This window comes from Euprymna scolopes, chromosome 16, assembly GCF_053919585.1.
Source record: "Euprymna scolopes isolate OS-2025 chromosome 16, ASM5391958v1, whole genome shotgun sequence".
NCBI lineage: Eukaryota > Metazoa > Mollusca > Cephalopoda > Sepiida > Sepiolidae > Euprymna > Euprymna scolopes.
Window position 1 is genome coordinate 100749823 of NC_136497.1, and position 144179 is coordinate 100894001.

Sequence of the window (144179 nt, forward strand, 5' to 3'; positions counted from 1 at the left end):
TTTCCTAGAACTGTTCGACTGTGGAACACTGTTCCACTAGCCTACTTCCCAGTCAACTAAAATGTGGTAGCCTTCAAATTCAATGTAAACAAGTTCTTGTTGAGCTGTTCCCTTAAATAATCCAAATTCCACCCAATCTACGCTATTAACGATTACTTCACCACCTTACATTCATTAACCCTTATCCTCGAGTGGTTTATGTGCACAAAAAGAAAACGAAAATTTATTGGGTCTTGAACATGAAAGTCTTTTTTATAACTTCAACATTTATGGGTCAAAATTGGACAACTTATTATTTGTTTGCCTTAGGAACAAAGTGTAGTATCTGTTCTGATAAAACATATCATCTATCTCTTCTGTTCATGGTTGGTGAAAGAGAAATCATTTCAGACTGAAGCAAATTTTTCATTTTTGTTCTAATCTACAGTGTCTTTTTTTATTGCTATTTTTTGGAGGAGCTCGGTTGTCCTCACATTAAAAACTAATCTTGTGTCCAACTCTGCCCTCGTGGGGAAGCAAGTAAATAGTAACTGTGTTTACCTATGTACTTATGCACGTTTGCTTTATTAACACTTCAGCACTGGTAGTTTCAAACACATGTACATAACCACTAAGTATGCAATAGTGTTCGGACGATTAATCCAAATCAGAATCAGAAAAATCCAAACTTTATGAGGTATCAGAATTGGGAAAATTTGAGTCATATTTCCACTTCCGAAACGATTTTTTAAATTGTTTTTTCTCGAGACTAAAAAATGAAAGAAACATGTATTTGTTTATTAGAGGATTATTTATTTGCAGCATAAGACGAAGGGCCATCTTGAGTTCAATTCCACCTCTACACGCCCTTCTCCTCCTTCCAGGGTCACAAGATACTCGCGTTGTGGTCCAATGTTTTGAGGCTCTGAAGTAGTTATGCGATGTGCCCTATGTGTGTGGAGATAGTTTCCTGGGTGGTTGCATCACCCTTCTGCTATGATGCACTGGTTGGTCTTCCTTAACCTCCATCATATCAGGGGAATCTGCGTCATCCACCTCCATCTGTTCTGGCAGAGTGTCGAATGTTTCAGGCTGGTGTTGATCCGTACATGTGGGGGACCATTGTCCCGGTACTTTTGGCTCTGTTAGGTCGTCTATGGTATCCAACATTCCTGGTGGCTCCTTAGGTATCGAGTGACAAGGGGTATCTACCACAGGATTTATTCTTCAGAGGAATCTGCGATTGCAGCGGGTTACTCGGTTACTTCCATCAATACGTACATTATATTGCCGATTACCCAGTGTTTCCATCACCCTTCCCGTTTTTGCCCATCGGCACAGGTGTGGACCAACTTGGTTTTGAACCTGCACCGTTTTCCCGATTTTCAGTTCCTGAAGTGGGTGACATTTTAGATTGCATTCCCTTTCATTCCGTTAGTGTCTTGCCATCGCTGTTTCCCTATAACGACTGATTTCTCTCCAGCGTTTATGGATTCGATATCGGTCCTGGAGCACTGGGAAATGGTTCTTTATCACGCAACCATAGAGCATCATTGCTGAAGACATACGTAGGTCTTGTACCGGGATGTTGCAATAAGTCAGTAGGGACCTAGCTGCCCAGTCATGGCATAGGCAACCGCAACTGTTTGTGCTATCAATAAGGATCCTTTTAGCCGTTTTAACAGCCAATTCTACTCTCCCGTTGCTTTGAGGGTAATATGCCGATGATGTTCGTTTCCTTATGCCCAATTATCTAGGAACCGGTTATATTCACTGGAGTCAAACGGTGGTCCACCATCGGTCGACAGTTCCTCCGGGACGCCGTATGTGCAGAACCAGTTTCGTAGAGCATCACATGTAGTCTTGGCATTCTTGGACGACATCAGAGTGACTTCTACCCATCCGGTGTATCTATCTCCATATACTAAATAGTTCTTCCCTCGTAAATCGAAAAAGTCTGTCACCGTCTTCTGAAATGGGAACTCGGGGTTCAATGGCAGCATTAGGGGTCCCCTAGGTTGTGACGGAGCCATTACATTGCATACTTTGCACTGGACCCGAGTCTGACGAATGCTCGCGTCTAGTCCTGTTGTCTGGCGTTTGCCAACATTCCATTGACACCCTGATGCGGCGAATGGAGCGATTCCAGTACCTCTGCACGTAGTTTTCTGGTTATGAGGATTTTATTTTCCATTATCATCACCCCTTCCAAGCAATACAACTCTTTCATATGCCAAAACTGGTGAATTGTCTCCAGCAGTTCATGCCGAGATTTAGGGAAACCATTTTGTATGAATTCGTCAAGGGTACGACATTCCTCGTCAGTAGCAGCTGCTACCACAATCCTGTCCCATGTTATTGCCCTTAATTTGGGGTCCTGCTCATAGGTGGAATTAAATGATGCTCTTATGGCACTATACATGGTTTGTGCGATGTCCTTTTCATTTTCTCCCTCCTGGCTTAACATTACTGGGCATCTCGATGTACAGTCTGGTGCCGCATTGAGTTTGCCAGGGAGACGCTTTATTCAAAATTTGTACATCAAGGACTGTTCTTTGAAGTTAAACAGTCTTGGGTTCTTTATGTCCTCCAGGGCTTTTGTCCGAGAAGATCTTCATCAAGGTCTTATGGTCTATGGTGACTAACAGCTCTGGGCATCCCAAAACGAACATGCGGCATGCTTCCAGTCCATAGACTAATGCCAATGTCTTTCGTTCAACTGGTGCGTATCGGGACTCTGCGTCATTAGTAAATCAGGAGCCAGCCAGGATTAATCTCCAGTGGTCCTCACCACACTTCGGTCCGGCTTCGGTTGCACAGTTGCAGTGCTTCTGAAAAAGAAAATATCTCAAGCCTGTCCTACTGAAGTCCGTCAACAAACAAGTTGGTCTGTTCACTTTGAAGGTTCTTACACCATTCTTGATCTCTTCTGTGATCCTTCTTTTTGACTCTTTGAAGATTCGATCGAGTGTACTGTCCCAGTAGAATTTTCGATTTTTTATCATCAGTAGCTCCCGGAACAGGGCCATTACTTTGGCCTGAGAAAAAGCGTAGGCTATCTGGTTTACCATTCCAAACCAGGATCTTATTACCATTTGGGAAATACAGGATACTGTAAGCAAGAACTCCTTCCTGGTGAATAAATGTGCAGCATTTTCCTGATAGGATAATTGGTGATATGGGGATCGTTCAAGATATCTGCTCTGCTTAACAGGATAAAACTAAGGATAAACAGCAATCCTATGGATTTAGGGCTTTAAAAGAATCATTATTTAATGTGCACCCACAAAATTGTGGTAAAACATAAACGGAACAGTCCAGAAATAAACCTGTTTTGCAATGCAAAGATGAAATTTCAACTTGCTGAAATTTCATCTTGATGGTGAAACATTCATTTATTTTTAAGGCTAATTGTATATGTGTTGATTTGGTCAGTTTTGCTTTTCCATTGTCAAATATATATATGATTATCTGCAAAGACATGCTGTTCTCAAAAGCATATCATCATTTGTTGATGAGTGCAACTAGAACTACGACTGTGAAATAGGAGAATTTTAGGTCAAATTTTACTCCTCTAGATCCGCAGTGTTCTGTTTATGGCCTTGCATATTAACAGAGTTTCGTTGAGAACGGTGTGACTCCTCACCATGCATGGACGGTAATTTACTATAGAGAAGTGCATCGCATAGCACAAGGATATATGGAGACCAGTCGAAAACATCTCTACAAGCTAACTCAGAAAGGTACTATGTCTTTGTAAACCTTATACTATTAGGATATTCCAGATGAAATAATAAATGAAAAAAAAAAAAAACATTTAGAAAAAGAACTGAAAGTTGATTAAGATTGACATAAAATACAGTTGTTTGCTTTTATTATAATGAAAACATTGCATCACTATTCATTTGCTCCATCCCTCCTCCCATGAGTAAGACACAAAATCGGGTTTTAATGTGGTAAATATTCAACTCCTAAAAAATATCATTCTGGATTCGGACAAAAGTTAGAACTGCCTCAGTCTAGAAATATTTCTTTTTCACTCACTGACGACAAAAAAGACGAAGTGTAATGTCAGAACAAATACTACACTTGTGACCAACAGAATATATTGTGACACGTTTTTTACTTGTCAATTTGTGATTGTTAAAAACTTAACTGACAAAGGGACACAACTTCTTACGCACTTTAGCATAATTATGCCCCTTAGTAAATTTCTTTTTCTGTTTTCCAATTTTTTATTTTTACTTTTATTCACTCTGTATAAGGCACTGATGTGAAAGGAGCTACTATGGTGGGGCCAAATTTATAGGGGATAATCTGTGTGGGGAGTTAGGCGGCAAAATATATGTTCGCCTTAAATTTAAATTTCTGCTGTTGTTGTTTAAAACAAAATAAAAACTACAATTGTATTTTCGGTCACCCCGCCCACGCCCACACTGAGAAGTCAACCTTTAACCTTTAGAAGAATGTCACCTTTACAAGTGCATTTTTCTAAGTACTCTTACTACTGCACTCTGGGTATTTACATGTGCACGACTTAAAATACAATTACGAATTACTCAGGACTTCTATCCAGTCATGGCTGATGGAACAAGACCACGCTACCTCTGTGAATTAAATAAAGGCTTCTGTTCCAAATTCCATGCAGATTCCCGAATTCGACAGAAAGATTCTCAAGTTCAACAAGATACACTTGAAAATGGTTGGAAGTTATATCGATCGAAATGGGAAAATGACATTCAAGATGAGAACAGTAGTCCAAAAAATCCAAATAATATGAAGAACCAATCCTTATCTCAAAAATTCAGAAACGTAAATAAAAACTTGGTGACAAATTAAGACGAGTTCATATTTCAGAGCAAAACTCAATTAAAAAGGTTGGTACAACTACACTAGCGAAATTCGAAAATGAAAAACTCGATTAGAAAACAAAAACAAAACATTGTTATCTTTTTATGTCAATTTCAGCTAAAAACAATATTTACTTAATCGGCCCGCTAGAAGTACTTTTATTATTAAAAGCACACACACCAGTTTTTCATCTTTATCATAACAAAACGTTGCCATATTTTTTGGAACATGTGACATAATAACAAGGGAAGTAACTCAGTTATACTAAAACAAGGGAAATAACCCATATTTATGTTAATGCACAATTTATTTTAAAAATTGGCAATGGGCTATTTACCTCCCCTTGGAACTCTCTTATGTTTTTTAGCCAATGTAGCAGACAAGAGTATAATACCCTAACTCGCCACAAGAAAATAATGAAACGAATGGAATTGAAGGAAACAAAGACTGAATTGATAGATAAGATAAACGTGTCATTTATTTACTGTTGAAAGAATGAACGTTTTAGTTATAACATGTGTTCATGTCCGCGCCTGTGTAACCAATGTTCGTTGCGGGACTGGTGTTGTAGCAAGAATAGGAAATATGTATTCATCTCAAGTTCGGGTCACTATCGTTTGTTCGCGCGTGGGAAGAGAAATGAGTGTTGTAGTGAAAATGAGAATGATAGTCCAGCGTGTAGACAAAGAAGAGGATATGAGAGTTGATGTCAGTTAGTAGTCAGTTACGCGAAGGTGTTCTCAGGGAACAGTAGTAGATAGAAAGATAAAGAGTGTGAATGTGTACATATGGTCTGTTAGCTCGTGCCCTATACATAGTAGTAAGTGGGCGTGAGGTACACGTGTGCGTGCACCGAAACGGCGGCGGCTAGCGCGCCGACCAGCCACCTAGGAGGCTAGTCTCGAAAAGGAAGAAGCCGGTTGTTGCTCTTTGTTTTATACTTGTTTCCAGTGGTCATTTGCGCATGTGTATATTTCCTTAGAAAGCAGAAGTGACGTCGTCCATGTGTGCGTTCGTGTGCGCATGTGTGAGTACATATGTGTGCGTTAGCACATGTGTATATACACGTGAATGTGAGTGTATGTATGCGAATGTGATTAAATGTATGTGTGTGTGGACGTGGGCGCATATGTTTGTGTGCGCGTATGTATATGACATAGCTTGAAATGTTAATGTGTGTTTTTGTGTGAGACTTGAAAAAGGCTCGTACACCAAACATTTTATTTTGGCTAATTTTTGTCAAAAAGATGTTTTTTTTTAATATTTTTCTTTTTTACCTCATCATTTTTCATAATTTTTGGATATATTCATTACTGTAACATGGCAATTAAGTAGAGATTATTAGTTTACCTTGAAATTCAATATTAAAAATTTCGAATTTTGCTATTATAGTGTAGTTGCACCAAAAGTTTAGACAAAATGTTTTTTGTCACTTGTTGTTCCTTTTTTTCATATTGATTGTGTAACCTAATCGTTACATGTCAACACTCGGGACCCACACGTTGTATGCAGATAATCACAGGGAAACAAAGACAAGGAAAGAATTCAACTCACTCTTTTCTCAGTGAAACAAGATACATTTATTTACATGTACTTTCCAAAATAACATCTTGTTTCTTGCTCAAAAGTTTTTTCGTCCTCCAATGTGCTTAACATGACTCTGCTGTGTTGCTGCTGTTGCCATATACACATCTGTACTTTGTTACAATAAAAACAGAAGATGAAAACTCCAGTGTGCTTAACAAGACTTGACCGTGTTGAACATGTGGTACTCTGTCTTTGTCTAGCCTTGTTGAGAACACATCTTTTCCTGTTGCTTCTGTTCACGTGTGTAACACGCCTATTTCTGTCCTTCTCAAGCTGTTTTTCTTTTCTAATCTTTTTCTTTACTTTTTCCTCATTGTGATGTCACCTTGCACACAACTCAGTCACTTGCATATGTTGGCTGTCGTACCTACTACTGCCATACACACATCTGAATGTACCTATTTACTATGCCTCCCCACGGGACAGAATTAGATACCAGGGTCGTTTTTTAACGTGGAGAAAAGGTACAAAAATAAAAATTGTCTCAGTCGTGAAGGATTTCTACTCCACCGAAAGAGAACAAGTAACGGAAGTGCAGCATCTGAAGAACAGATACTACACTTTGATAAGTGACAATTGCTCTTGTACATTCGGTTGAAATTCTTCAGTGCCAGTGTTGAACTCAATCTATTGTTTAGCAAGCTCAATGAAGTTATGTTTCTGCCTTTGGGCATATATACTGGTTGGATGCATCCCAATGTCTAAAGAAAGAATCTTTTATTTTGTAAGCAACTATAACTTCTATTTTATAAAACAATTCGAACACATTTTTGAGTATTCAACCAATATTCAAATCTATATTCCTATAAATATATTATCTTTTTTTGTGTGATATTCATATTAAAACCCCTTTTTTCTATTTATTTAAAAAAGAAAATACAACTTTGTTATATATGGGTCTTGCAATTGCATTCGTCTGCAAAAGATCTATCTAATTTGCATATTCTTTTAAACATTCATTTTTTTCGGTTTTCTTATGGGATGATCATCTAGAGTTAACTATTGCGTGTGATTATATTCATGCAGATATTCTACATGATTTATACTTGTGTAATATTTGCGTCAAAAGTAAACATAAACCTCTTTCTATATTTATTTATATATGCGTATATATATTTGTTTAAAAAATGTTGCCGACCAAGCTCCTCTGTCTGATTTTGGTCTACAGACATGAAACTTGATAAATAGGGTATTCGAACCCATGTGAAACTATATATTTGGGTTTTAGTCGAGGAAAATCGGTGCAAAAGTGTAAAAATTATAAAAAAGGAATTTGCCAGGTGAAGCATTACGAATATGCATGTGTAACGTAATAGCTATTGGTTCATGTTTAAATTTTTAGCCTTGCAACAAACATGTCTTCATAGCTCAAGAAAAGTCAAAGGAAAAAATAAATCGTAAGCTAAACATTTTGGTCATGCACGGGTCATTTTTTAAAAAACTTTTTAAATCATTACTATATAATGGGTCCAATATAATATAAGAAATAAGAAATCTGCATTAATCAAAATATATATTTTACGACCGGGCAATACCGGTCGGACTGCTACTAGGTTGACCCAGAAAAAACAAAAGCTAAATGGAGGCCATCTAGAACATATGCTGTAGAACAGGGAAAAATGGCCAAACACCATAGTGTTTTGATGTGATGTTTTGAATATAATAAACTAGTTATGACCAAAGTTTCATTTAATTTGGGCAAAACACTAAAAAACGGGGCCTAATTAGAGTTGGGGCCCGTTTTTTTGTGGGGGGGGGGTCACCCTGTATTACCCAACAGATAAAGGGATACAACCCTTTATTAGAATCAAGAACAATTTTGCCGACTTTTGTGTCATGGATTTGCATTGTAGGAGATTATACTAGATGGCTGCAATAAACACAAAACAATCTGCTGATTTTTTATTTGTAGTGTGTGTGTGTGTGTGTGTAAGTATTTTATTTAAAAATTATGTATTACAGTTTCTATTGGGTGTATCAGGTTTCATTGATCTGATGTCAGGTCTGAAGTAGAAGCTGGTTCCTAGTGCAAACCGACTCTTCAGCACTGTACAGTAGACAAAGACTCTGAGAAAAGGAGGAAAAGACCCAAATCATCAATTCCAAAAAAAAGAGGTGTTAATTTTTTTTTATTATTTTTCTCCATTGTGTTCATAAAGAGCTGTATTTTGTTATTATTTGTTTAAGGGGGAATTTAAAAAAATATATTTCATTTATTTAAAAAAAAAAAAAAATTAATTTTTTCTTTGAGTCTTCATTTATCATGCTGAAGAATTGAAGGTTAAGCCAGTCTATATACCAGACTCCACATGGCCAGATTAATGAAGCCCTGACTGTAATGTATAGTTTGTAAATAAAATGCATTATATGATCTTTTGTACACCCAAGGACTTTATTGCTTTTTTCCTACTAACTTGTGATACATGCTCTCTCTCTCTCTCTCTCTCTCTCTCTCTCTCTCTCTCTCTCTCTATATATATATATATATATATATATATATATATATATATATATATACGTTTTATTTTTTATTACCGTATCTTTCTGTTAAGTTACATTACTGTTTCAGCTACCCGGCCGTTTTTTTGGCCGTCTGTAGCTTCCGCTGTAAAAATCTGAGGAAGCTACAGACGGCCAAAAAAACGGCCGGGTAGCTGAAACAATAATGTAACTTAACAGAAAGATACCATAATAAAAGATAAAACGCATATTTGCTCTATAACAGTATTGAGCACTTTCTTCAGTTTTTTGTAATTACCATTTCTACTATATATATATATATATATATATATATATATATATATATTATAGCAGTAGAATTTAGTTTCCTAGAAGTACATCCATTGAAACAACATGTGTCTACCAAAAAAGTGCTCAATGAGTTAACAGAGCAGGTATATTTAATTTATTTATACAAACATTGATGGCTACATATGTACATACATGTTTCTGTAATCATCCATTATTGGGGAGATTATGTCTTCAGACCAAGAATTTCCCTCAAAAACTGAAACTCAAGATACAAAAACATTTTCTTATATCACTTACAAAATTAGAATTTTGTCATAGAATAGGGGTGGGGTTGGTCTGGGGGATGGTAAGCAAGGCCTCTGATCAATCCATTTATCTCAGGCTTTTATTTTTTTCTCATCTTAACTTCGGTAGGGACAATTTTTAAAATTTTTATTTTTATAAGCTTAAAATTAAGTATCTACTCTCTGGTGTAGTATTGTAAATTACTTGAGAAGTCAGACAATATGTCGTCTATAACCAATGGTCAAACTTTAAGTAGTTAGCAATTCCAAACGTCCACCCAGTATGGACAAAAACGATATTTCCGATTTTCACACACGCATATTTCAAAAGTATACAGACACACAAATACACACACACACACATAAATACACGGGGGTGGATGCACACCTTTTGCATATTGCCTTACACATATACACAGAAACATAAAATATAAAAATGTAAAAAAAACAAAAAAGATAAAATGCAACAATACAGTATATACATGCATAAACATATAGACTCGCATACCTCTGCATACATATATGCATAAATATACACACACACACATATATATATATATATATATATCTACACATACGCATCCATATTATTTACACTAAATGTAAATACATATCCATACAATATACATATATATTTTTATATATTTATACACGTACTTACACCCACACATATATATCTGCATATATAACCATATACCTACATGCATAACATATATGTATACATGAAAGGACATACATATACATACATAGCACATTTACTTACACACACACACACACATATACACGGAGGAAACTATTTCGACAACAGAACATAAATAAAACTATGATTTATTTATCTACATAATTAAGTCATTTAGCATGAAATTTCCACTAAGTTATTACATATATAGCAGAAAAATACGTACCCTCTCACATAAAGTTTCATGTATGCGTTGAGCACTACATACACTCTGAATGCATGAAAGTTAAATATAAATCTACATATACACACATACATACATATAGACATACATATAATACAGGTACATACTAATACACACATAGACATACATACATGCACAAAATATATATATATATATATATACATATACACATATATACATAAACATACACACACACATATATATATATATACATGCACACATTCACATACACACACATACATATCTACATATACTCACCCACATGCACGCATATATATAGAAACATATAAGTAATTATCGTCGACATACATGCAGACCTAACTGTGAGTAATCAATAGTAAGTATAAAAAAATTAGCGTATTTTCAACATTATGACCCACTACGTGAGCTTGCGAGGAAATATTTACTATAAGAACAAAGAAATACGAAAAAGATATATAAAAGTATATACTGCTGTGATTATACCAATACTAATAAACTATCAATTAGAAATTTTTAAAATATCTAAAAATAAACCTAAAAACCTATAGATCATAATCCCATTTACGTTTCGATATACATATATATACACATATACATACATCCACACATACACATACATACCTATATATACATTATATATACACATACATAGAGATACATATATACATAAATCCATAGATATATATACACAATACACGCATAACACACATATACATATATAGATACACATATACATATATGTACATACATACATAAATATACATATATACAGGTACAACCACGCACCCATACATATAGATATACACTCAGATAGACACATACACCTAACAATATACTCACACATACATATATGTATCATATAACTACGATTTTGTGCATCTGTAACCCTGTGATACTATTTCTTCCTTTTAGTCATAGTTTATTTTCTATAGTTAATTTAATACGCTATAAACTTTATATTAATTAATAGTCAAAAATTTATTTAATAACGTGCACTCTAACTTCGGCAGTATGGTAACCCCATTGAATAAACACCCTTATATGAGACAACCGATTTCAATAGTCCACATAGACATACATATATATATATATATATATATATATATATATATATATACAATCAATATTTTATTTCTTTAACCACATACATGTTTCATCTTAATAAGACATGTTGGGGTAAATGAATAAAGCTATATAACTGGTTGTTGGTTTGAATACCTGACTAAAGTTACCTTTGAGTTCTATTCGACAGTTGCACCCATTCAGCAATTGATATAACTTTAGAAAATTCAATTATGTAAAATTCATTCAACAAATCTAACTGTTAACATAATAGGAATCGTTTGCTATTCATTTTTATCCTGCTGATTTATGCACGAACTAACAAAACAACATTTACACAAAATTTATATGCAGTTTTCATTTATGTTTTTAAATGTGTTCCTGCATTTCTATGAAACCTTTTTTGGTCAATCTTTCATACTTAAATTTTTTCAATAAATTTTAATATTTTAGAAACGACACAGTTTATAAAAATTGTTTTTAGATTGTGATGAAAAATCAAAGAATATGTGCATAATATTAGTGCTGATTATATGCAGAGGACCAGGTAAGCATGACAAATACAATGGACCAATTACTAGAGAAATTAAAAATGTAGAAAAGAATCCAAAGGATTAAGGGTGAATCTGTCAAATAGAAAAGTGATTTGCCAGAACTTTAACTGCTGAAAATTCTGATATCCTTGTACTATGTACAGGAAAGCAGTTCAATCCAATACCATACAATGCAATGCATATTAGTGGTTCACAAAAAGTATAATAGTTTGTATGGGAATGTACTGGCATTAGACCCTAACTATAAATCTAAAAGATGTCTAGGGCAGACACATTCATTTAACTACTGACTTTATACTGAGGTGAAATTTGATAGCAACCCTTGAAGTGGTGGACACCTTTTGTTGCCATTGCATGTTGAAGGTGGTTGCATTTTAGCTCTACTATTAGGGTAAGATCAGCATGGTATAAGTTCTGCAATCTGTTACCAGTCATGACGTTATGAGCTATCCCTTTTAGTCTTAAAAGTAGGATATATATATATCTACTGTATGGAAATAAGTAATGGGCATCATATAGTTCTCATATGCGCGTCTTTAGCATAATGCCCTCATAAAAAAAAAAAAAAAAAAAAAAAATTCTGTCACGGTCGTCTTATTGCAATACTTTTACAAAATACTTTTACAATACTTATTACAATACTTTTACAATACTTTTACAAAATAATTTCTGTTTATTTATTGAATAATTAAATTGCAGAAAGAAAGGGCAATAACTGACTGAGTTTCAAGATCACCAGAATGGAGAAATAGCCTTGTTATTTAATTATTTATTTTACATAGGCATCACCACTTACTAAGGCCAAGAGGCCACTCAAGGATAAGGGTTAAAGAGTGTACAGTAAACAACTGGACAATATAATACTCGTTAGTCATGGAAATTCAGTAAATTTGTTAACTTATATGAAACGGCTCATTAAAAACTGGTTTACATTAGACTTGAAGACAATCATATTGTAGCCAGCTGGAAAGCAGGAAAACGGAAGACAATTCCATAGGCGTGCAGTTCTAAGAAAGAAGCTTTGTTCATGGAATCTACGTTTAGGTTTAGACACAGATAAAGAGTGGGGAAAATTATTGATAGTATTTTCTGCTAGACGGGTGTTTCTCGTGAAAATTTGGTGAGAGGGAACCATAAATTGGGGCTCAGTCGAGCACTTGCCATGAAAATAACGATAAAGCAGAGACAAATTTGCAACATCTCTTCTGTGAGAAAGAGGTTGCAGGGAAGAGAAAAGGACATCCCCTACGAGGCTATGAAGTCTATTTTGAACTCTATCAAGTCAGGATAAGGCCTTTCTAGCAGCTCCTGCCCAGATGTGGCAACAGTATTCCATCCTTGGACGTACCTGGCTCTTATATAGATAGAGAATTGCATCAGTAGTGAGATATCTACTGGATCGATAGAAGGATCCCACCATTTTTCCAGTGGCCTTGGCAACGGATTTAATGTATGTGTTCCATTTCAGATCAGGAGTAAAGGTCAAGCCCAGAAGCTTGTCAAAACATGATGCCTCCCCAAGACGAGAGCCATTCATTTCAATTGATGCCAGATGGGGATCAGAGCGTTGATGATGTAAAGATAAAAGCTTGGTTTTAGATGATTTTTTTTAAGAAAACAGAAGGAACGACTTTTAGGCAAAGTACAATTGTTATTACCAACTAGTAACAGGATATCAATCTCCAAAGCAATGATCAGAGCAAAAGAAATTTATTCAGTTTTACTATAGAGATGGTTGAAATATCTCACCTATTTTATTGCCCTTTGACCCACATTTTAGATAAAATTAACTGTTGGTCTTAAATTATATTTCTTTTCTCCAAATAAAATTTTAATTTACTTTTTTAAATGTGTGTTGAAAAAAGAAATTTAATTGAATGCTTTAATCATTGGCGGCCATGTTGTTATTTGACAGTTTTGAAATTTGATTATACATACAAAAAAGTTTGACATAAAAATATATTTTCAAGATTCTTTTGCCACATACACATGGAAAGGTTTTCAATTTAACAAATTTAAAAGCAAAAATGAATAGGTTAAAACATTCGAGTCAATAATTTAATATATAATAAATTATTGAAAACAAATGACATTTGGCAAAAAGTTTAATTTTAAAAATATTAAAAAATAAATTAAAATTTTATTTCAGGATAAAAAGTACCATTTTATCCATTTGTGCAGATAATAATCAAACTTCGAAGCTAATGAATATTTTACCACCATTTATAATTTTAGTAACCACGTGTTTGTGTATATCTTTCTGGAACACACAACCGTCATTTTGTGTGTTGTATTATTCTGGATAATACACAGGTGTCAAAAGAAAGAAGAAAAAAAGGACATTAGTGGGAAAAAAGTGGCATACACATACATTAATTCTCACATAACATTCACAAAGAAAAATATAAAAGAGAGATACTAAAATTGCAATAGGATTCAACTTTTCATTTGAATCATATTTTTTTCCTTCTTTTGGTGAAATATTTTGCATTTTTAATGTTCTGGGAGCAGTTTTGTCTGTTTATTCAATGTATTTAAATTTTTTATATGCTTCCAAGAGCTTTAATACCAATTCTTAAATAATTATAAATGTGATAAAAATAACCAGCCATGAAAAAAAAATAACCAGCAATTATTAACAAATAATAAATTCAAACTGTTTTTTATAATTGGAATTTTTTCTTAGCAAAATTTAAATACATTACAAATTCACATTTTTCCATAGCCTAACAAAACATCATAGTAATTATGCATCAATACAGATTATTGCTGAAGAAAAATGTAACAATCAAAAATATATTAGTGATTTTTATTTTGGATTAATACAGGAAAAAAAAAATTTCTGATTCACAGGGCATAACACAGTGGAAATTTTTTATTTAACCTATCTTTTTTTAAATTCAGTTTTAGGTGGTGCTTCAGAATAGAGGTTGTATCATTTGGTGGCGATTTAAAGAAGCTATTTAGAAATAAACTACAGAATTTCTTTTACTTGTAATAAAATACCCTCAACCACCTTTTTTTTATGTGGAATTACCTATACAGAATTTTATACATTGTAAGCACTGCATTACTCAACGGTCTTGATTCAAGATTAGTAATGTCTATTATTGTATTCTCTATTACAATAAACCTGTGATGGACATGATCATCCTGAACCATTATTAAGCAATGGAAGTAACATTATCTTCACCATAAAATATTTGCCTTTGCCTAGTGTGTAGTTTGAAAATTAAGGATGAGACAAGTCATTTCCATAATTCAATTCAGCTTCATGATCATCACCTCCTCCATCAAATATTTTTTAATTTATTCTACTATCATGTTGCTTGTCATTTTCTCTCAAGTAGCAACCTTGTATTTTGTATCCCTTTACAAGAATACAACAAATCTGAACCCTTTATTTAATTCATGGTAGTAGATTGTTCTTGTTACGTCAGCCATGACCGGATAGATTCTTTATGTAGAAGGTTGGAGCTTACATTTATGAAAACGTGAGAAAAACATTCAAGATGAGAACAGTCTTAATAATCGAAATTATCATTTTTCAAATAAAACTTATGAAGCATAAAATAAATTACTTTTATGCATCAAAGGCGCTTCTCTCTGTTATTTTATATCTGTTGCAATATTTTTGATGTGTGATGGAGATATGATCCCTGAAAGTTATGAGATTCTATTTATAAACGCTACCGATAGGAAATGACGAGTCAAATTAATTCACATTCTACTAGCAACCAATCAGAAACCAGAATTGCTCCATAAAAATTGAATCTTTTAGCATTCCATCCATAACTCTTCATGTCAACATGAGAAGGATATTTTTGCTCGCAAAATTAATGTCCAGAATCTGTACAAAACAACTTTTCCTGACACAAACATTCCCGAGTTTGATAAGACACACCTGAAAAAGGTTGGAGGTTACATCGACCGAAATGTAAAAATGACACTCAAGATGAGAACAGTAGTCCGAAGAATCCAAATAATATGAATAACCAATCCTTATCTCCGAAATTCAGAGACACATTTGTTGCATTTCATTGTAATATTGGTGGGGTTGTCTTGTGAACCTTGTGGAGTGGCCCTTGCAACATATCGTATTATCATTGGTACATGGTAATGATTTTAACATCATTAAAGAGTTATTTCCCTTGATTCGAGTAGAAACTGATGATACAAACATTTAATTGTTTGAATCAGTAATATTATTTTGATATCAAAAATGTTACATGAGAAAAATTCTTAATTTCCAATGTTCTACATTCTAAAGGAGGTATTTAATAAACCCTATTCGCATGAAAGCAAAGTTAGATATAAGGTCAGTTTTTAATGTAGGAAAAATTCAGCTCTCTTGATTAGGGGTAAAAAAATCAAAATTATCTCAATCTAGAAGGATTTCTTCTCCCTCTAACTGAAGATAAATATTACACTTTAAAAAAAACAACAAAAAAACGATTTACTTCAGATAATAACCATAAAATACATTAGGCACAAGTTCATTCAAAAGTGTTAAATGGGGGAGGGGTTTATGGTCATCCTTGTTATTTCACTTAAGATTTATCTATGCTAAGCTAGAATCCTCAATCACCATAATACCACATTCACTCCAGGGGCTCGTCCTACTTAAAATTCCTATACTGATTTTTTATTTTTTTTAATAAATATGTATAAATAAATAATTTTGCATGAATAATAATTTTATTTTAGTATGGTGTGGAAAAAACAAAAAACAAAGACTGGCATTAGTAAGCACCATGCTTAAGGAGAAGCAAAGAACATGTACTTATATTTGACTCCTCTGCATACACACAAGCTCACTACTTTAATCTATTTTCTTTCAAAAATTGTGGAATGTGATTTTTTTCTATCACATCTAATCTTGACCTTCAATTGGTGCTTGAAGAACACGATCAGATTCTGATCAGCAAAAGATTCAACCCACAACACAGCATGCTACGGTCAGAATTATAAGAAATACCATCCATCTTCCCTTGTCCCACAGTGGCTTGATATTATGGATGAGGTAGGATACATTCAACAAACAAGGGTGCTTGGGATCGATATGAGCTGTCACCTCATTGATATACCCCCAGTACCACTAGAGCTTGCTGCAATCGAAAAAAGCATATTCAGTTTCTTCTGCTGGAGTCCCACAATGGGGACATTTGGGTGAATCCATTAATCTGGAACTTTGTTGTATTGCATTGAGGGGAAACATATTTCAGGCCAATCTCCAGGTCAGAGAAAACTCAGAGTTCTTGAGATGACTCGAACATGGAGCTTAACTCCACTGGGAGAAGATCTCTACTTTTGACCACACCAACCACTTAACTTTCTAGAAGTCAGAGAAAGGTGACTGGACTTTGGAAGTTTCTTGAGCGCAGCTTGGCACTCCCTGGGAAACTGTGTATTGCTCTTCGCCTTACGATAACCCTTGATTGAATGATCAAAGATGAAATTTGAAAAGGCACTGTTAACGCAGATTCTGCCATCAATATTTGACTCAGGAAAGTCAGCATCTCTACATCTCAATGATGCACCAAGTCGAGCATTCACAAGCCTCCCTCATGCAGACATTGAAAACAGACCTGTCTGTGAACCTAATGCCTCTTCCTATCCCAAAGAAGTGAGAACAGGAGGTGTTAGAGGGCCTTTAACAGGCAGATGCAGTACAGCCAATTGGTACAGGATGGGAGGGAAGATGTAAATGGTGCATGTCTCCACACCCTACTCTTTAAGGAAAGTTTCCTTGGACTGTACCTCCGACCAATTCTTTTGGTGCTGGAGGCCCAGTTTGATCCACACACAAAGGATTTGAACCCGGTTATTTGTCCAGCTAAAAGAAAACAGGAGGGTAATGACACCATTCCAGACACTCAACCAGAGACCAACTGACTTGGGGTTGTCTTGTGAACCTCATGGAGTGATCATTTCGTAATGAGTGAGCTCCTTTATCAGCATCCCAATATCTTGGAAGCATGAAACAAAGACGGTGATGCCACTAGCAAATGCAAAGACTCTAGTTAACTTTCTATCAGGCAAAGCAATTTTGCAAAAGGACCGAACGTGCCACCCTTTTCTGTGCCTCAGCTTATGAACTAGCAACTCCAACACATGAATGTAGAGCAGGAGCAACAGTAGACAGTCCTGATACACCAACTGCGAGATAACAAAAGATTTTGACTGCTTCCGTTGATCTGTACCACAGTATGAAGATCCATTTGGAGAAGTTGGATTTAAAACTGGCGGTCTCTAAAACAAATGTCAGGAAGTGATGGTCGACCTTGTCAAAAGCTTTGAACTAATCCAAGGTGATCAGCATCACTTCCACATCATCTTCTATCTCTACATTTAGGATTGTATGAATCAGGTGTTCTGAATCGATCACTCCTTCACAGTATAGTTCTGCTCGGGTTTGATCAACTCTCTGATAACACCCTACAGTCAATTTGATAGACTCTTGGCTAAAATCTTTAACTCTATGTTTAGCAGAGTTATGGGCCTGTAGTCATTTAGTTCTTCCCCACCATGCCTGTTCCTCTTTCTCAGCAATGTGATCACTCTCTTAGTGACTTGACTTGCGATGGAACCCTCGTCAAATGAATGGTTGAGCACATCTGTCAGAATTGGTTTAAACATGTGTGGCAGCTTCAAATGCAAACCATCAAGTCCTGGAGATTTGTTGCTGTCGACCTGCTTCAGCATAATGAAGACCTCCCACTCTGCTGCCCTGCCTTTGCAACCAGCTGCATTGAGGTGGAGAGTGTCAGCCAAATAATAGTCAGTCTTGTACAGGGAGATCAGGCTGTTGCATAAATCGCTTTTCAAAATGCTTCTAAAATCCGTCACAGATCTGGCCAATCAATCCCAAGGTACATCCATCTGGGTGCTTGACACTCGCAATATACCTATTCGAGTAACACCTAGAAACCTCTCTATGCTCATCCATATTGCAGTTCACTGCTTTATTCAAGACTTTTCTCAACCTAGTCCTAACTACTTGGCCTTTGTAATGTTCGCTAGCCTCATGTCAAAGGTCCTGCAATATGCTTTGGACATGACTTTAAAAAAAAAAAAATTGTTGATTTTTTTCTTTTGACAGAAAAACGATTAAAAATATTGAAAAAAATTAAAAAATATAATAAAGTAGTGAAATTATTTTCTGTTTAACAATATTTGCTTAAATGTATATATTTTTAAAGCCCATTTGTTTTTTTTTAAACACAATAGGGACGAGTTATTTTCCTTGTATATTTTTAAGTAGTGAAGGTCCTAGATAAAGGGGCATAGATAAGTTTTTTCAAGTTTATAATAGGCTTAAGCTATTATCACACATAAATTTCTAATATTAAGCATGTTCTGTTTCTTTTATATTTTGCTTTTCTATTGTTGGTGCTAGAATAGTAGGGAATCATCGTAATCACAATTTAAATCCAGAGAAGACAATTCTTTTTGACTTATTCATATGCAAATATCTATAATTATATGTATGTGTGCATAGGTGTCTTTGAATATGTAAATCTATATCAAAAGTAAATCTTTGCTTAACTTTATACATCTAAGCATAAAACTGTGTTTGTATAGCACTGTATTGTTAAATATGAATCTCATCTTTTATTTAGATTTATGATATATTTGTGTATTATTATTTTATGGTTTGATATATTTCAAAATACTTTATTATTTTTGTATTGTTTTATATAATATTTTACCTATAATGGGTTCAAACTAGTTTGTGAACATATGGTTATGGATAATTATTTCTTTAAAAAGGTATTGATGAATATCACATTATTTAATGTTTCCCAAATTTAAATATTTTTTACAACAACAATGAAAGAAGAATGTAATGGAATGCTTTGCAAAAGTAGGTTTTGAGATTGCAGCAAATCATAAAAGAAAGAATAACCAAAGGACAACAGAAAATATATCATAAAACACAACAAAAAAAAAAAAAAAAAAAAAAAAAAAAAGAATTGTATATTATCTCCAGAAAGCTTTGCCACATGATTGAAAACAAAACTCTTGTGATTTTTCTTTTAATTTCCTTATCAATTTGTTCAAGCTGGGGATGGAGCATCCTGCCAATCATTTACCTGCTAACTCAGATATTCCAATCAAGAGATCTTTTTAAGATTCTTAACCGTTCCTTTGAATCTCTTTTGCACTTCATTCACCAGGTATATTTGCCAGGTACATTTTTTAATTTGTTTCCATGAGTTTAGTTGCTCGTATAACTGGAATGATAAATATCTTCTTAAAATTCCAGTTTCTTTTCATATCATACATAAGACCTTTGTGTTTCGTTATCTTTTCCCTTTCAGCTCTGTTTAACCCAGCATCATTATGGACACTAACTTCTAAGGTTGCTTCTTTTTTGTTGTCCCCTATCACTATGTCAGGTTTTGTGGCACCATTTTCTAAGTACATAGCTGTACAGATTGCATAGTCATAGTGGATGGTGTATGACTTATTTCTGACTGTTCTTTCTGGTAAACATGTTCCCAGCATTTGCTGCTGCATTTGATATTCAATTTTTGACAGATCCTTCAGTGAAGATATTTATGCACTCCATTGTGTTGGGTTGTATAGTAGCCATCCACCAACAGAACCTTACAGTTGGATGTCAGATGGCTCACACTCTCTACTTCTGTGTGGCAGAACCTGCATTTGTTGTCATTGCTTAGAAAGCTTATTTTCTTAAAAACATTGGTCATCAATAATTGATCTTGGGCAACCATTATAATTCTCTTTTATCACAGTGGAGCGATCCTCTTTTCAGCCAGTCTATAGTCTTCTTTATTTATATAGTCTTGAGTAAATTCATCCAAAAAATACTTGGTACGCTGTTAGTTGGTACGTTCTTCCAGTTTTTTGCAATAGAAGTTCTTTGTGCATTTTTGACGACTCTTTTTTGTAGCAGACTTATTTTCTGATTCTGTTTTATTTGTAAGACAGTCCTGTCCAAAATGTTTAGCCAGTTTTGTGATGGACGTAGCTCTGCTGGTTCTTGTTTCATGGTGTTTGTGCATCATTTTTAGGTTTGGATTTTGGAAGCCCGTAAGATATTGTCCGGTGTTTACGATAGTTGCACGATGCTGATGGTCAATCTCTGAGAATCCATATCTCCTGCTTCTCTGGGCCGATACAGCTTAGGCAGATGTTCGTTTTGGTAGGTTATTCAGTACAGTGTCAGCATTTTCCACATTTTAGTCTCCAGTCTGTTTATGTCCTTTTGTAGCAAGTTGACAATACCAAAGCTGTATGCTATCATAGACATGGCAAGTTGGTTAATGGCAGTGATCTTGTTTTTGTTGGTAAGTTTTGTTTTACAGATTTTTCTTACACGATGTATTTCCTGCCAATTTTTTTCTCTCATCTTGGTATGCTGAATTGAATCGTTCTCTTCTATGCAAAGCTATTTGTATTTTTTCTCTGCTTCTACGTCTTTCATGTCAGTATCTTCTTCAAGCTGCATTTTTTCTGTTTGGATCTTTTTTCCAACTTTGATGGAGCACTTGACACAAGTGTCCAAATCAAACTTCATTCTAATGTTTCTGGAGAAGTTATGTATAATCTGTAAGAGTCGACTTAAGTCAGTGCCTAAGTTGGCATAAAGCTTGAAGAGCAGGTGTATGACTCTTTTGTTTGAGTCTTGTTGGTGGCCTTCACTCAGATTATAAACATTCCGATTTTTGTTGAGTAACTTGCTTAGCAGATCGCCAGGCAGAAAAGTAAAGATAGGTTTTCCCATTGGAAGATTCTACTTCTGATTTTAATGTTAGGGATTCTTACAGTTCTGTTAGAGTGTCTTAATGTCATGGCAGTTTGCCACATTATATGTGCAACCATGGTCTTTTTGATTGCTGAATGGATTTTATACAAATCTAGGCATCGCAGTAGCCACATGTGGATAACACTATTATATATCTTCGTAATCAATCCACGCCATACATAAGTTTCTTTGTCTCTTCTTACAATCCCTAAGGATGGTCTTATTGATTAATAACTGGTCATTGGTGTCTAAACACTTCCTCCTGCACCCTTCTTTTTTTTTTTCTGAGTATACTCTAGATGAGAGATGTTCATAGATGTTGTCTGCAACCAGATCAGTGAAAAGCTTGTAGGTCGTAGTGAGACAGCAGACGGATCTCTACTTACTAAGACATTGTGTTTCATTTGTTTTCGTTATGAGGGTTATATCATCTTTTAAAAGCCATGCTGGCATGGCCTCTTCACTTCTCAATAATCTGTTGAAGCAACTAGGTTAGTCATTCAAGTCAGAAATTGAGTAGCTTTTTGTAGTTTTATAACCCATTTAGCTTTTATTTTATCATCAGTTGCTATCTTTAGCTCTGGTTGCTTTTTTCAACATCTTGAATCCATTGGGTCTCTTCATTATATATTACCACGTTTTCGAACAGAGCCCCCCCCCTAATAATCATCCAGCTCTTGCATTTTTCCATTGTCAACACGTATGTGGATTAGCAGGTTGTACTGGATCCTTCCACATACAGCACCTAGTAAATACTTATTTGGTACTGGCTAGCCTCAACAAAGTTTAACTTTGATAATCTAACAAAACTGCTGTGTCAACATGATTATGCGCGATGCAGAAAATATTTATTACAAACAAGTTTGAGCTCCTAGTCGTAAAATACACTTAAATATATTTTGATTCATGCAGATTTTGTATTTATTATTACAGGACCAATTCTCTATTGAATATTATATTGTACCTAATATATAGTAGTGATTTCAAAAGATTAAAAGAAAAAAAATTATTTGGATGTCATCAGCTAGAATCAAAACCAAAATATCATACGCAGACCCTTACATAGCGTTGGTATACTTGCAGTCACTGGTTGCTTTTGCATCTGAGTGAATAAAAGACTGGGGTATGCAGCAAAAACAGTTGTGCTATTGTCCTCTAGATGCCTCTCTCCTGTCCTTATCTGTGAGATTTGGTTTTAAGACACATTTGTGTCATTCTTGAAATGTCAACTATTTGGGTGTAATAATATCTAGCAATCTCAGGTTTGACGATCACTTGTCTCATGTATCCAAAGAACTTTACGATGTTGCGTTTCATGAGCTACCAAATTCCTTATGAATGGTATTTGCTGAATAGGCTTTACAAGGCAATGGTTTGTTCCCACTTAAAAGGTTGGTCTCTAATGTTCGCCAGAGTTGGCAGTGTGTTCTCTAATTCTCTTGAACATCTACAATATTGTGCCATCATATACTAAATATTCCCTGTCGTGACAGTGTTCCCTCTGGAGTATATGGTTTGCTGTCTACTCACCGGAATGTGACAGCTGCATCTGTTGTCTACAGATTATTTCATGGTTCTTACCCCATCGTAATGCTTAACTATCATCCTTTGCTGCGGCTGAACAGACCAAACCTGCAATGATTTACATTCACATTAGACGCACTACATAATCACATTGGTGTTTGTTGATGTACCGGTGATCTACTTTTGCATTGTGTTCTGCAGTCTTGAACGTGCTGCCTCAGAATTATATGAATGAACATACATCACTGTCACATTTTCGGAGTTCTGTATTGTCTATCATGATATTCCTAAGCTTTATGCATTTCCTAATTTACTACTGTCTATTGCTAACAGATTTTATGGCTATGTCTTAATAAAGAGGGGAAAAAGTTATGAATGAATTACGTAAAACTAATAGAAAGATGTTGGCAAGTTGAAATGAAAATTTTGCATTTCAACTTGCCGACATTTCTCTATGCATTATTCATCCATCCAAACAAAGATTTTATTTGTTATAAACCATCCCTGGTGTATGATTACTAGGGCCAGGACAACAGAATATTCTTTTCATTGTTTTGACTTAAGTGTATATTAGTTGATATCTTATATATTTTTATATAGAGTGATGTGGTTCTTGATTGATTAAATGTATCTGTGATGGATATCTACTCGAGAGTCAAAACAATGATAAGAATATTCTGTTGCCATAGTCCTAACGATTACTATTTCCTGTTAATTTCAGTGTTATGTAACCAGTAGTTTAAGAATTTATCTGTTAAATATTTTCACACACACACACACACACACACACACACACACATCTACTGTTTTATTTATACTGATAAAAAAATGAACAACAAAGACAGATCTACTAGAAAAATAGTTTTATTTATAATCTCATTCTAAAACTTAAAAAAACCCTTTGTTTTGTAATTTCATTTTGGATAAAACTACTTTTCACCCCATTTAAAAAAAACAAAAACGGCTTTTGTGAATGAAAAAAATAAAAAGCACTGTATAAGATAAAAAAACGAATCAGAGAGAAAATGCTTCTCTGTGATTACCAGAAATACTGAATGAAAAATCCCATCTTCTGAAGAAGAGAAGTGTAATAATAGCAAACTCTGAGGGACACAACTGTCATTATAGTTGTTGTATTGCTTGGTTAGGTAAGTTTCCATCTAATATATCATTTGTCATTTCATTTTCTTGCTCTCTTCTTTCTGATCAGGAATGCTGCTACTGGTTGTCGTGGTAGTCATAGTTGTGCTGGTGGTTGTGATTTGACCATCTTTTCTGCGGTTCTGGGCTCTCGCCTGCTGTTTGTATTTTAATCTTTTTACTTTAGAAATCAAATTACCAACATTCCACAGCCAAACAATCTGGAAAAAAAAATTTGTTTACAAATATTTCAGACAATTTATTTTAGATACCTTTCCTAAAAAAAACATTAAAATTAAAATAAAAATACTCTGCAACAACTTGTGGCACAACACTATTCATGTGGAGGGTTTTACACATACATAAACTGAAGACATACCATAATTTTATCCTAATCAGTTTAAAAATGTTGTGAATTGCAAACTACACATACTGCAACAAAAATAAACATTAATCTAGCTTTGACCTCCTACTGACTACCGCTGACTTCTCACTGCCCCAAAGAGGAAGCCAGACTTTTTATTGACGTAACAGATAAAAGTGCTGGAAGTTGAAGGTTCAATCCTCAGTGGGAGTGACATTAAGAATACAAGTTTTTAAGAAAATAATGACAGATTTCACTTACAAAAAACACAGTTGAAATAACGAGACATGTCTCTAACACTGAGTTTAGTATTAGTCAACATTTGCTTTCAGTTATTCATGGTTAAGAATGCATGGTCATCCTCTACTTTCTTCATCTTCAAAGCTCCTTTACCATTACGGAATTTCTGAAACTATGTTCATATTGTCCGATCACTCATGGACCCTTATCATCACGGTTCTGTTGATATTAGCAACTAATTGAGAAAAATTATGATCGAGTTTGAATTCTTGCAAGAAAAGTATACACATTTCTTTTTTTTTCATCTTCGTTATTAATAATTTATACAGGCTTCATTATTGTATTCTGAATTAAATTATTGGAAATTAATTACAGAGTAAACATCAATTATGAAAAATAAAGATGACCTAAAAGCTTCCTTTTCATTAGCTACTACATAAGGGTGTAAAAGAGGGTGCCACTCCTTTATCAAGATGACTCCACTTACCCTTGATCCTCACCTTATAATGCTGAGTGTTTAACAAGAGGACATTACGTATCGCTTTTGAGCCTTTAGTATGATTTGACCGAATATTGAACCCTACTCTCACAGTACATTAACAAAGGCTCTTATAACAAATAGGTTTGTTTATCAATCATTAAGCATGTAAAACTTGGTATGAATTCAAAAAATTCCAACCAAAATCAATCTTTTTAAAAGCGAGTCAAAGAAAAAGACAATAAATTTGGCCAATATCTTCCAAACAATTGTACACTCAATACTGAAGTGGGAGAAAATTTTGAGTCGCTGCGATGTCATAAGAAGCGAGAGATCAAACATGTTCCTTTTCTCAACAAAAAAAGGACATCTTGAATTGTGTAATAAAAAAAAAACTTCGAAAATGATCTGGAATGTTTATGAACAAGTAGAACTCACCATTTAACACTGAAATCATTTTTTTTTTTTTTACTCAAATTATTTAAAATGTACAGTATTATTTTTTTTTGACAGCTGCATCAATCCTATCATTTTAAAAAGCACTTGATAAGAATTTGTAACATATTAGAAGTTCTCCTGCTCAGTTTGTAGAAAGTGAACACTGTGCAACTTAATGCTTGTGGTACGTGTAAGTATGTGTTATACAAGAAGTGCAGTGGAATTACTAGTAAATTGTAAGAAAATAACCAGTTTGTGTATAAGTGTAAGACAATAGGGACTTCAGATGTGGCAAAAAATATATTTAGGTGACAAAGCTATCAAAATTGTTCAGAAGTTTTGTTACCGTAGTGATACTGTTGGAGCGCCGGGGGAGGGGCGGGCAGGTACTATTGTGATTGTAAGAGTTAGGAATGAATGAAGTAATTTCAAGGAATTTCTACTGTTAATAATTAGCAGAGTTCCACAGTCAACTAAGAGAAGAGTAATAGGCATATATACACAGTGTGATGATGTGTGGAAGTGAAACCTGGCCAGTGAGGGTTGAAGCTATGTGTTGCATGTTATAGTCTACATTGTACTGTAAAGAACCTATTAATTTTATAAAATTATTTATATTATAATGACGTGAATGAAAATTTAAAATGTAAAACTCATGTATCATGGTTCAATTGTGTTCTAAACAGAAACATTCATTTTGAATGCACGTCTTATCAAAAAGCTTACTGTGCTTACTGTTGATTTTATATGCCGGGACCTTCTACTTGTGCGATGATAAAACATTTCAAATGCGGTTGTGATATTAGGTTATATAAGGGTGTTTGGTCATAATTGAACTGTTCTTTTTTAAACTAGATTTTTGATAATCAATTTTTGATACTTATCAGAGTCATTACAAGAGAAAACCTATCTAAGAACATTTCCAGGTACATTTGTGTAAAATAAAAAAAATAAAAAACAGCCCAATCATTTCGGAATCCATAGAGAACAAACAAACACACTTCAATGAAGTGAGTTTTGTAGAAAAGTAGAGATTTCCTGAAACTTCAACTTGTGATATCTCATTTATTTTTTGGATTATTTTGATAAAATTAAGATGCAAACAAAATTTAATTTTTTCTATTCATAAATGTACAATTCTTTCCCTTGTACCATAATTTTTTTTTTTTTTTGTGGTTTCAGGTTACTATTTCCAGTAACAAGTAATTTATTTTTTAATGTGTTTTTCAAATTTAGTATGTGTGATATGGTGTATGCATATAAAAATAGTCACATCTTAGAATAAAAGAGATACATGTCAATATGTTGCCTTAAGTTGTGTTTTACAAAAACATCCAATTTGAAAATTTTAATGAACAATTTTTTTTTTTTTACATATTATTAAATTGTTTTTATCTATTTTTACAAGGTACAAATCTGAGGTGTTTTTCTTTTTATTGATTTACTATTTTAAGAAAAATATAGTTTAATTTCTAATGTGCTATAAATCATATCAAGAAGATTCAATGTTTTAGCTGTTGTAATAAATATATAATCAGTTAATGTTATACTTTCATGCCAGTTTTTATATAAGTTTTCAAGAAATAATGGAATTTTGTCCAATATTTAGACTGATTTAAACTCATCACTATTGTTTCCATTATGATTAAGTTTCATTTAGCATAAGAAGATATTTAATTTGTAAGGATTTTTCATTTATTTACAGCCAGCATTGTTAGTTGCTGTTTACTTGCCTTCCTATGCGAACAGTTAAACACAAAGCCTCCATTTTTTTAATCATACACTATGAAAATTGGTTTCTAAACCAACAGCACACATAATGACAAATGTGCCAAAAACTTTAAATGGTCTTAATCAGGTACTTATAACTTAAAGTATCTGAATAAATTTGTTGCTATTGTTTATGCTTTATAAAGGTTTATGTTACAACTTATTAAATATGATGAAAATAAAACTTTGCTTTTGAATAGCTATTTCAAGTTACCTAAGACTTTATAATGAATCGTCTGACAATATGGAAGAAAGTTGTAAGCATTTCCTCGGACTACAACTTGGATGTCTTCAAGTCCAATGTTAACAAATTCCTAATGAACCGCCCCCTTAAGTAAACACTTCATCAAATCTCCACACTAACGTAATGTACTTGCAATAACCCTTATCCCTGAGTGGCTTCCGGGCCTTGATAAGTGGTGATCACTGTGTAAAAAAAAAAAAAAAAAAAAAAAAAAAAAAAATTTCCTAACTGCTCATAAAAAGAAAATCAAAGATTAAAACAAAGATGCTGCCAATAAAACAAATCTGGAGAAACAATTTTTAGAAAACAAAAAACAAAAGACAACAAAAAATAGCAGATAAGGTGGATGTCTTTCAAGTATTTCACTACATCTGCTAAACAGATATTAAAAAAAAAAAAAAAAAAGGTTTGGCATACAGACAAAAAAGATTTCTAAAAAGAATATTGGGCAAGATCAAATTACAATGCATTCCTTCAAGCAGCAAAGTAATAAAATGTTCATTTCACAGTTCATAGTACAGTTTTAAGGTAAGAGAGAGTTATATAGAAGTGTTATAGCGTATGCATTCTATATCTTTTCTGTCACACAAAACTGCCTGATGAATAATTTCATTTCAGAGTTTGTAGTCATCCGGCATTGTTTTTATTTTTAATATTTAACTCCAACCCCATCCAGCTCTCAATAATCAAAGGAAGAAAAAAAAAGTAAATTCATTTTTTTTCTTCTTAAGGTAATCAGAAATTAAGTTTTTTTTCAACGAGCAATAATTCAGTCCCTATAATCATCCTATTAAAATTTAAAAAAAAAAATAAAAGTTGAAAGATTAGCAAATAAGTCAGACTAATCGTTACTGGTTTTGGGTGAAATTGGAAAAAAATTCTTCACTCTAAATAAAAAGTCAACAGTTGGTGTTTTTTTTTTATGTCATCAAAACTGATAATATATTAAACATTAAATTATTCATGTAATTCTATGATTTTATATGAATATTAGTATTGATTGTTTCTTTTTTTATTATTTTTATGGAAAATAAAATTAAAAGTCTTCAGAGTTGCAGTAACTATACCAATTTGATTTCTAAAACTTTGGAATTTTATTCTATTTTATTTTTTTTTAAAGAAAACATGCATGCAATTATCTGATTTTCATATTTTAATTTTTTATAAGTATGATTAGGAACTGCAAATTTTCTGCCTAGTTATCAGGCGTAAACTCACTTCAGCTTCTGTTCATTAACAGTTGAAAAATAAATACGATCTGCATATAGCCATATTAAAGTTTTATACCAAACAAAATTTTTTTTTTTACAAAGGAGTCACCATTTATTGAGGCCCAGGATAAGAGTTAATGAGCGCACAGCAATCAATGGGATAATATAGTAGTAATCGTTAGTAGTGGAAATTTGTTAAATTGGATTACTTAAGGGAACAGCTCGTCAAAAATTTGTTCATGACCATATTGTAGTCAGTTGGAAAGCAGGAAAATGGAACAGAGTTCCACATGTGTGCAGTTCTAAGAAAGAAGCTTTGTTCATGGAATCTACATTTAGATTTAGACACAGGTAAAGAGTGGGGGAAATTATTGATAGTGGTTTCAGCTAGACGAGTGCCTTTCATGAAAGTAACTAGTAAGTTATCTAGATGGGTGCTCATTAGCATGCATGATGCTCCTTAGCTTGCAAGTTATTACATTATTTATTTGAATAATGTTCAATATATGAGTAGAACTTGGTGGCTGTATTAAATATGCATATTTCACAATTAATCTAGAATTATTTTTACTTACCACTATAGTCAAGCAGTTCAATAACATGGGCACTGAAAACACAAGTGAAATGAAAAGACCTCGGCTGTCAAAATATTGTTCCTTAGAAAACAATCTAAAAAAAGGAAAAAGATAAAAAAGAAAGTGTAAAATAATTACATGAAAAAAAAAAAATGCTTGGTTTTTGTCAGCCAATTAAATACCTTGGAATTCAAGTACAAATTTTTACATTCAATAACACCTGAGAATTTTGTTTTTATATCTTTTGTGTAGAGTTTGATTTTTCACTTGATTATAATAAAATTGGATGATTTAAACTAAAATTGCCTAATTTCAAAATTGCATTCAGTTCTGTTATTTCCTATTACAATTTTTCCTTTCTCTCCATTTCTTTGAATAAGCACTATCAATTGATTGTCTGTGAGAAATAAAACTTTCAGTTGATTGTTTTTATTATTTTGCTAACAGGAAAGGGGCGCTCGGCTTTGTCCAGTCATAAAATATGCTTAAATATATTTTAATTTGTCCAGATTTTGTATATATTTTTATAAAGTCGTGATTTCAAAAGTGAAAAAAAAAAAATAAATAAATATTTAGGTGCCATCAGCTAAAATCGAAACTAAAATCAAAACTGTAGCATTCAAAGCTGATAAAGTTACCACTGTACCAATGTGACATGCATATGAACTGATTAAAAATGAAAAATAAGCTAAGACGAATATGAAAAATGTTTAACAATTTTTTTTTCATTTTTGACCCCTTAAAAACTATTTTAACCGGCTGAAGACTCATAAAAGAATGGTCCGTAAAACCCAATCATTTGAGGCCCTAGTGCCACTCTGCGACTTTTAGTTTCGGAATAGATAGAGTTTGAAAATATGGAGACAAACATATAGCTACATATATATTAGACTAGCAGAAGGAGGTGGGGCGTCTGGCTTTGCCCAGGCATAAAATATGCTTATATATGATATTTTAATTGGTTCAGATTTTGTATATATTATTATAGAGTCGTGATTTCAAAAGTAAAAAAAAAAAAAAAGTATTTGAGTGCCATCAGTTAGAATCGAAACCAAAACTGTAGCATTCAAAACTGATGAGGTTATCACTGCACCAATGTATATGAACTGATTAAAAATTAAACATTAAAAATAAATGAATGATGAATAAATAAGATGAATGCAAAATATATAGAACAATTTTTTCAATTTTAACCCATTTTTGACCCGTTAAAAACTATTTTAACCGTTTAAAGACCCATAAAAGAACGGTCTGTAAAAAATCCGATCATTTGAGGGCCGTAGCACTCTCTGCAACTTTTAGTTTTGGAGGAGATAGAGTTTGAAAATATGGAGACAGAAAGACAGACATATAACCGTTTATATATTAGATGACAAATATTGGATGACTGACAACAAGGTCGTGGAATTGCAAGGGATGCCTCCTTTAAAGCTCTTCAATAAGATACACCCCAACTGAAGATTTGAAATCCGAGTTCTCTGCATGCAAATCAACAACTCTGCCACTAAACAACCATACCACATACAAGAAAGCTAACCAACTACCAAAGCATATGCAACAGTGAACAATATTTCAAGAGGTGTTTCTATCACATCATCATCATATTCAGTTTAAGGTCTGTTTTACATGCTGACTTGTGTTAAACCGCTTTTTGAAATTGACTTCCAAGCTAACCTATCTGTGAACAGGTCTTTATTTATTGCTCTTTCTTTCATCTATCTTTATAATTTCCTCCCATGTTTTTCTTGGCGTTACCCTGCCTTGACTCTGCCACCTCAACTATTCTACATCTCCTAACCAAGAATTTTCATACATTTTTTCAACATGGCCATAAATTTCAAAGCCTCCTGTTCCGCAGTTTTCTCCCAATATTATCCAGATTTAATCTTCCTCCTAGATCATTATTTTTGAAGCCTGTCTTTAAACATTACACATCCATTGTATCATTCTTAACTTTGCACAATTGCATAGAGTTTAAGATGAAAACATTCTAGCACACAGAAATATTTATATATATATATATAACAGTAACCTTGTCAGTGTGTGTACAAAAAGTCTCTACCAAACTCCTCTGAATATTTGGTCTACAGAGTTGAAATTGTATATATATATAAGGTATTTGGACTTGTCATACACTTTCAATTTAGTTTTTAACTAGCGAAGGTAGTAAGTAAGGGTAAGTTAAAGAAACATTATTTCTACTGTTACTTTTGTGCATGTATAAAATTAAACATCATAGGTCAAAGTCACTTAATTTTTAAACTTTCACATCCATTTGTCAGTAGCTCAGATGATAATGATGCTGGAGAGAGAAATAACGACTAAGGCTGGAGCACAAAATGTTCTGGTTTTGATTTGATTTTTAGAAATTTTTTAAATCATTACTATATATTGGATAATAATCAATAGATAATTAGCACTATATAAATAAATAAGAATTCTGCATGAATTAAAATATAATATTTATGCATATTTTATGATCAGGCAATATCAGGCAACCTGCTAGTTAGAAATATATAACACATAAAACTTGTACAGTAAAGTTGTGGTCATAACTTGAGGTATATGATTGGAGTCATTTGAGAAAAATGTTGAGAATAACTTCATGTTGTTGCTTTGTGCCATTTTTTTTATTTCTCTACTTGTACTATTTTTATCTGTGCCATTATTACTGTGCACCATCCCAACTATCTTGACTTATCCATCATTAATTAAAAAAAGGAAGATGAGTAAACCAATCTACTTTAGTTTTCACCATTCATGTCTCCCACCCACCACGAAATTTGATGTGAAAAAAAAAGCACAGTAAATATCAATCAGAAATGAAATTGGAGTCATTTTTCATGTGTTGAATTGATTAAATGTAAACAAAAAGTAAAGTTTTTGCAAGTAAAAAAACAATATTAAATTCGTTTTGAATGTATAACTTTTTTAAGGAAACATTTCTATACTTTTTTAAAGAATTTATCAAAAAATAGAAAATAAAAAAGAACAAATATTAAAAAAAAAAGGTTTTAGCTTTGAGAAAAAGATCTAATTGTGATTTCTTAGAATTTATACAAGAAAAATAGAATACACAGCATGGAATTTAAAAACTTCCCAAGTTAGTTGTTTATTTTTCTTTGCTGTAAATAAAATAAATAATAATAAAAAAATCTGTTTTTCAATAAAGTTTACTCAGCTCCTCACAAGGGAGTTTGGGTTTGACACAAGGTTTGTTAAATGTAGATGACAAAGAGTATATCAACATCAACTTTCCTTCACAGATTTATGGGAGTGCCATCATAAGCATCAGAAATTAAACCAGTTTCTCTTAATTTTGTAAAGTAGAGAAGGCATTTTCCAAGAATGCAAAATTACCTGTAATTAGCCGCAGCCCATTCGTTGATGATTTCAGCTGAATAAACCAACAACACTGAAGGAGAAAAAGAAACAAATATATAAAAAAGTCAGTAAAAATATTTTCTCAAAATTTATATATTTCATACAAGAAAAGTGTTATTGCTGTAAGTAAACATTTCAGTAGGACAAAATGATGAAACAACAAATATCAAGCATTTAAAACTTAGTAACAGATCCACAAAAAATATGAAACATTTTTTGCTTTTTTTTTTTAATTATAAAAAAAAAAAAAAATATTAAAAAAAATATTTTACATTTTTGTTTTGTTGATTTCCCATATCTCGGCAGTTTATTCTTGTTCTTTTATTTTGTGTTTCATTTATACTTAAGTGACAGTTTCCTGTTCAATCCTAACTACGGGTAATGTTGATGATATAATAAAAATTACTTAAGACTTCTACCAGGTTAAATATGTAAGACTAAAGGATTTAGTTAAAAATTCTGTACAGATTCTTGAGTTTAACAAGACACACCCAAAAGGTCAACAGTTACATTAGCCGAAATGTTGTTAGAATAACATTCAAAATGAAAATAGTAGTTTGAAAAATCTAAATAAATAATTCTTATCTATAAAAATTGTGAAACATCTTTGCTTCTGTCAGACTGTCTTGATTATCAACAAGCATTTCCTGTCGTTGCATTAATTAATTTTAATTAATTTTTATTCTTTTTAGCTCATTACACCAAGTGCTTTTGTGTCTTGCCTGAAGCAATTTCCATAAAAAACATGCATAAAATTCCCCATAAAAGACAATGGAAATGGCTTTGATTCTGTATGTGCCCCTCAATATGCCGAATCTTTATGTGCCCTCAACTCTAAGGTGATAGAAACTCGTCACAATTTTAAATATGTACATTCGCTCTTATGAAATTCAAAGCATATGCATAAGACTTTAATTCAAAGAGTTTTCCAAAATTCCAGTTATTTCCAATTATTTCCAATTATAGTAGAAAACAAAACACAGTGGGTGGGGGAAATCAGTGAAAATAAGAAAAGAAAATAATATGGTGCTATGAATATAGTAAAAAAAACAACAAAAAACAATGTTCTTCATTAAAGGGTCAGTAATTAAATAAAGTATAATTAAATAGAATAGCAATTAAAATACAATGTTTTAATAACTGACGACGATGATGTCTTCAACCAATTAAGATGAAATATGATTTACCAAAGGTGCTAATCTATGATTTTAACATCTGTTTATTATTTTCTTTATTTAAATTTTTTAATACATCAATTTCGAATTCAAACAATTCTCGTTTCTTCATAACAAAATAAGCTCTTTTACTCCTTGATTAACAGTTGAAAACAAATTTGTTTTATTGAAGTCACAGTTTCATTTTTCCATTGAAGCTCGTTGGTACAAAAAGTGGGTAATATTCATATAAGAAAAAAAGATTATAGAAGGCAGGACAATGCAAAGGTGTGACGGATAGACCTAAATTGACGCAATGCCATGCATGTGTGAAAGTTGAACACATGCCGGATGAAGGAAAGTCATCTTGAAATATAACATCACAGATAAACCATCTAACTACCTGATGCAAGTAAGAATATCCTACATGTAAAATATTATATATAAAAAAGCATATGTCTATATGTATGGTTATACATATATACATGAATTGGATCAATAAAAGTGAAACCGCATAGCTTAAATTGTGTCAGTTTGAGTGTATTCGTCAGACCTTTGCATTGTTCTGCCTTCTATAAACTAAATTTCTTCTTATATACACTAAGCATTAAACAATACTTCAAGCAAACTACTTTAACTTATGGAAAATATTTATTTTATCAAAGGAAATTATTTATAATCGATTGTTAAAACATTCTTATATTAGTTGAAAGTGAAAACGGTTTGGATTCAAAGAAGATAAATTTTTAGTGATGATCCATGCACGCATCTAACAAATCTGTGTTACAAATTTGTGATGAGAAAAACTTTTGGCTAATAAAAAAAAAGCGACCAGCCAGAATCTGGGCTTCCATTTTGACAAATGTAAACGCCTCTTACATGCATGGGTACATGCTGAGAAAGCAGGTCACTTGAAATTCCAGAAAATTTATGCTATACCCACTCCAGTCAGTCAGGTTTTATGTTCAGATCATTTTCAAATAGACTTGCTATGTGGTCCATCCAAAATAAAAGTTGATGTCTATATATTGAAATATATAGACAAGGAAAGAAATTAAAAGAGCTGGGTTTTTAAGCTTAATTTAATGGGCTTTTGTTTTTTCGAAGGGATTCTGTTGTTTTGATTAAAAATTTATTCCTTGTTAAAGAAACCAAGTTTTGTGTTAATTTCTCCAAATAAAACGTGATTTTGTTTGGAAAGAAAATCCCTTCCTTACAGCACTGACAGTGATAATATAATCGACTATGCAGTTAGTGTCCATTTGTACTTGTCTTCTTATGAAGGCAGTTAGACACAAGGTCAGTTTGTAACATGGGAAAATCCAGCTCCTCAAACAAGGCTAATCTGGATTCAGACAAAATATGTTAAAATTTAGTAACCCAAATTCAGATGAAGACAATCATGGCCTGTGTAATGAATGCATACAAAGTTCACAAAGACAGAAATATTTCATTTGTTTGGGAATTGGTAATCGATTGTTTTAAAATCGACCATTCTTAAAAAATCTCAGCTAATTATAAATGCACCTTTATGATAAATCTGTAGACAAAGCACAAGTCAAATTCTTGAAAACATTTCAATAAAAACTAATCAGTAGCAGTGGCATGATAGATCTATTTGGTTTGTATATAGACGTGCAATATCTTGCAGTATGTTTGGTTGTGATTAGGCTCGGCGCATGTGGTGATGCCAAGATTTATGTAACTGCATAAGCAAAAGAATGCTTTTGTATAGATTCAACTTCAATTCCTGATTAGAGTTTGGCACCAAAGATAATTCAATTCCCAATAAGACTTCATGATATCAAGATGTCCTATCCTGCTCTCATCCTTCTCCTGGAGTGGCCAGACAAAATAAAACTCCAGAATATCACATTCTGTCTTTAGTAAAAGCCAACCTGCCAAACAACTCTTTATATTCCAGTGTTCCCGCTGAATAAAATTGATTTATACTTTAGTGGAGATAGAAGTGGGTAATCCTTTTCTTATTCAATATTCAACTCAAAACAATAAATGTCCAGATATGGCTAACTACCAAATGCCTGTCTTCATCTTGGCATTCTTCCAACCAATATATAACTAAAAATCTTTGGAAAGAGAATTGAAATAAAAGACAACAATTAAAAACTGAAATAAAAGTCGTTAGTTTTTACATCTTATAATATCAAGTTCAAAAGATTCATGACATTGATATGCACTTAATTCACTTCTATTTCTAAAATTACAATTAAAGGTGTACATTATGCGTAAATATGTAATTTAATATCAAATTTGTTCTAAGGAAACTTTTTGTCGTCTCTATAATTTTTCCATCTATAAAAAAAAAAAATTATTACAGCAATAACATAACACATAACGTAACATGTGGTCACAGCCGAGATTGAATTCACTACACGAGTTTGTAGTGTAATCCAAATCTTGTCTGTAGCTGAATTCTTTATGCTTTGCTTGAGCTCAACGGTATTTATTATCGTGATGCCATCACTAGATGAGTGACCTACCACAGCTTAAGAGAGGCCCATCTATCCTTGAGAGAAGGATAGACCGCGCCAGTTTCTCAACCTGGTATTTTACCTCACAGTACATACAGTGCCTCGCCTTCCCAAATGGTCACCCATCTGATACTGACCAGGCTCGACTTCAGTGATCTGATGAGAACCGGTGTGTCAACGTGATTGTGCCGCAATAGAAGCACAGATGTCACATAAATTCAATATGGTCACACTACCTGCTAATACCTGATGCATGCTTTCTGAACATTATCAGTTGATTTTATTCAATATCGTAAATTCCTATATTTCCAAGTGGTAGTAAGATACTTACTTGGTCATTATTTTCTACTCTTACTCTCCCAGATGAGACTGGGAACTTTGATACATTTGACAAGTTTTTCACAACTACGCCATCTGTGTTTACTTTCTTATTCCATACATTTAACATTCACTCAGTACAGCTACCCAATGTAAATACTCTTTCTGTCAGAATCCATTATTAAGTTTCAGTCAATTTAATTGACTGTTCACAGAAATTTATAAAATTAAGGAAATTTTGAACACTTATTGAGAACTAAATAACAAGGCATCATCCAATAACCAAATCAGATAACAAAAACAATCACATAACTAAGTCACAATCACATAACTAAGTCACAATCACATAACTAAGTCACAATCACATAACAAAAACAATCACATAACTAAGTCACAATCACATAACAAAAACAATCACATAACTAAGTCACAATCACATAACAAAAACAAACACATAACTAAGTCACAATCAGATAACAAAAACTTCAAATCTAACGAACACTGAAAATAATATCTACCCTCGTACGTTTACTTCTGCTTCAATGAAGTAATCAGATATCATGACCGACACCCCTAAATGCTTATTCACTTTTTTTTATTCTAATCATCATTGTCGTCATCACCATCACCGTTTGTTTAGAATTTTACGCAAAATTATTAAAATATTTTTAAAAATGTAACAATTAACGTCATTACATTACGGAAGGAGTGGTGGTTGAGGACTTTCATTCATTTCATTCTCACAACATTTCCAAGTTTCAACCATTACAAAAAATAAACATCTTATTTAGGTCACCAAAATTATTTCATATACGACACACATTATATATTTTTCTTCATGTGTGTTATAGACATGTGTTTATCAGTTAATGCATGGGTACTTATGAAAAATGCTGATCATGCTAAAATAATAACAGTATTATTTAGAAACTCATTCTTAACATGGGAGGTGAGAGGTTTTGTAACTATTCCATGCTTTCACCTAACATTTTAATAAACAAAAATACCATATAAAGTTAAATTTAACTTGAACATCATATCAAAAAATTACATGGTCTGTATTCTGCATAAGTACAAAAACATCTACACCGATGTTGCAAATCAAGATTATGTTGAACAAAGAATAGAGTGTTCCTTGTTTTACTCAAGCTTTTTTTTTTTTTACATAGGAATCACCACTTATCAAGGCTCAGAGACCACTCGAGGATAAGGATAAAAGTGTACAGTAGTCAATTGGACAATATAGTAATCGTTAGTAATGGAAATTCGGTAAATTTTTTAAAACTTAAGTGGAACGGCTCATCAAGAACTTGTTTACATTGGACTTGAAGACAATCAGATTGTAGTCTGCTGGAAAACAGGAAAATGGAAGACAGTTCCACAGGCGTGCACTTCTAAGAAAGAAGCTTTGTTCATAGAATCTACATTTAGGTTTAGGTACAGATAAAGAGTGGGGGGGGGGGGAATTATTGATGGTGTATTCAGCTAGATGAGTGTTTCTTGTAAAAGTTTGGTGAGGGGGGACCATAGATTGAAGCTCAGTTGAGCACTTGCCATGAAAATAATGATAAAGCAGAGACAAACTCGCAACATCTCTTCTGTGAGAAAGAGGTTGCAGGGAAAAGAACAGGACATCCATGAGGCTACAAAGTCTATTTTGAACTCTATCAAGGCAGGACAAGTCCTTTCTAGCAGCTCCTGCCCAGATGTGGCAACAGTATTCCATCCTTGAACATACCTGGCTCTTATATAGATAGAGAATTGCATTAGCAGTGAAATATCTACTGGATCGATAGAAGGATCCCACCATTTTTCCAGCGGCCTCGGCAACAGATTTGATGGATATGTTCCATTTCAGATCAGGAGTAAAGGTCAAGCCCAGAAGCTTGTCAAAACATGACACCTCCCCAAGACGAGGGCCATTCATTTCAATTGATGCCAGATGGGGATCAGAGTGTTAATGTGAAGATAAAAGCTTGGTTTTAGATGCATTAAAACTAACCAGCCACTTTTTTCCCCATTGTACCACGTGCTCAAGATCAGAGGAGAGAGAATTGGAGAGTACTTGGTCGTTTACGGTCTTAGATGTGCTACCATAGATGGTAGTGTCATCAGCATAAATGTCTACGCATGATGTAAGGATGTGATTTAGAAGATCATTAATGTAGATCAGGAAAAGAGTTCGGTCCAGGAATGGACCCCTGAGAGACTCCAACATTAATACTGTGTCTGCCTTTGACCAACAGTTGTTAAGGTAGCCAGTGCCGATTAATCACTGCAAATAAACGCTGATGCCAGCAAGTAACCGCCTCAAAACAACAATGTCTGCCAATGCCTGTTCTAGCCATGAAGTGACAGTAATCACTTTAAAAGAGCACTGACCATCAGTTATGGCCAATCACGATCATAGGAGTCAATAATCAACAGTGCCTGCCAATTGAACACAGACAATTTCATTTCATAGCAGTCCAACAGAGGCCAACACTGGTCATGATCAACAATGATTGCTAATGACATAGTTGCAGAGGAAACCAGTGTCTGCTAGTAAATGCAGCTAACTGCCAATGTCCATCAGTGCCAGTCACAGATATCCAGTGACAGTCAGTGGATGCCCAACAATGCTTGATAGCTGAAATCAGAAAATTTCAGTTCAAAGCAGTTCAATGAAAGCCAACACTGATCATGGCCGCAAAAGTAAAGGCAGTGAGTACTCGCAAGTAACCATCCCAAACCGAACTGGTAGTCGCCCTCACTAGCAACTGTAGTTAAATTTTATTTTGGGAGTGGGGTGGAGTTCTTTAGTGAGCTTATTTTGTTTTTGTGTTGTATATCCAGCAGGCAATGCCAGTACACAGATCCTGCTAGTTATATATAAAATGTATAAATTTCAGTATGTACACGAGAGAAATTAGTATTCTACATAAATAAATAAATAGTAATTTCTCGATAATATTTTAACTTTGTTGCAGCATATCAAATTAAAATGTAAATTCAAAAGTACAAGTCAAATAATTGTACGGAATGTGATTTTTTAGGAAAGAATGTAGGAAGCTTAAATATCAATCAAATCAAAGATGTGCACAAAAGAAAACAGCAGGAAAGTATGGAAATTTTGCCATCAGAAAAAAAGGTAAAGGAAAGCAACATGGTAGAGTGTTGGATGTCACTCACTGGGATTCTGGTTTGGAATCTTGCTAGGTCTAGTAATGCTGATAAGTTACAGAAGCTGAAATGTCTGACAGATCACAACAAGGAGAGGTTTAAGGCTTCATATGAAAATCACGCATATGGATCCATCGTGCAATGCATAAAGTGCCATGTAATAAACGGTTTTAAGTGACAGTTTTTCAGAAGTTGATGGTTCAATATAAAATAAAGAATTACTTCAAACTTCTACTTGGTTATGTCGGAACAAGAACATATTCCTGAGTTCAATAAGATGCGCCACAAGAAGATTAGATGTTACATTGGTCAACATGGAAGAATATTTAAGATAAGAACAGTACTTGGAATAAATTAAATAGTACAAATCCTTAATATTTAACAAAACAAGAACAACTCACTTCCATAGATTAAAAATAAAGATTCTGTTTGAAGTTCCATACAGATTTCCAAGTTTACCAAGATGCACCTGAAGAAAGTTGGAAGTTACTGTAGTGTAAATAACATCCAAGATGAGAATAGTAGTGAGAATATTCTAAACAATTGAAATTATGAATTCTCATCTAAAAAATGTTGAAATGATTTATAAAAATTTTAAATCAATATAGACGATTTCATAGTTTGCGATGGGATCCATTACATCAAGTATGCATTTCCATCGTGTATGTAGAAGAGAAGTGCATGTGTACTTACTCATGATGCCAAAATGTATGCATTGTATCGTGCCTCGAGATATGGTAAGAGCTGTCAGAAGAGCACATAAAATATGGAATGTTCCAAGACCCCACAGCCATCTTTCACTCCAGTCAACCTGAAAGTTTGGAAAAATAAAGTCATGAGGAAATGATAGGATTATTTTGATACTCATCATGTACTATATAATAAAATGATTGCAGAAATTCCCCTCTGGACAAAAATACTCAAAGTTTGCAACAACATATGTCACATACAAATTTATTATGTTTACATTATTAAGCAACTATCTTATGTAACTTAAGAATGCCATTTTAGACACATTTGGCCGTTATAATAAGATTCTACATTTCAGCCTAGGGGCAACATCATCAGCAGGACTATATACACACCATATAACTATTTTTCCCTACCATCCTTCATAACTGGTTAATAAACTCATAAACGCATCATTTTCTTTCCAGTTACCAATTACAAAGTAAGAATTTCTTCCACCAAAATATCCGGCTTTTCTCATTGGCTGAAAACTGACAGATCCATTATTCGGCAATACACATCTTAATCAAAAAACGAATGCGTCAGACCTTCACAAACATGGCGTCTCTCTATACACGAAGCAATCATTTTACAAATATTAAACCAACACCAACAAATATTAACCGCTCATATTTGTAGATTTACATAATACCCTTACCTTACCTTACCTACACAGACAGTGTCACCATGAAATTAACTGCCTTAAAAAACAAAAAAGCAAAATGATGCAAACATAATTAACATTTACGGTTAGCATTGTTTTCTTTTATACTTCGATTCTCTGTACCAAACAGTCAAGGATTTTATTTTTTTTCTGTTTTTTATTTTAGTTTGTTTTGTAATGGGTCGTTCCCTTTTTTGTGTTTTTTATTTTTACTTTGAATTCTTTCCAGCATCCACCCGAATAAAATACAATCCCTGAACCCCCACCCTCCCAAAAAAAACAAACTTAACAACTCCGGTTAGCATTGTTTTTTTTTTCCTACTTCAATTCTCTTTACCAGACACTCAACAATGATATTTTCTTTGTTTTTTATTTACACAATTAACCAAATTGTTTGACGCTAACATTTAATCATAACCGTAGATGCTATTTTTTTGTTTTTTATTTTAATTGGTTTTGTAATGGGTAGTCCACTTTCCTGTTTTTTTTTTAAATTTTATTTTTTTACTTAGAATTCTTTCCCATACCCAACCTAAAAAATACAATCCCTGACGAAAAAAAACCCAAAAACATTAAGAGTTTGCATTATTTTTTTCCTACTTCGATTCTCTTTACCAGATACTCAACAATGCTATTTTCTTTGTTTTTTCTCTTTACACAGTTAACTATATTACTTGACTAACATTTAATCATGACCGTACATCGACATTTTATGTACTTCAAAATCTCATGTGCGATTTTGAATCCTTTAAACTGCCTACTCTTTACTATTTGCGAAATGTGTATGCCTGCATGAGTTTGTTTGTGTGTGTGCATCCACGTATTTCTGCGTGTGTGTGCATTTTTTCATGTGTATGTAAGTTTGTGTGTGTGTATGCGTGTTTATTTGCATGCATGAGTATTTTTGCGTGCGTATTTGTTTGCTTGTCTTCATGCATGTGTGTTTGTGTTTTTTTGTGCGTCTGTGTGTTTTTTGGTGTGTGTGCTCCTGTATGTTTTTATGTGTGTGCATGTGTATTTTGTGTGTGTGTGTTTTTACACCTGTGAGTTTTTTTTTGTTTGTGCTTCCATGCGTATTTGTGTGTTTTTTGCGTGTGCATGTTTCTTTTTGTGTGTTAGTGTGTGTGTCTCTGAGATACAAATCAATCTAATACTTGTGTCAACCAGACTCAGGTACAGCTACGTGGGGCTGGGCAAGTACAACTAGTAAACCATAATTACATGTGTTGTGGCTCTGTCCATATATATATGCTATCTTCGCAAAAGCAAGACAATTAAATATAAAATGAGAACATCATATGTTGTATTTCCTTATGTGTTACAATTGTTTCATAACCATTTGGACAATTTCAAATATTATATCATTTAAAAATATTCCAAAATAGCTACTCTTCACACAGTAAAATACATTTGTTATACATATATGAATATATTCATAATAATATACATATATCTCTACAATTATATAAATGCAACTTTGTGTGTGTGTGTGTGTGTGTGTGAGTTCGTTCCTTATAGACTCTGAAACGGTTGAACAGATTTTCTTTAAAATTTACAGTGTATAAGTCTGGGAGTGATCTTAGTAATGCTTTGAATCAGAATACCCCCAATAATTACCGATAATCAAAGCCGTTATTTAAATTTATATATCATCGGTAAAGCCATTTTTCCATGTTGTTGCTTAGCAACAATGATAGAACACCAGGCCATGAAAGTTCTACTGTGGAGAAGTTGATAGTGTGTTTTTTTTTTTGGCAGGGGGGGGGGGTGCATGATGTGGTCTGTTGGTTCAAACTCCGCATGTAAATTTCTTAATTTTTTTTTTGTTAATTGCAAAGAATTTTATAAAACTTGAAATTTACATGTTTTTTGTTTTTTTTGCATGACATGATCTGTAGGTTCAAACCCTGTATGGTTATTTCTGAATGTTTTTTTTTTTCGTTTCGTTGGAAAGAAGTTTATATAAAATAATTTTATAAAAGAAACAGTAGGTTCTCTAGAGTGCAATGTAGAATAACATATATTTTGGACTAAGTTACTGCATGGAGGCATGTGAAGATTCCTCTCGGGTGATTTCATGGATTTTGATGGCAAAATTATAAGAGTGTGAAATATTTGTTTATCATCATTCAATCCTGGGCAACGTTGGGTCTCCCTGCAAGTATATATATAAAAGGAACTTTAATATGTGTATGTGTGTGAGTTCGTTACCTATGGACTCTGAAACGGCAAATGTACTTATGTGCCTGGCAGTGTTCTTGAATAGGTTTTGCATCAGAAGGTCTTCGATAAGTATTGATAATCGAAAAGCATTGATAATCAAAAAAATTCTTCGATAAGTATTGATAATCGAGAAAATCCAATGAAAGAAGGAATAGGTGATTTTGCCTAACGTTTACAGCCTAACATCACAAGTGCATTTGAGAAGCTTTATTACCACAAAAGCAGAAAAGCCCAACATATAAAATCAACAGTAGGCTCTTTAATATGACAGGGACATATTCGAAATGAATGTTTCTATTTAGAGCACAATTGAACCATGATACTTGACTTTTGCATTTTAAAATTTAATTCAAGGCATTATATATAAAAATTTTATAAACACTAGGTTCTCTACAGTGCAATGTAGACTACAATGTATTGTGAACTAAGTCCCTGTGGGGAAGCATGTGAAGCTTCTCCCTGGCTCAGTGTGATGGGTCCCCAACTAGAGCAGGAAATCAATTGATTTGATTAAAAAATGGACATTTCACTGATTTTGATGACAAAAATATGGGAGTGTGAAACATTCATTGATCATCATTCAATTTCGGGTAATGTTGGGTCTCCCTGCTAGTATATACATATGTATGGATGATTGCATCTCAAATCATATCAGATATATATTTCCTTAGCTAAGAGATGCTTCTGACTGGACCATCTCCACAGTAATATAAATGCTCCTAAATATCAGTATTTTGTGTTACACGTTTTTTTACTGGTCTATTCAGCAACTTAAACCTAATTGAAAATTTTTCTAATGTCACGTGATTAAACTAACCGATCAGCTATCGGTTTTCATATGGAAAATAAACTGAGACAATCCCCACTCCCTTAAATGTGAGGAGGGACGAAAGATATTTGATGAGGATTTAACTGATGTTATTTGATCTAAAGTGTGTGTGTGTGTGTGTGTGTGTGTGTGTGTGTGTGTGTGTGTGTGTGTGTGTTATTTGGAAAAGGTTTTATTAAAAATTATCATGTTAGTCATTAGAAAGAACTAATAATTAAGATCAAATTTATCTCCCGAATACTTTTTGATAAGGATCAGAGTTATCTGTCCCTAGTTCATTTTGTTCATTTTTGTAGGAAGGCTATTATATAGTCATCCCTGTGTAAATAAAGCATGTCGCTCTGTGCATACATTATGATACATGTGGATGTTCATTTCCTAAATTTATCATCCAGCCTAGAATATCAAGTTCACACAAAACAAAGGTGTTTGATTTATCATTGAATTAGTAATTATCCAATGAAGGTCATAGACTTAGATAATCTTTGATGATAAGTCGCATGGGACTTTTTATTTTAGTGATCTGGATTTGTCATTTGCAATAAAAGATTTTGTGCCATTTTATAACATATAAAATTGAAATATCTAGAATATCTAGATGGAAACAAAACTTACAAAAAGGTGAACAGGGGAGGAATGAAGTTGAAACCACACATAGTAGAAATTGACGCATTGAAAATATAAGAAACACTTTCAAGTCTTTTGAAAAATGAATGGATTAAAGTAATCTTAAGTGAAATTAATTTCCTACATAATAATTAAATACTATTTGAATGCACTAATAGTATTTATCTCCCCTTAATAGTATAAAGATTAGAGTTATCTGTCCCTAGTTCTTGTTAACTTTTGTAGTCGTTCCAGTATTAATAAAGTAAGGTGCCTAGCACATACATTATAATCTAACATGTGTGCATGTTCACTTCTGCAGTTTATCTACCAGCTTGGAATATTCTATAATGTCAGTGTTGTTTATCATTACATTGGTAAATATCAAAAAGCTTTAGTATATATTTATTCACTCCACAATATTAATACATAAACAACTTGTTTTGATGTTTAAATACATTTTTATTTGTTCAGAAAGTTCTTAATAAAATCACACTTGATAACAGTGTTGTGAAACATTCATTTGCTTTGTTTTTTGTAAATCTTAAAGACAGAGAGTTCTAATGAGCTTAGAGGACAGTAAGGGAGACATATGCAGGACAGAAGACTTGGGTGGCATGGCCACGTTGAAAGAATGTATGAAAATTCTTAGGTTAGCAGAAGAGGTGTAATAGTAGAGTCAGTTGACAATGAAAGGCCAAAGAAACTATGGGAGGAAATGATAAAGGTTGATGTGAGTGAAAGACTGATAAAGATCTGGCTAGAAATAGGTTAGTTTGGAAGTCAATTTGAAAAGGCTGTCAGACACATGTCAGCATCTAAAAACGAATGTTCAACCGAATATGATGACGACAAAATGTTTTTTGAGGAGAAAAGTCGACCAGTAGTTGCTGAAATGTAAGTTTGCGTTATTTTCCCGTGTTAGTCAACATTGCTTTCCATTTTTATGTGAAGCCGAAGAACACATCACTGCACACATGGTCACTGTTTAACTAAATTTTTATATAAAAATGTATTTTTAATTAAATTTAAATTTGTAATAATTCTACTTAATTGAGAACCTTAAAAATAAAGACCTGATCTTTCTACCTTCTGACAAAGGGAAGGACTTCTGCATAATATCAGGTGAAACTTATGACAACCTCTCACTTACACACCTAAGTAATGACACGACATATCAGTCAGTCAACCATATTTTTCTTGAGATATGTTGAGGATGTTCTGGTTCTAACATCATCACATGAAGAAGCTGAGAATATCTACATCATTGTTTATGGTTCATCATTGAGTACCATGGTGTTTCTAGATGGGTATTACTTTTTGATTTTAGCCTTAATATTCCTGATGAAAAAGTATTTATAAACAAATTGTCCAAAAACGTTGCTACTAGAAACATCTTTGTACATTACAAGTCAGCTCTCTCTTCAAGAATCAAAATAGGATATGCAAGGAATAAAATAGCTTACATCTGGGACAAGTCCAGTGTAATGGCAGACAAAAACTGCCTGGAATAGCCAGTTCCATCAGGTGCTGGAATTGACTGGATACTCCAACACCATCATCAGAGACTTAGAAAACTAACAAAAAATAGATATGCTTTGCATCAAATATCTGCTTCTTAAAACTGCTCCATCACAATAAAAAAAATTACAGCAGCAGTCCCCAAGACCATTAAAAGAAAAGGCTTCAATTTTATTTCTCTTTACAGAGATTAAAAATGAGTATAAGCAAAAAAATCCCAATAGACTGAGCAAAACAAAAGAACATATTTCGATTGACACTTGTTTGACCTTGATCTTTGCACACACACACACACGGCCTCTGTAAACAAATATAAAATAACAGATGTGGTTCGTGACCAAGATTTACCTTTTATGTATAGAATCTTTTTTTTTTTTTTTTTTTATATATTTACAAAATGTTTAATAAATCTATTAAAACCAAATACAAGGTAACTTTTAAATGGAAGGAACAAAACATATCTAAATGATTTTTTTTTAAAACAAAAAATATCAAGTCAGAGTGCCTCATTTTGGGGAGCTTGTTATTCCCAAAACAGGATACTGTGGATTGGAATAGCAGGTTTTTTACTTATTTAAACATAAAATGCCGATCACTAAAAAGTTTGGTTCAAATAGTTTTATTAAAAAGTTTGGATCAATGTGGAATAAAGTGTCCAACTAAGGATTTATCTTTTAAAAGTTGATTTTAGGGATATTTGAATGAATATCACATTTAAAATTGTCACCGACAAGTAGTTTTTATGTATTAAGGCCTTTATTATTCAATGCATTCTCTATTGTTTTCACTTGTTGCCATGTTTGATTTTGTGCAAATGCATCTTATTTTTAAATAAATAAAAAAACGCTATTCCAATCCACTGTGTTCCATTTTGGAAATAACAAGCTCCCCAAAAGGAGGCACTCTGACAAAGTTTTATAAATATAAAAAAAAAAGGAATCTACAAGTCCTAACATGTCTGTTATTTTATATTTGTTTATAGAGGCCTTGTATGAAGGTCAAAGTCAAGGTCAAACCAGTGTTGATCAAAATCTATTCTTTTGTTTTTCTCTGTATTGATACGATATTAAGCCTTATGTCTAGAACAAATCTTGATGACTGTTATGCATTTAAAAAGACAATTTTGGAGAAATTTTATATAGTTTAATAATAGACACCATTATCTGTGGAATAACAAATACAAGCAAATGAAAATCTGCTCCAAAAAACCTGATCTGTTGATGGAAAAGTCCACATATGCAGGATCTACAATAGAGCAGTCAACATTTGAAAATATTAATCTGAAAGGAATCAGAAGACATGAACATAACATCCATAAAGGATACAACAAAAGGCATATAACAGAACTCAGAATAAACAAGAAAAGTAAATAACTGCATCTATTGTACATATTTACACAAAAAACTTAATTTCCAGCATTTTATACAATTTTTACACAATTAATATGAGAATCAAACTAAAATGAATCTTGAAATTGATTCTGCACAAGGAATAAATGATATACAGAAAATACTCCTACCAAATAAAACCATTGCCAAAGGTAAAAAAAAACAGCAGCAAAACAGTTTAAATGTGCAGCAAACATAAAATAAAAATTCAAATACATTAGTAGCATTTATTGTTGCAAAAACAACTTCAACTTCAGTACTAAATGCAGATACAGCAGAGACATCGAGCATAGTAATAAAAAGAATATCAAATAAAGAAACACATCCACACAAACTAAAATATGAAAACTGTTTTGCTGAAATGGCAAACTGTCATATATCACAGCACAGTAGACAAAAAAGCATTGTCAATGATACAGTCATCAAGAATAGTTCATACTTCAACAAAATATACATTCAAAGCAGAACAAGACAAAATGCAAAAACAAGGACTAATAATACAACTGAACCAACGAAATGGTAGAACATGAGAAAAAAATCTGTTTAGGCATTAAAAATAGTTTTATGTTGCTTTTGTTATATATTATATATCTTAATATATATATATATATATCTTATATATTATATATCTTAATAATTTCCATTTTAAACCCAGTTAGTATTATGCATCTAAAATTGAGAAAAGTACATTTGAAGTATACCCTCTGTGAAGAAGCTGAAGATAAACAAAATGGCCACCGAATTTGATCAGATTTCATGTTTATCTAACAACAAAACTTAAATGTAAACTCAAAACTATTCCTCATGTAATATGAATTAATAATCTATATATAGAAAAGGCAAAATGTGTGTGGCCATTTCGTGTATGTCTCGCAAAGGCTTCTTTCGCACACGCTCCCAGGGGGAGGAGGAGGTTTACAATCGCTTACAACTGTTTATATAGCCTCTAGATAATAATATCTACGATTTGGGAACGCAGGTCACTTCTACATTTATTTATGTCGACTTTTATGAAATCCACGCTATTTTGCTCTGTCGACTGTCTGTCCTGCTGTTTAGTATAAATAAAGTGAAACTAAAAATTCAAACTGTGCGGTTCTCGACATCGCGCCGGGAAACGTCCAGAAGCAATCAGCTTTGATCAATGTGGGGACAAACTCCTCTCATATCAGACAATTGCTAATCAATCTGGACAATGGGGAGCTACTTTCCCCCTCCCCAACATCTGTTGGAGAAAAAAACCAGTCAAAGTTGGGTTAACAAACCCAAGTTAACTGCGTGACTTCTATTTGACCTCAATAATTAGGTCAAATAAAAGCAGCAGAGTTAACTTTTACTGCTGCCACCTGTCAATAGTTAAATAAATAAATTCATACGTGTTTCCCTTGTATGCCTCCGTGACCCAGTGGTTAACGTCGTATGTCTTTTTTCACACTTTAATTTTCAACTTTGCCTCAAGGGTTCGGGTTCGATCCTCATACTCACCTACCAAAACTTTTTTTTATCCCCCCCGACCCAAAACCACACACACCTCAAAACACCCGGGCATCGCCGGGTACACCCCACTAGTATTTAATAAAAACAACTTAAAATTAATTTTAATGCATAAACTGATTTTTTCTCACCTTTCTTTCATGACTGCGATTTTATAAATTGCCACAAAAAATAAAATTCACTTGTAATAGTTGAGAAACCAAATTAGAAACTCAGTGTTCAGACACAAGAGGTTTAAACAAAGACATTTTAAAAGAACATCATAAGCTTCAAACTGCAGAAGGAATTTTTTGCAGAAATAGAAAATACAAAATATTTCTCTAAACTTAATGCATGAAATAGATCCAAGCAAATTCCAGTCGACAAGGCAAGTTCTTAGCTATCAATCTTTAATTCACCATTTGGAAGATACAAACTTCCACATAGAAATATGCAATGTCAGTGAAGTATTTTAAATCATAAAAAATATCAATAGGGAGACATAATAATAATAATGATAATAATAATATGGTGAAACACAGGAGAAGAAAATATAGAAACTGGAGAATAAAAAGAAAACTGAGGAATTATGTCCGCAAACTTATACATATTAGACAACTCGACATATAAAAATGTATCGCCAGAGTGAGAGAATGAACCCAGAAATAAAAGACATGATTATCAACTAATAAATATTCATAGATCACAGAAACAAATAAGTGAAACATCAATTTTACATGAACCGTTCAAAATTTCATGGACCAAAGTAAAAATAAATGGATATTACCATCATTATATAAAGATTCCAAATTAATAGTAGATTACACCACAAAACATACCAAGTTCCAAATATGAAATATAAAGCAATAATAAAACATGCAAAAAATCACGAGTTACAAAATTTGGAATTCCTCAAAAAACCATATGTGACAAAGAACCAAAATTTAAATCATATCATTTTTAAAGATTTTTAAACAATGAGATATTGAACATATAATCATAAGGCCAAACGATTCACAGTCAAATGAAACAGTCGAACCATACGAACTATCAAAAGAATACAAAAAAAAGTGATATCACATATGAATACAAAAAAGTGATATAACAAAAGAATACAAAAAAGTGATATAACAAAAGAATACAAAAAAAGTGATATCACATATAAATACAAAAAAAGTGATATCACATATAAATACAAAAAAGTGATATCACATATAAATACAAAAAAGTGATATCACATATAAATACAAAAAAGTGATATCACATATAAATACAAAAAAGTGATATCACATATGAATACAAAAAAGTGATATCACATATGAATACAAAAAAGTGATATCACATATGAATACAAAAAAGTGATATAAACAAAAGAATACAAAAAAAGTAATATAACAAAATACAAAAAAGTGATATCACATATGAATACAAAAAAGTGATATCACATGAATACAAAAAAAAGTGATATCACATATGAATACAAAAAAAGTGATATCACATATTAATACAAAAAAGTGATATCACATATGAATATAAAAAAGTGATATCACATATGAATATAAAAAAGTGATATCACATATGAATATAAAAAAAGTGATATCACATATGAATATAAAAAAAGTGATATCACATATGAATATAAAAAAAGTGATATCACATATGAATACAAAAAAAGTGATATCACATATGAATACAAAAAAAAGTGATATCACATATGAATACAAAAAAAAGTGATATCACATATGAATACAAAAAAAAGTGATATCACATATGAATACAAAAAAAAGTGATATCACATATGAATACAAAAAAGTGATATCACATGAATACAAAAAGTGATATCACATATTAATACAAAAAAAATGTGATATCACGTATGAATACAAAAAAAAAGTGATATCACGTATGAATAACAAAAAAAGTGATATCACATATGAATACAAAAAAAGTGATATCACATATGAATACAAAAAAAAGTGATATCACATATGAATACAAAAAATGTGATATCACATATGAATACAAAAAAAAGTGATATCACATATGAATACAAAAAAAACGAAAGCCAAGGAAAATAACGACAACATTATAATTGACAATTCATCATCAAAAGTTGCAGGATTTAACTTTAATCCAAGTCATGAAATATTAACCACAATGCACCAATTAACAGAACTTTGAATACACTAAAATAACACATATCTAAAAGACAACATGACAGTTGAAAAAGTATATAGAGCATTTCTACTACAAAACAGCAAAGTTCTTTTGAGTTGTGATAAAAAGGGATGATATGAATGAATGGGGGAAGCAGAAATTCAAGCTCAGTCAAGTACCTTCCATGGAAATAATAGAGTAGAAAAAACGAATTACATTTTTTCTGTGAGAAAGGGCCTGTAGAAAACAAGAGATCATTCCCCATGAGGTTGCAAAAATATTTAAATGAATGTTAAAAATAAAAGAAACTTAAAATTTATAATAGTACTAACAGTTCAGCCCGGCTTTGCTTAGGCTTTATGTACTGTTCATAACTTTATGTGCATGTGTATATACTAAAAAGTCTGCATATGTACCGTAATGCCTTTCTATATACTAGTCTTCCTTAACTACCATAAAGAAAAATTGGTAGACACAGCGAAGGTCAAATTTTTTAAAATTTTGACCCCAGTTTTGACCCCCTTAACATTTGTTTTGGGCTCAAATCAAATTAAAATGTTGGACCCATGTCCAAGTAACCTACATCTAAAATTTCACTTATTTATACCCAAAACTGGCGGAGGAATTTGGTAGAGCCTGCAATGGTCAACTCTTTCAAATTTGACCTCTTGGCAGCGAATTTTTTGCCCAAAAACTGATTAAAAAGCTTGCTGCATGTCTGAATACCTTTTATGTAAAATTTCAAATGTTTAGACAAAAAATTAACTGAGTTTGGTAGAGACCGCAGAAGTCAATTTTTTAAAAAAACTTTGACCCCAATTTTGACCCCATAACATTTGTTTTGGGCTCAAATCAAATTAAAAAGTTTGATCGATGTCCAAGTAACCTACATTTAAAATTTCAAGTCTTTAGACCCAAAATTGGTGGAGGAGTTTGGTAGAGTTCTCAAAGGTCAAATCGTTGAACTTTGACCCCTTGACAGCAAAATTTATGGTCAAAATCTGATTAAAAAGATTTTCCCAAATCTCAATATCCCGCATATCAAATTTCGAGTCTATAGACTGAAAATTGACGGAGTTATTTGGGAGGGAAATGTACACAGACAGACACACACACAGACATTTTCACTTTTATAGATGTATAGATTGTACAATTATTTACAACTGCACTAATATTTTAATTTTTTTAGGATTGGTTTATTCAATTAAGGTAAAAAAAATTTAAATATTAATATTTAATATCATTGTAATATAAATTGTATCATACTTAAAAATAAATCTCAATTATTTCAAGAAATATATATTTATTCTTTAAAGTCTGAACTTCTTGCTAATTGCTTTCAATATCTTCTGCTGTTTAAGTATAACACCCCTCCCCAATGCATGCCAAAATAAGGGCGATTAAAGAATTAACAAAGAAAAATCAAGTTTTATCCTTCACTAAATCTTTAATAAAATCTGACATTATAATCATTGTTAAAAATGACATTATGGATTATGAAATCTTTATTTATGAAATCTTGAAATGAGAGAATTATCGAGTGAAAATTTGACCACTTCCTAATTTAAGAAAAGTAGAAAGTGGATCTTGGATTTACTTTCGGCAGCCTTGTAACTATCACTTCCCTTATTTTGTCTTTTAGTTCTCATTTTTCATGAGCAAGGTTTCTGACAAAGGGAAGAATTGCTATTTTCTGGGTCAGAATCTATTCTATCTAACACTTATCATTGGCAAGTTGCTTTACTTTGAAGTAGTTTTTTTTTTATTATTTTTTACTTCTTTACATGAGGTGGCTTTATGCCTTGTTGGGAGCGATTTTCATAAAAAAATTAAAATAATGACAGAATTCAACAAGACATTGAGAATGAAAGTGACAAAATATTACAAAACAAACAAATCAGACCATAACCAAGGTATGAATAATAAAAAAACAAAAACGCCACTGAAATCAAAATCGTCCAATCGAAGCAAGAGAGATATTAAGTAATTTTTAAAAGACAATATTATAATACGGATTTACTTGTCAATAAAGGTTGAGGCAGGACCAAATTATTTTGTAACTTAAGCTAATTATTTGCTTACCACATTTTACCAAAGCATTTAATGATTAAGTCTGTTTCCAACTACTGACCTTATCAATGGTAGGAAACGATATTCCTCACAATGTTATCAACTGATGATTATGATGATGATGATGATGATGATACCTATCGTCATCGTCATTATCATATGTTAATAACATCATGAACATACAATGTTAATCCTTAATAGGTTCCTAATCGATGATCTACAGAAGTTTTAAAGGCATGCATGTGCAAAAAATTAATTTCTGGATTCATAATATGGAACAAAGGGTTCATTGGAAAATTTGTTGAATATGAATAGTATATATATAAACATAAATATACAATAGTATAAAAAGTTTGTAAATAATGTTGTAAATTATTTGGGGAAACCAGGGTAGATAACCAGGGCATAGAAAGAAGTTCCCCTGTTCAGTTTGTGGAAAAAGAGTTGGCTCAGATAAAGCGCATGTTGATGGTGGTAGCAAATAATTAGCCTGAAAATGAAAAAGTGTTTGCAAAATTATGTTGGTAATGAATTACTATCATGTTAAAATTAGTTCTATAATAAAGGCTAGATGGAACTTATTAACAATTATTTGTGATCTGTTTCGTTTATTTATCCTTTTTACTTTCAATGTCTCATTATTGCAATTGAAGTTCAGCTTTGCATTTCATGCAGAGAGAGGACCTCACTTTAGAAACCTCAAGAAAGAACAACCAAGAAAGCCAAAAGGAGAACTTGTTTATTCAACAGTTTTGTGATTCACATTTTAGAACATGAATCTAACTGCCAAAAATGAAAAAGATTGGAGGGGGTACAAATCTTGATTCACCTTCAGTTTTATTTTGTAATTAAAAATACAGTATTATGCTCAAGTAGATATTGTTGATAAATATACATTTCTGAATGATGCTGCCAGGGAGATTACTGACTGGCTTCTTGTTGAAATTGACACCTTCATTTCTTTTCAAATGAAACCTCATTCTCTTCCCAGTGTTTTGCCCATTGTAACCTTTACATATTGCCCGAGATGGTTCCAAGCTTTCCAGACAATCCTAGAGAAGAGCAAGCAATGCATGCAAAAGAGCAAGTTCTGAGGCTAAGTTTAGCTATTCTCAAAGGATTTATGATCATTTCATCGCAAAGCGTTGGCTCTCTTGACTTTTGGAGAATCTACAGTAGTCTTAATAAATGCAAGTCTACATTTCTCTTTTTAATGGTCTTCAGGCTATTTTGTCTTCTAAGGATAATCTCTTTTTGTTTATTCTTCTCTTGATGATTCTGGTCTTCCTGAATTTCCTCAGAAAACTTATTCTTTTGACTATCATCAAAAGAACCCTCAGAACCATCTTCAGATGGTTCTGACGGTTCTTTTCTGATTTTCACAAATCTAAGATTTTCGGCTTTGATTCAATTCCTGTTATTATTCTCAAACGTTGTGCTCCTTACTTTCTTCTATCTTCTCAAAATTATTCAACCTTTGTTTGTCACAGTCCTGTTTCTCTTCTTGCTAGTAAGAGTCCTTTGTTGATCAGTTTGACGCAACTAAGTATCTGCTATAAGCAGTTTTTAAAATGTTGGCCAATGGAAAGCGTGTTCATTTTCTTTATCGATATCCACTATGTCTTTCATGATTTTTATTCGACTACTAATCTTTTTAACTGTTGTCACTGAGTAGATGTGTCAGTTTATGGATAAATTGGGAAAGACTAGGGTCATTATGCTTGACATTTTACAAGTGTTTGACAAAGTATGGCATTCTGGTCTTCTACACAAACTTCAGGGGTATGATATTAGTGGTAAGATTCTTGACATTATTAGGTCTTTTATTTCTGATAAAAGCTTGTGAGTAACTCTGGATAGTGTCTCTTCATTCTCTTTTCGTATCAATGCTGCTGTTCCTTAGGGTTCTATTTTAGGCCCAACATGGTTTCTTCTTTGTATCTCTTCCTGAGAATACTAATCAGAAGATTCACATTTATGCTGATGATACCATTTTGGTGTTGCTTCTCACTACTTCCCTCAGATCAGTTGAAATATGCAGCTGATCTAGCAGTTGATCTGGGTTAGGTTTTGGATTCCAGTACGAAATGGCTTGTTTTGTTTAATCCTGTTAAGATTGAACTCGTGTCAAACTGAATCACATGGATGTCCTTTTTCTTCTTCTTAGTCCACCTTTCTCATCAAATTTTTCTTGGTGTTCATACATAAGATTCATCACTCTTTCTGCTTCTTGTAAAGCTGGTTCTCAATCACTCCAAACAATTTCTCAGGCATGAGATTATCTCTACAAATTTATTATCAGATAATGTATGAAGTACTGTTATTATATTTGAACCGATGAATCTCTATCCCATTTAAGGGTTCTTGATAAAGTGCAGAAACGTTATCTGTTATTTGATTAGTCCCTCTCCCTCACTCTTTAGTCCTTTGCATTCTTTCTCTCTCACAGACAAGATGTTGCTAGTCTCAAATTGTTCAATAAATACTATTATGGCATATATTTTTCAGAATTGTCTGATCAATTGTTTCCTTCATTTTGACTTCCTTGATTTGTTGGTCTCGTGATTTCCAATCTTTTGTTTTAATACCTTATTGCAATACAGCTTCCTATTCCAGTAATTTCCTTCCAAGAACTGCAGGCTGGTGAAACTCTCTTTCTACTGTTTTTTCTTCTACTTAATAGCATTGGTTTTTTAAACATTAAGGTTATATATCTTTTGTCCAAGCTCCTTACATCAAGTGATGTGATGCCTTGCCTGGAACGAGTTCTATAAAACATAATTTAAATTACATTTTTGAACAATATTTGAAATTATTTTTTATTTTTTGAAATATGCAATAAAATGATTTTCATTTTATTGCATATTTTAAAAATAAAGTTGATATGTTATGTTCATTAACTCTCCAATAAGAATGAATAAATAAATGTAAAATTAGTATGTGTATATGTTTATATTTTTACTAGCTGTATGTACCCGACATTGCTAGGTTGAAAGATATTAGTAGCTAAGGGTTTAGTCACATACTATTTAAGATACATCGAATATCTTAATTTCTTATGATTTTTCTGAAAGTGGACACCATGTTGGATTTATGGAAGCATAAAAACATCCAATTTTGTCTATCAAAATTAAATGGGAAATAATTCTTACAGCTTAAGTAAATAAATATACTTCCCTTTTTAAAGGTAACTGGTGTCGGCTAATAATCTCTATATAAATAAAATGAACTCATTTTTTCCCGTCTGATTTTGACATTAATAGGATTAAAAATCAAGATATTTCATGCAAATATAATATGCACAAACGGCAGAACAATATCTGAGGTGTGTTATAGGCTTATTATTTCTCAAATTCCTCGATAATCTTAGATTTCTATACTTTTTCTGCTGAGAAGTCACGGCCAAAATCGGTTAAGATCAATGGAAGTGGTAAAATATTTTCTCTCTAATAAATTCCTCCTCCCCCCGCCACCACTTAACACCGTTTGGGGATCGTTCACAAGGAACAGTTGAGAAGAGAACACCGGTTTGGCTTCGTAGTTCTTTCATGTGAAGTAATTTAAAATCACTAAACTAAGCTGCAGTGCTCTGTGGCGTAGTGGTTAGCGTGCTGGACAATTCACATTATATTTTCACGTTCGCGCCGACCTACCGTAGTCTTTTTTTTTTTTTTTTTTTTTTCCTAAACAACTGGAATGGACTTTTCTTGGTGACCGAACTGTTAACGTTGCATATGTTTGTTTTTTTTCACACTTTATTTTCCTACTTTTACTCATGACTCCGGGTTTATAACATTTTTTAAAACTCCCCCCTTCCCCGTCCCGGAAACAAACACTCGGGCAACGCCGGGTACCCCCGCTAGTTAAAAATAAATTAAAAGTAAATTAAATAAATCCACTTTAATATTTCTAAATAGAACAATCAAAACAATTCTATTACAACGTACGATTAATAACATGTAGCTAATTATCAAAACAGAATTTCTTAAATGTAATATGTAAATGAGGTTGCTTCTTGAATGTAAATTTACTTTGCCTAAATAGTATATATATAGAAATCATGATGGAATGAAAGTGTATGAATGTCCATTTTCGATATAAACATTAGTATTTAAAACAGTGTACCTTTTGTACACTTTAATCAAATTGTGAACAAACAATCAGGAATGCAAGATTAACTCCTAAATAAATTAACTGTTCATTATGAATTTTGGAACAAAACTGATCTGTATAAGGAGTCATAATATAAGCTGTATTTAGTTTAATATAGTTTCATGCAAGGAGGTAAAGAAAGGGGGGAATAATAAAAATATAAAAATTCAGTTACTTCCAAAATTTGTGAAATAGTAGACATCAATAAATAAATATTCCCCAAATTTTAGTTTATTTCAAATATTTTTATAGGAATTTTCAGGTGAATATTTGAGAATTGAAATATTTCAGATTTACATGTAAAGTGATTTATAATTATTAGATACCAATTAAGCAAGATTCTTTGAATTTCAATCAATTCCTTTTTTTTAAAAAAGATCTCTTAACCTTGAGACATTTTCTAAAATTAAACTCATGTAATGACTTCTGATCAAAATTGAAATAAGGGTTCTAGACATTTAAAGACTTAGTGGTATTATATCTTAATATTTATAAGTAGTGACAAACCGTTTTGTTTGGGGTATTAATTTTACCTATCCTGGGATGGGTATTCCAGTATATACATAAAGTTTTTTATCGAAATGAAAATGACTGCAGCAAATATTGTTTTAAAGTAGTAAATCACAGTTAATTTTTCACCCAGAAATTAATGATGTACATTCAAAATCTGACTATTACAAAAATTGTGTGACCACGTCTAGTGTGCCAGTATGTTTGAAATAAGTCTTAAGATGCAGCTAAAAAAACTCTTTCAAACTCCTCTTCTCCCCGACTCTGCATATGCAAAGAGCAATTTTTTTAAATATTTATAAAAGCATTCAGTTCAAGATAAATCTCATAAAATAAATTTAATGATATCTTTTAAAATTCCTTAAGAGACAGCATTATCTGTGTTACATTTCCTCTAACAGCAAGAGGCAGACATGATGCATTAGCAGTGGCTAATAATTATATAATTATTTCTATCTCAAAAGGGTAACAAGAGGAAAAGTGTACTAAAATATCTTGTTTTCGTCTGGACAAGAAAAAAAAATGAATTATATAGAGATTAAGGCAATTTCAAATAAAGAAGATGAGAAATAAGAGGATGCATAGGAGAAAGGGGGTGGAAAAGTCATTTTGAATAACTTGTGAAGCCTTGATAAAATGTGACAACAGCAAGTGTCCACATACATATCTGAACAGATACTCTTCTCAGGATTAATTAGTTGTAAGACACCAAAGAGTTAGTTTCTTGCATTTTGTTTTTGTTATGTATCACCATAATCAAAATGAATAAAGGATTATTTGTGATTAATAGTGCATACAAACAACTTTAAAAGTCCATATACACTTACAAGTTAAAAAATAAATTAAAAATTAAACTGGCATTAAAGTCCAGGTAAACCTTGTTCAAAAATATATGCAACAAATTTAATGAGTTTTACGTAATATGTATGTACTAGCAGAATATATATGTCTCAAGATGGGTAAATTAATTTCATAAAACAGAAACATTTGTACCACTTTTATGTTCCTTTACAAAGTTTAAAATCAAGTTATAGTGATACTAAGCCACATGTCTAGAATCTGCATTCCAATTTTTTTTAGCAAAATCCATTAGATGATTTTGATTCTAGAAAGTGTCTAATATTAAGCTTTAAGAAGAAATTCAAGGATTTTTGCTAATATTTAATAACTATGAATCAAATTCAATGCCAATTTGAGATATTTTGATTTTCAAAATGTTACGTTATGTTCATATTATGCACTTTATGACTCTTTAAAGTACTCTAAAGAAACTGAAATCTCAGGAATATTTATTAATTGATGTCTAATACCTATTGTTAAAATTTTATAAAAATGAGAGATATCTGAATTTTTATGAAGAGCTTTCATTTCCTTTCTACCCCTGAATTAAACTAAATACAGCTAACATTGTGACCACTTATGTCCAAAAGCTGTGTTAATAAATTCATAATGCTCGGTAAATTAGTTTGAGAGAGAATCCTGTACATACAAACATGTACACATACCTAACTTTAGAAATTGTAAAACTTTTATGCAAATTAGATTTCTTTTGGAAAGTTCAAATTGCTTCATTAATATAAACAGCATTTAGTGCAAGCATATTAATTTCACAAGAGAAGATAAACTGAAAAGAGCAAATAGGTAAACTTAATTTTTGATTAATATAATCAGTTCGTCGTTTTCGTATTTTGTGTACCACAATACAGATCGTATCATGATCTGGTGGTATCATTGGATGTCCTTATTTATTTACCTCCATACAAGGCAGAGTTAGACGCAGGGTCAGTTCCTAATTTAGGGGAAAAACAGTCTCTGAAAAATAGGGGTACACTAGATTCAGACAAAAATAAAAATTGCTTTCACTCTAAAATGATGTCTTATTTACTGATCAAGGGCTGAAAAAAAAAAAAAAAAAAAAAAAAAACGAAGTGTAGTATTAGAAAAGATATTACACTTTGCTCCTAGCCAAAATGCCAAGTTTAATGTCCACCAGAGACCGGCACTGGCATCACTTTAATCCCATAGAAAACATTATTCACATGTTTTAATCAATTATCAAAATGTCAAAATCTGTGAAAACTATAGTCGGTTGGACAGCTTAATATATATTTTATTTTATTTAGACATTTTCTGCTTGTGTTTAAAAAGGTTATTTCAGTAGCAAGTTGACATTGCAAAATTTACATTGTTCAGTTTTATTGATTGTAGTTGTCAAGAATATACATTCCAAGATCATATTCAGTTTATAAAAAACAAAACACACATTTTATATATATATATATATATATATATATATATATATATATATATATATACTAGCAGAAGTACCCGTCGTTGACTGGGTTCAAAAACAGCCTACAGAACATGGACTGTGATTGATAAAAGTATGATAGGTTATGAAAAGGAGGGGGTTGTAAAGAGATAGGTTTTGATACTCAAAAATTTTACCCTAAGCAAAATATGATGAAAGTAAAGACAATTTTCGCGAAAATATATTTTTTTATATCAACTTTGTTTCCATTCTTAGCCAAGAGTGACCAACAAAATGATGTTTCCTTACAAAGAGAAAATGTTATATATATAATAATATAAATATACAAGAAATAAATGTTACCATAGTCAATAAAAGTTACTTTTATGGTAGAAAAGTTCATTGGTTTGTATTTTTAAGTAGTTTGTAAAAAAAATTTTTTTTTTTTTTAATTCACGAACTGGTTTCAAAAAAATCAAAATGGCTGCGACTATGAAATGGAGAGCCCCGTTTTCAATTTGAAGGAGGGGCACCTGAGCATTCTGTGTTAACAATTTAAGAGAGTTCCGTCAACGTAAGGAATATTTATAAACATATTTTAATGTTTTCCGTTATTTTGTGCTTGAGAAATATTCGATTATGGCATGTGTAGTTTATATAAAAATTCATTTAAGTAATTATCGTCTCAAATTTTGTTTTAATTTCGGTTCGCTGAAATTATTTCAAGTAAAGAGGATTAAAAACTATTTCAAAACAAAAAAAAAAACATGAACTGAACTTTTATTGACTATGGTAACATTTATTTCTTGTATATTTATTTTTTTCGGGTAGTCGTTTGTTGGCTTTTCTGCTAAACACTCTTACTAAATAATATCAACGAAATATCGAAAAACAAAGAAACAAAAACAGTTTTGAAAAATAATGAAGCTTTACTTACTTTAGTAAAATAATCCGAAACAGTAAAATGGGATATTAAAAAAGTAAACACGTAATTACTTTAGTTTTTTAAAGCAAAGAATCGATATAAATATACCTAAGAAGAAAATGGTGCCCTTTTCAAGTAGAACAGCTTCGTTTCAGTTTTACAGTATTGAACGGTGTAGTATTGTGCCGTCGGATTCAGGGTTGTACTATTGTAATGTAAAGAACATGCAGAAAGGGTTGTAATCAACTGAATTCCTTCTAGTACACTGACAAAAAAAGCTTAAACAGATATATAAATAAAAATAAAAAGCTTATGTAAATGTTTTTAAAAAGACACGTAATCACGTGAGCAGGATTTTTTCCTTCTTTTGACACGATAACAAGTAACGTTCTTATTTTTTATTATTTATCTATTTTCGAAAGAGTGCCACGTGCAAGTGGAGAAGGAAAAAACAGGGTTATGCAAAATTTGTGTCGAGAATTGTCTAAAGTTCCGACTTTTTTTTGGCTTTCACTTTAATAAGAACGTGAATTTATGAGGTGAATTTATTTAACACGATATGATTTAACTAAAAAAAATAAATAAAAGCTAACATGAATTAAGATTAAAGTTAAGGTGTTATTGTGGACCCTCACCCCTTTAAAAAAAATCTTGTTAAACTTTATGGCATATTTACAGTCTATGGAGGTCAGGCGCGAACGAACACCCAATAATTTTATTATACCATATTTCTTCAAACTGAAACATAATTATCAAAGTATACTTACGCAAATAGATATGAAAAGTCTCTGTTAAAGTGTGTGCCATATTTCCATGGAGTACAGGCATGACCGCAGACCCCACAATTTTATTATACCATCCCTATTTAAGTTAAAACATACTTATCAAAGTATTCTCATGTACATCTATATCAAAAACACTTGTAAACGTTTTTTTTTCTTCATTTTTTACTTCCATACTTTGGGGGACAGGCGCGAACGCAGACCCCACAATTTTTATGAACCACCGTTCTGCCAGATCAAACATACCCATTTCTGATCCTTGATACATCTTCTATCATTATATGTAATCAGTTTTTTAAAATAGTCAACCATACAGGAACCTATTCGTGACCAGACACACACACACACAAACGTTCAGCTTTATATTATAGATATATAAAAACAAGCAGTTAATAAAACATGTTAAAAAACACTTTGAAAAAGAGTTAAAAACATATTTAATTTTAAAAAGGAAACACTAAATAAATGGATAGTCCTTAATCCGCAGAGTTTCGAGTTTTTTTTTTTCTCCTCCCTTGTTTTTCTTTCTTCTTCACCCATTTTCCTGAATTCAATCTTGCCTCAACAGTCGAGCTATATATTTCATCCATTTCTTTTTTACTCACATTTTATCTTTCTTTTAATAATATATTGGAATTCTTTCCCGTTTCCTTGCACCTATTTGTGAATTATTCCATGGATTTCTGCCTTTTGGATCACTTTGGATCATCTTCCAATTACGCGATTCCCTTGGATTTTACTTGTGCAAATGGAAATGTAACTAACTTTCTTGGATTCTGCATCTTTGGATTTTACTGTCATTGGAAATTTTACCCTTCACCAGACTATCCATTCACGCGAAATCACTTTTTTATCCACCCTATTCCCTCTGCTTCACTTTTTGTTATCAAGTAAGATCTATGACTTACTTGTAGTTTCATTTAATACTTTTGCAAGCAAAATCCGATCCCGCATTTTGCTAAATCCTACCCTCTGATGAGAAGGAAAGCATTTCTTCGAAACTCTATGGATTAAGGACTATCCATTTATTTAGTGTTTCCTTTTTAAAATTAAATATTTTTTTTTTAACTCTTTTTCAAAGTGTTTTTTAACATGTTTTCTCCTATTTGGTTTTATTGAGCTTTTACATCTGGTTGAGATTACTTTATAAATATTAATTCTTTAATATTTATAATTTACTTTAGTTTTGCCATCTTGGATCATTTTGGTAAACTTAACTGTAATTCTTATTATATATATATATATATATATATATATATATATATATAAATGTTTAGAGGTACAGAATTTGTATATAGTTTTAAATAAAATACTAGGCGGAAGTTTCTCGAGAGCTCTTTCGGCTATCATCTCGTCAGGAGTAAATCGATAGCAATCTAAATAATATTGTAACGAAAATAAAGAGTTCTATTGGGGAACTTATTAAATGTGCCAAACGTACGGGGACATTAATTAAATTTATTTACGTTTAAAAACGATTAAAAATATTGGCACAACGAGGGAAAAAAAAAAAAAAAAAAAAAAAGCGGGAGAAAAAAAAATTCAAAGTTCCCCAAAGAGAAACAATGCGTTTGATGTTTCTTTTTGCCGGCACAAAGAAGGTTGACGCACCGCGATAGAGACGGCCTCCAAAATTTTTAAATGGTTTTTGGAGTCCGCTCTATGTAGCACCTCGAACCAATCTAGTTTATATCTATCGGCACAGCACGGGTTGTCAACCAAATGCTGGCCAATAGCAGAGTCCAAGGCTGCAGAAGGAGGGAGACCACCAGACCCCATCCTCCCTTGTCTGATCTTCGATGGAACATGCTGGTTTATACGCGTCAAAAGGTGCAAGGATGTTCGCCCAAAATAACCAGCATCGCACTGGCATCTAAACTGATATACAATATTACTATTTTGGATGTAAGGCAAATTATCCTTGCGGAAAGACGGAAAAGCAGGTCTCGTAGTATATACCACACGCAAGGTCACCGAATTGAAGCATTCGTAAATACTTCTTCGAATCTGTTTGGAAATTCTATTACTCCCCTCCCCAATCCATGGTAATTTCAAATAAACCGGGCATTTCAAGGGTCCAAACTTTTTAGGGGATTTAAAATCTGCAACCTTTTTTAAAATACAGTCATCAATAAGGTCAACAGGATAACCATTATTGATGAATATTTCCCTGATCTTATTGAGTTCAACATCTAATCTGTTAGGCGAACAGATTATGAGGGCTCTATGTACCAAAGTATTAATTAAGCCGACCTTACGTGATTTAGGTACAAAAGACAACCAGTTCACATATAGGCCAGTAAATGTCGGCTTTCTATAAACTGTAGTGAGAAAGCCCCCCCTTGAGCGTTCGACAAGAACATCCAAGAAAGGAAGCGAATTGTCCTTCTCACTTTCCATAGTGAACTTAAGAGCCCCATGTAAAGAATTCAACCTATTAAAAAATATTGACGCTTCACTTTGCGAAGGAAAAATAGCAAAAGTGTCGTCAACATATCTGAAATATGCAGTGGGTTTAGTTGTAGAATTAAACATAACAGATTCATAGTACCCGACGAAAATATCCGCTAAAGTTGGGGCCAACGGACTCCCCATTGAAACCCCGTCAACCTGACAGTACATAATATCACAAAAACTAAATTCCACGGATTTCGTACACATTAAAATGAGTTCAATAAGAATCTCTTTAGAAAACTGTGGAGCAGTCAGGCGACCATCATATAAAGTGTCGGCACATATGCGTATAGTCTCATCCAACGGTATGTTGGTGAAAAGACTAGAGACATCAAATGAGCACATGAAAGACGTCTCTGCATTAGAATCCAACCCACGTACACAATCAACAATCAATGAACCGAAAATAATCTGGGATACAATGCGTGGTGTATAACTCACGCACAGGTTGCAGAATTTCCACAAGCCACTGAGCCAAAGAATGTTGTGCCGAACCAACCATTGATAAAATGGGTCTCAGTGGAACACCTTGCTTGTGGATTTTGGGGAGACCATACATTCTGGGACGTTGTGACCCAGAGGGCCTGATACTGTCATAGACATCCTTGCAAAAAACCTTCTTTTTAAATAATGCAAGAAGACATCTCTGCATTTTAGCCTCGTTCTTGCAAGTATTATCCGTCAACTCGACAGAGCCGAGTTTACAGAATTCTGAACCATCATTGAGAATAACTGCCATTTTCTCAACGTAGTTCGATTTATCCAAAATCACCACTCCTGCACCTTTGTCTGGTTTACACATATAAATATCGGTATTAGATTTTAACGCTTTCATAGTCTTAAATTGCGTTATGTTCCAGACAAAGTCGCTATGATCGACAGGAATGTTACTATATCGGTGAGCTAAGGCAATTAAATTAGATTTCATCCCAACAATTTTTTCTGGGGAATTAGGCACATTATGTCTAAGTTGAGAGAACAAAACTTCAAAGGCAGAAAGTGTTCTCTCTTTATTTAAACTCGTAGGGGGAATACAAAAATCTAAACTCCTAGACAAAACTCTATTTTCAATTTCTCTAAGGACAGTTTTTGAAAAATTGCAAATATGTTTGCTTCCATTAGTGGGTTCACACCCATATCTTCTACGAACCAGATATATATATATATATATATATATATATATATATATATATATAATAGTTGTATGAATTTGTTCCCTAGATGTAAATCCAATGAAATCTGCAAGATTATTAAAGAGTGTTCAATAGACAACAGAGCTGGTATATAGTCTGTTTATTATACAAACATTATTGGTTACATATGTGCATACATATTTCAGTGGAATCTTAATTCAAAGAAAACCACCTTATCAGACCAAAAAAAAAGACATTATTGAAACAAGAATCAAGGTTCATTTCATTAGTTATACTACAATACATAACCCCTCACTCCCAATATTTAAATTAATAAATGAGCCAAAGGAAAAATCGAAAAGATACAAAATAGTCCTGGGACACCACAAATTAATAACTATACTTTGTAAAAACCGACACACTTCTAATTAATAACTATACTTATCAAACAACGTTGAAGAATAGGCTAGCATAAATAACTTAACTAAATAAAGGAAGGAGTCACCCTCTTGTTATCTCTCAATACCATTTCAAATGCTACTGTTTAATACTATACTAAATAAATGGAAACACAATATGCCACCAACTGGATAAAGGTGAGTGCACTTTGCACACTTACTAATGAAACACCCGAAAATGATTAACTAAAATAATCTATGTGGCTAGCATGCTTATAATTGAAATGTTGATACATACCTACGAGAAATATTATTGTAAAGCAGGGTTACATAAAGAAACCAACCACATAATTGATTTCAAACAATAACCAATTACTCTAACTAGAGGGTTTATGGGAAACTGTATATACGTTTTCTATACAATCGGTTTGTAGATTCATTTGCTTTATAGGCATATATATTGTAAATTATTGTTTCTATTTAATCCCTAGATTATTACCACTGCTACCACTGTGGAGTAGACTTGGGAGTAACGCTAACTAAGAGAAAACTCCATACTCTCTTTAGCTCTCAAATTGAAGCCTTATTACCACTGGATACACTTTTAGATAATATCAAGAATCAATACCATTGAAGACTGTAAATGTTTCTTATTTGTATTAGTCATAGGTATCACAAACAAATCTAGTTTAGAGTAAGAAAAATGGGTAAATATTGTGAAATTTACTTGCATTCTCTTATTTTGAGGATTATTTTGATAACATTTAGACAAAAATTATGTAACCCTTTTCTTTACCTACACCAATGAGATTAAGTTTTCAGTTAAATTTTTAGTTAGTCACTATGTTTGTGTATAGTCCACATCGCTTGACCAATCATCACTAAACTTGGTCAAAATGTCAATTGGTCTAACTTAAAACTGATTTAATTTTGATTTAAATAATTATTTCCTCCATTATAATTAATTTTCATTTGTCATAAGATGACATGGTAGATTTGTAAGGAATTTTTCATTTCTTCAAATCCTGCAGTTTTAGTTATACATTTACAATGTATAACTAAAAACTTATGGATCAATAGCACACAAGATGGTAAATTTACTAATTTACAATGAAAGTTGAATGGTCATAATTCGCTGGCTAATTGAATTAACAAAGTTTTTAGATAGAATGAAACTAAAATTTTGGTACAATTTCGTCTAATATATTTGAAGCTTATATATTTGGCACAGAAAATGTTCTATGATAATAGATTCAGATAAATTGTTTTTTGTTTACTTACTCTTGCCAAGTGATATTGTCTTCTGAACATTCAATATTGTCATTTATTGAATTTTGTACAACAAAGTCTTCATCTCATTAACAGCAACAAGGGCTGACATATACAATTTCTAGGATGTTTCTTAAATATTGATGATCAATGATTTAGGACAGGGGTCTTCAAACTATGGCCCCCTGGACCAGATCCAACCTGCTAAAATCTTTAATTCAGCCTTCAGAGTTTTTATAGAAAACAAACATATTCAAGAAAATTTTTTTAAATGGAAATGTATGAAAATAATGTGGTGGTTTTTCTTTTTGTTCAGAAAATGATTAATGGGGTTTTGGAGAACCAGTTTAACTAAAAAGCAAAGTTAATGAATAAAACAGTATGAAACACGTCCAGGTCATTTTTTTTTTAAATTTATTTTGGCCAGAGTTGCTCTAAAAAGTCAGCAATATGCCCCCTGATTCAAAAACTTTAGAGATCCCTGATTTAGATTGGTTAAAAGATAGAACAGCTCCAAATAACTACAATTAATCAACACAATGGTTTTATAATAAAAAGTGTCATCAGTTAGTTTTCTTTTTGCTCTATATGTCCTCATGCCACATCTGATTTGAAAACTGATGATTATGGGATAAAATATAGAATGACTACATCTATTATTCGAGTGCTGTAATGAATTTTGGAGGTGAAATGGTTTAACAAAAATTAATCAGTATATTTTGGAGTAAACTTTTGCAATATTTAAAATTTTTGCATTACTAACGAGTCAATCATTAAAAAATTCATTCTTAATGATCAGAATGAAAACAGAGTCCAAAACATTTGGGCAGAATTGCACAAAATTTAGCATGAAGCATCTTTAGCTTAGATAATTAGTAGTTTGAAAATTAAAGTTTAAAATAAGGAGTTGGAGTTGGATATTTTGGGATTGTCAAAGTCAGACTTTATATCTACCATTTCTGTAACCCTGCTTGGAATGCTGAATGTCTCAGTCTGAACAAATAAAATTTTCTGCTCTTAAATTTTTTTTAAAACAACTTTATATCGTTGAACTCACTTGATACTATGGATTATTTTTCTAATCCTTCTTTTCAAGGATTTGACTATTGCCCATTTTTAACACCATCATTCCTGTAGCAAGATTACAATAAATTTTTAATATTTTATTAACTGCATCCTATAGATTTTAATGACGAAAATTCTAAGTTAATAAAGTTATTTATTTACAGGCATATGCACACTGGATGTTTTGGATGTTGCTCTTCCAAATTATCAGAAAGTATGATGATCAGATATTGGCTATTGGAATGACTTGGAAGAAATGCGACAAGCAATTCAGCCATGTTAACAGATAAGCAATAAAGATGAAAATAAAAATGGCAGAGAGTCAGCCTGATAATTAAACTTATAGCTACAGGATACTTCACAAAAGAAATCAGGTAAAGGAGATAATTCTTTTTTTTTTTTTTTTTTACTACAGAGCATGCAATAAAAAAACAATACAACAAAAATTTAATATAATTTATATAACATTTAATTGCTGAGAATAAAAAACACTTTTTATTTTCAAAAAAGAAAGTGAAATTTGAGGAATATTTACTAACAAATGTTTAATTAAATGCTCACAATAATCTGAAGTATCTGAATTTTTGCAAAGGAAGTCCATCCAATTGTTTCCCCCGCTTCTTTTCATAAAATCAAATTAAACTATGTATAGCCTACATTACCACCTGTTACATTTAGCAGTTGTGTTCCAAAATTCATAATGATCAGTCAATTATTTTAGGAGTGAATCCTACATGTAGAAACATGTAGACATATAGACATACCTAACTTTACATAACTATTAATAGAATATCTGCCTCAAGATTGATATAAAACAAATAATATAGCATTAGTTTTAAATTTAAATGTTTTTTCTTTTGGGGGCGGAGGGGGCAGGTATGGTAGGGTTAAAAATAACTTTATGGAAAACATAAAAACTTTTACAATAACGTTATTTTCATTTAAATTTTTATATTTCGAGTAGTCCTCCACTCTAAAAACTGTATTCTTTGATAAAAATGTATATATTCAATATTGCCATGGAATCTTTTTTTTTACATTCAGTTTGCTTTCCTTTTTATTTTTTTTTTATCTCTAACTTTTCCTTTATTATAAAATTATAAATTTTAAACTGAAATATAATTTTGTATTGTTTGGTCATTAAATTATTAATTAAATCAAACTGTTCAAAACTATAACCTTAAGAACATCTCGCAAACGTGTGGTGAATGAGTGCTACAAAAGCAAATGCATTAGCAAAACTTTTCATTCACTTTTTGTATGATTGTTTACCAGAAGATGTATAAGAAAGCATACAAAACAACATTAAAAGGCCACACGTTGTGCTGAACACATCCTGATCAGCTAAAAGCAAACATTTCTTCTTAGCAAGAGCAAGCTGGTGTAAGTAACCTTTATAATGAATGGGATTTTATTATCTAATCTTATCGAAGCGGGGGGGGGGGGAAGATAACAAAGCAGGAAACAACAACAACAACTGTGCAATTTGAAGAATTGCCATATGGTAATGCCAATGTTTATCATCCATATATTTCTGAAGCAAGCAAAAGTTTAGTAACATTTTTTAACTAATTTGAATGCTATGTTGATAATAAACGTTTCTGATCTTACAAAATATAGGTTACTATATTGAGTGCTCTTACGCTAGAACAGGGCTGAATCCGAGAATGGACAATCATAAAAACAGAGGTCAAAAAGATCAAATTCAGAATGCTAGTAAGAATTTACATATAAATAAAATGTTTCCACATATGTTTGTATACACATCTATATAACTTTTTAATTCTTAATAGTAATTGTTTTAATTCTAGCTTAAATTTTTTTACAATGTAATGTTCAAAATATGCGAAAATTGTTAGCAATCTACATAGATAACATACAGAATTTCTGCATTACGAACCAGTAGAACATTACTGGTGTCAAGAAATGGAAGAATCTATCAGGCATGTGTGTGCTGGGTGATGATTTATGGATACGGATTGCATGTGAGCCTAAAGGATGCACTTATATTTGATGTCCTCAGAGGAAAATTAAATCTGGTTCATATAGCAAAATGGTTTAATACTAAGGAGTCACCACATACCAAGGCCCAAATCCTACTCGATAATAAGGTTAATGAAATTCTTAATTGGAATGAGAAAATCGACTTTACTACATGAAAGTACATTTGAATTAATACATTAAGTTTGTGAATATATTGTAAAATGTTAAAACAGAATTTTATTTGAGGATTATTTTTTCATCATCATAAAAAAAAAAATAAAACCGTAATTTATAATGTTTTAATTTCTTAAGCTAATTTTAAGAGATAGTTTTGTTTGTAAAAGTTTTTGTCAATTTTTGTTTATGGTTTTCTTTTCATATTAATAGTACTGTTTATTCAAGAAATATATTTTTTATGCATTTGGTTATAATTATTCAAAGTTACTTGTCTCTTCATTTATAAGAATATATCAATAATTGTCAAAGTTATTAGTCAATTGCAGTTATTATTATTTGGTATGTAAATCACCACAGAGGGTGAAATGTGAAGAAGATTACTTATGAGGTTTGATTTTCAAAGAGAACAGCTCTATAAGTATTTTTTTTTACATTAGTTTTTGTATAACGGTTAGTGTATTCAATAATGGGTCAGGAGATCAATCCTCAGATGAGTCATATCAAAGACTAAAAGAAAATGCCTTCTTACTGAACACTGAGTATTCAAGGATAAGTGGATCAATCCAGGGAAAATAAGTAGTGTTTTCCCCGACATCTCAATGTAGTAATCAATAAAAAGGAAGCTTTCAGATCGACCCTGATTACAGTTGATTCATTTATTTTTATGCAGTTACTGGCGAGTTGAACCAGTTTCATTTGAAGGAGGAAGTTTCTAAGGAATATCAAATTCACAAACAGTCCATAGTTGTATGTATCTCCTGATCAAGGCTAGATTTTTGCAGTTCTTGCAAGGAGAAATCCTGCATACAATACCTGTTTTTCCAAATGATTACTTATCTAGTACTGGCCAGGCTCAAAATTGCTTAAGTTTGGTGCTCTAATGAGAACTGGTGTGCCAACGGGAGTATACTGTATGCACTTGCTATAGTATAAGAAATACGAGATATGCATACATTTAAACAAAATCAGCATACTTTTACTCCTGGGCAACACTGGATCGATCTGTTAAATGTATTTATAAAACTAGTAAATATTTCCATCTAGGGGGCAATTGCATTCACAAATAAAACTAACTTTATTTTAGTGCAGATAGATAGTTAAAATTTAGATGGATAGATAGTTAAGTATTTTTTTTATTGTTATCACCTGTAATCATTGAGTTCATTATCAGTTAACTGACCATAATTGTCTGAACAGAAATAGGTTGTCTTTTTTTTTAATCTCTCATGTGATTCTAAAAGATTACATTACTGATTAATAGAACATAATCTCAGTCATGATACGATAGTATTACATTTGGTGCGCATTACATAGGCCTGTGCATACATCTTTGTGTTATTTCACCTTAATTGTTATTTTGATCATATTCCATCAAATATAATAGAGATATTTCTTTTTTTTACTGATGGATCACTGCTTATCCACTAATGGAAAAGGGTTAAAAGAATTGCTAGTTGGATGTAGAGGATTACTTAAAAGATCTTTATTTTCCAAAATGACAGTTTTACAAGTATCTGTTTACATTAGACTTGAAGATGACTATGCTAATATGGTATCTTGTTCCATAAGCAGGATGTTCTAGTAAAGAAATTTTGTTAGTGGAAGTTCTATAGAGAGAGAGAAAACGGGAAGTTCTTTGCTGTGGTTGTTTTACAGGGATTAGAGCTCTGTTAGGCAGCTGCTATAAATGTAACAATATGATAAAGGCTAGCAACATCTCTTCTGTGTGAAAGAACCTGTGTTCTGTGTCTATTAAATCTATTGATTATCATTTTCCTAAATTCCAAGAAACTTTCTTTCAAAAAAGTTTTAACAATCCAAATTTCATGATGCGTTTGATTTTATTTTTGGAGCTATCATTTACCTTCATGCCATTGTCAGACATGCACAAAAGTCGAAGCAAAAGTGCAAACATTTATATATCTATCATTATACTAAAACCAAGTTGATCAAAGTTTTCGCTCAAGTTTTTCTTTATGTATTTCAAAGTATTTTTCTTTATGTATTTCAAAGTATTTTGTTGAAAGAACTGAATCAACATATATTTTCTTGTAAAGAAAATGATGGAAGAAAAAAATTCTAGGCAGAATCAAATATTGATCCGTCAGATTATTGATAAACAAACCTAGAAAAATAAATTGACTTGACTATACTTATTATATATACATATTATTATTATATATACATATATTATGATTATTATATATCAATTAATAAAACTAGAATAAAAGATTGTAGTTATTAGCAAAGCAACTACCTACTATAAATAAGAAAACTATATAAAAATTGACCCAACTCTACTATTATGACAAAGATCAGAGCATAGTTTCTGTCCACTATTACAAGGATTTTGAATATCTAATTTTTACTAATGTATTTTACAATAACTATGTTGTAATTTGCAGAGAAGCAGTTCCACAGAGAAAGAAGTGTTGATGAACAACCTCTGTAGAAATTCTGCCTTACACTAGACACACAGACAAAGAAAGGAAAATCTTTTTTTTTTTTTTTTTTTGTGAGCAGCAAACATTGTTTATTTTTTAATTAAATATTTCAGGGATTGAATAATTTTTTGCAATTCTTGAGATAAAGACAAATAAAGTATCCAACATTCATTTATTTATGTTCAAGCTTTCAACTTGGTTAGATCATCATCAGGGTATAAAGAATATCTTGTGATAAGATCTCTACGAATTGAAGATCTAAATAATTTGATTTCTCAAAAATGCAGATATAAAATAACACTTGAATAATAAATTTACAACGATAATATATAGTTAACACTTGCGTCATCAGTTTAATAAATTGTGTAATTGAATTAGATGACACTGTATTGTTCAATTTAAAGGCCGAAATAATTTAATTTTGTTTTTTATGCATATTTAAGGGAGCTAAATATTAAGCAGCAATTGATTTTTATTTACATTACATTGTTTTAGAGAATCTAACAGATCTTTTGTGGATTCTAACCGTCATTTTAAATAGTTAAATAGTTTGGATCCCTTGTGGATTTTGTTCATCATTCGCTAAGTAATTTTTTATTTTCATGAGCCCAATGACTTCTATGATTACTGCAATGACTGAAATCTTAAGATTTAAGTTTCTTTTCATGTTATACTATTCATGAGATAGTTCTTCCAGAAATTATTCCGGCAGGTTGTTAGCCCATTTTTCCTGTTTTCTACTATGGAAAGTCTAAGTCTACTTCTGCCAACTCTTTTGAAATTTCTGTGCCATGGTTACTTGCTTGCTGTTTCTGTCTCAGCTATGAGACAGCTTTATCCAAATTGAAACTAACTGAGAGATCTTTTTAGAGTTCTAACCATCTCTTTAAGAACAAGTGTTTGGATCTCTTTTGCACTTGGTTTGCTGAGTAAATTTGACCAGTTTTATGATGGAGATTGCTTTACTAACTTTTGTCTTTTGATAGTCATGTGCCATCATAAGGCTTGCATTATGTTGATGGTTAAGCTCCAAGAAGTCCTTACTCCCTTTTCCTCTGGCAGATACAGTTCTATATATATATATATATATATATATATATATATATATATTTTGTGTGTGTGTGTGTGTGTGTGTGTGTGTGTGTGTGTGTGTGTGTGTGTGGTGTGTGTGTAACACGTTAATGTTTTATTGTGACCCATTTAGTCTACATTTTTTTGTTTTTCAGGTTTCTTATATTTTTACGTTTCTGGAGATGGAGCCCTCTACCAGATGTCAAATATTTACCTGCTATTTCAGAGACTCCAACCTAGAGATCTCTTTAGAGTTCTAACCATCTCTTTAAGAACAAGCGTTTTAATTTTTTTTGCACTTGGTTCACAGAATAAATTTGCTAAGTAGTTTTTAAAATTCTTTTTCATAAGGCTGGTAGCTCCTTTGATTACTAGAATGATTTTTATGTATGTATCAAATTTAACAATAAAATAAGATAGATGACCCATGACCTGTTTGGTCAGTATTTTATTAGTGTTAAACTACATCCCATCTGTTTGAATTCGTTAATAGTATGCAGTGTGTCATAGATGCATTGGGACCAGGGTATTGGAGTCAGAGTCATAAGAATGTTAGGAATGGGAGTTGGACTTTTAATCTCTGAAAAATCAAATAGTCTGAATACTGGAAGATTTTTTAAATAAAGAGTTGGATTCAGATATTTTGGAATTCTAGGGGTGAAAGTAAGCTTATACCTACTGATTCTGCAACCGTGCCTTACACTTTTTATTCACATTTTCCAGATGATCATGAAATAAATGTATTCCATGTGTGCTTCTTGAAAGAAACAAGACAGTCAATAGAAGAAGACAATGAACAAAGGCAGAAGATTTAAGAAGATGGATGAAAAGGGAAAACAAAAAATGACAAAGAAGAAAAAAGATGACAAAGATGGGGGGAAAAAATCACAGAATATATTAACAACTAAAGTATAAAAAAAGTTTGTAGAAAAGCAGATTAATCATTAAACATACAAGATGAAAGTTGCATGGATTGTTGTTGCGTTTTTTTGTTTGGCTTGCTGACCAAAGCTGAAATTTAATGCAACAAAAGAGAAGACACAGGAGAAAAAAACATCGCTTGAACCATTTTAGAAATTAAGAAAAAATCAGAACTAAAATGACATACCATCTCTGATTACATTCAAGTGCGAACAGGAATCAGAGTAATGTATTCGCAGATATAACGGGGGGGGGGTATAATACACTTGTAGATTGACTGTATGTTGTCTGATTGTAAAATACATTGAAACATTGTTGAAATTTATTCAATTCTAATGTTTATTATTAGACAACAGCAAATACACAACTAGTGAGGAATTAGGAAAAGATATTGTAGTAAAACAAAAAAAAAAAAACAACCAAATATTTTGTAAAATCATATGGTAGTATTCAGACATATTCTTGTTTAGTTTTGTTAAATAAAGTCCAAGTGAATCATTCACCTCCCCCTCCCTCCCATAACAGTTAATATGGCAGGTTTTTGTGGTACTTCAAATGGAATTTCTGCTTTTATAAAATTAGTATATTTTATATTTCAGTTTACCATTTGTGTAGCGATGTATGTGCTGGAGTTGCTTGTTCAAATCATAGTTGCGATATTGAATATGTTGTGTTATCACACTGTTAGAATATTAAGGGGACAAAAGACAATGATATGCTTAGTGCTATTTTTTTATTTTTTTTTTTTTTGTATTTAATAATTGAAGAGTTTATTCTTGGGTTGCACAGTATAATTCAGTGGAAACAACTCTGAATATACCGAGTCGATACCATTAGATTCCTGCTAAAGTGACACTTGATTTATTACTTTTAAACAAACACTATTTGGAGCAGTCCCTATTTGCTTCCCCACAACAGCAATGTTAGACTCAAGGTTTTATTATAAGAAAAATACAGCTCACTAAGATGGTAATTTTTTTATCCTTAAATTTAGATAAATTCCTCCACTGTTAACCATGGATTAGATATATATCACACTTTGATCCTAGCACAAAGGCTGGAAATTGCGAACATATCCATTTAGAATAAAAAAAAAAAAAAGAGGACATACTTTCTCATGACAAATAATATTTGATGTAGTGTAGGGTTATTTCCAACAAGAAAATGAACAAAGGAACAAATGTAAAATATATAAAATTCGACTGGTATGTTAAAAATAATATCGAACACACACAAAAAGATAAAAATAAAGATTAATCAATAAGAAAAAGAAAACAGGAAAGTTAATCAACTTGAAGGGAAAAACAAACAACTGCAAAATTTTTCTAAAGTATTTAATCTAACAACAGCTTGTATTGCTCAACATAGTATGACAAGCAGTTCATTTTACTGATCTGAAAGCTATGAATAGAGTGGTGGGTGTACTCGTTCTGCTTGATGCTAAGAGGAGGAGGGGACGTTCTCACAGGCATTACATCCTCCTTTCAAGAGATGACAAAGAGGCTACTCACCTTCTTTTCTCCTTTAGAAAGGCAGGTTGGTTTACCACCTAAGACGGCATTATTAGAGAATGCAGACAGGTCCAATTCAAATGATTTTTATGGATACTTAATACCAGCCATGGGCACAGATGTGGTGCATAACACCAAATTAAGCATGACCTTGTATTGCATCTGGGCCTTGTGAGAAGGTTGGTAGATCATACCAACAGCAAAAAAAAAAATCATAAATATCTGAGCAGGTCCTTTTTCATGCAGAATGAAAAGGGGAGACTGTAAAAAGTGAACCTTAAAAATAAAGAAACAAATAAAAAAATAATCCAACACCCAGCCATTTCTTTCAATCATCTATCTTGTCTCATTTTTAAAGTTAGACCCAAATAGTGTTTAAGCTGACAAATTAAACTTTGTGTCTAACTAATCAATTTCCATTTGTTATTGTTGTACTGTCTTATTGACAGTATAATAACATAATTTACTACAATTTATTTTTTTAAAATTACCAAGTCTAGCACAGATGAAATATTTTTAAATAATCACCTAAAAATAAAAACCTGCCAAGAGGGTAACTAAATTAAGACTATAATAGTAATTATTTACTTCAAATTAAAAAATATGCATACAAATAAAAATTAAATACTAAAATGACTTCACTGCATAGTTATAGATTTAAAAAAAAAAAAAACGTTTGCCATGACACTTTCTCAGTTGTTGTAATTTGAAAGTGATTTTGACACATTTTTGAAGCACTTATTTGCCTTTTTAAGGGAGAGTTAAACACAAGGTCAGTTTTTATATGGAGAAAATTCAGCTTCTCCAAAAAGGAACACTGGATTGGCCCAAAAATATAAATTGTCTCAGTATAGAAGAACTTATCTGACTAGATACTATCTTCATCTCAGTCTGAAGACCAAGGAGCTTTTTGAAATTGTCAATTGAAAAGTAATTCCTTAAATTTAAGGATGTACAGAAAAAAAATCAGTGCATATCAATGAAAGTGATTTGGCACCTTTTGATTTTATTATCATATAAATATATATATATTAAAAACTTATGACATTTTTTTATGGGTTCATTGCTGTGTTTGTGCAAGTTTCAACATGTGTATTGTCCTGTAGTTGCTGCATTTGTGTGTGTGTGTGTGTGCAATTAATGTAATGAGAAGATCATTTTAGTTTATGATAAGGTCTGTTATTTCATATTTGGTTGGTGTTGTGTGCTTACAACGCTAGAACTAGTATTTACCTAGCACCCCCACACACACACACACATACCAATTTATCGCAGGAAGATGTGGTACAAAGGTTGGAAGGTAGGGAATAAAAAGTCACCACACAAAAGGAACTTCACTTTAGCCCACAAAAAATGCCTGAGCAGCCTATCTGGTAAAGATGTTTTAAATAATTAGCAATAAACTAACTTTTTCTCAAATTGAAAGAAGGTAAAGCCTGGAGGTGCACCTCCTTGAACTGCACAGGACATACTTCAGCTATGGTATAGCTGGAAATGTCTTCTCAATTATTAAATCATTTCTCTCTGATAGGTTCATAAGAGTAGTAGTTGATGGGCAAAAATCAAAGTTCACAGTATAAATGCTGGAGTCCCTCAGGGGTCCATCTTGGGCCCAACTCTTTTCCTGCTACATTAATGATCTTCCAAATCACATCCTTACATCATTCGTAGACATTTTTGCTGACGACACTACCATCTATGGTAGCACATCTAAGACAGTAAACGACCAAGTTCTCTCCGATTCTCTCTCCTCTGATCTTGATCACGTTGTACAATGGGGAAAGGAATGGCTGGTTATTTTTAATGCATCTAACACCAAGCTTCTATCTTTACATCATCAACGTTCTGATCCCCATCTGGCATCAATTAAAATGAATGGCTCTCGTCTTGGGGAGGCCTCAAGTTTTGACAGGCTTCTGGGTTTGACCTTTACTCCTGATCTTAAATGGAATACGTACATCAAATCTGTTGCCAAGGCCGCTGGAAAAATGGTCGGATCCTGCTATCGATCCAGTAGATATCTCACTGCTGATGCAATTCTCTATCTATATAAGAGCCAGATACGTCCAAGGATGGAATACTGTTGCCACATATGGGCAGGAGCTGCTAGAAAAGACTTGTTCTGCCTTGATAGGGTTCAAAATAGACTTCGTGGCCTGGTGGGAGATGTCCTTTTCTCTTCGCTGCAACCTCTATCTCACAGAAGAGATGTTGCGAGTTTGTCTCTGCTTTATCGTTATTTTCATGGAAAGTGTTCGACTGAGCTCCAATCTATGATCCCCCCTCGCCAAACTTTCACAAGAAACACTAGACTAGCTGAAAATATTATCAATAATTTTCCCCACTCTTTATCTGTGCCTAAACCTAAACATAGATTCCATGATCAAAGCTTCTTTCTTAGAATCCTGTGGAATTGTCTTCCGTTTTCCTGCTTTCCAGTTGTCTATAATATGGTTGTCTTCAAGTCCAACGTGAACAAGTTTCTGATGAGCCGTTCCACTTAACAAATTTACCGAACTTCCATTACTATCGATTACTATATTGTCCTTTTGACTACTCTACACTCTTTAACCCTTATCCTTGAGTGGCCTATCGGCCTTGATAAGTGGTGACGCCTACGTAAAAAAAAAAATACAAAAGAAAGGCTACCCAACTTCAAAAAGGTTCAAACTGACTGTTGAGGACGCATCTTCTACTCATAATTGAACTCTAGTAACAAGCATTTTATATAAACCAATCGACTCCCAGAATTGCTCTGTGAATTAATTGTAATCTATTCAACTGACTTAGTTATGCAAACAGTTATATTGGTTACTGTAGTTTCCAGCTTTTATGAAAGGGGAAAAAAGTGAAAGAAAAATTAAAAAAAAAAAAGGCCAGTAGCAATACTTTATTTTGTTTGCTCAAGCATATACTAGACCTTATGGGAAGCAGCAGCAGCAGTGCATATTGGTTTGACATATATTGACTTGATTGGACAAAATCATCTGTAACCAGCAATTTCCAGCAGCCAACCACTGACACAAAAAGATTCACTGCCAGAATTTCAAGTGTAATATAAAAACTCAAACACACATCTTACTTTTCTGGTATTTTCCTTTTAGATTCAACACACATGCAAATGTCACGATACAGCTTAGGTTTTTAAGATCAAAGGTCTCAGCAGATGCAACAGAAACTACTAAACATAATAACTGCACATACACACAACTTACACACTCTCTGATAAAGTAGATGAATGCTAATATACAATTTAATATATTTATATAATATATATTTATACAATATAAAATTTTACAATTTTTATTCCATTTATATCCATTGCTGCATGCAAACTTACATGGCACCAACCAAAATGGATCTGTCTACTCAAATTCTTCTTACAGACACAACTTTTCCTTCACCTAAAACGTTTTTGAGACACTCTGAACTGCCATTCATTATGAACATTTTATTTCTGGTTGCATTAATTGAAAAAACAAAAAAATGTATATTTTATATTGTTTTGCGAACTGCAAAACTAAAATTTATAAACTAAAGTCAAGTACTAGGCTTTTTATTCTTCTTGAAACAAATGATAATCACATTGACTCACCAGTTCTTGTTAAATGAGCTAAGTTAATGATGTTTGATATTCATCGTGGTCAATACCAGATGGGTGACTATTTGGAAATATTAGACACTGTATGTAAGCTCCTCTGACTGCGATATATGTGCAGCAGGAAACCACATATGAATTTGATAGTCACTAAAAACTTCCTCTTCCAGTAGAAGCAAAATTATCTGCCCAAGGAAGATATCACAGTATCAAATGTAGTTTTTAAACCAAAGATAAGCAGTAATTTTTTATTATCGTATTAAACTATGAACCATGGTTTTATATACTGTATTAAAATATCATTAAAAAGCAAAAGATTTTTATTGCTGAATTGTTTTTATTTCTATTGTTTAAACACCAAATGTTCAGGTTATATATATAAAAAAAGAAATATGTCGAAAAAGTTTAATGTTTAGAGAGGAAATAGGTTTGCTTGTCATGTATATCTTATGTACATAAGACCTACCTTGTTTAACCATTTTCATTTCGATTTTTTTGTAGTTTGCTTATGGAAGGTGGGTCATTTTTAACCCTTGGTAATCCAAAAATATGACTCTTTCCTTCCTTTCAGTGCCAAACGTTCGAAAGGAAATGGAAAATGGTTCAAAACGATAAAGAAACATGGAAACGTTAAACAAATAATTTAAAATTTTTTTCCATAATTTGAAAATTTGGTTCTTAACTGATATTTTTTTTTCAAGAATAAAAAAAACAGATCAGGAATTAAATTTTACAAGGTGGGAGTGCTTACTTTGTTCATATCTGCTACGACAAAAACAAAAATGAAATAATAACAATAAAAAATAGCATTTGAATTTTTTGTTTCAAATTTTAATTGTTTGTTAAATAAAATAAATTGTTTTTACAAAATAAATAAAAATTACACCCATATCACACACATTTTTTGCTTTTAATTTATCCATCATATTACTAGCAGAACTATTGTAAAGTGTTTTTGTTTAACTTTTAAGGTTGACATTTTATATTACAGTTTGATCAGAAGCATTAACCATACAATAGATTATTCTGGACTGTTAATCAATTTTGTCAGAATTATAAAAACATAAGGGAAGAAACAAACAAGAAAAATCAAATTTTGTTCCTTAGTTTCACTGGTTTTCAATAATGGCTCAGTAAAAGAAATTTGTTGAATTAACACCCCCCACCCCTCTAAAAATGAGATTCTACTTTCATTTTTTATTTTAGGCAATGAACACCCCTGAAAAAATAAATTATTTTAAAATTTAGAAGAAGCGATCACATATAAATTTAACACAAAATGATCCTCTATTTTGAAGTTGTTGTTAAACCACATTTTTTGATATTTAAAAAAAAAAAAAAAAAAAAAAAAAAAAATGAATTCTGCTTAAAGGAGACAAATTCTGTCAGTTCTTTCAGGGAAGGGGGGGGGCGTAATGCTACAACTTACTCTAAGTTAAAGTGGAAAGTCCTCTAAAATTATTTTTTTTAATTCCTTAACACTAAGCTGAGTGGCATGCCTAAAAAAAACTCTTAACCCTAAGCCAGAGTGGCAAGGTACTCAATTACTTCCCTCAACCCTAAGCATAAAAAAAAACAAAAAAACTGCTTAACTGCCCTTTAGCATTTTACTGCTCTCCAGTTCGAGAATGACCTCTGATGCAATTTATTCCAAGTTGGGTATATTCGCTGATGACACAATGCTCTATTCTCGACATGTGGACAAAATAACACACACATATGGCTAATGGCAATGGTTAAATCCTCAGAAAATGATTTCTAGTTGGAAGTGGAATAGATGGTAACATTTAATGCTACCAAAACAAAACTGCTTTCCTTTAACAAATATAGAAAAAATGTTCAGTAACCAATTGCCATGGCTAATAGCACTCTACTTGCAGCTAACATTAACAGCTGACATGACTTGGAACAAATACATAGAAGACATGAAGGCTACAGCAAGGAAGGTGGGCTTCCTCTACCAAGCTGGAAAAATTCTCTTACCTGCCAGTATCCTCTATTTCTATAATGTCACCATCCGCCCATGCACGTAATATTGTTGTCACATGTGGGCTGGTGCACCAGGCACTTTTCTCTCCTTCTTTGGATCCCTCCCCACCCAAAAGTCTTTAGTATCTGCCAAGCTTCAGACCGTGTCCTATTGTTGCAATACATAATTTACAAGTAGTTTAATGGAATGTGCTCCAATGAACTTACTGCCCTCATGCCCTTTAACATAAATATCCCTGATCGACTCCCAAGTAGTCAATCAGCAAAATCCCACCCCTTCATTGTAGAGGTCCCTAGATGCCAAAAGATTAGCTTCTTTCTTGAAACCACTTGCCTTTGGAACTCCCTCCTGGCTCCCTGTTTCCTAAGACTGAACAGAACTACACTTCATCCTCTCAGCAACAAAGCCACGGTTGGATTGATTTACAAAGACATACTATATTCTTTTGAAAGAGTGTATACCTAACATGTGAAAATTTAAATGTAATGTGAACAAACATCCCCACTTAGAATAAAACACAACAATGTAAATATATCAACAAGCGTTTTTTTTTCCATTTTAAAAGTATGAGTTTCATTTTGTGTTATCGCCTTTCTGCTGTTTCCACCAAGCCAATAGAGGTTGATTTCTATAAGCACTAACATTTTATTTAGCCTTTGCACCATCTGTTTAGTATCAGAGGGTTTATCTTCCTTGGCATTACACTCTCCCTTTAGAGGGAGAAGGTAGGTTTATTGCCCTCATCTGTGATGGAATGTTGATAGAACAGATTAGGCTACTTCTGCAGGTGCTGAATTCCCATCTATAAATAAAACCTGTACATAACTTTGACCTTGTGCACAAGTGAGTAAATAAGGACACATGCATACAAGTATTTTAATTTTGCATGCCTTTTTTAAAAAATAATGGTTTCGATTATTTTTTTATTTTTATTTTAATTTTGCATGCCTTTTTAAAAAATAATAAAAATGGTTTCGATTATTTTTCTTATTTTAATTTTGATTATTTTTTTAATTTTAATTTTGCATGCCTTTTTTAAAAAATAATAAAAATGGTTTCGATTATTTTTTTATTTTAATTTTAATTTTGCATGCCTCTTTTAAAAAATAATGAAAATGCTTTCGATTATTTTTTTATTTTTATTTTAATTTTGCATGCCTCTTTTAAAAAATAATGAAAATGCTTTCGATTATTTTTTTATTTTTATTTTAATTTTGCATGCCTCTTTTAAAAAATAATAAAAATGGTTTTGATTATTTTTTATTTTAATTTTAATTTTGCATGCCTTTTTTTTTAAAAAAAAATAAAAATGGTTTCGATTATTTTTTCTATTTTTATTTTAATTTTGCATGCCTCTTTAAAATAATGAAAGTGGTTTCGATTATTTTTTTATTTTAATTTTAATTTTGCATGCCTTTTTTAAAAAATAATAAAAATGGTTTCGATTATTTTTTTATTTTAATTTTAATTTTGCATGCCTTTTTTAAAAAATAATGAAAATGGTTTCGATTATTTTTTATTTTTATTTTAATTTTAATTTTGCATGCCTTTTTTAAAAAATAATAAAAAAGGTTTCGATTATTTTTTTATTTTAATTTTAATTTTGCATGCCTTTTTTAAAAAATAATGAAAATGCTTTCGATTATTTTTATTATTTTTATTTTAATTTTGCATGCCTCTTTTAAAAAATAATGAAAATGGTTTCGATTATTTTTTTATTTTTATTTTAATTTTGCATGCCTCTTTTAAAAAATAATGAAAATGGTTTCGATTATTTTTTATTTTAATTTTAATTTTGCATGCCTCTTTTAAAAAATAATGAAAATGCTTTCGATTATTTTTTTATTTTTATTTTAATTTTGCATGCCTCTTTTAAAAAATAATGAAAATGGTTTCGATTATTTTTATTATTTTTATTTTAATTTTGCATGCCTCTTTTAAAAAATAATGAAAATGGTTTCGATTATTTTTTTATTTTTATTTTAATTTTGCATGCCTCTTTTAAAAAATAATGAAAATGGTTTCGATTATTTTTTTATTTTTATTTTAATTTTGCATGCCTCTTTTAAAAAATAATAAAAATGGTTTTGATTATTTTTTATTTTAATTTTGCATGCCTTTTTAAAAAAAAAAAATAAAAATGGTTTCGATTATTTTTTCTATTTTTATTTTAATTTTGCATGCCTCTTTAAAATAATGAAAGTGGTTTCGATTATTTTTTATTTTAATTTTAATTTTGCATGCCTTTTTTAAAAAATAATAAAAATGGTTTCGATTATTTTTTTATTTTTATTTTAATTTTGCATGCCTTTTTTAAAAAATAATGAAAATGCTTTCGATTATTTTTTATTTTTATTTTAATTTTGCATGCCTCTTTTAAAAAAATAATGAAAATGGTTTCGATTATTTTTTTTATTTTTATTTTGCATGCCTCCTTTAAAAAATAATGAAAATGCTTTCGATTATTTTTATTTTAATTTTGCATGCCTCTTTTAAAAAATAATGAAAATGGTTTCGATTATTTTTTTTTTTTATTTTAATTTTGCATGCCTCTTTTAAAAAATAATGAAAATGCTTTCGATTATTTTTATTTTAATTTTGCATGCCTCTTAAAAAATAATGAAAATGGTTTCGATTATTTTTTTTATTTTTATTTTAATTTTGCATGCCTCTTTTAAAAAATAATGAAAATGCTTTCGATTATTTTTTTATTTTTATTTTAATTTTGCATGCCTCTTTTAAAAAATAATGAAAATGGTTTCGATTATTTTTATTATTTTTATTTTAATTTTGCATGCCTCTTTTAAAAAATAATGAAAATGGTTTCGATTATTTTTTTATTTTTATTTTAATTTTGCATGCCTCTTTTAAAAAATAATGAAAATGGTTTCGATTATTTTTTTATTTTTATTTTAATTTTGCATGCCTCTTTTAAAAAATAATAAAAATGGTTTTGATTATTTTTTATTTTAATTTTGCATGCCTTTTTAAAAAAAAAAAATAAAAATGGTTTCGATTATTTTTTCTATTTTTATTTTAATTTTGCATGCCTCTTTAAAATAATGAAAGTGGTTTCGATTATTTTTTATTTTAATTTTAATTTTGCATGCCTTTTTTAAAAAATAATAAAAATGGTTTCGATTATTTTTTTATTTTTATTTTAATTTTGCATGCCTTTTTTAAAAAATAATGAAAATGCTTTCGATTATTTTTTATTTTTATTTTAATTTTGCATGCCTCTTTTAAAAAAATAATGAAAATGGTTTCGATTATTTTTTTTATTTTTATTTTGCATGCCTCCTTTAAAAAATAATGAAAATGCTTTCGATTATTTTTATTTTAATTTTGCATGCCTCTTTTAAAAAATAATGAAAATGGTTTCGATTATTTTTTTTTTTTATTTTAATTTTGCATGCCTCTTTTAAAAAATAATGAAAATGCTTTCGATTATTTTTATTTTAATTTTGCATGCCTCTTAAAAAATAATGAAAATGGTTTCGATTATTTTTTTTATTTTTATTTTAATTTTGCATGCCTCTTTTAAAAAATAATGAAAATGGTTTCGATTATTTTTTTTATTTTATTTTATTTTTGCATGCCTCTTTTAAAAAATAATGAAAATGGTTTCGATTATTTTTTTTATTTTTATTTTAATTTTGCATGCCTCTTTTAAAAAATAATGAAAATGGTTTCGATTATTTTTTTATTTTTATTTTAATTTTGCATGCCTCTTTTAAAAAATAATGAAAATGGTTTCGATTATTTTTTTATTTTTATTTTAATTTTGCATGCCTTTTTTAAAAAATAATGAAAATGGTTTCGATTATTTTTATTATTTTTATTTTAATTTTGCATGCCTCTTTTAAAAAATAATGAAAATGGTTTCGATTATTTTTTTATTTTAATTTTAATTTTGCATGCCTCTTTTAAAAAATAATGAAAATGGTTTCGATTATTTTTTTATTTTTATTTTAATTTTGCATGCCTCTTTTAAAAAATAAAAATGGTTTTGATTATTTTTTATTTTAATTTTGCATGCCTTTTTTAAAAAAAAAAATAAAAATGGTTTCGATTATTTTTTCTATTTTTATTTTAATTTTGCATGCCTCTTTAAAATAATGAAAGTGGTTTCGATTATTTTTTATTTTAATTTTAATTTTGCATGCCTTTTTTAAAAAATAATAAAAATGGTTTCGATTATTTTTTTATTTTTATTTTAATTTTGCATGCCTTTTTTAAAAAATAATGAAAATGCTTTCGATTATTTTTTATTTTTATTTTAATTTAGCATGCCTCTTTTAAAAAAATAATGAAAATGGTTTCGATTATTTTTTTATTTTTATTTTGCATGCCTCTTTTAAAAAATAATGAAAATGGTTACGATTATTTTTTATTTTTATTTTGCATGCCTCTTTTAAAAAAATAATGAAAATGGTTTCGATTATTTTTTTATTTTTATTTTGCATGCCTCTTTTAAAAAAATAATGAAAATGGTTTCGATTATTTTTTTATTTTTATTTTGCATGCCTCTTTTAAAAAAATAATGAAAATGGTTTCGATTATTTTTTTATTTTTATTTTGCATGCCTCTTTTAAAAAAATAATGAAAATGGTTTCGATTATTTTTTTATTTTTATTTTGCATGCCTCTTTTAAAAAATAATGAAAATGCTTTCGATTATTTTTATTTTAATTTTGCATGCCTCTTTTAAAAAATAATGAAAATGCTTTCGATTATTTTTTTATTTTTATTTTAATTTTGCATGCGTCTTTTAAAAAATAATGAAAATGCTTTCGATTATTTTTATTTTAATTTTGCATGCCTCTTAAAAAATAATGAAAATGGTTTCGATTATTTTTTTTATTTTTATTTTAATTTTGCATGCCTCTTTTAAAAAATAATGAAAATGGTTTCGATTATTTTTTTTTTTTTATTTTAATTTTGCATGCCTCTTTTAAAAAATAATGAAAATGGTTTCGATTATTTTTTTTATTTTTATTTTAATTTTGCATGCCTCTTTTAAAAAATAATGAAAATGGTTTCGATTATTTTTTTATTTTTATTTTTATTTTGCATGCCTCTTTTAAAAAATAATGAAAATGGTTTCGATTATTTTTTATTTTTATTTTAATTTTGCATGCCTCTTTTAAAAAATAATGAAAATGGTTTCGATTATTTTTTTATTTTTATTTTAATTTTGCATGCCTCTTTTAAAAAATAATGAAAATGGTTTCGATTATTTTTTTATTTTAATTTTGCATGCCTCTTTTAAAAAATAATGAAAATGGTTTCGATTATTTTTTTTATTTTTATTTTAATTTTGCATGCCTCTTTTAAAAAATAATGAAAATGGTTTCGATTATTTTTTTATTTTTATTTTAATTTTGCATGCCTCCTTTTAAAAAATAATGAAAATGCTTTCGATTATTTTTTTATTTTAATTTTGCATGCCTCTTTTAAAAAATAATGAAAATGGTTTCGATTATTTTTTTATTTTAATTTTGCATGCCTTTTTTAAAAAATAATGAAAATGGTTTCGATTATTTTTTTATTTTAATTTTGCATGCCTCTTTTAAAAAATAATGAAAATGGTTTCGATTATTTTTTCTATTTTTATTTTAATTTTGCATGCCTCTTTAAAATAATGAAAGTGGTTTCGATTATTTTTTTATTTTAATTTTAATTTTGCATGCCTTTTTTAAAAAATAATAAAAATGGTTTCGATTATTTTTTTATTTTAATTTTAATTTTGCATGCCTTTTTTAAAAAATAATGAAAATGCTTTCGATTATTTTTTATTTTAATTTTAATTTTGCATGCCTTTTTTAAAAAATAATAAAAATGGTTTCGATTATTTTTTTATTTTAATTTTAATTTTGCATGCCTTTTTTAAAAAATAATGAAAATGCTTTCGATTATTTTTATTATTTTTATTTTAATTTTGCATGCCTCTTTTAAAAAATAATGAAAATGGTTTCGATTATTTTTTATTTTTATTTTAATTTTGCATGCCTCTTTTAAAAAATAATGAAAATGGTTTCGATTATTTTTTTATTTTTATTTTAATTTTGCATGCCTCTTTTAAAAAATAATGAAAATGCTTTCGATTATTTTTATTATTTTTATTTTAATTTTGCATGCCTCTTTTAAAAAATAATGAAAATGGTTTCGATTATTTTTTCATTTTTATTTTAATTTTGCATGCCTCTTTTAAAAAATAATGAAAATGGTTTCGATTATTTTTTTATTTTTATTTTAATTTTGCATGCCTCTTTAAAATAATGAAAGTGGTTTCGATTATTTTTTTATTTTAATTTTAATTTTGCATGCCTTTTTTAAAAAATAATAAAAATGGTTTCGATTATTTTTTTATTTTAATTTTAATTTTGCATGCCTTTTTTAAAAAATAATGAAAATGCTTTCGATTATTTTTATTATTTTTATTTTAATTTTGCATGCCTCTTTTAAAAAATAATGAAAATGGTTTCGATTATTTTTTATTTTTATTTTAATTTTGCATGCCTCTTTTAAAAAATAATGAAAATGGTTTCGATTATTTTTTATTTTTATTTTAATTTTGCATGCCTCTTTTAAAAAATAATGAAAATGGTTTCGATTATTTTTTCATTTTTATTTTAATTTTGCATGCCTCTTTTAAAAAATAATGAAAATGGTTTCGATTATTTTTTTATTTTTATTTTAATTTTGCATGCCTCTTTTAAAAAATAATAAAAATGGTTTTGATTATTTTTTATTTTAATTTTGCATGCCTTTTAAAAAAAAAAAATAAAAATGGTTTCGATTATTTTTTCTATTTTTATTTTAATTTTGCATGCCTCTTTAAAATAATGAAAGTGGTTTCGATTATTTTTTATTTTAATTTTAATTTTGCATGCCTTTTTTAAAAAATAATAAAAATGGTTTCGATTATTTTTTTATTTTTATTTTAATTTTGCATGCAATTTTTAAAAAATAATGAAAATGGTTTCGATTATTTTTTATTTTTATTTTAATTTTGCATGCCTCTTTTAAAAAATAATGAAAATGGTTTCGATTATTTTTTTATTTTAATTTTGCATGCCTCTTTTAAAAAAATAATGAAAATGGTTTCGATTATTTTTTTATTTTTATTTTGCATGCCTCCTTTAAAAAATAATGAAAATGCTTTCGATTATTTTTATTTTAATTTTGCATGCCTCTTTTAAAAAATAATGAAAATGCTTTCGATTATTTTTATTTTAATTTTGCATGCCTCTTAAAAAATAATGAAAATGGTTTCGATTATTTTTTTTATTTTTATTTTAATTTTGCATGCCTCTTTTAAAAAATAATGAAAATGGTTTCGATTATTTTTTTTTTTTTATTTTAATTTTGCATGCCTCTTTTAAAAAATAATGAAAATGGTTTCGATTATTTTTTTTATTTTTATTTTAATTTTGCATGCCTCTTTTAAAAAATAATGAAAATGGTTTCGATTATTTTTTTATTTTTATTTTAATTTTGCATGCCTCCTTTTAAAAAATAATGAAAATGGTTTCGATTATTTTTTTTATTTTTATTTTAATTTTGCATGCCTCCTTTTAAAAAATAATGAAAATGGTTTCGATTATTTTTTTTATTTTTATTTTAATTTTGCATGCCTCTTTTAAAAAATAATGAAAAGGGTTTCGATTATTTTTTTATTTTTATTTTAATTTTGCATGCCTCCTTTTAAAAAATAATGAAAATGGTTTCGATTATTTTTTTATTTTAATTTTGCATGCCTCTTTTAAAAAATAATGAAAATGGTTTCGATTATTTTTTTATTTTAATTTTGCATGCCTTTTTTAAAAAATAATGAAAATGGTTTCGATTATTTTTTTATTTTAATTTTGCATGCCTCTTTTAAAAAATAATGAAAATGGTTTCGATTATTTTTTTATTTTAATTTTGCATGCCTCTTTTAAAAAATAATGAAAATGGTTTCGATTATTTTTTTATTTTAATTTTGCATGCCTTTTTTAAAAAATAATGAAAATGGTTTCGATTATTTTTTTATTTTAATTTTGCATGCCTCCTTTTAAAAAATAATGAAAATGGTTTCGATTATTTTTTTATTTTAATTTTGCATGCCTCTTTTAAAAAATAATGAAAATGGTTTCGATTATTTTTTATAAAATCACTTTAATGAATTATTTGTATTATTCACAAAACTATTCCATTATACATATGAAAATAGAACCATAAAATTACAAATGAATAACACCAATGCAAATTAGGTATACAAATAAGTGTGTTTGGGGTCTTTTCTTTTTACTGTATATATATATATTTAAAAAAAAAAAAAAACTAAAGTATACTTTGTAAATCAGTTCAACAGTGGCTGTGTTGATCAGAAACTGAAGTGTAGTTCTGATAATTCCTAAGTTTGCAGTCACAGACATTACCTTTACCCTGAAAAAAAAAATGTTTGTTTATTGCCTAACATGTCCCTACCTAGCTTATTTCATTTGTTTCTGTTAAAAGTCAACCAGTGTTTTTCAATCATAGTCATGTTCCTTTTCTTCCAGAGTTTTTTTTTAATGATAGCTCTGTTCTGAAACTTCTTGGCTTTTATTTCTCATCAAATGTTTCTTACATTAGCTCCATTGTTCTTTCTGATTGTCATAAAGCTGGTTCTCTCCATCCCGAACACTTTCTCACACTTGAAGCTATTCTCTATCTCTACAATATACTATCACACTATGGAGTACTGTTGTTATATTTTGGCTCGTGAATTTCTGCCCCATTTTTTGATAAAGTTCTAGGAGCGATATTGCTAGTCTTTTCTATAAATACTATGATGGCATGTATTCATTAGAATTGCCTGATCTATTTCCTGCTTCTTTTGTTTCAGCTTGTTTAACTTATTAGTCTAGTGGTCTTCATACCTTGTTATGATACTGCTTCTTATTCCAGTGGTTTCATTACAAGAACAGCTGGCATATAAACTCTTTAAAAATACTCTAAAAAAAAAAAAAAAAAAAAAAATGAAATTTGGAAATGTTTCTTAACCGATATGTAATAGCTATTGTTAAAATTTCACAAAAGTCAGATATATGAATTTTCATGGAGGGCTTGAATCCACTTTGCATAAATTAAATATAGTCCACATTCGGATCCCTTACATCTAGCAGTTTTGTTCCAAAATTCATAATGATCAGTTAATTAGGAATGAATTTGGTACATAAAATATAAATATATCCAACTTTAAAGGAAATTATGCTCCCAACTTATTTACTAACTTGGTGTTTGAGAGGCAATTGAGAACTTTAATAGAATATGTATCTCATATAGAAATCAAGTATTAACCCCAGGAAAGGGGCCCCTTGATTTCTGAGGACTTCCACTGAAGTAAAATGAGACCTCCCATAGAGATATTTGTCAAATATACTCCAAATGAATAAACCAAACAGTTCTCTTTTCTTATTGTCAATTCTAAAATGAAATTGATTTTAAAAGAATGTGAGTTTTTGACGTTTTACTTATTTCTTATTAGATTGAAACGAATAACGAAGTTTAAATATTTTCTTGCTGATGGAAATCAATAGTTGTTCTACTTTTACAAATCGTAGGAGAGGAGGAAGTCGTTTCGTTATTTCTATTGAAAGTAGAATAATGTGAAAACTTGCAAATTAATAGGTTTGTTTTTTTATAGCAATATTAAAGAAAATGGATCGGTTTACATATTATTAGAGACGAAATATTTTAATGCAATGAAAATAATTAGTATTTTTTTTATTTTAATAGTCTTAAAAGTTTGATTATTCGTAAACTAGTAGGGTGACTCGACGTTGCCTGGGACTGAATAAAGATCAACGAATATTTTATGCTTCCAATACTTTTATGGTTATTGAAATTGGTGAAATTCATAATTTTTCAACCAAATTAATTGATTGCTAGCTCTAGTCAGGGACTCACTGTAGTATACCAGGAACCAGGAGGAAGCTATGTCTTCCCGAAGTGACTTAGTCCATAATACATAGTAGTCTACCTTGCACTGAAGAGAACCTACTGTAGATTTTATAAAAAATTATTTTTTACATATAGCTTGAATTAAAGTTAAAAATGCAAAAGTCAAGTATCATGGTTCAATTGTGTTGTAAAAAGAAACATTTATTTCAAACGTGGACCTTTCGTATCAAAGCATGTACTGTTGACTTTATACGTCGGGTCCTTCTGCTTGTGTGGTGATAAAACTTCTGAAATGCACTTGTGATATTAACCTGTGTGTGTAAAGTGTTAACTTTGTTTTGTTCCTTCTTTAATCGGATTTTCTCGTTAACATAAAATGATCCTTCATTTCCAGGCCATTCTAACGTTTTAAGGCAATTTACTAAACTTTTTTTTTTTGCTATGCGAGATAAATTTTGTGCATTTATTTTCTTTTTAGGGGGGAGGGGGATACATTGACGAGTACGTGTTGTTTTACGATTTTACTATTTGGACTTGGGTTTAGCAATAACAACTCTAAAACTTTAGAATAGTCGGGAAATAAAGCATCATTTTACGTTAAAATTGATCCTCCACTCTAAATTCTACTTAACCCTCCATGTTTTTCAGAGTGTTCACACGTAATCGCTTAAAAAAAATAGAATCCACTTTTTAGGGGGGGGGGTATTTAGCTGGGGATGTTAATCTACAAATTTATTAGTTATTTGAACAAAACTTCCGCAAGTTTTAAACCAATTGTTCTATTTAAAAGTTTTTAGATTTTAAAAGTTGTTTATTTTAATAAGAAAAATATATACAAAATAATTAATTTTAAACTTACAAAAACGGAAGTTACGTTCAGTGGACGTTATGCCATTTAACCTTATTTATGTGATTTTAATCAACAACGCTGAAGACATGTTTTGGATTTTTTAAAGATGAGCATTGACACACACACGCGCGCGCATGTGTACAAAAAAAAAACAATTGTTAATAAGAATTGATGTTTAATTAACTTATTTTCAAAGCATCTTTGCAATAAATAATTTGAAACTACAAAGCGAATAATAATGAAAAAGATTTGAACTTTTGAAAATATCATTTCGGACGCTGAAACCGTACATAACCTTGGATTTATGTTTTGGTTATTAAGTGTGTTGTTTTTTCGCACCTGCTGTTTACGTTTTGAAGGAGATCGAGGAAATGAATGAATCACTTTCAATATATATATATATATATATATATATATATATATATATATATATATATATATATATATATATAAACACGCATTTAGCTTTAACACTTTACTGCAGTTTCACAATATCACCGATCATCAGAGGAGGAGTAACTCGAATTGATGCCAATTGAATACACTTAACTTCTAATGATCGGTGATATTATGAAACTGCAGTAAAGTGTTAAAGCTAAAAACATTTTTATTATCATTTATTATTGATATATCTTTCGAATATTGTGGATTTTATTTATCTCGACGCCTCGATTTTGAGAGATTTGTTTTCTTGTTTGCACTGCTAGAGATTGTATCATGAAACCCAGTAATATCTGCCACATGGTCGCCCCCCCCCCATTCATTGTGCCTGTCCTTGTAAGAGGGGAAGCAAGTCCAAAAATTAAAAAAAAAAAAAAAACTTTAAAGGGGCGGATACATGCTGTGCGTGCGTGCACTATGCAGAGACCTAGATCCGAGTTGGTGTGCGAGGGAGGGCGTGGCAAAACCACCGGTAGAGACGACAACACCTGAATTTTCCGTTAAGAGAATGAAATTGTAGCGACTGTTGTTAAGTAATTGTATCCAAAGCGAAAGCGGGCATTCTAGATTGGAATGAAAATAAAAATTGCCTCAGTCTAGAAGGACTTATTATCCACCGGCTGCAGATAGTGCAGCAGTGCAGCTGCAGCATCAAAACAAATACACTTAACGATTGTTGTGTTAAAAAACGACCCTGGTGTCTAACTCTGTCCCGTGGGGAGGCATAGTAAATAGGTACACTTAGCGATTGTTGTTTTCAATAATATAGTCTTTTTTTTTTTTTTTAGAGGTGGCACTTGTTTAAATATCAAAATTGTTTTTAGTGCAACTGCAAAGCCTTTTCTAACTTAAAAAGTTTCATGCACAAACATTGTAAACTGTTTTCACAACACAATAGCAAATAGCATGACTTACTGAAACACACACACATATATAAATTTTAAACCAAAAAAGATGAAAATATTTGTGCCGTGATAATTTCCACTTTCTTACCGTTTGCAAGTAGGACCAGATGCCGGTAACTTCGTCAATTTGTATGGTCTTCATTGGACAGCATTCGTTCGATGGGAAAACTGCAATAACATCGTCCGCAGTGGAGACATATGTGGTGGTGGGAGTATTGCTCTTTTACTATTTCCTTTTGTCCTTCTTTTACTTTTACTCTCTCTCTCTCTCTCTCTCTCTCTCTCTCTCTGTTCTTCCTTCTCTCTCCTTCCATTTTTTCTCTCTCTCCATCTCTCTGACAACAGCGATTAGAATTCACTATTGGCAGAAGAATCAAGGGACATAACTTTTCACACTTCCGGGAGAAAATGAATGGCTGATTTTGAAGTACGGTGGCCCATACGTACAACAAAACACATATTAAAAATGGAACTCATAACATTGTCACGGATAAACAACTGTTGGTAATATCACAATAGTTGGTTGCATTGCTCCCAAACAACTTATATTTTACTTAAAACTAGGCTTTTAACATTAAAACCATAAGTTATACAAGTTTCACCATTTACGCGAAACACAAAATAAAAATAAACAAACAAAAACGGGGAAGGAAAGAAGGCTAATATCTATATAAGCCAGAAGCTAGATAACCCCCAGTTTTACTATTATGAATGGTGTTTTCTAGTAACATAAAATTGCAATCAACCTTGGTTTTTATTTAGGAACCGTGAAAGAGAAAACCTAGACTGAGACAATTTATTTTTTTGTCCCAGTTCAGAGCGCCACTTTTGGGGGAGCTGAATTTTCTTCACCTTAAAAATCGACCTTTTGTCCATTCAATAAGAACCCGTAGATGATCAAAAACTAAGAAAAACAGATAAATGTGCATATAAGGAATATCAGACAAATGTGTAGTTTAGCGGCGTAAATTGTTTGACAGACAAAAAATTATAAAAACTATTTATTTTTATATATAAAAAAACATTATTAGATCTTAAGACTGAAATAAAATCCGAAAAAATTTCATTTTTTATTATTTTTTTTCAACTTTTTTATTACACTAAATGTACGACAGTCAAAGTCACCATATTGTTTTTACAATTTGACCTTTTTAAGGGTTGACAGATTGGCCTTTTTAAGGCCAAATTGGCCTTTTTTACGCTCGTTTATGAACTATGTTTTTGGCTGCAATATTTTTTTTGTAATGAAAGAGCGTAAAAGGTCAAGTTTGGCCTTAAAAAAGGCCAATCTGTCAAACCTTAGAAAGGCCAAATTTTAAAAGCAATACAGCGGCTTCAAATATCGTGCATCTAGTCTAATGAAAAAAAAAAAATAAAATGAATTTTCTGGTTTTATTTCAGTCTTTATAATAATATGTTTTATATAAAAATAAATAGTTTTTAGAAATTTTTTTGTCAAATAATTTACGCCGCTAAACTACACATTTACCGACTATCAATTCCCCCCTCCCCCCAACCCACACACTCCCACACACTAAGAAAAAAAAATGAGATCTTACACCCTGAAAAACTTGAGGAAATAGATAAAATAATAAAAACAAAAATTTCACTTAGAATTTAAAGTGGTGAATCAGTTTCACTTATAAATTTAACGTAAAATGATCACCTATTTCCGGGCCTTTGTCTAACCGGATAGCGTTAAAAAAATTCTGGTCATATGAACCAGAATTATTTTGTGTGAGGGAGTTGACTTGCTTGCAATTTTTATTCATTTATTTATTGAAGGCGCTCCAAGCTGAAAAGTTAATGGAAATAAAGTAATTATTTTTCATCATTGATTATTATTGATAAAATTCTTACAAAAGAAATGAAAACATTAAAATCATTTTAGAAAAGAAACATTTAAAGAAGGATTTATTATTGATGAGAGATTATTTTATCAAAATGAAACTATGAAAATTATGAATAATAGACTAATTTCAAAGAAATGACAAGATCATTTTATATTAAATGAGTGATCATTTTATATTAAATTTATATGCAAGACTAAACCCCCATACTAAATACTAAAATAATTGTTTTATTTTTCTGTGTTCATGCATAATGGCCTTAAAAAAGTGGAATCGTTATAGGAGGTCCACCCTCCTAGGCTTTGCCTCCTCTGTTTGAGACTAGGTTAGTTTGCTAATCACCTGATGTACCCCTTACCAAGGAATGCCAGTTGGGCTGCCCAAACACTTTTTGCAGGTCAGAGTGCCTCTTTGCGGGGACGCTGACTTCTCAATTCCACTTTCTGACCTTGGTATTGCAGTTTTTACACTGGGAGAAAACTAAATGCCCTCTTTTAAAAAAAATTATATATCTGTAATAATATCGAAAAACATTATTGAAATTCCGGAAATCTTGCCTAATTAGACTCTAATGACTATGGATCAAATTTAATGCAAATCTGAAATATTTCAATTTTCAAATTAGAGGTTGTGGCCACATCATTTCCCATCACACTACTTTAAAATAAAGAAACTGAAATTTTGGGGAATATTTCTGCATTAATATTTAATTCTTGTTAAAAATTCATAAAAATCAGAGGTATCTTAATTTTCATAAAGGGTTTCAACTCTATCTTTACTCCTTTGCATAAAACTAATGTAAACTAAACATAATCCACATTACACACATTATCCTTTCTATAAACACATTGAGTATCTACAAGCGGGACCACATGAAGGTTGCCAACATCTTACGTGAAAGTGATTCTGTAAAATGAACTAGATTTAAACTTAGCATACCCAGGTTGTCAGTCCGTGTTGTTAACCACTGATTCACCATCACCTTCTTTTACTAGTGAAAAAAATATTTTATATTCATACTTTTATGATATTAGCGACCATATGTTTGGGTATATCCTGCGCAGGTTGTGTCTGTATTGTGTCATAGTGCCAGTAGAAAGAAAAAAGAAATAGATTTATATATCATGATATTCAGAAATTCATGTGTGTTTGAAAGAAAGATGAAAGGTTTGTAATGAAGAATCAGTTGTATTTGAATGTACATACATTTATTCACAGATATGTAGTGTATCAAAGACAAAACAAAACACTTAAAGTGTCACATGATATAATATACAAGAGGAGAACCACAGAAATAGGCACTAAAGAAAGAATATATTACTGTTCCAAAATATTGCCAGGGTCAGAGATAGAGAATGTACATAAAGAATGAATAAGTTCATTTTACTTACTTTATGTTGTTAGTGTTCTGAGGTCTATGCAACTTCTACCAGGAAATGTGTCTGATCAGTGTTAGGATTTGTAAAAGCTATACAAAGATAAACAGCCAGTTGACTGGCTTTGAATGATGCATCAGAAAGAGGCTAAGATCTTGTCCTAAACTTTGCACATAGGTGAAATGAGATTATAAACTTTAACATTTGCCAGAAAAAAATCCCAGGGAGATAACACTAGAAAGCAGTTTAGTAACATCACCAAAAATAGACTTAACCACAGCTTCTAACACCTAAAAACTCTTCAGCAGATGCATTTCACCTAATCTGAATATCTGGAAACATATTTGTATAGATTCATTGAAGTTCTACCAAAATTCTGTACATCCGTTGGTTTGTAGTCAAACAGTTGAAAACCTTTGATAAATTCATGTGGATTTTTCATTGCATTCATGATAATGGTGCAGCATATTAATCAAATGTACGCATACCACTTTAGTCTTTAGTTGAATCGATTGACCTTAACACAGACAGTAACCATTCAACTCTGAACTATTATAAAACTTTATTTCATCTGAAGGGAAGCAAGTAAAGTTGCAGTATACTTAACAGCTGAAAAATATTTATACAACAAAAAAACTTTTCCTAAACACATAACAATTTAATTGTTTACTGATCAGTATATTTTAAACGTTCTGAAACTGCTTTCGTTTTTTTTTTTTATTTAAAAAATAGATTTCGTTCAAAGTCTACTTTTTGAAACATGAGAAACAAAAAGACTGGTTGACTCTCTATTGTTGTTGGTGGTGCTTCATTGCTTAAAACAATTGTAAAACAAAAAGACTTACCTTACTACTAATCTGTAATCCGGGTGGCAAGCCCTGAACTTAGGATTAGTGGTAGGATAAATCTTTTTGTTTTTATTATTTTTTCAGCCTGAAGTTATCCAAATTCAAGCAACCATTTGCAAAAATGTTGATTGCTATCTTTGTTGTTTTTTTTTGTGTTTTGATAATCAATTTAATGATAACAAATCTAGAAATAAATTTCATAATCAGTTTCCACAATATTTTAATGTGTTTAATAAAAGTTGTATTTTTTTCCATTTCTTGGCTATTAACAACACTGTAAATTTACCAGAAATCAAATTCTATTGCTGCAGATGTTGTTTTTCTACCAGCAACAGCAGCAGAAAGTTGGCATTGCTAGAGAAATGTACATTTCTTTTTTTATTAAGAACATAAGCAGCTAAAGCTATGAAGATAATTATAAAAAAAAAAAAAAATGGCTCTATATTAAAAATTTTGGAACCGGAATAACTATTATGTGAAAGCAAATGATGTGAAACACATTTTTATGGAAAGACAAAACATGGTTCAAAGAGGGAATAAAAAGGAAAAATAGCTAGTTAAAATCAAATATTGATGCATTAGATTAATATTGTTGGTGATAAATACAGAAAATCCAACAAAATAACTTTATATGAATTCGATACATAGAATATTAGATTAGATAGTGTATACGTATCTATTATGTTGGTGCAAAAATATTGTTTTTGATGTTCAACTTCAAGTTAAAAAACGACATTATTTTTGCACCAACCTAATATCTGTCTACCTATCTATCTGCACTATCTAATCTAATCTGTGTGGGTGTGTGTGTGTGTGTGTGTGTGTGTGTGTGTAAACCTACACAAGTAAATATTTTGTCCAGAATTACATTTCTGACATAGCTTCTCTACAATCAGTCCCACAGTGGCCTTGCTTCTATTAGGTTGAGGTAGGGTTCTGTTCAATTCTGGAGATCTACCACCCAAAACTTTATCTTTTCTCTTTAAGAAGGGGTTAGTTTTTTTGCAAATCGCCTAAGACGTCCCTATCGAGGTTATTCAGACATTTTTTGTAGGCCAGAATCCACTTCTCCTAGTGTGCTGACTTTTCAAAACCTCACTTGACCTTGTGTTTAACCTTCTGTAAATAAATAAACTCATTTTAACTGACTGTTGTACTGTTATCATGTTTATATATAGTATTACACAATTAATAGTAACATTTACTTCTGTCGCATGATATATGATTAATGTAATGGATACAACTATGGACTAGGAAATCGAACTTATTGTGTTTAATTACACACTAATAGTGCTAGGATTTAGGTATTAACTCAGAGTTTTCCTTCATGACTCCTGTTTAACTAATTGTATACGATTAAGCATTAACATTTTTTTTTTGTATAAAAAATACTCATAAGAGGTTAATCTATATATCTATAAAAGTGAAAAAAATCTGTGTCTGTGTCTTTGTGTGTGTGTGTGTGTGTGTGTGTGTGTACACTTCCCTACCAAATAACTGTCAATTTTCGGTCTACAGACTCGAAATTTGACGTAAGGAGTATTGAGATTTGGAAAAATCTTTTTAATCAGTTTTCGACCAGAAATTTGGCTGCTAAGGGGGTCAAAGTTCAACAATTTGACCTTTGAAAACTCTACCAAACTCCTCCGCCAATTTTGAGTCTAAACACTTGAAATTTTAGATATATGTTACTTGGACATGGATCTAACTTTATAATTTGATTTGAGCCCCAAAAAATAAATATTAAGGGGTCAAAATTGGGGTCAAAATTAAAAATTTTTTTTATCTCTGCGGTCTCTATCAAATTATTCAACCAATTTCTAGTCCAAACATTTGAAATTTTACATAAAGTGTATTCAGACATAGGGCAAGCTTTTTAATCGTTTTTTGCTGAGAATTTGGCTACCGAGGGGTTAAAGTTCAAAAGAGTTTACCTTTGCGGTCTAGCAAACTATTAAGCCAATTTTGTGTTTAAACATTTGAAATTTACATAAAGGGTATTCAGACATGCAGCAAGCTTTTTAATCAATTTTTGGGGCGAAAATTTGGCTGGCAAGAGGTCAAAATTGAAAGAGTTGATCTTTGCAGACTCTACGAAACTCCTCTGCCAATTTTGGGTCTAAATGCTTGAAATTTTAGATGTAGGTTACTTGGACATGGGTCAAACATTTTAATTTAATTTGAGCCCAAAACAATAAATGTTAAGGGGTCAAAATTGGAGTCAAAGTTTTAAAAAATTTGACGTCTGCGGTCTCTACCAACTTTTCTCTATGGTAGTTAAGGAAGCCTATTATATAAGAGGCATTACCGTACATATTCACACTTTTTTATATATACATATGCAAATAAAGTTATAGGGCCGGAGCAAAGCCGGATGGAAGTGCTAGTATTTCATAAAACAGACAAATCATAAAGCATAGGTTTCTCAAATTTTTGCTCACATGTTTTTATATAATAAGCCAATGGTTTCATGTCGTATGAAACTAGAGGAATACTCGTCCAGAATCAATATAATCAGAATTACTGAAGACTAATACCTGGTCATGGCTGATGGAATGAGAACAATCTACCCTCATCGATTAAATAAAAAGTTCAGTTTCAAATCCATACAAATGTTAAAGTTTGACAAGAAGCACCTGAAGAAGGTTGGAGATTACACATTGTGAGAATAGCATCCAAGATGAGAATAGTAGTTGGAAGAATCCAATGAAAACATAAATGTAAAATGACTATAATAATATACCTTTTGTCTACAACCGTATTGTCAGCCACTTTTAACAGCTATTATTTGAGTTATCTGAAAGTCATGAAAATGTATTGTCAGAAGTTAATATGCAAATTGAAATAATATATTAATAAACATCAATTTTTTTTCAGAATATACATATACATTAAAAGATAAGTTATGCAAATAATCTAATGAGTATTGAAAAACAGAAAATAACAAAAATATTATTGAGTAAAAGAGTATTCACTTTGGAGATATTAAAATAGCTTCATAGACTTCATTGAATGATACATTTAACTATTGCAAGTTTCGATCATTTCTAGATTAAAAAGCAATGAAAAAGCTTACAAATACTTGTCTCCTCAGGATGAACAGAAAATAAAACAACTACTTTTAACTTGTGATCAGATTTTTGCACATGCTGGAATTGAGGAAGTTAAAAAGGACAAGAAGTGTAATTACAATTGTAATCTGTCAAGAAATTTCCATGGCAAACTTTTCCTCAGCAAAGAAAATATTTGCAAGCAACAAAATTGGGCCATGAAAAATTAGTTTTTATAAATGAAAACTAAATTTTTCCAAAGTATTATTTGGATTCTTCAGACTACTTGACTGCTATTTTTACAATGTTTCGGTTGATGTAACCTCTGACTTTCTTCATGTGTTTTGCCAAACTTGGGAAACTTTCTAGTGAACTCGGGAATCTGCATGCAAGGACCTATAGTGTAGTGGATAAAGTACTTGGTAAAATTCAGTTGTAAATTCTTCTGGAGGTTGAAGGTTCAGTCTTCAGAGAGCGCAACCCACAAAATGCAATTATGAATTATTTATGATTTCTACCCAGTCTTCAATATAATTAATGTTTGGCTTTAATAGAAAGTCCCTCTGACTCGATATTTGAAATGAGTAGCTAGAATGAATATCTGACTCATCAATGAAATACAATATAAGTAGACAACAATTGAAGATTAACAAAAATACCTGTTATTTCTGTTATGATGAAAAAAAAAAATTAAAAACAATGAAGTCAATTTTTACAAAAAGGGATGTCATGCATCTTTGTACATTTCATTTGGTTGCTGGTGAATTGGAACAAACAACAACAGAAAGTCTTGCTAATACACTCTCGAACTTGTATTAGTAATGCCACAAACAATCTTACCTCAAAGAAGCAAAAGGTGTGCTCTCTCTGCTACCGACACATGAAAACCAGAAAAAGATGCAAGAGGTGTGGTATGCTTTATAGCGAAAGATGAGATAAGCCACATTTAGTGTCGAGATTTATTAAACATGAAGAGGGCCAAACTTGAAGGTAAAAAGTAGCAGTGTTTTGCTTATGCTTGATTAGTAAACATCCATCAGTAAAAATATGCATATGTGTATGAAAAAGGGTGGTTGAGAAAAAAGTCCCACTTGCAAAGAGTTCCGGTGCTGTAAGCTAAAATTTTCCAAACCCTACAGAACTAAACTCAAACTCCAACTGATTAAAAGCAGGAAAAGGAAAAACTGTGAGTGTCATAAGAAGTTGAACAAACACCAAATCATCTGCTTGGCTGATGAGCCAATTACTGAATATTACCTGTCTATTTACATAAAGAAAAAATAGCACATCAAAATACATAACTATTACAAAATGATAGGTAGGCAAAAGAAGTGGTTTTATCTATTGCAGACGTGATTGCTGCCAAAAGAAGGCAACATGAAGATATGGGCTGAAATTATTAAATCAACAAAAATGAAATAGTTAAATTGAACATTTCCAACTATTTTGATTTTCTGGATAAGATATTTCTTGAATAGTTCATAATAGTACAGCTTCAAAATACAGTGTATATTTGTGTACAACAATTCTTGTTTTCATGTATCTAAGGTTGCCCATAAATTTGTTTAGTTTCCAAGGTTTTCAAAGAAGAATAAAATGAAATAACCACCATCATGCCCTAATTTTAATCTGATTGAAAATTTAAGTTGAGTTGTGAAAATAAAATTAAATTAAGGTGACAAACAATACAGTAACAAATAAAACTTATTGTGAGCAATTTCAACCACAGTGTCATAAATTTGAACCTATGGAAGTGAAAGAATTAGCAAAATCATGGATTGATTGTTGACTTTTATTAAGGAAGAAAAGTCATCACTTTATTAATATGAAAATGCATCACAGATTTATTGTGTGTATTCGTTATTTTTTCTATTATAATTGTTGATAAATTGTTGATGGTTTTATTGTCTTTTCATTATTGAAGTAAAAGTTGATATTTTGCATAACAACAGACGGAAATTTTTATAATAATAAATTAAGCACGGCCAAAACAGAAGGAGGGAGTAAGTATTTTTTGATGGAGTCTCTCTTTAAAAATCTACCAAAAATCAAGTAATTATCCAATCAATACGAAATTTTTACCGATTATTAAGTGAAGAATGAACTTTATAACGGTCTACTTTTTTCATAATCGATATTTATATATATATTTTTTTGCCTACAACCCACCTCTTTATTTGTGGTTATAAGTATGCTTAAAATAATCAGCTGAAACTGAAAATATATTGCATCGTGAGGAGGGTGAGGATTGTAGATAAAATAAGCAAAAAAAAAAAAAATTAAATAATATCATAGCGTATCAGATTTTAAGGTTGAAAATTCAAATTTTGAAGGTGTTTAATTTTTCATCTTTTGCGTTTTGGAGTGTGAAATTCATTGAATATAATAATATAATAATATTATTATCTTTCAGATTAGCAAAAAAAAAAAATTTTTTTTTATATATTTTCATTATTTTTACGAAAAACACTACTTTTAAATCTTTGGAAAATAAATTAATAATTTTCTTTTAGTGGGCCCAATATTACTAATATACCATTAAATAAAAAATACTTTGAAGAATCAATATCAAAAAAGAAAATATAAATAAATAACTGTGCATTTTGCTAAAAATAAGATAATTTCTTTTAGCAATTTGTTGTCACGTGATATTACCTCATCTATGGTAAACCATAAGGCCTACAAACAGTTGTTCTTATTTACAAACAGTTGTTATTTCCTCCTTTTCCTTTTTGCTGTGACTGCACTTAACTTAGTTTAAAGTGTGGGGGGACTTGCATCTACCACACTCTCTTGTCCAGAAACACTTGGTCCTGATGGCAAAACAGGGTCAAGACGACTAAGCACAATATTATGTTATGTAGGCAACAAGTATACGAGGCCTGTCTAAAAAGTATCGGACCTTGGGCTAGAAAAAATATTTCACATACCTGACGGGGTTTGGACCCTAATCTCCTTCAAATTAGGCCCTTTGTGCTTGCACATGCTTAGCCAACCAATCTTTCTATTGCTGGAAACACCTCTGGAAGTCTTCTTTTGGCATGGTGTTTATCTCTGCCTTCTGCATTATCTCTTCTCTTCTCTCAAAATGGAATCCTTTCAGTGGCGTCTTCAATTTTGGAAACAACCAGAAGTCATGAGAACTGGAGATGAGTCATGGGTGTACGGGTACGACCCAGAAACAAAAAGACAATCATTACAATAGCAGCACCCCGAAACTCCAAAGGCAAAAAACCATGATAGGAGTGAAGCAACACCAAGGTGATACTGTCTATCTGCTTTGATGTTCATGGAATTATGCAACATGAATACACGTCGGAAGGACAAATAGTTACAAAGGAGTACTATCAAAATGATCTCCAGCATCTCTTGACACAGTTCTGTGCAAAAGTTCAGACATGTGGACTGCAAAAATAACAAACATGTGGACTGCAAAAAATAACAGACATTTGGACTGCAAAAAAAACAGACATGTGGACTGCAAAAATTTTGCAACTGCATAACGACATGTTGTCGTTATGCAGTTGCAAAATTTTGATAGTACTCCTTTGTAACTATTTGTCCTTCCAACGTGTATTCATGTTGCACAAATTCATCCCATTTGATCCAGCATTTCTTTGCCAAACATGGGTTCCAGTCGTTTGTCAACCTCCCTATTATCCAGACATGGCATCCTTGCTACTTCTGGTTGTTTCCAAAATTGAAGACGCCACTGAAAGGATTCCGTTTTGAGAGTAGAGAACAGATAATGTGGAACGTGACGGCATAGATAAACACCATTCTAAAAGAAGACTTCCAGAGGTGTTTCTAGCAGTAGAAAGATCGGTGGGCTAAGTGTGTGCAAGCACAAGGGGCTAATTTGAAGGGGATTAGGGTCCAAACCCGTCAGTATGTGAAATATTTTTTTCTAGCCCAAGATTGGATACATTTTAGACAAGACTCGTATATATATATATATATATATATATATAGGTAAAATACTTTCGCTTATTTTCTTTTCCTTATAAGGGAAATGGTTTCCATAATGTTTTATTGTTAAAGTGTTTTTTTATTCAATAAGTCTGAAGAAAGACTCTTCTTGTGAAAATTTTCAAATGACATAATGTTTGGATTTGTCCAAATAGTAACTAACGATAAAATACATTATTTGTTGCTATCAATCCATTCTTTGAATTTTGGTTTTTGTTAAAATCACACACACACACACACACACACACACACACACACACACACACACACACACATATATATATCTATATATCGCTTATGAAAAAAGAATTAACCTGTATAAAGTTAATTCTTTACTTAATCGTCATCACAAACGTTAAAAATACATGGAAATTTACAAGACTAAATTAATTTATTTAGTCCTATAAAGACTACCATATTTTCTTCCAAACTATCATTAAATGTTGAATGTTTTTAATTTCACTATGCGAAATCTATAGAGTGAGAGAAAAGATGGAATTATTTGAGATTCAGGTATTTATGCTATAATATTTTTGCATATTTTTATAGCAAATCATCCGAAATCTTATTCAAACAAAAAAATAAATAAATTGGTTCAAAAATTTATTGTTTAGATATACAACCGTTGAAGACAATCTGGATTCTTCTCTTATTTAAGAAGGATTTAATTATGTATTCGTCTAGTGATACCGTGTGAATCTGATTTTTCTGAGAAAACCATCGTGCCATACCCTATCAAAAGCCTTAGATATACCTAGGGTTACTGCCCTACTATTCCCTGCTTTATCCAGTGCATGGTATACACATTCTGAGATTATAGGGTATCTGCTGTAGAACAGGCTTGCCTCAATCCATATTGTTCGTCAGAAGTTCAGCAACTGAAAGGTGGTGGACTAGAGCTTGATTAATTATGGACTCAAATATTTTGGTGAAGAGGGAGGAGACTAATGGGGTGATAATTTAATGGGTCAGTTCTTTCGCCAGAATTCTTGGAAACTAGTTCCATGGAAGCAGTTTTCCAGCAGTCAGGAAAGCAAAATTCGTTAAGGCATTTGTTGAAAAGTTTGGAGAGGACAGCAGCAACCTCAACATTATTTTAGTAGTACAGCGGGATGAGATCGGTCTCACATGCTTTAAAATAAAACAACTTGGTTTTTCTTCCATTTTTTGGCCATGTCTATAATAAATCTAATAAATTTAATAAAACATGTTCATACAACTAAAAAAGTAATTTTCAAGTTCGACAGAAAAATTCTCAAGTTCGAAAAGATTTCAGAGTTTTACAAGATACAATTGAAGAAAGTCAGTGGTTACATTATCTGAAACGTGAAAATAACACTCAAGTGAGAACTATAGTTCGAATAATACAAATTATCAAATTAAATTTTTAGATGAAACTGTAGTAGATAGCATTGCAACAAATTAGTAAAATATAAATCTTAGTAGAATTGTAAAAATGCTTTAATGATGTGTTTTTAATAATCTGTTGTCATTCTTATCCACTATTCCATACACTAATATTCAAATGTGACATCTTCATAAAGACATTCACCAAAACCAGTTCTATTGAAAAAAATCTTGCCTACTAATCGTTTCATGTAATTTTTCAAATTCTTTTCATCAAGATTAAAGTTTTTAGCAAAAGAACCAAAATTATTTTTTACATCTCGTATTTTAAATTCTACTTGACAAAGTAATAAAATAAGAAAAGAAAGAAATAAAAATGCCAAAAACAGGTAAAATTAGTGGAAAAATTTATTTTTCTAAATCTTAATCTTCTTATCAAAGAATTTATCTCTAGTTGGCTTTCATAAAAAAAAAAAAAAAAAACAAAAAAAGAAAAACAACCTGCTTATCGCACCATTAAATGATTGAGAGGAAATAATCATTCAATAATAATCCAAGTGTGATTTACTTACCTCCCTTGTATATCCAAAGTTTTCCCCCCTTAATTTTTCTTGTACGGTCGTTGGCCAGAATCTTTTGTTCGAATTTTATTTTATTTTGCTGTTACATTTTTTCTTACATTTATTCGAATGTTTTGTGTAAGCAAAAATATCAGATTGCTAACTGTTTTTTTAACTACTTTATTTGATGTAAAAAAAATAAAGAAAGAAGTAAATATGATAGATATAATTTTATGTTTTTATTATTTTTATTAATTTTTTTTTATTTTTTCAAATAAATATGGTAATTTTTTTTTTTTTTTCGGAAACATTAACTAATGGATTCATAATTATTATGTACTTTAAATCTGAATTATTCACATTCTTTAATTTTATGAACTAGTTATCTTAGAGCTGCTAAGTTAGTATTAGGTACACACAATTTAATGGCTGATTTGGTAGGAAACAGTTTTATTTTGAACGTCGGCTAATCATAATATATTTTTAAATTTTCAATTACTTTTTGGTTGTGCTTGAAAGATTATAGCCTAAAGTTAATCTCCAAGAAATAGCCATTAGTCGCGTGCTCTTGTGTAATGAATGAATGTGTGAATTTAGGATTGACATAAAATTCTTAAAGATAAACTAAAATGACCGAAAAATGGGCTGAAATGACTTAAATAAATAAAAAGTAAATGACTTAGAATGACCTTAATGAACTTAAGGATAAATTGAATGACCTTAAGAATGACTTGAATGCTTAAAAAATAACTGGAATCCTTCTAAAACAACTTGAATGATTTGGAAAATGACCTGAATGGCTTTGAGACTGACTGGTTGTAAAGTGACTGATCATTTTATATTAGATTAATACAGAAAAGTGATCCCCCACTTTATATCACAATAAATACAGCATGTAGTAAGAACAGATACTACAATTAGATCTTGGCCAAAAGGCCAAGAAAAGCTTAAAAAGCTAAGAACAACATCTATTAACAACAGACCTTTGATCTTAACCAAAAAGGCCAAGCATAAAAGTGTTACGAATAGACGGACCGACAGACGGACCGACAGAGTGACTTATAGAGTCGCTGTATAAACATCCAACCTCCCCATGTTAAAAATGGCTTTCGGAATAAATACCCTTAATCTACAAAACTATACTATATACTAAAATATGTTATAACAATATTAGGAGGGGGGGGGGGATTCTCACTCAAGTCCGCTGAAAAATCTTATTGCAAATCTGAAAAATCCTACATTTCATGTAAAAAATGCACTATGAAAAAGATTGTGTTTAAATTTTTCTGGCAAGATAAATGTAAATTTCTGCAATTATTTCCAAATAAATTATTAACTTAGAGTCTTATGATAATGAATTAATAAAATAAATGTACTTAAAATTTGCTAAAACAGGTAAAAATTATCCCAAAATGTGCCAGCTGTAGCAACGAGGTTTGTTTATTAATTTGACATAAAACATGGCGGCAAAATTTAAAAAAGTATGGAAACATATAAAAACTTATACAGGCGTATCTGAAAATGACGTCAGGTAGTTGGAAGAAGCGAAACCTATAGTGAACGTTTGTATAATTTTCACCATTTTTTAATTTAATTATTTTTCTGTGTTCCTGCTTTTAAGGTTTTTCAATTTTATTTTACTTTTCAAGATTATATAAGAATTATGATACGCTGATGATTACACAATCATCCATGCAAATAAAATATTAAAATCTTACACATGCATGAGCCTTTTCTAGTCTCACACAAAAACACGCATTCACATTTCAAGCCATATTACTTGTCATATACATATGCGCACACAAACATACGCGCGCACGTCCACACACGTACATATACTCACATGTACGCACACATGGACGACGTCACTTCCCCTTTCAAAGGAAATCCACATATGCACAAAAGACCACCAGAAACAAGTATAAAAGCAAGAGACAAGCTGTTTCCAGCCCTTTTCAGACCAGCTTCCTAGCTGGGCGGTCTACAGACCAACAGCGTGCCTTTTCGGCAAGCGCGCGCACGCACGTGCCTCACACCACTTGCTACTATGTGGAACAAAAAGCCAACAGACAGTAAGTGCACTTTATACGCTTTCTCTCTCCATGAACTGGATTGACATTCTCACTCTTTCTCTCTATATATATACAACTTGTCCCTGAGAATACCTTCGCGTAGCTGACTACTAACATGGCGTACAGCTTAACCCACTATCTTTGTCTTTGTCTACACGCTGGACTATCATTCTCATTTCTACTACATTACTCACGTCTTTTCCCACGCGCGAACAAACAATAGTGAGATGAACACGTATTTTCTTTTCTTTCTACACCACCAGTCCCGCAACAAACAATGGTTACACCCGCGCGGACATGAACACGTGCTATACTTAAAACATCCATTCTTTCTACAAACGATGGTGACTCCGTTATTTTAAAATGAAATGGATGAGTTTGAACGACACACTCATACACACAGACTCTCTCTCTCTCTCTACAACAATACACTTTCCTTCCCATAAGTTAACAGCGAGAGACGCAAGCCAAACTAAACACGTGTAGTACCCTTTTCTTTCATTTGTTTCTTCACGAAATAAATCCATGTTCGTTTAATTTAATTTAACACGTACTTCGTCTCTTTCTCAATTCAATTCATTGTCCCTATTTTTCACCACCACCACACATATAAAAATTACACTAAAACTGTAAACCTTAAAAAAAAAAAAAAGAAAGAAATATTTTTTTAAATTATAACTTTTTTTATGCCAAAATATTGGTACTTGTGCATTTAACGAACCAGGCGTAACTCAGCATTTGCTCGGCTTTGTCCAGTGCATGTCGTCAACAGCCGGATAAAACAGAGCGTTGCCGATAAAATAAAAACAACGCTACAAAATAACTGTAAAATGAAATTGTAAATGTAGAAACATCCAAAAATAAATATATAAAAAGCAAAAACCTACCGTTCATTTATGTTTTTTTTTTATTATTAGTATTATTGTTTGAAATTGTTTTCTGTTTGGAAAATAAATACATATAAAACATTTTTTTTAAACAAATAATAGTTAGTAATTATTTTTTATAATAAATTTTGTTTTCAACTATTTACGTAAAATAACCAAGAAAAATGATATTTGTAGGATAATTTTTTTTTGTACTAGTGTACTTATTGATCCGTGCTGAAATAATAATGTTATTATTTAAAAAGCCATTCATAACATGGGGGGGAAAGGGTCTTTTGTAACTATTCTATACTTTAACCTTACAATTGAATAAAAAACATATCATAAAACTTTAATTAAACTTGAAAATACGATTTAAAAAAATAGCGCGGATCAGTAAGTGCACTAGCACCAAAAAGAAAAAAAAAATCGTAAGAAAAAGGAAAGGAACAAAACTTTTTAAATTTTTTTTAAACCAGGATTTTTTTTTTTTTTTTTTTTTTTAAACCAGAATCCTTGCGAGATTTTTTTTTTTTTTTTTTGGCCAGGAACATATTTTCTCAGGAAGATGTATTTTCCTCAGACCTTTGGAGGGCATCAGATGACAAAGTGGACGGAAATGAGACAGCGAATGTCATAGGAAGCTCCTTACCAACCGGGTAGTTTTCAGCGATGTGAGTTAATATGGAGTCAAACGGCTGTCTACCAAACTTTTGTCTCCACAAAATTCCAAAAGATATGTGTCTAAAAGCTCCCGGTTGGTTCCACATTCTTGTTTATTGCACTGCTTTGCTTCCTTCCACATCTGCTCCACATGATGATTTGTTGTTGCCTGTATTACGAGATCTACAAAATTAAGGCTGTGGTTCACCGTTATATGGTGATACCCCTCTCCCACTTTGCTGTAAGCCCTCCAACAGTCTGATACGACCGTGGTCCCCGGCAGAATGTATCTTCTTATTAGTGGAGCGGGGGTTTCGGCATTCCTATTTGGTACGTTAACACAAAAAACTCTCCTTTTCGGCGGGGTCGGTGTATCCACCGAAGACCCAGACTGGTGTTAGAGTCTAACACCAGACCTGATGTTGTGTTTCCGGCGGTTGTAGAAGACAGCGATTTCAGCCATATGGCCTGGGCCTCCTATCTGCCGAGGATTCCTAAGAAAGTAATCCCAGCATATATCTCACATGAAATTCTTCCAGTCCACAATTGTGTGATGTGACCGCAACCCACATTCACACTGGAGATTCCTAGTCGCCGCCATCTCGAACGCCCATATCGAAATTTTCGTCTGCTGCTTGGCAAGCGCACATGCGTCGAGTTGAAACTAAGTGCGCAGCATTTTGATTGGCTGATGACCATGTTTCGTCAGACAGCAGCAAAACCCGAGCATGCGTCGGACAAAGCCGAGCAAATGCTGAGTTACGTCTGGTTCGTTAAATGCACAAGCGCCAAACTATCAAATAAACAATTTAATGGTAATATCGTTAGTTCGAAAAATTATATTTTTGTCGAGTTATATCGATTTCGTTAATACCGACTTTAGGGCCCTTTTTCGTAATGCTTCTGAAAAAATTATTATTACTATTATTTTTTTTTTGTAATTGTTACAATTTACGATGTTTTGTTTGGATAAAAAAGAAAAAAGAAATTCATTCATTTTTTTTTTTTTTTTTTTTTTTTTTGCTACTGAAAACCATAACTTTAGTAAAGGTGTAAAATTATACGTTTCCACTAAGATTCAAATAAAAATAATGAGTTCATAATATCTCATAATCATTATTTGATAAATACTGAAAATTTCATTAGCATTAGTTAATTTCTTGATTTTTGGATGATTTTTAAGTTAATGGAGGGGTCAAAATGTTTATAGATTTTGAGCATCGGCCATTCATTTAGCACGTACCTAATTAGTAGGTGCATCAGAATTTTTGTGGGAAATTTTGACACCCCTAACACGAAACTGCGAATAAAATATAAAAAAACTCGTAATTTCTCTTTTTAAAGTGGGTTGTTGATTTTCTGTATGGATTATACTTCCAAAATAAACTATTAAAGTTGTTTTAAAAGTAATAGAAATATTTTTTTTTTTTTTTAAAAAACAGTAATGAATTTTACGAACTCAATATTTTTCAATTTTTAAGCTTTAAAAATCTATCAAAATTTTTCTATTGATTCTATTTTTACGATATTTTCAGGGTCAATGTGAAATTTTATGCTCTTTCCAATAAACCGAATATAATATTTTAGACAAACGTTTTTTTTTTAATTCCCATCCCCCATTTTCAAGTGTCTATTAAAAAGTAAATAATTAATTTACTCACCAAAGTTTTATATATCACAAATTGAAGAGAAAAGGTCAATAAATAATATATTCAAATTTAAAACAAAAAAAAGTAGTGTTTTTTAGAAATTTACCTGTAAAGTTCGAAGTTTAAAACCTTTTTTTTTTTAAACCACGTTGTTTGTTTTTTCTTTTGTTTTTTTTTTGTAATGAAACCTTGGTCCTTTCTCCTTTAATTGAAAAAAAAAATAGGGCTTGAATTACATTTTTCGAGTAGTTATAAGCTTGGAAAGACAGGGGGTCGAATAATTCACGCCTCCCATTTTGAAATGTTTATTAAAAAGTAAATAATTAATTTACTCACCAAAGTGTTATATATCACAAATTGAAGAGAAAAGGTCAATAAATAATATATTCAAATTTAAAACAAAAAAAAAGTAGTGTTTTTTTTAGAAATTTATCTGTAAAGTCCGAAGTTTAAAACCTTTCTTTTTTTTTTTTTATAAAAAACACGTTTTTTTTTTTGTTTTTTTTTTTGTTTTTTATGAAACCTTGGTCCTTGCTCCTTTAACTGAAAAAAAAAAATTAGGGCTTGAATTACCTTTTTCGAGGAGTTATAAGCTTGGAAAGACGGGGTGGAATTATTCACTATTTTTCACGAAATTTCTGACACATCTACCTAATTTCGGTGAAAATGTTTTTTTACAATTACTCAAATGTTTTGTTTAATAAAGAAGGAAAATAAGACGATAATTACAGAGGAATTTTAATTTTAAAAGTTATTTTCTGTAATGTTAATGCTTATATTTTATTAGTGTTATAAACTCTGAACTTTGTTACATCAAATAAAGTAGGCGAAAAAAATTACAAAAAAAAAAATAAATAAATATTGCATCTTTCTTATAATTAGCGCCCCAAATTATCGCATACGATAATTAAATAATTGGTCTCTTAGTAAAAGTAGAGTTACGTCCCTTAGAGGAATATGTCTTTCTTTATAATTGCAACAAATTTCTTTTTCGTTTTTTTTTTTAATTTTTTATTATATATATTCAATAAAGAGTGCCCTTTTTTGTAATGGGAGTCCAATTCATCACATAAAAAACTGGAATTATTTTCAAATGGCATGGCTTTCTTAAAAAAGAGACATAATTCTGTAGTCGTTCATACGGAGTTAATTCCCTTTGATTATAATACAAACCTTATATTTAAAAAACAAAGGATGGTATTTAAAAAGGGATCAAGTAAAGATTGGATACCCCGTAGCAGACGACAAAAATAGGCGAACAATTCAAGGGGCATCGGTTGTTCGATCTTGACATTGCCGTTAGTGGTTTGTAAACTTGTAAACAGGTCAAATAGCAGACATATTCGAATGTTCGCGAGCAAGATTTTTAAAAAATATATTTACAAAACTTTTAAAGATTTAAAAGAAAGTATATGTTTACAAAACATTTTCTTTAATATTAAATATTTACAAACCTTTTAAGGATAAAAAAAACAAACTTTTTTCTATTTACACAAAACTTTTTGTGTAAGTAACAAAACGAACGTAAATATAACAAAATATATTCAAATAAATGGGTGTCTTTCTGAGTGCGTTTTTTTTTTATATATATTTACAGAACTTTAATTAAACTAATAATAATAATTATAATTATAATAAAAAAAATAATAAAAAGAATGAACTATATTAATTGCAAAACATTAGAAAATGAAAATGTTCGGACGCTAAACTTACTTGCACTTAATTTCTCTTTATGGAGAAGTAAGCAAATAGCAAGTTTTTTTGCTTTTTTTTATAAAATAAAAATGAAAATTATAAAAAGATTTGTACACTTCATTTTTATAAAAATAAAAGTCATAAAAGATATGTGAATAAAATATAATTTTTAAAATCTCGATTGTTTATACTTGTGATTTTATTAAAAAGGAATTCAAAATAAATTGAGAGTTTTTTGACTTCTAGCATTTCAGCCCGGCGTTGCCCGGGTGTTTGGAGGTGTGCTTGCGAAATTTGGGAGACAAAATAGGTATACACCCTATTAGAGATGGAAGCGACACTGAGAGAAATGGAGATGCCTACGCCAAACTTGTACAGTTTCTAAACGACAAAAGTTTATCCTTAATAATGAGAGAAGCTACAGATAATGGGAGAAAAGCTCTCAAAATATTATGCGCACACTATGCAAACAAAGAAAACCAAGGATAATCTCCTTGTAAACCCAATTCACGTCTCTTAAATAGAAAGGAGACGAAAGCATCACAGAATACATGATAAGAACTGAGACAATTTTAACAGCTCTTCGAAATGCCGGGCAAACAGTTGACGATGCCCTAATTATCATCATGATATTACAAAGACTACCAAGCTGCTACGACCCTTTTTCGATTGATGTGACACACAGCAACAAAGAAATAACATTCCTGGATTTTAAAACAGAACTCCATGGTTTCGAGGAAACATTGAAACATAAAATCCAGTCGACCAGTGATGAAGTGATGAAATTGGCATCGTCTTTTTCAAAGAATACGATGGAGAGCCGTCACCATCATGACAAACGTGAAATATCGTGCTTCACATGTGGCGGAAAAAGACATTTATCAAAAGAATGTCCCAACAACAAACACAAGCAGTGAAAACAGTGGTGCAGTTACTGTAAAAGTAACACCCATAAAAGGGAGTTCTGCCGTTATAAACGAAAAGATACAATGAAAAAGGCAGTTGACACCGAAGAAAACTCCTTCGCATTCAAAACGAAGGACTACTACTATACCCGGTACTTAATAACATACACGAACCTACTCGTTGACGCAGGAGCCACTTTACACATTATAACAGACGCAAAGAAATTTAAGAATTTTGACCCAACATTCTGTTCTGAGAATCATTGCATGGAGTTGGCAGATGGAACTAAAACTTTGTCAGATGGGTTTGAAGTTAAATGTTTCTGGCTCTTGTTTAGCACCCCTCTTTGTTGTTAATGACGATATTATCGATTGCTGTTGAGAAAGATGTAACCATTTTATTATTTCTATCATGAAAATAAACGCAGGCTTCTTTTTACAGGTGAAATGGAAAAGGCAACAAGATAATCCGTGCAGGATCAAGATTGTAGATGTCTCTTTTACAACAACATCTGTCATCATCTTTCAAAGGGATTTTCTAGAGGAAAATGCTCCAACAAGATTCACATTAAGACACCTTCTAAACCAATTTAGGGAGATAGGACGTGTACAGGAAAACATTGAAGGCTGCAGTGGTCAGCCACGGTCAGTTAGGGCAGAAAATAACATTTTGACTGCACAATAACATTAAGAGAGCTATTATGAACTTCAATGTGCCAATGATTCAATGCCAAGAAGCTTGGATTAAACCCATTATGAACTATTGAAATGTATTTGTATAATCGGTGTATAATGAAAAAGGCCAAATCTGAAGATGCTTGCAAGAAGATTTATTTTATTGAGAACTATGCAGGTTTGTGCCACTATCAGTACTGCAGTTGATTTAATGAAAGAAAGAAAAGTCAAAGGAAGTTACTCACTTCCGGAGAATATAAGCAGAAGTTAAAAAATTCTTTTTTTTTTCAGCACATTCTCCGCCAATCAGTGAAGTTCGAGACTATATGATTGTCTTGAGACATAAGGCTACATGGAATCTCAGGAGCTGGGATCTGTTTAAACTGAAAAAAAGAAAGAAAAGAAACAAAAGTCGAAAGTTGATAGTTTTCAGCTAAATATGGAGGACTTCGATATACTCTAGTAAACCGTTGAAGATTCAGTGCCTCATCGTCCTCTAATGATCTCCTCTGTCGATCATCTGAGTGGGAGGAGTAGAAGTCGAATTCCTGAGGATGGAGGTTTCGAGCACTCTTGGCAGAGGATCTGAATTGTTGGACTGCATATTCTGTAGCTGTTAGTTCTTCGCCACAGAATCTAGTTCTGTCTCCAAACAGCTCATCCTATAATCCAATGGAGATAAGTGGCATAGGGACACTGTCGTCTCTCATCTATTATTGAAACGAACATGAGCATAGTTAGGATTAACTACAAGCAGGTCTACAGTCTCGACTAGGGGCTCATATTTGTTTCTATGTACATCTCTTTAAAAGGACACAGTGTTTGTTAGCCAGGTGGGCATGGAATCTTCAGTTGATGAGTTCCTTTGGAAATTGAAAAGACGTTTGTGAGGAGTACAATGAGCAAATGCCATGGAGTTGTACATCTCATACTTCTTCCCAATTTGTAATATGGAGGTTTCTTGACCATAGAGCTTGGCTCATCGTTTGCCAGATGATACCGTTATATCTTTCCACTGGTCCATTATATGAGGATTAAAGGCAATCATTCAACTAGTAGCAATACCTTGACAAAGCATTAATTCCATTAGTTCGTTTGACAAGAAAGCGGTTCCATGAATGTACAAAAGAAGGATTTCCAACTACAGAGAATAAGCTAATTAGATGTTTCCAGACAATTGAAGCTGAAATATCGGCATAGGGGAAAGCAAAAGAAAAGTAAGAGTATTCAGCAACAACTGTCAGTATGTATCAGTTGCGAGAATTTGAAGGTCTTTTGAAGTCCACATTTATTCTTTCAAATGGCTGACTTGCTTTTATCAGAATTTGAGGTGCCACCTTTAGGAACCTAAGTTTTACTTTGGAACAGACCCGGCAGACCTTCATAACTGCTCTCACATCTTCCACAGAGTATGGCAAATTTTTGATGAAATGTAGCATCCTGGTTACCCTCAGATTGCATAAGTGTGCAAGGAGTATAATTTGTCAACAGAAGCAGTAGAAGAACAAATTCGAGACAAGGTGTTTGCAGCAACATTTTGGTTCCCTGGGTGATATCATAGCTAAAACAGGCAAGTTTTAACTTTCATCTCGTAATCTTCTCATTTTTTTTTTTTTTTTTTTTTTTTGCTTTTTCTTTTGGGGTTAAACATAAAAGAGACAGATTTTTTGTTAGTGATCAACTGAACATGCTTCCTGAGCAGTAAATGTCGCCATTTTTGGATCGCCTCTACAATTGCATAGGCTTGGCCTTTTGGCCAAGATCTTTATTTTCTCACACATACACACACACACAAAAAAAAAAAAAAAAAAAAAAAAAAAAAAAAATGCACACACAACATACAGAAATGAATATACAAATTGTACATAGTTAAATTTTACATTGAACGCTGGGGTTATTAGTTAGATTAGGATCCACAGAGTGATTGAGGTATTTTGGTAAATGTTGCCAGTCAAGAGTAAGACTTCAAAGTCTCATCTGTTACGTAGTCAAAAAGACCCTGTACCCTCCCCCTCCCAATTTCTTGTAGGGCCTTGTGCCTAATTTTGTTGAATTGAATTTTTTGTACGTTTTTTATGTTCAATTTTTTCTTTCTCAATAAAATATATAAACAAGATCAAAGTGTAGTATCTGTTCCGGCAGATGCTGCACTTAAGATAATTTGTACCAGTCAATGGAGGGGAAACCCTCTATACTGGGACAATTATTATTTTTGTTAACCAGAGTGACCCCTTTTAGGGGAGCTGGTTTTTACCTCACATTAAAAACGGCCTTGTGCCTAATTTGCTCAGTGGGGGAGCAAATAAATACCATCTGTTCCGGCAGATGCTGCACTTAAGATAATTTGTACCAGTCAATGGAGGGGAAACCCTCTATACTGGGACAATTATTATTTTTGTTAACCAGAGTGACCCCTTTTAGGGGAGCTGGTTTTTACCTCACATTAAAAACGGCCTTGTGCCTAATTTGCTCAGTGGGGGAGCAAATAAATACCATCTGTTCCGGCAGATACTGCAAGCTATGACTAGTAAAGACCAGATGTGGGGGCAACCCCACATGTCTGACCTTTAACCAGCTCCCATTTCCCACTTCTCGGGAGCTGGCCCCCTTTTTCCCTTCCCCCTCCCTTCACTCCTCACATTAAAAATCGGCCTTGTGCCTAATTTGCTCGGTGGGGGAGCAAATAAATACCATCTGTTCCGGCAGATACTGCAAGCTATGACTAGCTATGACTAGCAAAGACCAGATGTGGGGGCAACCCCACATGCCTGACCTTTAACCAGCTCCCATTTCCCACCTCTCGGGAGCTGGTCCCCTTTTCCCTTCCCCCTCCCTTCACTCCTCACATTAAAAATATTGGCCTTGTGCCTAATTTGCTCGGTGGGGGAGCAAATAAATACCATCTGTTCCGGCAGATACTGCAAGCTATGACTAGCAAAGACCAGATGTGGGGGCAACCCCACATGCCTGACCTTTAACCAGCTCCCATTTCCCACCTCTCGGGAGCTGGTCCCCTTTTTCCCTTCCCCCTCCCTTCACTCCTCACATTAAAAATTGGCCTTGTGCCTAATTTGCTCGGTGGAGGAGCAAATAAATACCATCTGTTCCGGCAGATGCTGCACTTAAGATAATTTGTACCAGTCAATGGAGGGGAAACCCTCTATACTGGGACAATTATTATTTTTGGTAACCAGAGTGCCCCCTTTTTGCCTACTTTTAGGGGAGCTGGTTTTTACCTCACATTAAAAACGGCCTTGTGCCTAATTTGCTCAGTGGGGGAGCAAATAAATACCATCTGTTCCGGCAGATGCTGCAAGCTATGACTAGCTATGACTAGCAAAGACCAGATGTGGGGGCAACCCCACATGCCTGACCTTTAACCAGCTCCCATTTCCCACCTCTCGGGAGCTGGTCCCCTTTTCCCTTCCCCCCTCCCTTCACTCCTCACATTAAAAATTGGCCTTGTGCCTAATTTGCTCGGTGGGGGAGCAAATAAATACCATCTGTTCCGGCAGATGCTGCACTTAAGATAATTTGTACCAGTCAATGGAGGGGAAACCCTCTATACTGGGACAATTATTATTTTTGGTAACCAGAGTGCCCCCTTTTTGCCTACTTTTAGGGGAGCTGGTTTTTACCTCACATTAAAAACGGCCTTGTGCCTAATTTGCTCAGTGGGGGAGCAAATAAATACCATCTGTTCCGGCAGATGCTGCAAGCTATGACTAGCTATGACTAGCAAAGACCAGATGTGGGGGCAACCCCACATGCCTGACCTTTAACCAGCTCCCATTTCCCACCTCTCGGGAGCTGGTCCCCTTTTTCCCTTCCCCCTCCCTTCACTCCTCACATTAAAAATCGGCCTTGTGCCTAATTTGCTCGGTGGGGGAGCAAATAAATACCATCTGTTCTTCAGATGCTGCACTTCTATTTCTTGTTCTCTTTCGGTGGAGGAGAAATCCTTCACGACTGAGACAATTTTTATTTTTGTACCTTTTCTCCACGTTAAAAAACGACCCTGGTGTCTAACTCTGTCCCGTGGGGAGGCATAGTAAATAGGTACAATTGCATAGGCCTCCTTTTCAGTGCTTCTGCTTGGCAAAGGGTAAAGGTCTTAAAAAGAAGGCCACAAAAAATTCTGCTTCATTACAAATAGTTACATCGTTTTAGTCCACCCTGTTGTTTCAGATTTAAAGTGATTGTTGATATCAATACTTTTATCTTTTTTCGATTTTTTCTGATTTCTTTACACTCATTTTTTTTCTTCACCATAAAGGATCTACAATCTTAACATCATTGTCTTTATAACTCGGACTAATCCAGCTTAAAGCTGTTCATACACGTTTTACAAATATTTCTCTTTTATTTTCTTCATTGGTTTCTCCTCCATTTTTGCAAATTGCATCTCATTAATGAGATTGCTCATTTATTTAAAATGTCATTGCATTAATTCTTCTTCTTTGATTTTATTTTCTATTTTTTTCTTTACATTAAAGAATTGCCAGTTTGTTTACAAGGAGTTTAAGTCAGTGGAAATGAGGGAGAACTTAGAGTTGGAGAAAGTTTATTTAGATGGCGAGGTTATTGGTGGTGCCTCTGGAGCACAGAGTGGAGCAGGTACTAGTGTGATTACAAGAGTTAGAAGTGAATGGAGTGGCTACAGGGAAACTGCCATAACCAGCTAGCAGAGTTACTGGTACCAACACTGTGAAGAGTTTATCAGGCTTGTGTGTGTAGTATGATTACATGTAAAAATGAGGAAATTTGTTGAATGGAGAGAAATGATATGAAAATGATACAATAGTTAGCAATGTGGATCTTAAAGGCAGACTTAAATCTTATGACCTCAGAGGAAGATTAAATCTGGAGAGTATAAGGAGATGTGTGTAAAACAAGATATTTTGTTGGTTTGGTCACATTGAAAAAAATAGATGATTGTACTTGTATTAGCATAGTGGGTCCAAAATTCCAAACTTAGAATATAGGAACACATTCTTACCCAGCTTTTTTTTACAAAGGAACCACCACTTATCAAAGCCCAAAGGCCACTCAAGGATGTAAAGTGGTAGAGTAATAATCGTTAATCGTTGGGAAAATTTTGATTATTTAAGAGGACGGTTCAGCAAGAACTTGTTTACATTATACTTGAAGGCTACCATGCTGTAGTGGACCTTGACATTTTTTTATTTAAATAGGCAAATATAATCGAAATTCCACTTCACAAGGTAAAATTAATAAATAAAGGTTCTAGTAGTTTTTAAAATCTGATTTATCTGTTTATTAGGGTAGGTAAGACTTGATCAATCAAGTTTCGAATAAATTGGTAATTGTACCTAACTTTAGATACATACTCAATGAGAATGGGTGTTAAATGAAATATATTGTGATTAGTTGCTCCATATTGAGCACAGTACTTCTTGCTAAATATCAGCACTTGACATAAATAAGTAATCTGTTTATCACATCAGTTGATTTGTTGGGAATATTTTTCTAGATTAAAAGTGTAAATAATTTCAAATGTTTCCATCATTTGTTCAACCATTCTTCAGATGAATTGCCTAGATCACAGCCATCATTTAGTCGCATCTGCACAACAGAATTGTGAGGGTTCCATGCAAAGTGGGATTTAGTATTACCCAAAGCAAGTTTCTGATTATATTTAGGTTAGTTTTCAATCACAAACCTCTGAACCTATCTAGATCACATCTTCTGGTAAGTGAAACAGTAGGCAGAACTGTTGATATCTATTGATGGAGCAGACAAAAATTTTCTCTACGTTTGTCTGGCATTAGCGTTTCCAGTTTTCCAGACAATCTATCATTTCTCCTGAGAAAAAGCGCTTTCTGTTAGGTCAGTTGGTAGATATTTTATCAATACCACTTGCTGTGCAACCTCTATAAAGATATAACCCTGTTTTCATAGAGTGTATCTAAAACTCTCCTTAGAGCAATGAATTTGTTCAACCAATGGACCGGGTTTTTCAACACAAGACTGGTAATTAATATGATATTCAAAAATCAAGTGATGTCTATGTAAGAGTAAGTCATGGTGATACTCTTTTGGTCTGAATTTGATATAGGTTTCCTAGTGTCTAGTTTGAAAATCTCCACTTTTCTCATCAACCATATCATTATACAAATTCTTGGTGTCCTCTACATTTCTATCTCTTTGAAAATCAAGCCACACTTTTCTCTCTTGGTTCAATCATCTGCTTGAGTGTAACAAATGTTGCAATATGCAATATCGAAATCAGAAACTTTTGAAACTTGCGATCTTCCATGCTGTCATGTATGGTTAGTGTGATATCAACAGCATTGTTTCCAAATTGAACACATGCACATTCACTAGTTTTTTCTGAGCCGTGGGTGTTGTGGGTATAATCAAGGTAATCTGTCTCTTTTTCTTGAATCGAATAGAAAGGGGAAAGTGTTCTGTATGGATTCAGAGTGTGCTTTTGTCTAGAAGGGATGAGAAAGCAGTTGTTCATTTCAAACCGTTTGATCATCTTCAGCAGAGTTAAACCACATTGAAATATATATTTACTTTGTCGGCTATCATACTCTTTGACTTCCATTTAACTTTTTGAACTCCTTTTTTTTTTCTAAAGACGTTGCTTATCCATTTAAAGGATGCCTGAATGTAAAGAGATTATAGTTAAGCAAAAGATGCACAATCCTACCTGCACTTCTCCTGTCCTGGGATTAGTTATGAGAAATTCAAAACAAATGAAAAACTCTGGGATTAGCCAAAGAGAAGTGCTGTTTTATTTGAGCGTTCCTTCTAGACTAATCGTTCTATCGATTCTTGAGAGTGTCAGTGGCTTTAAATTGATAGATTCTGTTCTAATAGTATATTTAGAGAATAGTTGAACAGAAAGCAAGAAGTTGGATAAGCATAGATGACATGCAATTTGATTTTATGTCTGGGCAAAGTAGCACTATATTTATTCGGAGACAAATGCAAGAGGAGTAGCTTAGAAAGAAGAAGAACCTGCATTTTGCTTTTGTGGATTTAAAGGAAGTTTTTGATGTCAAGAGATGTTATCAGGTTTGCTTTGCATAAATTAGGAGCAAACGAGTGATCCTTGAAGATTATTCAAGGTTGTGTAGAAATACTTAAACTAACAGAATATTTAGTAGCAGCTTTAATATTAAACAAGGAATACATTAGGATTATGTACTGGACCCTTTGCTTTTTATTTATGCTTTAGAATTGTTATCGAGAGAGAAATACTTTACGTACTTGTCTACGAAACCCTGCGATATTTACTTATTCGGTTAGAAACTTCAACGGTTGGAAAGAAAGTAATGGTGAAAGCATAAATGTTACCAAAGTAATTATTGGTGGTTGTAGTATTGGAAAGCCGCTAGAAAGAGAAAGGCCTATCTGTGTAGTTTGTAGAAAAGGAATTGGATGAAACACAATTGGGTACACAAGAAGCATAGTGGAATTGTGTGTAAATGGTGTTTGACAATGTAAGAAATTATATTTGATGGTGAAACTATTGAGGTTGTTCATCAGTTTTGTTACTTTGGTTTTTGGTGATACCATGAAGTGTGATGGCAAGAGTTAGCAGTGGATAGAGTAAATTCAAGGAACATTGTTGATATGATCACATTGAAAGAATGGATGAGAGTTAGTAGGTTAATAGATGTAGTACAGTTGAGGTAGCATGGTCAGTTGGCAGAGGGAGGCCAAGGAAAGCATTGGAGGAATTGATAAGGATGGACTTATGATAATAAGATGAATGATTACATTTAATGCTACCGAAACAACAATTAAAAGAATCTTTTCCAACCATGCTATAACCAAAAGCACTTTTCTCAAGAATCAATGTTCAAATGTCTTGGTCTAAAATTCACATGCAACATGAACTGGAATAAATACAAAGAAAATATGGCAAAATCTGCTGCAAAGAAGATGACCCCCCTTTAGTAAACTTGTCACACTTGCCAAAAAAACTACCAATCGCCTACTCATCTAGTACTGCTGTCATATCTGAACTGATGCTCTAACCACTAGTTTGTCCCTCTTGGACATGATACAACAAAAACTCTCTAACCTAATAAGTTCTGCACTGTCTACTAAGCCCCAACCACTGTCGCATCGCCACAATGTTGCATCAATGTATTTGTTTTACAAGTACTTCCACAGAATGTGCTCTGACGAATTTACTGTACTTGTACTTCATCAGCGTAAATCTCCCTAATAAACCTAACTAGCAGCACCCCCCTTTCACAGTAGAGGCCCTCAGACACCAGAAAACTTTTTACTCTAATAGCTTATTCTCTCAGACTGCTTGTCTTTGGAATTCTCTCTGCTCTTTGTTTCTCAACATGTGGAAATTTAAATGTAATGTGAACAAACATTTTGCTGTACAACTTCACACTTAAGATGTCCCTTATAAATCTGGCACATAATCATAATATGCGTATATTTTTCAGTGGTAATATGCCTCGTTTGGAGTGAATAAAAAATAATAAAATAAAAAATAAAGACTTGGTAGTTAATTTGAAAGTCAATTTCTAAGACCTTTAGAACATATAAAACGGGCATTAAATTGATGATGATGATGATGATGATGATGATGATGATGACCTTGATGATGATGATGATGATGATGATGATGATGATGATGATGATGACGACGATAATGATTTAAATCTGATAATCTGATGTGACGCTGTACAACATACTCCAGTGTAGTAGTAGTAGTAGTAGTAGTAGTAGTAGTAGTAGTCACAAAATATTGATTTTAAATATTTATTTTATAGAAAAATTTTCTGATTATTTCCAATAACTGGAAACAAAAGAAAATCCAACAAAATTATTTCAAAAGGCAAATGTCATTCGCTGCTGTAAGCGATGTGGTGTGAGAATGTAGAGAATGTCAACATTGTCATATTGTTTTCTTTTTTTTTTAATGGCAGTCATAACACAAATATTGTTGGAACACGTCCAAGGTGTGGGCGAGGTGGGAGAGGTGGAGAGGGACAGTAGTGTGATCAAATTCCAAGATATTTCTAACTTTTGTTTCCTTCCAACTTCACCTTTCTCAGTTCTTGTGTGTTTCTAGTCAATTCATGTTTGTCTAATACTAGAAAAATTCCCGTCCCAAGGAAAGTAAAATAATTCCTCAAACAAAACAGTTTTAAATAATTTTTTGGCCCTTTTACAGAGATCAGCATCAAGATATAATGATACAAAAAAACCCTTCGTCTATAATTCAACTTCCAGTTTTGGTAAAAATCTATTAAAAAATTTCGATTCTAGAAAATGTTTAAAATTCAAGGCAACTTTAAATATCTTGAGAATAAATTGAAATTCAGGGAATTTTGAAATCAGTTAGTGTCTAATGACTCCATAGTCATAAAATTTAATGCAAATCTAATATATTTGAATTTTTAAATGGGAAGTTGTTCCTATATAATGATCCCTAGGATCATTTTAAAATACTCCAAAATTTGAAATTTGAGGATTATTTATTAATTGATGTTGAATGCACATTACTGAATTTTCATAAAAAGCGGAAATATCTGAATTTTCATGGAGAGCTTCTTCCCTCTCTTTGACCCGTTTGCAGAAACGTAAACTAAACATAGCCCATATTAGCAATTGTGTTCCAAAACTCATAATGATCACTTAATTAGTTTACGTGTGAATCTTGTACATAGAAATATATAAACATATATACAAACCGAGCTTTATATACATAGATTTGCAAGTGTTTTACAAAGTTTATTTTCATTGTTAATATTGAGGCTAAAAGTTTTTTAAAAATAAAATTCTTTCCCATTGAGGTACATGTTTAATGAAAGATCACCATTTTGTAGTGACTATTGTTTTTAATATTGTTTATTGAAGAAAATGAAGAATAAAACATACAGAACGAAGAACACTTAAACAATAGATCACATCGGAGTCACCATTTTGTAACATGAGTCCTGCCATGGATAGGGTAAATGCTAGACCTTTATCCTTGTGTATAACACAAACATGTAAAAATTAAAAAGAATGCATAAAAAAAGAAAATAGAATTAACGAAACACATCATCTATATATATAAAAGGCAAAACAGCCGTACACGTTTTTGTATGTCCAAAAAAGGCTTTTTTCGGGGGGGGGGTCTCGAGAGGGTCACTATTCTATTTTTTACAACTTCTTATATACTCCCTAGATCATAATATCTACAATTTGCGAGCGGACGTCGTGTCTACATTTATTTTGACCGACTTTTATAAAATTCACGCTATTCTGTCCTTTCGCATGTTTGTTGGTCTTTTTCATATAAATAAAGCAAAACTTACCAATGCGAAGATGTCAGCAGCCTTTCATGCCAGGACGTCTTGAAAGCAATTAGCTTTGATCAATGTGGTAAAAACCCTTCATATCAGACAATTGCTATTCATTTGAGAGTTCCCCCTTTTCTGTGGGAGCTTTGTTTCCCCAACATCGTGGAGAAACAAATAAATGAAACAGTGGAAAGCTGAACTGGCTTTCAGCCAACGTTCATTTTCCACTTACATATTCACTTAGCAAGTTAACTTTTTCATTGATATCGCTAAATTTGAACGCTTTTCACTTCCTATGGCTTCGTAGCGTAGTGGTAAGATGTCATGTTTTCTTTTCTGCTTTCGGGTTCGTTACATGTTCAAGCATGGCCTACCTACCAACACTCTTTTTTTTGCCGAACACACACCTCCAAACACCTGGGCAATGCAAGGTACCCCTGCCTGTCTATAATATAAATCTCACCTGTCTGTTTAAATGTATGTATGTATGTATGTTTGCCCAAAACTTTCGACAGAGGTAACAGATTTTCACAAGATTGGTATCATTTTGCAGATCAACCCTTCGGACGACAAATATCAAAAAATTGGCTAAAAACATTAATTCTTTCAATCTCAACTGGGTACTTTTCTACAAGGAGGGTGTCGCTTTTTTTTCCAATATTTTCGAAAGTCATCCCCTCTTTTCGATTATCTCGCTTTAATTCAAACCTACGTCACTTCCGGTTTGGCGATGGGCACAACAGCAAAGACATCATGGTTTTTTTTTTACATTCTCTGCCTCCTTTGCAGTACAGGTTCGAGTCTGCCTGCCTACTACCATTTTTTTTTTTTAAATTTTTGCTCAACACACACCTCTGGGCAATGCCGGGCACCCAGGCTAGTATTTATATATTGACAAAATTGCATATTATAAAAAAAACTTGTGAGTAAATTGTTCATTTGCATTTGTTCAAGCAATTAAACTGTTTTTTTGTAAAATAACTAAAAATGTCTGTGCAATAAGTGTGTGTATGTGTTTGCTTTTTTATCATTATATGTTGATTAGTGTAGCATTGGATGTAATGGAGTTGAGAGCAGTTTTCATTCTTTTCTTTCACCATTTACTTGCTGGGAGTAAGTTTATGTCAAAAGTGTGTTGAGTCTTCTTTTATATCTTGCTTTATAGTGGCTGCTCTCATGCCTCTTTATCTGAAACCACCAACTTCATGGAACATGTTTGCTTTTGGGAGAAAAAATAGTTTTTCAGACTGAATCTAATTGTAGACAAATCACAAGACTTGTATATATTATATTTCTGTCTGTTTATTCCATGTTTTCTCAGAAACTATTGGTTCGATTTTGCTGAAATTTTGTATGGACGTTTGTTATGATAAGGTGAATGAATGAGTATTATAGTATCCATTCGATGAAAACTGATTTTCATAAAATTAAGAAATTTTATTTGTTGTCTCATCCAATGACATTGTGTCACATGACCGTTCATAGAATTAATTTCATTGTTTCTTTTTCTTTTACGAACAGGAGAGGATGATAATGGCTTTGGAATAAGGTTCTCAGGGTGCCAATCATCGAGCTCACCTACCACAAAGTTTCTTTGATGTCTCAGGCATTGTGTCACTAGCGACTTTAAGATGTTTTAGGATCAAAAATCTGTAGTTTTGTACACAAAATAGCGGAAAAGGGTTCTGACTTGATGAGTTTGAATTTTGAGCTAAAGAAAATGGACTTTGAGATTTCACATGTCTGTGGAAAAACACCTTTTTATGCATAATCATGATAGCATCCTTTGCTAAGCTGAATTTAACGAGGATGTGAGAAAGGAAATGAGTATTTTTTTTTTTTTTACAAAAGAATACACCACTTATTAAGGACCGGAGGTCACTCAATGATACAAGTTAATAAGTGTACAGCAGTCAATGCGATAATATCGTAGTAATCGTTAAGAGTAGAAATTTCATAAATTAGATTATTTAAGGGGAAGCAAAAACAGACTTGCAACGTCTCTTCTGTGGGGAAAAGGTTGCAAGGAATTGAAAAGGGCATCCCCCACTAGGCAATGGAGTCTATTTTGAACTCTGTTAAGGAAGGAAAAGTCTTTCTAGCAGCTCCTGCCCAGATCTGGTAACAATACCCCATCCTTGGACGTACCTGGATTTTATAGAGGTAGAGAATTGCATCAACAGTGAGATATCTACTTGAGTAGTAGAAAGATCCCAGCATTTTTCCAGCGACCTTAGCAACTTCCATTTCAGAAGCTTGTCAAAACATGGAGCCTCCCCAAGACGAGAGCAATTCATTTCAATTGATGCCAGATGGGGATCAGGGCATTGCTGATGTAAAAATAGAAGATAGTTTTTGATGCATTAAAGGTAACCGGCCACCTCTTTTCCCATTTCACCACGTACTCAAGATCAGAGGAGAGAGAATTAGAGAGAACTTGGTCATTTACGGCCTCTCAAGTGTTGCCATAAATGGTAGTGTTATCAGCATAGATGTCAACGAATGATCTTAGGATGTGATTTAGAAGATCATTGATGTAGATCAGGAAGAGAGTTGAGCCCAGGATGAACCCAAGAGGGATTCCAGCATTAATAATGTGAGCTTCTGATTTCTGCTCATTAACCACTATTTTTATGAACCTATCAGAGCGAAATGATTTAATAATTAAGAAGACATTTCCAGCTATACCATAGCTGGAGATCTTGTGAAGTAGACCTTTATGCCATACCCTATCAAAGGTTTTTGATATGTTAAAAGCAATTGCCCTAGAAAGGCAGCCACCGTCAAGAGATTCGCTAATCCTATGAGATATAACCGTTAGCACATCTGCTGTAGATCTAGCAGAATGGAAACCATATTGCATTTTTTTGTTGCTTATTTTTGTTGAGGTGGTTGACTACTTCTCTATTTAACACAGATTCCAGCAACTTACTCATGACGCACAGGAGACTTATTGACCTGTACTGAGAGAAAACGACCAATCACCTGAATTCTTAAATACAGGGCATATTGATGAGGCTTTCCAGAATGTTGGGAAGCAATTCTCCTTAAGGCAATGCTTAAACAGCTTTGTAAGTATGGGAGCTAGTTCTGGTTGAAGCTTTTTCAGCACTATAATTGGAATGTACAAATAAGTTTTTTTCTGTAGAAATTTGTTTTTATGACGGAATGAAATTTGGTGCACTGACGTACTTTTGAGGAACCAAAATGGCGGATTGAAATCTGGTGTGCTGACGTCCCAAAAAAGAATTACTGATTATTATTTATTATATTCAAAACTGATCACCCACTCTAAATACTAAAATGATTGCTTTTTTTCCGTCATTTTTAAAAGATTTTGAGTAATATTTCATTTTTGAATGAGAATTTAGCTGAGTGTTAATCTACAAATTTGTCATCATCATTTTTATTATTATTATTATTATTATTATTATTATTATTATTATTTGTATCTCCTTCTGTTTTGTTTATAGTAAAGAAAATCAATTTAATAAGCCACCAAATTTTTATAATTAAAATAAAATTTTAACTTCACTCATAGAAGGAAGGCACACAATAGTTAACAATTTCCATGCCCTCCCCATGTTAAAAATGGTATTCTAAATAGTAACATTATTATTTAGAAATTCGTTCATAACAATTGGAGGGGACGTTGTTAATATTTTGTTCTTACATCGTTTTCTCATTTTACATACCAATCATCGACTATTTTCAATTGTTTATGAAAACTTTCAAGTAGCATGTTGTACACCAACAACGAACTGAAACAATCTGGCTTTGCTTTAAATCAAGATAAATCTTTTCTTGTCTTACAATTTTTCATCAATTACAAGGAAAACATTTGAGAAAAAATATATGTGGAAATTTCTCGGGGGTTTATGTAATAATTAGAAAATTTACAAAAAAAACAACAAATCTCTGATTAAATGTTTATATATTTTATTGAATCAGAATCATATTGGAATCGGGAATTTAGAACAGAATTGGTAATTGGATCAGAATCGAGAAAAAATTTTTAATCGTCCCATCACTAGTATATATTGATGCTGATCAAGCTGTGACAGTTTTTTTAACTGGAAATTTAGTATATGGGTAACTAAAAAGCTGAAAAGTTACGGAAAATCGCCCCTTCCACTGTTCATGATATCATAAAAGTCCTAGCCACTTGAAGGTGTGTGGCTCTGATATCATCCAGCTATACTATTCAAAATATGCTCCACTGTCAAAATCTCTCCAAACTCTTCAACAAATGTCTCACTGAATCCTGCTTTCTTGACTGCTGGAAAATTACTTCTGTTGTACCAGTTTTCAAAAATTCTGAGGAAAGAACTGACCTTTTTAATTATCATCCCATTAGCCTTCTCTCTCTCTCTCTCTCTCTCTCTTTCTCTCTCTCTTTGCCAAAATTTTTGCGTCCTTAATCAATCAAGCTCTAGTCTACCACCTCATAGATACTAATCTTCTTTCTGATCGACAGTATGGATTTAGACAAACTTGTTCTACTGCAGATATTCTAACTGTAATCTTTGAATGTATATATCACACACTGGATAAGGCAAGGGATGCTAGGGCAATAGCCCTAGATATAAGTTCTTTTATAAGGTTTTGCATGATGGTCTTCTCATGATTAAATCTTATGATATTACTGGGTGAATACTGAAGATAATCAAATACTTCCTAGATAAGCGAAAAATCCAACATGACATAAATGCAGGTGTGCCTCAGTGGTCCATCCTTAGACCTTTATTATTCTTGATATTCATTAATTTTCTCTTAGGTGCGTATATTTGCTAATGACACCATGTTCTATAACAGACACGAGGAGAAAATGAACACATATCTTAGGAATTGGCTGAAAACCTAGAGGAAGACCTCCAGTCTGTAGAGAAATGGGGACCTAAATAGATGGTAACATTCAATGCTGCCAAGACTAAGCTTCTTTTTCAGTAATTAAAAAAACCTTCTCAACTAATCTAATGATTAATAACAGAACCTGTTTCAAAGAAAGTAAGCTCCCTCTACTGGGCTAGAAAATTACTCACACCTGAGAGAATCCACCATTCACTCATCCATGGAATATTGTTGCCACATCTAGGGTGGTGCATATGCTTCTAGTATCTCTCTCTTAGACAGGGTTAAAAACAGAGTTACCAATCTAATAGGTGACGCATGATCAACCAAACTCCAACCTCTGTCTTATCACCGAAATGTTGCATCCCTGTGTCACAAGTATTTTAATGGAATATGCTAAAATATGCTCGACGTAAATACCCTCAACTAACCTGACAAACAGCAAAACCCGACTTCTACATTGTAGATACCCTTAGGTGCCAAAAAAACTTCTATTCAAATAATTTCTTTCCTCGAGTTGCTAGACTTTGGAATTTCCTTCAGGCCTCTGCTTCCCTGACTGTACTGATATGTCGAAATTAAAGTGTAATGTGAACAAACATCTCGCTGCTTAACTCCTTACATAATATGTTTGTAGATTTGGTCCCAAAAAGTAACCCCTTATGACAAAGTGGCACAGTGTTTTGTTTGGGGTGGAATAACAGTAAAATAAAAGAAAAACAAAACTAGAAAAAACAGTTGTGAAGTGTTTGTAATTGTCTTATGTTTGTAATCGTCTTATGTAGGTTACAGAATCTGTCATCTGTTATTTGTAGGGGACATTAAAGGTCACATTATTTTGTATCCAGGACAATTTCATTTTAAGTGGCACGTTGATTTTTTGGATATTCTTACTGTTGTTACTTTTTTGCCAAAATCTAAAGGAATTCATTTATATCGATAACCCGTTTACCTATCTTGTCTTGTACAATAAAAAATTCAATTATTTTGATAAAAAATGAAGAGTAGATATTTTTCATTCTTAGTCATTGATCCACCGACTTAGTCGGATTTGAACCTTAGAATTCACCCTCGTCCGTTCGTCCGTTTTCTTCCCCAAATTCTCAATAACTACTCATATTTTTCTGAAATTTTGCATGAAGTTACAACTACCCAAGGGAGGAAATGTAACATTCTTGGATCTTTGATAAAAATCCTGATTGCGTCATCGGGGTGGGGGGGAATGGTCAAACATAGCACTTTTCAGGACATAGAATCTTTTCTGATTATTAGATTTTACTGAAAATTACCCCCAAAACAAGATCACATGGATATACATCTGGAAACGTAATATTTGACCCTGGAAAAGTTCTGGTTGCAGTCCCAGGAAGTCAAAAGTGGTCAAAATGGCCTAAAATAGCACTTTCTAGGGCATATAATCTTTTCCAACTATTACATTTTGCTGAAAATTACCCAAAAGCAAGACATGGATATACATCTGGAAACGTAATATGGGAAAATTCTGGGGCTCAAGCCCCAGAGTGTTTTAGGGGTGAAAAACACACCTTTTGAGACTAATTTTTATTTTCCTCCTAAAATTCATGCTTGTGCCTAAATAGAGGTTTTAAATAGTACCGAATTTAAAATAATTAAGGCATCGTTTGTCATGAAACGGTGTCATTTGGCTGTTTTAGCCCAATGTTTTTACATCAGGCCAGGTGTTTAAATGGTCAAAATAGGTAACAGTTCTACAACTGATTTTGCTAACAGTACAAGGGAAGTAGCTCTTGTAAACTCGATTTTACAACTATTGATTGGTTTACAATATAAGTGTACAAACTAGTAAGCAGGCAACTCTTTTTTTTTTTTCTTTACACATGAAGATCTGACTTTTATCTAACTGTACCATCGCGGGGAAGCAAGTAAATAAGAACATGTCAATTCGGATTCGTCTTACAATCCAAACTGACCATGTATTTATTCCAATTCATGTTTGTTACTTGTGAATGTTAGGCTGAGGAGTTTAAATAAAAAACTATCATAAGCAGTCATAATGATTTCGTCAATGATAAGAAACTTTCAAATTTTTGTACTTTGTACGTAGATCATTTAGAGTTTAATCAGAAAGGGCCTTTTTTGATTTCCATGAAAATTAGAAAGATGGAAAGCCGTGTGAAGTGTGATACCATTTATTTTACAGACTGCAGTACCAGAGGAAGCTGCAACAAGAACAGCTGGATGTTCCATATCCTTAGGAGAAAGTGTTCGCTTGAGGTAATCAGGTTAACCACATGACTGTTTCCAGTCCCACCACAAAAACATGACAAAGGCATATAGTCTTTGAAAAGTAAAATTGTTTGAAAAGCATTATATAATTCTAAAGATAGATAATACCTTGGTAATTATGAAACGTGTGATTTTTTGGAAAATAAACAGTCATTAAAGAAGTAAGCAGACACTCTTATTATATTTAATAAGGATGTCTATGTACTATTACTGATATCAGAAGTTCTTGATGAATCTAAAGATAATATTGATTATTTTCCTTTGTTGGTTAATTGAACAATGGAAAGTAAAATCCCAAGGTTTGTGGCAATATGGTGCTGATTAAGTTCATCTTCAGATTAACCTCTAATATGACTTCTCTGAAACTGAAAATTTTAATGCTTCTTTCAGCTATATCATACGTAAATGGTGATATATGATAGATATGTTTATATCTGAAACAACAAATGTCACTTAAGATAAAATATTAACGTCTCAAACTTTTACTATGGCTTTGTATGGTTCTGAGTGTTGGTGACGGAAGCAGAAACTTTCAACATGCATGACTTATTGTTATTAGGTGTCTATTTACTTTTTTCATGACTTGGTACAATTAGGAGTTTGTTGACTTTTAAAAAGGAATTTAAAAAAATGTAAGGTTATATATGGAACACCTGAAAACAAATTCAAATTTGGAATTTGTTTTCATGTGTCCACGAATTGGATAAACTATGAAACTGCAGTAAAGAGTTAATATAAGACTAATTTATGAGTATTTATTATTGTTGAATAACTATTATTTTTATTGTAGATGCTTAATTCAGCTTTAATCTTTCCCTAAAAAACATCTCCAACAAGAACTCCTCTAACTACAACCACTTCAAAGAACTTTTCTTTTCTCATTCTGTGAACCTAAAACCAAATAGTTTCCATGAAAAAAGCTGCTTTTCTAGAAATTCTCACCCGTGGAACACAATACTTGGTCTAATGGAGTATCCAGCTTAGTAATGTTACGAGGGGCGTGCAATAAGTAATGCCCCTGACCCACTTCCCATAGCAGTAGAGCAACGAAACTTGGCACAGTTATTAGTCTTTCTCTACATAGGAACCACCCAGAGTTATGCATTTCTCCCATCGTTTGATGCAGCTCTGGAGACCGTTTTTGTAGAACACCTCAGGTGGGTCCTCCAACCACGTGACTTCAGAAATCAAGGCTGCATCATCTGGGAAACGCTTTCCTTTCGAAAACAACTTCATGGCTGGGAAGAGGTGAAAGTCAGAGAGTGCAAGGTCAGGAGAGTAGGGAGGATGGAGGAGGATTTCATAACCACACGCCCATGCTTCTGATCTGACGACATGCGAGTTGTGGACCGGAGCGTTGTCCTGCAGGAGGAGGGTACCTTTGCTGATCTTGCCCCGCCTTTTGATTTTGATAGCTTCCTTTAAAAAGTGAAGCATAATAGGCCCCTGTAATTGTGGTACCCTTTGCCAGGAAATCTGTCATCACTACTCTGTTCCGGTCCCAGAAGTCTGTGAGCATGACGTTGCCAGCAGAGGGCTGCACCCTTGCCTTCTTTGGAGGTGGTGAGTCCAAGTGCTTCCACTGCATTGACTGGGCTTTGGTCTCTGGATCATAGTGATGGACCCAGGTTTCATCCTGTGTAATCAGTCTTTTGAAGAACTTTGACTCATCTTCTTGGCACATCTCCAAATTCATCCTCGAGCACTCAACACGTTCTCGCTTCTGGAATGGTGTGAGCAACCTGGGAATCCATCTGGCAGACACCTTATACATATGCAAATGGTCATGAATGATAGTTTCCACAGACCCTGTACTAATATTGACATCTTGGGCTATTTGGCGAATAGTAATGCGCTGATCTTCCAAAATGGTAGCCTCAACTTGACGGACAGATACCTCATCAATGGCAGAAGGGGGGACGACCAAGTCTGGGAGCTGTTTCCACAGACTTCCGGCCATGTTTGAATTCACGATGTCAGCGTTTTTCAAGGTCATATGATGAAGCATTATCACCATAAGTTTCTTTCATTTCATCAAAAGTCTCCTGTGGTGTGCATCCTTTCAAATACAAAAACTGGATCACTGCTCGACATTCAACAGGCTCCATTTCACACCTGGCTCAGTTCAAACACCTGTAAAATAGAAACCACAATTAGTTCAGAGCTGTAATTTGCCACATAACCCGTAGAGATATAAATCATTGCACATGCAAAATTTCAGCTAGATCAGACAACTGGAAGTGGGACAGGGGCATTACTTATTGCACGCCCCTAGTACTATAAGTAGCATCACTTGGAGAAGGGGCACCATTTTTTGTATAAGTCAGTGTGGGGTAGCCATACTGAGAGGATATGATTTAAGCTGCGAATACTATGTGATTTTAAATCTTTAGTCAGGGAAATATCTTCATGTCACATTGTTCTGACACTCCTGTACAAAGAGACCTTAGACACTCAAGAATAATGTCTTGTAGGCATCTAAATTCTCTCCTATAACACTAGGCGTGAATGCACATGTGTGAAGTCAAACCATAACTGAATCTAACACATGATAAAGTGCAATGGTTACAAACTATACTACTGTGCTATCTTTTAATATCTAATTCATATTATTTCAATTACTAATGGAGATTTGTCTGAAAGTGAATGCTCAATTCTGTTTACTATACTGTTTAAGATTATGAAATATATTTCAATCCTCAATTCAATGGAGCGTAGTATACTATCTCTTCTGTTGTCATTAAACTACCATCCAGGCATTACTTCTCCTTTGGTGAAATAGTGCAGCATCTGTAATATATATATAATAGCATCTTCCCACCTTTATTTTTTTGGTTAGAGGAAGTAGTGTAATATTTCGTCTGTGGTCATAATTTAAAACTCTCAGGGACTACCTTTTCTTTTGTTTGCAGACAAGAAGATAGTGATATACTACTAACAAATGCATGACCTCTGGTGCTAATTAAATAAACTTGATTTTTTCTTATAATGAATATTTTAACTGACACAATTCCATTTCGTTTTATTCTTTTCTTAAAAGGCTTTTCTGAAACTCTAAAATAATCGTGATCCCGTGCTTCAGGATAAATTTGATAAAAATCTTTATTGCAGCAAATTGGAGAAAATCTCTATTGATCAGAGATTTGATAACCTTATAGAAAATCGCTTCACATACTTGAACAAGGGGAAGATAACTGTATCCAACTTATTTCATGAAAAACATATCTTTTTGACTTGAAAGACATCCTGCATTTGAAAAAGGATGTTTCTATTCAGGTAGTTTAAAACACCAAAAAGAAATTATTTTATAAGAATGGATGGAGAAATGTTGAAATATTTACTTTTGTTCTATATTCTTTCAAAATGTGTAATATCTATTTTCAAAAAACAAAATTATAAGCTACGGACACTTACCGGTCACGTAGAAGTTGCAACAGAAACAGAACAAAAATATGGAACACCATGGGAACTGAAACTGCAAGATATTTTATAAATTCTGCCACCCCCTCAAAATGAAGACACCAGCCTTGGATTAGACTACTGAAAATAATTCTTAAAATTCAAGGATAGAAAGACCGAGGAGAGAGGGCACTAAGCAGACCTCCACTGGAAGAGTGTGGAGGAATACTGGGATTTTGGGGAGACTTATTACCACCAAAATCACAGAAAAAAAAACCCAAAGATGAATAGTAAGTAGCAAATTCATTTGCAAAGGTTGAAAGCACTGGAAATTTTGGGAAATTTTTTGTCACTTAGATTACAGGAAACCACACTGCTTGTTACCAGTGCACTATCACTGAAGATGACTAATATGAGAACTCCTAGTAAGTACATAATAGATAAAATAAAAAAACAAAACAAAAAAAAACAACACGCATTTGGTGCAAATAGCATTGTATTAAAGAGCAAAAGTCTTTCCAGTGACACAGTCAAGTTTCATTACAATCTATTTAAAGTGAGGACATTTTAAACATTTAAATGAAACAAAACCAAAACAATTTTAGCCATTTTCTGGGTAATTCTTTACAAGACTTAGTTAGACTTTGGAGTTTGGAAATTTTCAACAGGATTTTAAGAATTCATGTGAAAGAAAAATGTCATAATAATTCAAATCTTGTTGGTATTTTTTCTTTTTTAAATTTCAAAGTTTATTGCTGGACATAATGGTGTTTATTCATTTTTACGAAATAATTTTAAAAACAAACAAATATATAAATTCCACATTTTATCCTTTCATATAATTTTGAATATTTTAAAAATATATTTACCTGTAGACAGCGAAAGCTAGTTGATACAATGATTTAGAATGCAAAGATAGCAAGAGTATTTTTTATTAAAACAAGTTTTGAGTAATGGTGGTGGTGGTATTATTATTATTATTATTATTTTGCACTCTTTGTAAACAACCTGTGATGTTCCCTGGCGTCTAAGTGACAACAAGTCTCCTCACATTTCTAGTATTCTCCATCTCTTTCGATAATATTTGCAAATGAATTTGCGTTATCACAACAACTGCTAACCATTGATGTCTCATTGGCAGCGACCATTAGTCTTCATTGGAATTTGGGTGGCAATACACCTCCCCAACGCTCCAGTCCATTTCGCACTCATCCAGTGGGGGTCTGGTTAGTGCTTTCCCTCTTGGTATTTCTATCCTCCTTGACCCTTTCACTATTTGCTGATGGCAGTTATTTTGGGGGAAGGGGGGGGATCAGCAATTATCATTATTTACTCACACAAATCATTGTTAGTGATTGCACACTGGCGATTGCTAGTAGTGTTTCCTGGAATCTGAGTAACAAGTCTTCCCAGATTTTCTGATTTTACACTTCTTCCAATAGCCATTGCAAATTATTTTGTATTATCATAATAGCTATTTAGGATTGATTCCTCTCTAACAACGACCGTTAGTCTTCTCTGGCATTTGAGTGGCAATAAGCTTCCCCAGGGTTCAAGTGCTCTCTGAACTCTTCCAGTAGAGAGCTGGTTGTTGCTTTTCCTCCTTTATATCCATTCTCCTTGTTCTTTCACAAGAGTTTTGTGTTAAGTTAGGTGAAACTGATGTCACTATATGCACATATGTAGATCTGTGGATTTTTTAAAAAAATTTTGTGTACATGTGGAAGAGTCAGTTTAATAGATTTCTGGTATTTTTCACTTCCTTTGAGTTTGTGATATTCTTTGTAGATGTTTTATTCACATTCTATTTTGAATTGTCTTTGGTAGGTCAGTATTCGTTTGTTATACTGGTTGGTTCTGCATTCAGGGAGTTTTATTTAATATTTCGGTTGTTTTCTTCATACTGGTCATTCTATGGTCTTAGTCTTCCCATTTATTCCAATTTCTCCCGGTTGTTTTCTTCTATTTTCGAGAGTGTTTCTAGTACTTTAATATTTATTGGTATTATAGTGATTTTCATTTCTCTGGCAAGCTTCATCTATTTGCTTCATTTTCCTGTAACTTTGATTTTCACTCTGTGATTGCTAGAATGACAAAATCTACGATTGAACAAGTTTCCCCTTGTTGTTGACTATTATCACATCCGGTCTCGTTTTTTGAATGCGTTTGTCTGTTTGTACCTCCATGTCTCAGAGGATTTTGTAATTTTCATTTTCCAGTACTGCCTCTGTCTGTACTATTTGTTTGCAAATTCACAGTGTAAGCATTTGCATAGTTCTCAGTGGACTTTTCCACGCAGTCTGTTTTGCGTTCTTTTGGGCAAGTTTGCTGCATTCACTTATTATGTGATTTACCGTTTAGTGTCTTTGTACATGAAGTCTTTATTTTCTGTTTCCTGTTTTTTTTTTTCTATCTTAACTTTGATATAGTTTGTTCTGATTATGTCCTGTGCAGCCGTTAGTTGTGATTCTATTTGTTCAAATGATCTTTTTGTTGTCATCTCCAGATGTTTGTGTTTCTGTTTGGGCCCATCATATGAATGTAGCTGCTTTTCTTTCCATTTTTATGTTCTTGTCTTTTGGTTTTCAGTTTTATTGCTATCTGTAGTGTTCATTTTCTGATTTTCTTTGCTTCAGTGATCAATCTTTCTGTGCTACCTATGAGCATTAAATTTTAGTTCAGGTGCCTGAGTTCTTTTGTCCAGTTTTCAAATTGTACAGAATATCTTATTAGAAATACTGCTCAGGTGTTTATTACTTTTATCAGATTTTTCTACTAAATAACTTAGTTTCTAAGAGTTTTATTGTTTTTAGGGAATTTCCCTAATAAAATAAAATAACACAATTCTATGAACAAATAACAAACAACTTCTTCAACATAACAAGGGAAAGGTTTATTCGCAAAACGTACTTTAGAAAGAAAGGAAGGAAGAAAGTAGAGTCGGGTCTCCACTGCCTTACGAGGTAGTTACAGCCAGTGGCTGTCGTCAATACCTTTCGTAGGGGCAGCGAAGCGAACAGACGTCTAGCACCATCGAAGGCTGGTAGCGTAAGAGTGAGAGTTTTCTTCTGGGACCGGAAGCTATCTGGTCCCTAGGGGTTAATTCATATTCATGTGCAAGTCCTCAGATTGGACAGTTTAAGGCCGCATCACTCACTCAGAGGAAGCGAATGCGCGAGAAGAAAAGGGGTCTATTTGTGTCTGCTACATATTCTCTTCGTATATTATTTTCCCATCTTCTCTTTCATTTTTTTTAATTTGATGGCGTCTGCTTCCATAACTCTCAGATATTAGTATGTATCATATCCACCAAGTAATCTCATCTCGCCATGGTTAGGTAGTTCCATGCCCTTCACTGTCTTGAACTTTTCCTCTCTAATAGTGCACACTTTTCCATTCTGAATTCCATTTTAATATCCTAACTGAAGATTCCGGTTGTGTTCATTAGTTTTTCCAATCACTGTTAAATTTGTTTTACTTTTGCTAATAGTTTCATGTTGCCGATATATATGAAGTAATTTATTCTTTTTTTTGTGTCTGTGAATTTGTATCTAGCATGTTATTACCTAAGTATGTTTTGGAGTTGCATCTTGGCTATGATATATAGTAGCGATGAGCGAGAATTATCCTGGAAAATGCCTTTCTGTATTCTTATTTACAACAGGTGTTATCTTCCAGATGTCAATTCCAGTCTATCTTGTATATCCTTTAGCACTCAAGTATACATGCTTGGGGGATTCTGTTGTATGCTTTCTTGTAGTCAATACATACCAGGGCACTTTTTCTGTTTTTTTACTTACTTTAGAATTTGTTTTTAGCTATTTATAACAGATTATGTGTTCCTCTTTTTATTTTCCAGAGTTCTTTCTGTTCCTTGAGGAGTAGTCCATGATTATTAAGGAAATGGCAAATATGTTGTCTTAACTCTGCCATTAGAATTTTACATATATTAGTCTGTAATGTATTGGGGTCATTCTAGGTGTTTTTTTTTTGTATTTTTGTATTAACGTAACCTTCCTTTCATCATACAATCTGGTATGTCTGTTTCATGTATACATCTTCTCAAGTTTTGTTTCATGTAAGTTCGTGATGTTTTAAAACCAGTATACATGTACTCAATCATGGCCTGGTGCTTTTCAGTTAGGGTTACTTTAAGTGTTTTCCTTTTTTCTTTTTTTTTTGTTCCTTTTTCAATTTTCTGAAAGTTTTCTTTTATGTTTAAGTCATTCAGCATTTCAGTTGTGGTCTTGTCACGTTTCCCTTATATTGCCCTAGAAACGTTTTGTTTCTGTTGGATCTGCTTGTTCTGTTTTTGTTTTTCCTCTGTTTATGCTTTGCTTAAATGGACTTTCATTATTTTATAAAGTTCTGCTTTGTTTGTACTGTTCCATTCTGTTTCGCTATCGTTCAAGACTTTTCTCTTTTGCTAGTATTTTTGCTTGATTTCTTCATGTTTAGTTTCTCTACTTTATCAGTCATATGGCCCCTCTTGCATTGTATTATTATTATTATTATTATTATTATTATTGGCTCACATGGAGCTTTCACACAAGTCAACAAACGATCTGATTGGAAACCTATGGTGTTCTCTGGAAGCTGAGTGACAACAAGTCTTCCCAGACGTCCAGCTCTCTCCAACTCCTTCGATAGCATTTGCAAATAAAATTGCATAATCGCAACAGCCGCTTACCATTGATTTCTCGCTGGTAGTGGCCATTGGTTTATACTGGAATTTGAGTGGCACTCAGTCTCTCCAAGGTTCCAGTTCTCTTTGCGCTTGTCCAGCCGAGGTCTGGTTGGCGCTCGCTCCTCGCTCTTTCAGTCCTTATTGACCCTTCTCGGCCCTTTGGTATCATTTTTTTTTTTTTGGGGGGGGATCGGTGATGAAATAATGGGGGGAATGCATGATGGGGGGGGGTGTAGAACTTGTAAATATGCAGTTTCAGTGTTCTTCATTCCCTGTAACTTGTGCTTATTTGTTATATTGTCTTGTATTATTCTCCGCATTCAAGGGTTTTCCTTAATATTTCAGTTGTTTTCATTATCGTTAGTCGTTGTACTTTTGCAGTTATTCCTCTGATTCCAATTTCTGCCATTTTTTTTTCAAAGTTTTTCGGAATTGTTCCTAGTGCTCCTACTATTATCGGTACTATTTTGATTTTCTTCATCATCCAAATCCCTTTTAACTCTCTGGCTAGCTCTGTGTATTTGCTTCGTTTCTCCTTTTCTTTCTTTCTTTCATCATCATCATCATCATCATCATTTGTAGTAGTAGTAGTAGCAGCAGTAGTTAAGTCATATTTGATATTTCATTTATCATGGTTAATATTTCAAGGTACTGGTTAGTACGATAGTATATTAACAAAAATATAATGATTCATTTTGGTTTTGTAATGTCTTTAATGAGTATACCATTCTAAGCTTGAAAATGTTATTCCATATTTCTTTCGGTTCTCTCATTAAAATATTAACCTTGCTATAAAAAGACATATCAGACGAATTGGAAAATTACTATCGCACAGCTTCTCTTTTGGCTCCGCTTCCTCCCACTCTTTCTTTCTCTGTCACAATTACTCTCTCGATTTCTTTTAATTTCCCCTTCTCTCAGTTTCTCCCCCTTTATTACAATTTCTTCTCATGTGAAGTCACCCCTTCCCTCTTCCTTTCTTTTGATTTCATCATTCACTGACCAATTATCTTTCCCATCCTAACCGATTTTAGCCTTTTGTGTGTGTGTGTGTGTGTGTGTGTGTGTGTGTGTGTGTGTATGTTTTTCATTTAAAATTAAAACCTGGAAATTAATCGTCAAATTACAGTCGAAATGATTCATTAATCAAATCTTCGTGATCATCAAATTACAGATGAAAACATTTTAAAAACAAAAAAAATCCTAATGGACGAGACATGAAATTAAATGTCATTCACTTGTTTTTGTTGTATGTGTTGTATCCATTTTTATTTTTTCGTGCTGCTCTTCCTACATTTCTAATTGGCTCTCCACATGCTTTAAACATGTCTCAAACTCATTTTTGCTTAAAAGCGATTTTTTGAAAGTTTATTTTTTTTTAAATTCCTCCACTTCTATAATAAAGGGCAATATGTATTTTGATATATATGTATATACCTGTCAGTTTCGCTACTTTCCTAATCAGCAGTGGAGTTAAGCAAGGCTGCGTCCTTGCACCTACACTCTTCAGTATCCTCTTATCTATGCACCTCAAATATGCCTCCAAGAACTGCAACGAGGGTGTATACATCCATGCCAGGTTTGATAGCAGGCTTTTTTAGCATGGTCTGTCTCAATGCCAAGACTAAAGTCACAAACGTACTCGGTTGTAACATGCTCTTCACCATGATGTGGTCTTGACATCGCACACTGAAGTCTGACTTCGACAGCTTGTGAATCACTTTTCTCATGTCTGCAAAAGGTTTGGATTGACTATCAGCCTAAAGAAGACTAAAGTAATGGCGCAGGGAACAGAGACCATTGCAGGCGCCTCCATCGGTAGGTACAGCCTGGACACCATCATGGACTTCGCCTATCTTGGGTTTACAATCTCCATCAACTTAAAGATCAACACCAGGATAGCAAAGGCAGTATGTCATGTCCACACTAAGCCAACGAGTATGGAACACCTCAAGGCTAACTGAGAGGATCAGATTGTTTTTTTATGTTAGCACTCATTACGAGTCAACCAAGCTTACATGCTCAGTACCCTCTTCTAGGGTAGTGAGACATAAAACATCTATGCAAGGCATGAAAGGAAACTGAACAATTTCCACATGAGGTGCCTGCATCGCATCCTGCAGATTAAGTGGCAGGTCACTTAACTAAACACTGAGGTATGTGGACGAGCCAACATGTGCAATATGCATGTAATACTCTCCAAAAGACAGCTGCGATGGTTGGAATATGTCAGTAGGATGGACATGGAGCATATTCCTAAATTGCTTCTTTACGTCGAGCTGACTAAGGGTAGAAGAAACGTAGGGCGTCCCAAACTACGCTTTATAGATGTTTGCAAGAGAGACATGAAGCAGTGTGACATCACTCTCCATGCATGAGAAAGCCTGACTGACAACTGCTCTGTTTGGTGACTGGCTGTACGACAGAGCATATTCAATGCAGAAGCTACACATGACAAATCAATTGCAGTGAAGTTAGTCAGGCGGAAACAGTGAC

At 32.2% G+C, this 144179-nt stretch overlaps 1 protein-coding gene and 1 pseudogene across 2 annotated transcripts; both read right to left on the reverse strand.

Annotated features, from left to right (window-relative positions):
* Positions 1-24120: 24120 nt before the first annotated feature.
* LOC145296035 (transmembrane protein 18-like) lies at positions 24121-95027 on the reverse strand. 2 transcript variants are annotated; one of them, XM_080142079.1, is made up of 5 exons: positions 94753-95027; positions 40936-41053; positions 33093-33147; positions 29733-29826; positions 24121-24633 (listed from the first exon to the last, which is right to left on the reverse strand). In XM_080142079.1, exons 1-5 carry the CDS (start codon positions 94804-94806, stop codon positions 24448-24450), a joined length of 507 nt encoding a protein of 168 aa, XP_079998205.1. In that variant the 5' UTR covers positions 94807-95027; the 3' UTR covers positions 24121-24447. The 2 variants fall into 2 exon arrangements, with proteins under 2 accessions (XP_079998205.1, XP_079998206.1); XM_080142080.1 differs by lacking the exon at positions 94753-95027 and adding an exon at positions 91445-91520.
* Positions 95028-108482: 13455 nt separating this feature from the next.
* LOC145296539 (U2 spliceosomal RNA) lies at positions 108483-108612 on the reverse strand (annotated as a pseudogene).
* Between the last annotated feature and the right edge of the window lie 35567 nt (positions 108613-144179).

Excerpts from the sequence above, each read along its gene's own strand:
- LOC145296035 (XM_080142079.1), bottom strand. The coding sequence starts at position 94,806 with ATGAAGACCATACAAATTGACGAAGTTACCGGCATCTGGTCCTACTTG. Across the intron at positions 33,148-40,935 it reads CATACATTTTGGCATCATGA|TGTTGTTGGTTTATTCAGCT; the intron begins GTAAGTACACAT and ends TTTCTCCTTCAG. Across the intron at positions 29,827-33,092 it reads TGGGCTGCGGCTAATTACAG|ATTGTTTTCTAAGGAACAAT; the intron begins GTAATTTTGCAT and ends TCCTTTTTTTAG.